Here is a 106,199-nt window from a genome sequence, read left to right as displayed (position 1 = left end):
ACTAGAGTCACAATGAATTCCTATACATGTCTATTCAGAAGCAAGTTCAAGTATGAAGAGGTACAGAACTACAACCTCAGTTTGATCAGGTGAGGAGGACTGTGCATGTAGATTGCTCCCTCACAGAGTGTAAAAAAAGATAATGTTGCAGCCTTTCTCATTTCAGTATCCTGTTGTGATTTTGAAGCATCCATCATCTGTCTCTTGACCAAGGAGAAGAAATTTAATGAATTCTCCCCCTTTCTCTTAATCTGGGGCTGGCGGAAGGGGGGAGGTTATCCCATGGAGTGTAGAATAAGCTTCCTTAAGTATTATTGCCCATTTACTAGCATTACTTTCCTATTATGGGTTGCAAAAGGAGAATGGGGAAATTTATAGGAAGAAAGTAAGGCAGTGTTTAGAAATTATGTGGGAAAGCCAAAGGTGCCACCTTTGTAGTAGAATAAGCACCCCGGGACCTCTTTTTCTGCTGTGAATATTGCAGTGTATGTAAGTTCCTGAACAAGTGCTGGGATGGAAATGGAGAGGGGAGATTTGAGCTGACAACTGAGGTTTGGGACAGGAGAAAATATGCACATACCTTAATTTAGACTGGGGACGGAAACTTTGCTGGTCTCGTATATACTCGCAGGTACATTGGCCAGCTGGTTTTTGCAATACACGGCAAGACCTGAACACAAATTGTTAATTTTCTGTGACTTGTCGTCTATTAACTTACTCAGAGCAGGCCCATAACAAAATAAGATCCAGTAATTTCAGGGAGTCTACTCTGAAGTAACAGTTTGTTGACTACAACCCTGTATTTACCCAAAGGTCCCAGAGCTTATAGTTGTAAGGACATACTTGGCTACATACAAACATGAGCAAGTTTCCTGAAGATACTTCATGCATTTTATTTTGTGGCAACTGGTACCATTTGAGAACAAATGCATTTATCGTAAGTACTGTTGAGATAAAATAGAAACTAGTGTAGCCTAAATTGCTCTGTAGTCATCATAACGCAAACAGTTATAAACCAGACTCTTTAGATGGCAATAGAGATGCACAATAAACTCTTGAAAAATCTGAATTTGTTTTCATTGGAAAGGTTTTATTTTGAACCGGGCTGTTGTTGAAACAAGTGTCGTGAATGTTAATCATTTCCCTAATGTGGTATATAAACTTGAAACCAGATTGTGTCACATGCTTCTGATTACCAGGTGATAGTCTCTTCAGTTTAATTGCAGTACAAACATTTCACCAGTTTTCAGAGGCCATCTCTTTTCCATCTCATTAAAGCTTTTAAGTGCAAGTCCATGGAACTTTGTAATCATTGCTTTTTGGCATTGTTTCCACTAGTTTCTAGAGCTAAGCAAGCTTTATCTGATTGGGAATGAGATGGAAACTTCAGACTGAGATCCAGTGGCTGAAGGCTACAAAAATGTTATGTTTTAGTGATCAGAATGAAGGTAAGTAGGCTGACTTTTCTGTTGCAATGTTTAAGATTTTGATACAAGCATTGCTTAATCTGGAATAAAATTATAATGTGTTTTTAGTAGCTTCAGTTGGAATGCCTAGTTTGTTTTTTAGTAGAAGTGCATTTCAGACACTTTTCTAACAGACTGTTTACGAAAAGGTAAGGACTGGAGACGGAAAAGTTGAAATGAACGCACTCTTAAATTGACAGCCTTTTCAATTTCAGTTCAATTTGATGCTTCTCTTCAAAAGACTATAGAAATATCTTTGCAAAACAGCAGTGCTTGGCAAATGTAAAAAAATGTTGGATTTGGTTCTGTGAATAGTCCATCAGCATAAATTACTAAACAAGGGCCTATAAAGCAGGATGAAAAATTAAATTATAGCTTTAAATTATGAATTGTGTCAATTAAGACTTGATTTCTAATTTTTTTATTTAAAAATTCTTGAATCTTCAAAATTCATGATGTTTTTGTATTCTTATAACAAGTTTGCAGTCCATTAATTTCATGAACTAGCTTATCATCTTGCTTTACACGTTGAGCAGTTAAGTACTGATTATGCTCCTGTTATATTTTAAAAAATAAATTAACATTTATTTAACTCAATATATCGATAGCTTCCTATACATTTCAAAGTGATTTATTAAAGACACCAATAAAACATATATAAAACAATATATGAAGACAATTAAAACAATTTGGTGTTTTTATATATGAAATGGTTTTAATTGTATTAAAAAACACACTATTTGCATAGTCAACCAACAGAAGCAGTCTTAGAAGAGTTTTTTATATGTGACAAAAAACCCTTCTCCAGAAAAAAATATAGGGGGGAACAAAAATATCATACATTATGGACAGTAGACAAATAAAATACAGACCTGGTACCTGAACTCTGGCTACCATTTGGAACTAGTAAGAGGAAATATGGCAAGAGATTATTTCTCAAAGATATATGGAAGATAGCGTTTAGAAATCTGCAACGGACCGCACAAGGGAACAAGCCACATTAAACATAGTGGAACTCCTGATTATGTGAAGGATTTTTCTGCATGTTGCCAAAAAGGGGGTTGCTGCTGCGACAAATTTAACTGCATATAAATGTCTACTAGCCAGTTAAAAATGGGTGCAAATTTAGAAAGTGGTTATCTTTTGTAGATGACTAAGCCTGGCAAAATTTCAGTTGATCAGATTGACAAGTAGTTGAACTTGCCAGTTTCCATGTTGGTTGTACCAAAGAAGGCAGACCTGTCATAACTATAGATGTTCTGTTGAAATGTGTCTGACAACCAAATGACACCTGCAGTTATATATATATCTTATACTCAATGGTATTCTAGAAAACCCCCAAAATATTTGTGTAATAAAATTATTAACGTACCACCTTTCTCAGGACAGCACCCAAGTGGCTCACAATATCATAAAAGCACAACAATTGCAATGATCTAAAATAATATTTTTAAAAAATAACAAATGCAGCAGCAGTAACTAACATTAAAATGGTTAAGTTAGAAGTGGTTCAGCTTGGTTTGGTTGTCTTACTGTATTTTCTAAGAGCTATATAAAAAGGGAGTTTAAAAAGATGGGTTTTGTAGCAGAAGTATGCTGGTGTCCTTTAGCCATTTCCCCCTTCAGAAATACGGAGTGAATATGCTCCCCCGTCTTCCTCCGGTGGTGAATGAGATGTGTCCATTCATGTCTTTGCCCTTATAGAGAGGAAAAGCAGCTAGGGAAAAACTTTATACGGAGAAACAAACAGAAGAGAAATGTGTAAGAAGTCCCCTTTTCTCCCAGTGTTCCCCCACTCACACAATCTCCTGGTTTCTGCTTAGAGAGTTTTAAAAAATACATAGCTGCATGTCACATTGAGTTCAGACCCTGGAGCTGAAGATGCACATTGATCTGTACAAGAGGAAATGTCAAGCATTAGTTATTTTTTTAGAAACTACCAAGTGCTTACACACAAATGATGTCCTGACGAATATCAACGAACAACAATGCCCAAGTGATTTATCTTTTTCAGAACTGCCTTTAGTTTTCCTTAATGCTAAGCTTCTCTCTGCCTTGAAAAATACATGCATGCCAAGAAAACATAAAGCGGGCTACATTTATGTCACAGGTAGTGATATCAATCAAACTAAACTAGAATTGCGTGCAAACTGGATTTTAAATTACATGTTGCAGAAAATCTTGAAAATGTGACCAGCTATATTTTCTTACACACCAGCCCCCTTTCAAACTGAAAGCCGAGATTGTGTGGTTAGTTGGCCCAGCCCTGCTTGACAGGTTCCTAATAAGAGCTTCAAAAGTTTAACTCCCTCCCATTATTATTTAACCTAAGGAATCACAGAGTATCTCATCAGGGGCGGAGAAGTATATTGGTGTTTATAGTGGAATAAGCTTCATAGAGTGATCTGTACAAGAGGAAATGTCAAGCATTAGTTAATTTTGGCCTGGCCTGGTTGTTGCTTAAGTGTTGTGCAAGAAAGCGACTTGGTATGTAACCTGCTGAGCTGCTGGAAGAATCCAGGCCATAAAGACAGCTGCCAATCGCTGATAGGGGAAAGTGGAACATTAACCATTCTCTAGTGTGGTCCAAGGATCAAGGAGTACTCCTTGAGGTCTGAATGGGCTTCCTTGCCTCCTGCCTACACTTTGGTTGCTGCAGAAGCTTTGGGGACCAGAAAAGAGTTTGTCTTACGAGCGCAGTCCTGACTGTGTCCAAGAATTACAAGATGCAAGAGACAAAGCAGGACAAATGAAAGTTCAAATGAAGGTAAAACTCTGTACACATAGATAGGCAGATAGATGAGTTTGGACTGGAACTTAAATGCCTCCTGGCAGCTGCTGATCACCACAGGTTGAAATGTGAGCTTAAATTTGCTAACTCACTCTTCACCACCGTTAACTTTCCAGGGTTCATTTGCACAGCCATTCTGTTAGGCTTGTGGATTCAAAAATAGACTGAAGCAAGAAAGAAATACAGATGATCTGCAGCATATGTGAGAGAGTGCATTGCTTTGTTTCGGGATCTGTGGCATCATTAGTTCAGGAGGTGATTATATATTTTGAAACTTTTGTCCTTGTTTGTAAGGTATGGAGGAGAGCTGTATAACACCATTCCTGGCTTGCCAGTGTGTTCAACTGAGTGGGCAGACGGCAGTGTTCTAGGGTTGCAAAATGAGGTTAGGTATTTGTTCTGTAGCTGGAGGAAGGAAGAATCTTCTCAAAGGAGCCACCTGGCACCCTTAGTTTCAGCAGTATTAATTTCAACAGGATTTCCAAGAACTTCACTTTGATTTAAGTAGCAGCATTATTGTCATATACTGTACTTATCGTGAAGCCTTTGCCAGTACCGTGTCTCAGTGCTAGGCAGCTTCACCTGCTAACTTTGTCTGAATAAATTGTTAAAAGCACAGGTGCCCTGCAGAAAAAGGGTCATCAACCCTACTTACAAGTCCTGCGTATTCCTTACACTTCAAAAGTTAAAGCCCTTTGTGCCTCTTAATGCAGGTTTTTTTCTGCAATAGCAAGCAGGATTCAGCGTGGGTGGGTTTGTTTTGTTATTGTTTGTATTATGTACTTTGTGGTTTTATTTTGTATACTGCCCCGAGTTCTTTGGATGAAGGGCGGTATACAAATTTAATAAAATAAAAATAAAATAATAAACATTTCACAGTAGATAGACAAGTATCAGCAAATGGGAACCAGTGATCAGGGATGAAGCTCAGTGGTTCATTTTTTCCATATCATTTAAAAGGTTAAGTGGCAAGTCTACTTGCTTCCACACCTTGTTTGGGAGTAAAAATAAATAAATTCAGTGCCTCCTGTCCTAGATATAATAATTAAAGACCCGATTTGAAATCCCTACTTTGCTTAGAATTAGTCTGCAAGATTTGCTGTGCCAGCGTATAATCATGTCAGGGTAGAGTGGTAATGCACATATCAGTTGTTACGTCAGTACAATGTCACAGGTATCGGTATCAAGTTTATTGCTTATAGCCAAAGGCTGCTGCCATGTATACAATGTCATTCAGTAAAATACCATATATTCCGGCGTATAAGACGACTGGGCATATAAGACGACCCCCAACTTTTCCAGTTAAAATATAGAGTTTGGAATATACTCGCCGTATAAGACGACCCCCGACTTTTGAGAAGATTTTCTTGGGTTAAAAAGTAGTCTTATACGCAGGAATATACAAATTTGGTACAAAACTTAGAACATTTTCATTATCAAAACATAACCTAATCAGCACAAAGCTATGGAAACACTTTATTATACCAATTAAAACATTAAATAATAAAATTTATAAACTAAAATCATCACGTGGCCATTGATATATTAAAAGAAATATTAAACAATACAATTGATAATTGTGTACAACTTTGGTGAGAAAGGGGCATCTTGGCTGCGGTCAGATAAATTCATCTTCTTTACAGTTAATAGCTACCTCAGCAATATAATTATTTTTAATTTTCCTGGCGGCAGTTGCAAAAAGTGCTACACGCCAGGTCACATATTTATCTGTGTCTGCAAGGAGATAAAGAATCATATCAGAAGGATTCTGGCCAGGGACCTTGTCATTATAGGTGTCAAAAACCGTTCTCTTCCATCACTGTATAAAGGACAACACAACATATAATGCGTAAGGTCCTCTAATTCAGGGCATCCTCTAATACAAACACGTTCATTTACTGGAATGCCTCTGTGTCTCCCATCCCTATAAGCAGAATTTATTGTGTTTAATCGTAACTCTGTAAACGCTTTCCGGAGTTGTACAAAAGTTAATTCATTAAAATACGTATGTTCATGGGCCTCTCTAAGTTTAAAATATAATGGAGCGTATGTGGATGAATACATGGAATTTAAGTCGTTTTTAGTAGCCACTGTCCTTATGGTACGTTAAAAAAAAATCTGAGCATGTAGGGAAAGTTATTAAAGCTTGGTCATTGAGAAATCATATTTGTCTTTCCCAATTTCTGCCACAATGCATGTCTCGGAATTGTATCAAAAGCTGATTTTAGATCAATAAAAGCAACATATAGTTTTTGCTTCAAATTATGGATGTATTTACATAGCAGAAAGTTCATCACAAAGCACTGGTCCAATGTGGATTTCCCTCTTTGGAAACCTGCCTGGGCTTCAGATATCACCTTATTTGTATCTGCCCATTCTTCCAGTCTCTCAAGGAGGAGTCTGGCATATAATTTAGAGGCTACATCTAACTAACTAATAGGTTTATAATTAGCAGGATTTTTCTTATCACCCTTTTTATATATTGGGGCAATTATGCTCAGCTTCCACCCTTCCGGTATGCGACCTGAGTTGTTAATATATGAGAACAGTTTTGCAAAAATGGGTGACCAGAAATCTGGTCTTATAAATCTTCGTTGGGATCATGTCTTCTCCTGGGGCTTTATTGGCTAGTTGGCTTATGAGGGTGAGTTGGATCGGGGGCCATATATTCCTGTAAAATATGTCACCCAATCCTTTCCTTGGACTGATGCTTCTAGCGAGTAGCCCAGCCCATTTGTACCTTGGACGATCAGATGCCAAAATTTCCGTGAGTCCTTTTGAAGTGCTGCGATGTCACATGGTAAGACATGAAACTAATTCTGGCACCTGGCCAACACTATGTATCAGTGCTGCAGCTACAGTGACTTGTCCTAAGGTACCCCCTGAAAGCCTCACCTGTCTCTTTAATTGTTTTAGAACTCATTGCTTAATGCTTCAGATTACGTATGCACTGTCAATTTAGGTTGGCCCTGTAGAAGTTGTGCGCTGCATACCAATTATACGTAAAGTGAACTTTCACTGGGATCATAAACACATAATACTTTAATGTGCAGTTTAGTGAGAGAATTAGAGCTTTGAATTGCAGAATTGTATTTTAAGGTCTTAATTCACCTGTTAAATGTGAACAGATTTCATGCCACTCTACCTTGACGTCTACTGCAGAACATTCTATGCAGCTAGGAGCTGTCACTCCAGGGCAGAGGCAGATAGATTGAGAAGGATGGCTTTGCATGGCCTTCTTGTTGTAGGCTAGGTTGTTTCTTGGAGGGTGGTGCTCTTGCACCCATTGTCTTATTCACCCTGTTATGCTGGCCATCAATGATGTACACTGCAACTACAGCCTGTGCTTTTGTTTTAAAATGCTATGACATTGTAATACAATATGAAAGACAGCTGGCAGACTTCAGTTTGGGATCTGCATCTTTCAGCCTCCTCTAATGTTCATGTGGAATAAGCATGGGCTCTCTAGGCATAATAAAAATTGTAAAGTGCACTGCTGCTTTTTTAATGTGTTCTATCTTGTAAATGGCAGTAAGAGTTAATGACATTCCAGAAACAGTTGTATGTGTGACTGTTGTTGACATTACATACTTTGATTATATGTGGCTCTAGAATGAAATGCCTTGTAAAACGTTTTTCAAGTTTTTCCAAAATGTTGCCATTCAGCTGCTTATGATTAAGTCACATAAGCAAATGATAAATGGACAGACGTCTAAGAATAGTGCTACCTCTGGGCAGGGTTCATTATATTTTAGAGAGACATAGTTGGCCATCCAGGTTAATGACACATCCATGTCACCAGTAGGAAGCCCTTGATAAATTATTTTGGGACTTTGATAGCTTTCACCCCACTGAATATGAGCCTAGGTTAGTCTGCATAGCAGTTTTACTGCCTTGCTGATGCTGTCCACTTTCACAATGGACATAAAAGCTTCAACTTATATTGGAAACCCATTCACTACTACACACTTATTTAAACTTCTAGCTTCCACAAAATCAATTGTCAATGGCCCAAGCCTACAGTACAACCACAACTCACCAGGCAGGAATTTGTTCTTTAAGAAATGCCTGTTGTAAATCCTTGAAATATAATATCCATCTGTTAAAGTGGGACGCGGGTGGTGTTGTGGGTTAAACCACAGAACTTAAGGCTTGCCGATCAGAAGGTTGGCGGTTCGAATCCCCGCGACAGGGTGAGCTCCCGTTGCTCGGTCCCAGCTCCTGCCAACCTAGCAGTTCTAAAGCCCGCCAGTACAAGCAGATAAATAGATACCTCTACAGCAGGAAGGTAAACGGCATTTCCGAGCGCTGCTCTGGTTCGCCAGAAGCGGCTTTGTCATGCTGGCCACATGACCTGGAAGCTGTACGCCAGCTCCCTCGGCCAATAACACGAGATGAGCGCCGCAACCCCAGAGTCAGTCACAACTGGACCTAATAGTCAGGGGTCCCTTTACCTTTACCTTTAAAGTGAGAAAAACAGACCCACATATTCTGATTTATACCCACAAATAACTTACTGCAGTGCAGTTCCAGAAGTGAAGGTGTAAGAATATTTGTCACCTACAACTCCCAGTTAAAACCATTCAACATGTCATCCTGGACAATGATAGCATCCCTTTTATAGGCCTTCAGTAGTAAACCTATCCTCTGACTCAGAAGTTAAAACAGCTACTCACAGGCTGCAAAAATGATTACTAATTAAGTGTCTGTAGTGGGTTGATTGGGACCCAGGTGGCGCTGTGGGTTAAACCACTGAACCTAGGGCTTGCTGATCAGAAGGTCGGTGGTTTGAATCCCTGTGACGGGGTGAGCTCCCATTGCTCGGTCCCAACTCCTGCCAACCTAGCAGTTCGAAAGCACGTCAAAAATGCAAGTAGATAAATAGGAACTGCTACAGCGGGAAGGTAAACGGCGTTTCCATGTGCTGCTCTGGTTTGCCAGAAGTGGCTTTGTCATGCTGGCCACATGACCTGGAAGCTATACGTCCAGCTCCCTCGGCCAATAATGCGAGATGAGCGCGCAACCACAGAGTCGGTCACGACTGGACCTAATGGTCAGGGGTCCCTTTACCTTTACCTTTAGTGGGTTGATTATTGCCAAATACTGTTGTTATGAATGGCAACTTTGCTTATCTGACCATACCCTTTTGTGATTCATGGCTCTTTTACCTCCTCATTTACTAGGGACAGGGGACCTATTCCACACACACACACACACACACACACACACACACACACACACACACACGATTTGTTAGGCTCCAGTTCCCAGTGTCCCTGATGGTTGGCGGTGCTGGCTGGTGCTAATGAGAAATGAGCATCACTTGAAGGGCCACAGCCTCCCCATCCCTGCTATGGAGACGGAAACAAGCATTTTTAACAGAGGAGAAAATAATTAGAACTGAGAAAAGAGGTGAAATAGGAAATAAAAAGTTGGTATTGAAACCCCTGCCGTATCCTCATATTTTATGTGAGTAATACATACCTGTCAACTGCATTTAATGAAGTGAAGTTTAGTCTGTGACCAGAATTACTGTTAGTTTTAGGTGTTGAAAGCGTCTTCATTATCAATGGCCTGACAACATGCTATTTGTTAAAGTTTGCTTCTATGGGTGGAATGCAATGTAGTCCTGAGTGGGGTACAGGCAGCCCCCCGTTTGAGCAGGTGTTACATTCCGAGGCACCGTGTGTCTTAGTGAAATCGTGCAGAATTGAAACCCATTGGAAAAGTCTACGAACACTCCATTCTGCCCTTGTGACGTCTTTATGACATTTCCAGGTCACTAGTGAGTTCAGACTGGGAAATGGGCCTCGTTCCGCTGACCTTTTTGACATTTGCTCACCTGGAACCAGAATATCCTGGAAGGGAACAACAACAGGGTAGTTCCCCCCTTTCTTGTGCCTTCCCCAGAAACGGGCTTGAGTCAGAGCTGCTGGGAAAGGAACTGCCTTTCTTGAAAACAAGTCTTACCCTACATGTGCCCACTTGACTGCTTCAGTCGGTGGAATTGCCACTACTACAGGTGCAATATAATACCTGTTCTGCATTTGAAAGAATTCAATGGCTTAGGGTGGCAGCACCTGCTCTTTGGAACTCCCTGCCTCTTGAGATCAAGCAGGTGCCTTCACTGTTCTCTTTTTGACACCTGCTAAAAAATCTTTTTTAGACGAGCCTAAAGGTAAAGGGACCCCTGACCGTTAGGTCCCGTCGCGGACGACTGGGGTTGCGGCGCTTATCTCGCATTATTGGCCGAGGGAACCGGCGTACAGCTTCCAGGTCATGTGGCCAGCATGACTAAGCCAGTTCTGGCGAACCAGAGCAGCACACGGAAACACCGTTTACCTTCCTGCAGGAGCTGTACCTATTTATCTACTTGCACTTGACGTGCTTTCAAACTGCTAGGTTGGCAGGAGCTGGGACCGAGCAACAGGAGCTCACCCCGCCACGGGGATTCAAACCGCTGACCTTCTGATCGGCAAACCCTAGGCTCTGTGGTTTAGACCACAGCGCCACCCACGTCCCTTTAGATGAGCCTACCCAGGCTTTAAAAAAAAGCGCGCATGGAAATGCCGTTTACCTTCCCGCCAGAGCGGTACCTATTTATCTACTTGCACTTTGACATGCTTTCGAACTGCTAGATTGGCAGGAGCAGGGACTGAGCAATGGGAGCTCACCCCGTGACAGGGATTCAAACCACTGATCGGCAAGCCCTAGGCTTGGTGGTTTAACCCACAGCGCCACCTGCATCCCACGGCGTTTCCGAGCGCTGCTCTGGTTACCAGAAACAGCTTAGTCATGCTGCCCACATGACCTGGAAGCTGTATGCTGGCTTCCTCAGCCAATAATGCAAGATGAGCGTCGCAACCCCAGAGTCAGTCACGACTGGACCTAATGGTCAGGGGTCCCTTTACATTTACATTTACCTTTACCCAAGCTTAAAAGGGACGCGGGTGGCGCTGTGGTCTAAACCACAGAGCCTAGAACTTGCTGATCAGAAGGTTGGCGGTTCGAATCCCCGTGACGGGGTGAGCTCCTGTTGTTCGGTCCCAGCTCCTGCCAACCTAGCAGTTTGAAAGCACGTCAAGTGCAAGTAGATAAATAGGTACGGCTCCTGCAGGAAGGTAAATGGCGTTTCCGTGCGCTGCTCTGGTTTCACCAGAAGCCGCTTAGTCATGCTGGCCACATGACCCGGAAGCTGTACGCCAGCTCCCTCGGCCAGTAAAGTGAGATGAGCGCCGCAACCCAGAGTCGTTTGTGACTGGACCTTACCTTTACCTTTACCTTTACCCAGACGCTTAGAAAATTGAGGTAACTAATCTGATTTAGTATTGTAACTTTTGTATGTAGGGTTATATTTTTTTTCTTTTTTAAACTACTTTGATAATTTTTTATAATCAAGTGGTGTGTAAATTTTACAAAATAAACAAATAAAATAGATAAATAAAGTAAGTGTTGTTTGCCAGAGTGCTCTTGAATGGGATCACGGGCATAAACTGGGTTATTCTGACCATGCTGTAACGTATAATGCCCAATAAAAGCAACTGAGTTGAGCATTCCTGGTGGCTGTGTCCATTTGTGTAAGGAAGATGAGGGCACTGGGAGCGGGAGCAGGGACCCTTTGCTGTGCCTCTGGATGCCCCACAATCTCCTGCAGAGTGGTGCAAACATGCAGCTAGGCTGGGCCAGCAGAAATTCCTACAGTGCTCACTTCCCAAGGAAAACAATATGCAAATAACACCAACATTAGTTGTCTGAGAACATATTGTGCTTCATGGCAAGGTTAACTTAATTTATACCGTGTTTCCCCAAAAATAAGACACCGTCTTATATTTATTTTTCCTCAAAAAAACACCCGGTGGCTTATTTTCAGGGGATGTCTTATTTTCGGAGAAACACGGTATGTGCAAAAAATTTTAATTGCCTGTTGGGGACATTAATAACATTTTTTATGGAACCAAGAAAACCAGGTCTGACTGCCGGGGCTGTAGCTAGGGGGTGGTGAGGTGGGCCCCCGTCAGGGGTGCAGGTGGGGGGGGGCGCGCAAAATCAGCTAAAAAATATTTCCATAAATATAAATATCAATTATTGCCTCATAAGAAATGGTTTCTAATAGAGGGCGAAATGAATGGGTGGAGGGGGAGTGGTTGGAGGAGAAGCAAAAAGCAGCTAATTTGTCCATGGCTAGGGGGTGCAACCTGGCCGGTTCTGCCGGTGGCGCAAGATCACCTAGCTATGGCTCTGATGGCTGCCTTACCGTAATATCCAGCTCACTGGCAACTACCTTAAAATATGAGAAACAGGGTATCTTCACCCTAGGGATTTTGTTTTTGTTTAAAGATAGCTTGGAATATAATGGTGTTGGAATAATAATGCTCTTGGAATACTAATGGTTGTATTTATACTGTAACCTAGTTTTTTTCCAGTTCAGCAGTCAATTTCTGAACAATGCCTATTTATGTCCACACTCATGCAGACTTCAGTTTAGTAAAATTAATTCCAGAGCTGTCTAAAATACCTGTTATCCCTTGCTTATTGGTGCTTAATTAGTGTACTGTACTGCATCAAAAAGATTTGACTTCTGGTCTAGGTTCAGCTTTATGTCAATTGCTAAAACAAGTATGGTTTAAAATGGAAAGCCCAGACATGACAATCAGTCTAGGGATCAAGTTAGGGCAAAACAAAGAGCATACCAAGTCTTGGTGCACATGACTAGTCTGCTTGTGGCACATATTTTATTTCCCTTCTGCATTGGTGGTTCCTGAGGGCTGAAGATCAGTTCCCATATATGAAGTGATACGCCTATGTCTGAACTTGGCAACTTCAGACTGTAGGTGGTGGATTGCATCTCTATCCCCTTCTTAGCCACATGAAGAAAGCCACCAGGTGTTCACATGATGCAGTCTCAGCCAGTCTTTAGGAAGCACCTTGTGCTTTATCAGATATGCTCTTGTCTTCTTCTTCTTCTTCTTCTTCTTCTTCTTCTTCTTCTTCTTCTTCTCCTTCTCCTTCTCCTTCTCCTTCTCCTTCTCCTTCTCCTTCTCCTTCTCCTTCTTCTTCACTTGTAGCCGAGTAAGATTGTCTTCATAAACACGGTTTTAACAATGAGTCCATAAGTGACTGTGGGGGCCAATTCTGGATCCACATGTCCTTCCACAGTGGGGACATTGGTTTCCAGGTGGGAGTTGATCACGGTGTGGATTTGCCAAGCGTGCCTTCCTCTTAGCATGTTTCTCCCTTGCGTCCTGAGATCGAGTTTCTTCAAAGTCCAGGACACCTTTGGTAAAGGCTGTTCTCCAACTGGAGCACTCGCAGGCCAGTGTTTCCCAGTTGTCAGTGTTTATACTACATTCTTAAAGATTTGCCTTGAGACAGTCTTTAAACCTCTTTTGTTGACCACCAGCATTACACTTTCCATTTTTAAGTTCAGAATAGAGTAGTTGCTTTGGAAGGCAGTCATCAGGCATCCACACAACATGACCAGTCCAACGAAGTTGATGTTGAAGAATCATTGCTTCAACACTGGTGATCTTTGCTTCTTCCAGTACACTGACATTAGTTTGCCTGTCTTCCCAAGTGACGTGTAAAAAATTTCAGAGACACCATTGACGGAATCTTTCGAGAAGTTGGAGATGGCGTTTATAAGTGGTCCATGTTTCACAAGCATATAGTAATGTTGGTAGTACAATAGCTTTGTAAACAAGCATTTTGGTTTCCCTGCGAATGTCCTGGTCCTCTGCACTTCAGTTAGGAGAAAGCTGCACTCGCAGAGCTCAGGCGATGCTGGATTTTGGCATCAATGTTGGCCCTTCTGGCCTCTTGTCTATATAACACATGAACCTGTATCCAACACAGAGGCTCACAGAACTATTACTTCAGAGACGTGCCTTTTACAGAATATGGGACTGGCATTTAGAAACCCAGCAGAACTGTGGAAAGACTAAATGAACTGGCAAAGGGAAATATCACATGAAAATGCCTGCATTCTCCAGATGGGTCTGGAGTGGCTGCGAAAGGATAGGTTGTTGAATTGTGTGTGTGTGTGTGTGTGTGTGTGTTAGGGATGCAGGACAGTATTATTTTCACCCCCCGTTTATTGTATGCAGTACTGGTTCTGTTCTGCAGCAGTTCATCTTCTGCCATTAACTATGTTATTCATCACAAGAGTGAATATTTGCTGGATTGATTTCTGTTCTAGACATGGGACCAATAAGTGAATATGGCAATTTACAAATGTCTTTCCCTTGGAATTCATAGACATCTCCGGGGGGGGGGGGGGTTGGTTCAGTCTGTTTCTGAGATTTTCCTGCAATGGGCTCAGGCTTAGCTTGGCCACATCTGATTCCACTCTGGATTCATTGGAAGCCTTAGCATATGGTTCAAAAAATAGCAAAAGCTTTTCTTTTGGGAGAATCATAGAATCATAGAGTTGGAAGAGACCACAAGGGCCATCCAGTCCAACCCCCTGTGCTTCTTACAACAAAGGATGTGACAAAGGCAGCAAAGGGAAGCAAAGGTAGGATGTCTAGCTGAGTAAAAAGGATTTCTTCTGCCATAGATACCCATGGAGCAAGCTTAGAAGAAAGTAACATGGTGCAGTCTTTTGGACGTTCCCCCCCCCAAAAAAATGAACAGACCTGCAGACTGATGTGCCCATTTGCAAGACATTGATTTCCTGCTATGCATCTCTCTGTCAGAGTTTGATATTGTAGAGGATGGGTAAAGAGGACATTACTTGTGCCCTTTGTCAAACCATGACACAATATAATTCTTCCACCAGAGAGTCATTGGGTGCAATTTTTTTTTCTTACTTGTAAAAGATGTCAACACTTTCCCAGGATATTCAGACAATCCAATTACCAGGAGTAAGTGCTTGCAGGAGGATGCATCTTAATTACTATTTGGAAATATGGGTGGTGGTGTTCCAGGAAAAGTTGTTCCGTGTCAACTCCCAAATTCTCTTCCCACAGAGGTGTCTATAGTGTCTTCATTGTACAGCCTTTGTAATATGCTGAACACAAACCCCTGTACCCTGGCCTTTGACAGCTGTGATGTAAGTTCAGGACATACACTGTATTTTTAATATGTTAAGTATTGGTTTTACTTGCTTTCAAGTTGCATAATTGTTTTGTAGTAATCTTCCATGAGACTTACTGGTGAAGGGCAGGTTAAGGAATCCTAAAATAAATGGAAATTAAATGAAAATATGAACTTGCACTAGATATGACAGATTAATTAATTGGGATTAATTGGGCTAGCATTTGGTTTCCATGGAGAAATTCCCCTGGTGTGAAGCATTAGAGTTTCCCCCGCAAAAGACTAAGTTGAATTTATAGTTTGCTTGAGCTGCTTCTGATCACATGCACTTGAGCTGTGATCTTTGTTCAGAGTGAAACAGAAATGCATGTGGAGACAGTGGCAGAGGAAGAGGAGTGCGGGGGGAACACACCGCCCCCGGCAGCGCGATCCTGGTGGGGTGCCATTGTGGCTGATGCCCCCGCCCGCACTGGGCGTCCTGCCCCTGCAGGCAGCATGCCACGCCCCCAGGACTCGCGCCAGCCCTGCCCCCGCCTGCTCTCCCCCCCCCCCGGTGCCAGGGCATGAAGCTCTGCCACAGCGTGCAGAGTTCCAACAGAACCCATATTCGTTGGTTTTTCTTCCAGGCCTTCTCCAATTGACTGAGATTTTAACATAGTGTCTTAGTGTTCTTGCCTTACTCAATTCTTCCTTTTCCCTCATGTGCCAGTAATTTATTTAGATTGTCAGACTGCTGGCATTTTGTGATTAATTCTGTGGTGTTTTCTTCAGGGCTTAATAATTCATACCTGTCTAATTTTAAGAACGTAATGAGATGAGAGTTGGTCTCAAGGATCTCCCCTCACCCATTTACAACTCTGCTTGTGGGTCAAACGGGTTGGGCAAGTTTAATGGGGCAGATTTCCTACCGTTGGGAAGATCTGGTGCACCTGGCTGGTGAGCCTTTGCATCACTAAAGAAAGGGCATGCTCATCTACGTCAGTTTTCCCCCTTTTGTGGTGGATGATGTCACCAAACTGTTTGTGAAGAAGCTGCAGGTATAGCCTGAGAGACAGGCACAAAGGGTGGAGGAGCTCTCAGACAGAAATCTGATCTTCCTGATGGCTTCCCTGGAAATCTGGCGAACCAGAGCAGCGCACGGAAACACCGTTTACCTTCCCGCTTGGAAGGTATACCTATTTATCTACTTGCACTTTGATGTGCTTTTGAACTGCTAGGTGGGCAGGAACTGGGACCGAGCAACAGGAGCTCACCCCATCGCAGGGATTCAAAACGCCGACCTTCAGATCAGCAAGCCCTAGGCTCTGTGGTTTAACCCACAGCGCCACCTGCATCCCTTGGGTTATGTTTATATAATTTGGCAATTCTGAAATGGTTTTTTGCTAAATGAGCACATGGACATATAATGCATTTTAAAAAGAGAATGCTGCCAACAAACAACATTGAACAAATATTTAATCTAGGATCAAAAGTGGGGCATTCTTCTAAGTAGACAGGTTTGCATAACATCTGCATAATAATGCATTAGACCAGTGTTTCTCAACCAGTGTGCCTCCAGATGTTTTGGGACTACAACTCCCATCATTCTTGACCACTGGTCTTGCTAGCTAGGGATGATGGGAGTTGTAGTCCCTAAACATCTGGAGGCACACTGGTTGAGAAACACTGCATTAGACTACATCTAGCACAAGTCCCAGGGGACGAAATCCCACTGAATGCTGTGGGACTTGTTTCTAGTTATAAGTGGGGGTGGTGTACATTGCTACTGCATGTGAGCATAACTTACACCCAGATCAGGCATACAGCCAAGGCTTTCCACACCCCTTGACTGATTTTTACTAAGTAGTTCATGAGTTGTCTAAATACATGGGATTTACAAAACAGCTTATAAAATATGTGTTAAAATAATTCAAGGCTTCTCAGAACCACTTGTCCCCTTCTCACCCTGAGCTTCCACACACACCCTGCCTGTTTCCTTGAAACAGAGTTGAAGTGCAGCTAGGCAAATCTAAGGATTATGAACCAAGACCATAAAACCTGAAAGTTGATTAGATTAGTTTGGCTTTTATTGTAAACAAATATCTTGGAGGTTTTTCAGCACAGGGCCGTCTTAAGCATATCCGGCGCCGTGGTGCAGAAGGGGCGGGGGGCGACATTCTCGGCGCCCCTCGCCCCCCTCCTCCCCGCCCCCTGCGCTGGGCAGCTCAAGGCTCGCTTGCTGCACGGGCTTCCTCAGCAGTCCCGCTACTGCCACGGGGCGGGCAGGAGGAAGAAGAGCGCTGCATAGCTTTGTGCGCCGCTGCCTCCTCTCCCAGAAGGGAAGCGAGAGAGCGCGGCTGGCCGTATGAAGAGCTGCCGCCGCCGCTGTCCAGCATGCCCTTGCAGCTGTTCCCGGTCCTGGACTTTCGCTTCTGGGTGCCCCTGATGGGCGAGCGCTGCGGTGCAGGGCGCCACTAACCCTAATGGGTAAGACGGCCCTGCTTCAGCACATACTGTGCCCTCTATGCACTGGCTGCAACAAAATAATCAGGAAAATGGAGTTAGATAAATTTGCTATAAATTGTTGTGGTGTTTTGGGGGCTTAATCTGAAACCAAACTGGATTTGAGTTGGTGTCTCTGGTAATTTCTCTCGCTTACATCATGGATGTTGGCAAATTGGATTTTTAAAAGGCAAAATGTTAGAATTTGAGTTGTCAGATATGCACAAGGGAAAATATTTCAGTGCTGGAGAACCTGGCAAAGTCTTTTATTAACACTATTGTCTAAGGCAGTGTTTCCCGACCTTGTGCCTCCAGATGTTTTGTGACTACAATTCCCATCAATCCTAACCACTGGTCTTGCTAGCTAGGGATGATGGGAGTTGTAGTCCAAAAACAGCTGGAGGCACAAGGTTGGGAAACACTGGTCTAAGGGTAAAGGTAAAGGTAAAGTCCAGTCAGAGGTGACTATGGGGTTGTGGTGCTCATCTTGCTTTCAGGCCAAAGGAGCCAGCATTTGTCCACAGACAGCTTTCCATGTCATGTGACCAGCATGACTAAACTGCTACTAGTGCACAGAGGATCATGACAGAAACCAGAGCGCACAGAAATGCCGTTTACCTTCCCACTGCAGCAGTACCTGTTTATCTACTTGCACTGACATGCTTTCAAACTGCTAGGTTGGCAGGAGCTGGGACAGAGCGAGGGGAGCTCAGCCCATTGTGGGGATTCAAACTGCTGACCTTCTGATCAGCAAGCCCAAGAGGCTCAGTGGTTTAGTCCACAGCGCCACTCGTGTTCCTTTTGCCTTACTATTGCCTAATGCAAGTCTGTCATGACCTTTGGCTAGAACAATAAACTTATAAACTGATATTTAGAATGCTGATGTGTTTTTAGTTTATTGCTAGCTTATGCTTTTTCTGAATTTTTTTAAACTAATAAACTTGCTGTTCTATTCTTTTTGTAAACTGCTTTGAGGTTTTCTACAATCAAGCAGTCTATAAATTTTATGAAATAAATAAATGCCTGTCATGGTTTGGTGAAGAATGGAATATAGAGCTTCGCAACATAGGAGCCCCTGGTCCATCTAGCGCTTCACTGACTGGGTTTCAGACAGACTTCTCTCCCAGGCCTTTCTGGAGATGCTGGGGATTGAACCCAAGGCAGATACTCTACCACTGAGCTCTGGCCCTTCCCCAGTCCAATTGCATGCAACAATCTGCATATCTGTAGATTTGTGTCACTTGCCTCACTTTTCAGACACTCAGCAAATCAAATATTTCAATGGGTCCTATGGAAATTTCAGGTGGCAGTTCGGGCAGAACGATGTGGGGTGGAGACGCTCCTTCAGGTATACTGGACCGAGGCTGTTTAGGGCTCTAAAGGTCAGCACCAACACTTTGAATTGTGCTCGGAAACGAACTGGGAGTTAATGGAGATCTTTCAAGGCCGGTGTTATGTGGTCTCGGTGGCTGCTCCCAGTCACCAGTCTAGCTGCCACATTCTGGATTAGTTGTAGTTTCCGGGTCACCTTCAAAGTTGTAGTTTCCGGGTCACTTTCAAAGGTAGCCCCAAGCGAGAGATAACTAGAGAATTCCACCTGTTGATAGGGTAGAATTTCTTGGATAAGTTTCTCTCCATGATTGTCATTACTAAATTGGAACAGAAGGTTTTGAATCTTTTAAGAAAAGAACATGACCACAATTAGTGATAGCCAGCACCATCTGTTCATTGTACAAATGTAAAATAGCTGCCAGGTATTAATATTGTGTCAAGCAAGTGGAGATGAGTTCTGTCAGTTCAGCATTTCTTCCTTATCTCACTCAATTCATTTGCTATTAGGAAGGTTGTGAGCTTTCTTCCTATCTCTAGGCATGGGTTAGTGTGAGTGAATTCTAAACTCTAGAGTTTAGGTCAGCACAGATTAATCTGCAATGTTCTGAGATAAGTAACTCTGTAAACTGATCTCATGCACAATACTAATGCCAACTGTGTTCAGTCCTACAACATGTGCTAATAGCTACATATAGGTAGTTCCTATGTGCGGTACTAGTTATTGCAGATAGTTATTTTGCCTCCCAAAGTATCTGTTTGATGTATAATATTTCTTTTTAGTCCCAGAAATCTTGGATTGAAGGTGTCTTCTGTAAAAGAGAGTGTGCAAAAATCGTGCCAAGTTCCAAAGATCATCACAGGTACTTTATTTTGCTTTGTTTTGGTTGAATTGTACAAGTAGCAAGAAGTTAAAAATACAATTAAAAACTTCTAATTCACACTTTAACCATGTCAGTTTTCCTTGAATAGATATAGGCCCTCCCCGCTGCTACAAACACAACTATAATCTAGTTAACTTCAGCCATATTTTCATTTTTAATTTGAGGCTCACTTTTCCCTTAAAATGGCAGTCATACTTTGTACAGTATCATTTATTTGTTTTCTGACATGTTTATCCTACATTTCTTCCATCGTGGAACCCTCTCTGACAGAGCCAGGCCTGCTCAGCTTCAGTAAGGCTTTGGCTTCATGCGGCTTCAAACATTTATACAGGGCACTGCAGGCAACATTTTTCCAGTCATAGCTGCCAAGTTCCGGCCTGAGAAATAAGGGACTGGACTGGAAGTAGCAGACTGAAAGTAGCGCTGCCGCCATTTTGGAACTGGGCGGAGCATGCTCAGAAGCTACTTTTGATGCTGCTCTGCCCTGTTCCAAAATGGCTGCTGCACCAGAAGTCATGCTGCAGCCATTTTGGAACTGGGCAAAGCAGCATCAAAAGTCGCTTCTGGGCATGATCCGCCCGGTTCCAAAATGGCCGCCGTGCCAAAATAAACCGGGGGAAAACAAAAAAATCCATTTTTTCGGATGGGAACAGCTGGAAAAACGGGGGTTTCCCGGGGAATACGGGAGACTTGGCAGCTATGTTTCCAGTGTGTAACCCACAATCCATGAGTATCATAAGAACCACCCAGAGAGACCCTACACTAATAGCTGCGTACGAGGGGCTGCGACCCCTGCCCAGTCTGCTTACCCTCCCCCCCGCCTACCAACGCCTTTGCCACACCTCCTTCCCACACAGCTGGCCAACTTCCCCTCTTTTTACACCTTACCAAGTTTGACCCAATCAATTCTTTCATTGCTTTGAAATATACAATACAGGTGATTTTGACAGGGATAGATGTAGCATTGATTATTAATTATTAAAATTGGTGTAGCATGCATATTTAGGAAGTCAAAGTTAGAAACAGTGCTTCTATTTTTTTTTTACCAACCTTGAAGTTGTTGTTTTGAACCATTACATTTTTGCATTTGAACCTTTCAGTAACTTACTGACAATGTTGTCCAGATAAGACATTGTGTAAAAAGTGTTACTCAGGTTTTTGTGACAGTGGTGCAATGAAATGCTTCAGATGAATGGTCTGCCTTTTTGAAGCCTAACTTTTTTTTTTACAAATGTAACTGTACAACATACTGCTGTTTTTAACAACTTCTTCTTCTTCTTCTTCTTCTTCTTCTTCTTCTTCTTCTTCTTCTTCTTCTTCTTCTTCTTCTTCTTCTTCTTCTTCTTCTTCTTCTTCTCCTCCTTTTCAGATGTCCCGCAAGATGCCAAGTGTGCCAGAACTTAATTCGGTAAGACCACATATGATTTGGGACTGTATTTTTTAAAATAAAGAATGGGTGTGAAATATTCCTAACCAAGGATGTGTCCACTACTAATAAAAATGGTTGATTGCATTTCAGTCAGCTGCTGGAGGATTTACTAGAAATCCTGCTGTGGTCAATAAACTACATGTGGCATCCAGAGACTTCCCTGCACAGCTGGTGCCTCCTGTTGGAGATGGGAAGACAAAGAAACAAAAAGAGAGTGCAAGCAGTTACACAGCTGTCAGTGGGCTACGCCTACATAGTAGAGAAAGTTTGGTGTGGAGGAGTAAAATATTGGTGCTTCCAGGTGGAGGCTTTATGTTGCAAACCATAGCTTAGTGCTAGAGCAGGGGTCCCCAAACTAAGGCCTGGGAGCCGGATGCGGCCCAATCGCCTTCTAAATCTGGCCCGTGGATGGTCCGGGAATCAGCATGTTTTTACATGAGTAGAACGTGTCCTTTTATTTAAAATGCATCTCTGGGTTATTTGTGGGGTATAGGAATTCGTTCATACTTTTTTCCAAAATATAGTCCGCCCCCAAAGCTCTGAGGGACAGTGGACTGGCCCCCTGCTGAAAAAGTTTGCTGACCCCTGTGCTAGAGCATCAACTTTGCATGCAGAATGTCCCAGGTTTAAACCCCAGTACGTATCTTCAGGTCAACTCAGGAGAGACACTGAAACTGAAACTCCTCCGCCAGAGGTCCTGATTCAAATGGAATATCCTCCCACCTGCTATAATATAACAGGAGGATATATTATTCACATCTAGTTATATCATCCACCTGTCCTTCATTATAAAACAGCTGTGAAAAGCTGCAGGCATCCAGAATATGCTATTCTGTGCATATATATTTGAAAAATTGCCACATTTTCTCTGTCTTATCCTTCCATTCAGTCCGAATTTTCCAGTGAGAAATCTCTGGATTGATAATTTAAGATGTTAACAGGAGCCTTAACCTGCAATTTGCTTATAATTTTAACATGATATTCGTACAGTGCAAGGGGTTTGGGTTGTTCAGCATTTCTATAGAACTTGAGAAATGTCTTACAGCATTCTAGTACAATGCATTACTGTCAGCTAGTCACTGTTTACATGTAGTACCGTAGTTTAGAAATACATTTAATTAATTTATGCCAATGTTATGAGTTTTTTTGTCTTTTTTAAAAGATGTTGTTGTGGACGGCTAATTGGCGACCATCCTGGGATTGATTGTTGCTGGCCCATCTGTCTGTCTGCAAAGGAGGTAGAGAACAGGGAATGGTGCGTCCAAAGGGACACAAAGACAAGTCCAACTGATGCATTTGGTACTATCAATTTTCAAGACGGTGATCACACTTACCATGCCAAGGTGCGTACAAACTTTGAAACAGGGCTGTAATAAAATAACATTCTCCGTGACTTAGCATAAAAACAACTAATAGTGCTAAACATAAAACTGCTGGTGTTAGATAAAAATCCAGTATGAATTGGTATGAGTTTGTTCCATGCTATCTCATAATTTGATGACTACACTATTAAGAGATAGCATGCATGTGTCTAAAAGATCAAGCACCACCATCACATATAATAGAGTGCTTCTAACAACTTCCATCATCTCTGGCATAATACTTTTGAAATTAAAGCAGCGAACATATTCACCTCTGAATGCTGAGACAAAAAGATAAGCACACATGAGTTACTCAGCTATACATTAAGTGATAGTGTACTTTAGTTCCTCACCATGATCAATGGATTTCTGTTCCTGTGTTTGAAAGGAACATTATGCTAACCCATGAGGTTTGTGTGTGTGTCTGTGTGTGTGTGTGTGTTTCACTATGATGTGATTTTGAAAACAGGCCAATTTAAACCGTTGGAAATGTTCGAACTATTAGATTTTGCAGCAAATTGAAGAGGTTAGGACTAAGATGATATCTTCACCCTATAAAATATAGGCTACCTTTTCTCGCTGTGTAGTTCTAACAACTACAGTTTATTTTTTCCCAGTATATTAGAACATCTTATGATACCAAGGTGGACCAGCTGTTACAACTCATGGTGAAAGAATGGCAGATGGAATTGCCCAAACTGGTCATTTCTGTTCATGGTGGCATCCAGAACTTCAAGCTTCCATCTAAACTTAAGCAGCTTTTGAGCAAAGGCTTGGTCAAAGCTGCTGAGACCACAGGAGCATGGATACTAACAGAAGGCATCAACACGGGTATAGTCAACTCTTTTGAAATGTAATGTTCTCTCTGGGGAAGATAGAAACACCAAAAAATGGTCTTATACTGAGCCTGACCTTAGAATTGTCTAGATTATTGAGGATTTCAAGTAGGATTTCCCCCCAATCTACATGAAGATGCCAAGAATTGTGCCTGGATCCTTTGTATGCAGAGCATATGCTCGACCACTGAGTTATGCCTCCTCTCATAGCTTTGGTTTCTTAGATGACAGGCAGCTTGTGGCTGGTTAGCTTGTTAGAGCTGCCTGTGTGAGGCAATTTGACCCTTCTGTGCCTTGGTCATATGGAATATTTGGATCTGTGTAGTTTGTTATGGTTTCTGGGAATTTTGATTTCTGAGGGGTCTCCTGACAACCTGTGGTCTTACTATATAAATTGTATAAATTTAATAAATAATCGTGACATAATAATAACTCTCAGCACACTTAACAAACTACAGTTCCCAAAATTATTTGGGCGAAGCCATGACTGTTAATAGTTTAAGTGTATAGTGTGGCTGTAATAACTATGTGGTTGAAAAACATTGTGTTATTCAAGAAATACAGCTCACAATTCGGTGGAGAAGTCCCACAAATGCAACATTTTCCATGTATGTAACTTCACCATGTTCTTAGGCTATGAGCTATTTCCTTTTTGCAGTTTGGATGTGATATAAATTTCTTACTTATTTCTGTCAGTTTGCATTTCTTGGTACAGAAAGTATTGATCTGATGTGTAGAGATCTTTCCTATTCTAATTAATTCAAGAGGGTTCTCGAAGCTTCTCCGTGTGAAAGAAACAAGATAAGATATCTTTAGTGTCATTGTCCCCTTCTGGGAACAACAAAATTACTCTTCGCAGAAGGTTCATGATATTTGGGTTATTCCTTCAGAGAAGCTGAGTACAGCTGGCTTAAACTGGTCCTGTTATCTCTTTCTGTCAAGGTCATGCTGATTATAATAGTGAGGAGCTTGGGTTTCACTCTCTTTCTGTCTCTGTTTCCTTCTGGTGTGGTGTTCTGTATATAGTGTTAAGTTTTAGTCTTATTGTAAGTTATTGTAAGTTTAAGTCTGCTGCAACTGGACTTCTTATGGACGGTGTCAATTTGTGACCATTATGCTCATTTGCCTTCAGTAGTAGTAAAGCTTTGCTGGATGAAATACAATTGCCTTGGGAATCCCACAACATGTTTTAGTTTCTAACTTGCTAACTATACGTTGGAGTCAGGGCCGGCTCTAAGGGAAGCCCGGGTGCCCGCTGCAGCGGCGCTGCGCCCGCCCGCCGCAGTGAGAAACGAGGCGGGGGGCACCGGAGCGATCATCGCACCACGGCGCCCGGGCGCCCGACATGCTTAAGATGGCCCTGGTTGGAGTTCTGCTCTGAATCAATACTGAGTAGAATCCATGACAATTTCATGTCTAGACTGCCTTTCATCTATGCAGATTACAAAGAATCTACATAGAATTATATGCTGTGATGGCAAGATGCCAGCTGTTTTGTAATATTAATGATGATAGTGATAATATTTCTAGGCGTGTCTAAGCACGTGGGAGATGCCTTGAAACTCCATGCCTCTCAGTACTTAAGAAAGATATTGGCTGTTGGAATCCCCCCTTGGGGTATCATTGAGAACCAGAGGGACCTCATTGGAAAAGATGTGAGTTAATGAATGCTTTTTGTTTTCTTGTTTTAAGTGCACTCTTTCCCTCAGCCCCAAAGCCTGCAAAGTAGGGGTTTGCCTGTAGGGAAGAGCTGTTTCGTATGTACAAACTTGCATCTCCAGCAAAAAGGGTAAAGGTACCCCGACCATTAGGTCCAGTTGCGGATGACTCTGGTGTCCCTTGTTCTATAGGCCAAGGGAGCCAGCATTTGTCCGCAGCCAGCTTCCAGGTCATGTGACTAGCATGACTATACTGCTGCTGGCGAACCAGAGCAGCACACAGAAACGCCGTTTACCTTCCCGCCGGAGTAGTACCTATTTATCTATTTGCACTTTGATGTGCTTTCAAACTGCTAGGTGGGCAGGATCTGGGACCGAACAACGGGAGCTTACCCCATCACGGGGTTTTGAACTGCCGACTTTCTGATCGGCAAGCCCTAGGCTCAGTGGTTTAGACCACAGCACCCCCCATGTCCCATAGCAAAAAGGGTGCTTTGTGCAATTATTCTTGTGTAACTTACCATCAGCTGCACATATGTAATTTATGCAATGCAGATACTGTATATATGGATATTAGTGGCAATGGGATAGAAACTATTGTATGGATTACCTCATATCTAAGTGCTTCCCAGATGGGTGTTTATTGTGGAAATCTATGCAGTTTTTTTCACAGTATCTATATGATGACATAAGCATCAAAATGCCAGCCTATATTCCTCTCCCCCCCCATTTCATCTAGATTGACCCTCTCCTGAAAAAACCCGATGTTTAAAAAAGCCTCTTTGTTACCTGTTTGCAATATCTGAATGACCTTTTTTTCAAAATTAAACCCCTGTTTGGAAGTACTCTTCAACACAAGGGGGGAATTCAACATAGTGCTAAGAAGGTTGTTTCATCAGCGCAAGCATTTCATGCAATGATCTCCCCTCTTCTCCCCTTTGTCTACTGTTTGGGGAAGTTTCCTCAAGGCAGTTGGAGGAGTGGGGGTGGGGAGGAAGAAATGGGGGGGGGAGCCCCCACTGTGCTAGAGGAAGTCCTTGCACTCATTAGTCGAATCTGGTCCAGTTTTACTCGTTGTAGACCCATTGAAATTAATTGACCTAACGTAATCATTCTTATTACCTTAATTCCAGTGAGTCTACTCTGAGCAAAAGGTATTTAAATACCACCCATAACCCTGTTGTACTTCAGGAAGGATACCATTATTCTGCTGTTTGGAGACTGGATTGGTGATGATGTAAAAGCAGTGCTTTTTTCTATATAAAAAAAGGAGTACTCTCAGTTTCCTACTCATATTGAAATACTCCCCCTCAATGAGGCCAAACTTAGATTCACAAAATGTGTCCCCCCAGAAAAAAGCACTGTGTAAAAGAATGTTTTTAAAATAGCAGTGACAAAGGACCTCAGGTCTTCTGCCTTATAGAATATCAATGTGTACAAGGATTATTAGAAAATACTATGCAAATATATCAAGAGCTGATGCATGAATTCTTGTGAAATAAAACAAATTATTTCTCTATTAGGCAATAGAAATGTCTAAATCAGGCAGATGAGAATGCTATAGTATTTTGGTGGGGCTGTTTTGTTTTGCTTTTACCTGAATTCTCCTCAGGTAGTGTGCCTGTATCAGACCTTGAGCAATCCTCTCAGCAAGCTGAGCACCCTGAACAGCATGCATTCCCACTTCATACTGGCTGATGATGGCACAGTGGGCAAATATGGCAATGAGATGAAACTCAGGAGGAATCTAGAAAAATACCTGTCACTCCAGAAAATACACTCTAGTAAGTTATCCTTGTTCCGGGTTCACTTTGTAAGAAGTGTCTTATCTCAGGCACCATTGATAGCTGGCATTGCCCTAATAAGAGAAGAGAAGTAACTTCTCCTGGATACCAGCGTGTCATGTTTTCCCTACAGGAAATTGGTGCCTGGAACGTATCTTAAATCTGTTTTACAAATCTTTAGGGAGGAGCACAGTGGAAGTTTTCTGCACTGTCATTCAGTATGGTTTACTGCGACCATTGACTATGGTGTATTGTGATATGTGAATGTTGCCAATAAAAATTAAAGTTAAAAAAACGAGGCTTAATCAATTAGCAATTGTTTTGATAGGTTTTCTTTTGTCCCAATTCATTGAGTAGTACATTTTTTATTTTAAAATACTGCAGTTTTAATACTTAGTTCCAGCCACCTGCAGCTTTTTGAATACATCATTTCTTCTCTGTCACACTTCCATCTTCTAAGAAGCGGACATACAAGTTGTTCTTCTAAAAAGCAAAAACTAATAATGCTTTTTGCTTTAGAATTATCAATGTTTTACTCACATGTATGTTCATGCAAATTTAATCAGTGAAATGAACAGTTGAGTAAAACATTATTTAATTGACCATTAAAAAACAAAACTGGCAATAGCCCTACTTTTTGTCTTGTGATTTTTAAAAATCTTGATGGGTACAAAAGTGGGTTATTATATCACTGTGGAACTCTGCCCTGTTGACATTTTCAATGTTGTTTGAAATAGGAATGGGACAAGGAGTGCCCTTAGTTGGGCTGCTGGTGGAAGGTGGTCCAAATGAAATCCTGACAGTGTGGGAATATGTGAGGGACAAGCCGGCTGTCCCCGTAGTAGTTTATGAGGGAACTGGGCGAGCAGCCGACCTTCTCGCTTTCACCCATAAGCACACAGCAGATATGACGTGAGTACTTGCAGCTTGCAGCATTTGCTTGCACTTGCCACTTCATTGCAAAAGATGCCTTTAATCAAACAAGGCTATAGCTAAGAAATCTTGGTTGTTGTTTTTTTTAAAAAAAACATGTTTTAATTAGATTGTCTCTGAACTTCTCACTCTTGAGCAAGGAAAGAAGAATTGCTCAGCCTTTTTCTAGGCCTTTTCCCAGGACCTTTCTGGCCCTGATGCTGATCCTTTCATCTGCTGTAGCATGGTAGTCTACTAAATTTTACTCAGGCTACACCCATTTAAATTAATGGCCCTAACCAAGTCATGTTAATTAATTTCAATGGGTCTGCTCTGAGCAAAACTCACTGGATACCACCTGTTATCTCTTTCTCATACCTGCCCAATTTGCTTCCTGTACTGCTAGCTAGTCACTTCCTTATTTTATTTATTGACTGATGGATAGTACAGTACTGGGAATATGTGCTTGGCAAATGGTGAAGATTCTGGTCACCAGCATTTTCTTTTTTGTGTCCTCACAGGGTGGTTCTGGAGAAGTAGCTAAAGTGGTCCAATTGGTAGTGAAACTGAGATGGTGGTCAAACTATGATTCTGATGCTCTACAAGTGTTGTAGGGCACATATTCTGAATAGCCCTATATTTTCAAGATCTATCTGTCTAATACTTCCAGCCTAGTTTCACCAACTTCAGCATATTTCTTACCATTCAGAGATGTTTCTCTTCCCCTAGATTGGACATTTTCACGTTGAAATTGTACTGCTCATATTAACATTTGACATTACTATTTATAAGCCATTATTCTTTGGGTGCTTCTACAGTGGAAATCTGGCAGCCCATCGTCCAGATCAACCACTAGTTGACCCATCATTGCCTTGGGCTCATCCTATGGGTCCTTTTAAACTCTTTAGAAGACATCTGAAGGCAGCCCTGTTTAGGGAGGCTTTTAATATTTAATCGATTATTTTATTCTTCTGTTGGAAGCTGCCCAGAGTGGCTGGGGAAACCCAGCCAGATGGGCGGGGTATAAAAAATTTTTTTATTATTATTATTATTATTATTATTATTATTATTATTATTATTATTATATTCTTTCTCCACAATCTATGCATATGTCAACAACAGTAAGTGGGGCAGAGGCAACATACGGTAATTTCGCCATCAGCCAAACTAGTTACCAATCACAGTTGTACAGTGCGGATTGACTGTTACTTAGGTGGAATGCCTATACTGTAACCAACTAAGTATGTGTTAAAGGTAAAGGTAAAGGGATGCGGGTGGCGCTGTGGGTTAAACCACTGAGCCTAGGGCTTGCCAATCAGAAGGTTGGCGGTTCGAATCCCCGTGACGGGGTGAGCTCCCATTGCTCGGTCCCAGCTCCTGCCCACCTAGCAGTTCGAAAGCACGTCAAAGTGCAAGTAGATACAGCAGGAAGGTAAACGGCATTTCTGTGTGCTGCTCTGGTTCGCCAGAAGAGGCTTAGTCATGCTGGCCACATGACCTGGAAGCTGTACGCCGGCTCCCTCAGCCAATAACGCGAGATGAGCGCTGCAACACCAGAGTCAGTCACAACTGGACCTAATGGTCAGGGGTCCCTTAAAGGTAAAGTCATGGACAACTCTGGGGTTGCTCTATAGGCTGAGGGAGCCGGCGTTTGTCCGCAGACAGCTTCTGGGTCATGAGGCCAGCATGACTCTTCTGGTGAACCAGAGCAGCACACAGAAATGTCGTTTACCTTCCCGCCGGAGCAGTACCTATTTATCTACTTGCACTTTGACGTGCTTTTGAACTGCTAGGAGGGCAGGAGCTGGGACCGAGCAACGGGAGCTCACCCGCATCCCTAAGTATGTGTAAAGTAACATTAATTTAGATGAGATTTGCAGGGAACCATTCTTAATTGCATCCTTTATTCTTTTTGTGGACAAGCCTTGACTTCAGTTGTTTAGGGGTGATGTTTTAGTCACTATCTAATGCAAGGGTAGACTCAGTGATGCCCTCCATATTTTGGTGGACTCCAGCTCCCATCATCCCTGACCGTTGTCCAACAGGTTGGTGCTGATGGGATTTGTAGTCCAATAACATCTGGAGGGCATTTGTTGCCCTTGTGTAGTGGGACAAGCAGTACAAGTAAAGTGATGGGGGAAGCTTTGTGTGTTACACATTTGTTGAAAAATATTTACAGTACTACAGTAACTGACAATAAGTATCTATTGGTGCAATAATAATTATCTTTTTGTACATACATTTCTTTCTCAGGAATTTGAGCCCTCAGCTTAAGGAAGAGATATTATTAATGATTCAGAACACCTTCAGTTTGGGGCAGAAACAGTCCCACCATTTATTTAAAATGTTAATGGAGTGCATGGAACACAGGGATTCTGTAAGTACTGTATGATAAATTCATGAAATTCTTTTCATTAATCTCATTCTCTAGAGTGCCATTGAATTTTGACTTGGGTTCAGGAGATGTTCCACTAAATTAATCATGTTTAGAAAAATGATTGCCGGTCACAGTTTACTGCCTATCCTTTGCCCATCATGTAGTTCTGAATTGTCTGGTGGTTTTCTCTCTTCTCTCAGTAAAATGTTTTGTTATTTTGACAGATAACCATATTTGATGCAGAGTCGGATGAGCATCAGGACATTGATTTGGCAATCCTGACTGCACTCTTAAAAGGTACATGCATATCATAATTTCTGCCTCTTTCTTCAAAGTCATAGCAATGCATAAGAATTACTTAGGAAGTAGAAGAGGAAAAACTTTTTGTATAAAATCTAAAAGAATAATTTCTTTTTTTGTAGGAACAAATATGTCTGCTCCAGATCAGCTAAACCTGGCACTGGCCTGGAACAGACTGGACATTGCTAAGAAGCATATATTGATTTATGGACAGCACTGGAAGGTAGTTTTCACATTTATTTTTCACACACACTATGGACAAACATTTACAGTTGTGTTTCTGCACTTTTATATTTGTCTTAATGTGTTTAAGGAGAATATTGAATTGGAGTTTGCTCACCAGCACTGAGATTCAAATAACTCCCAGAAATTGCAAAAGTTATGAAGAAAACAATTATTTCTCCCCCTTTCTTTACATTTCCTGCAATTGTTTGAAGGTTGGGTCCCTGGAACAAGCAATGCTTGATGCTTTGGTGATGGATCGGGTAGAATTTGTGAAGTTGCTAATAGAACATGGAGTGAATCTGCACCGCTTTCTTACCATAACCCGATTGGAAGAACTGTACAATACTGTGAGTGCCTGGAATTCCAATGCTGAATACATTTTGCTTAAATATGTATCTACTTTGCTAATATTCAGAGGTAGTTCCAATGGAACAATAGGTCGTTTCTGCATTTTTGCGTGGATGTTTGAACTTGTAGCATAGAATCCAAAAAGCTGTTATAAGTATGCCTAGGGAGTGTTTGGGAACATTTCTGCTGCTGCTCTGCCAGGGAGTGTTTGGGAGGACTGCTCCCCCTGAAGCCCACTTCCACCTTGGGCTTGGGGCGGGCGGTGAAGTGCTTGGAGGCAGTTGGAGGATGGATGGCAGCTAACAGATTGAGGTTGAATCCCGACAAGACAGAAGTACTGTTTGTGGGGGACAGGAGGCGGGCAGGTGTGGAGGACTCCCTGGTCCTGAATGGGGTAACTGTGCCCCTGAAGGACTAGGTGTGCAGCCTGGGAGTAATTTTGGACTCATAGCTGTCCATGGAGGCGCAGGTCAATTTTGTGTCCAGGGCAGCTGTTTATCAGCTCCATCTGGTACGCAGGCTGAGAACCTACCTGCCCGCGGACTGTCTCGCCAGAGTGGTGCATGCTCTAGTTATCTCCCGCTTGGACTACTGCAATGTGCTCTACGTGGGGCTACCTTTGAAGGTGACCTGGAAACTACAACTAACCCAGAATGCGACCTACATTGGCTCCCAATACGTTTCCGAGCACAATTCAAAGTGTTGGTGCTGACCTTTAAAGCCCTAAACGGCCTCGGTCCAGTATACCTGAAGGAGTGTCTCCTTCCCCATCGTTCTGCCCGGACACTGAGGTCCAGCGCCAAGGGCCTTCTGGCGGTTCCCTCGCTACGAGAAGCCAAATTACAGGGAACCAGGCAGAGGGCCTTCTCAGTAGTGGCATCCGCCCTGTGGAATGCCCTCCCACCAGAGGTCAAAGAGAATAACAATTACCAGACCTTTAGAAAGCATCTCAAGGCAGCCCTGTTTAGGGAAGCTTTTAATGTTTGATGGATTTCTGTATTTTAATATTCTGTTGTAAGCAGGGTATGAAATAATAAATTATTATTATTATTATTATTATTATTATTATTATTATCCCCCCCGAACTCGTTGCATAGTTCTGGTCATAGGTCTTGGTGAGTGGCTATTGTGCAGGTGCATGCCTAGTTGTATATGCCAGCGTTTCTCAACTGCTGTTCCGTGGCACACTAGTGTGCCACGAGACGCTGGCTGGTGTGCCGCGAAATGCGGCGTCGAGAAGGGCGATTTGCATTGTCACGTGCCTGGCGGCCGCCGGAACTCAATATTTCTCCTCCTCTTTCCCAAAGCTCAGTGCAAACGAGCCTGGCGGCCGCCAATACACAACACTAACCCGCCGGAAAGCAATATTTGGCAAGTGTTTCTTATAGTCATAATTATAATATAGGGCGGCACAGAGTTAATTTTTTTAACTTTTTAAATGGTGGTGTGCCTCGTGATTTTTTTCACGGAACAAGTGTGCCGTGGCCCAAAAAAGGTTGAGAAACACTGGTATATGCTCCTGCAGAACTGCCTGTCATGACTGCTTTATCCTAGATGGATGAATGGGCAGATGACCCAAGCTACAAAGTAACGTCATCTTCTGTTCTTCCTTGTTTATCTGTTGATCTATTTGTTTCATCGAAAAGAGAGCAGACAATGATGTTTTCGTTTTGTTATTCAAGACAGTTTGCCATTTACTTCATCATCACAGCTGAGGCCTTGCAGTGCATATGCTGAGGCTTCTGCTACAATGAGTTCTGTGCCTTGGTCCTTGGATTTTGCTCTTTTGGATGTATTTAAAGATATGAAAAAGTGCCTTTCCTTCCACAAGTGTAACAGTAACTAGACAATTTGTTTAATTTTCTAGAGGAATGGCAGAAAATGTAAAGGGCAGGTTACAATGCCCCAAAGGCCAGTTTAAAATCTATGAGGGAGGCATGCAGGATAAGACAGCAAGGATAAAAGAGAGACTATTTCCTCTTGCAGTCTCACAGCCTCCACCTCTTGCCCAATCTATATAAACAAAAAAAGAAGCAGTTCAGCCCGGCAGGAGGCTCATTTGAAGATAATGATAGGTTGATTGATAGATTGATCTGATGGTTCTGTTGTGATCATGGGGAGGAAATGCAGCTGAAGAATGTGCTTTCTCTTTTTAAATACAGCTTTCTCCAGCCCAAGTCTTAAACAAAATTTAGTTCTTAATAAATATTAATGTACTAGCTGTCTTGTTTCTGAATCTTTATTTCTGAATCAAAGAAAAGAAAGTTTCTTCCTTTCTTTTAATTTAGTCCCTGTGTTCTTGTCATTCTTCTTTTAACATTTCAGAAACAAGGGCCAACAAATCTTCTTCTGCGTCATCTTGTTTGTGACGTGAAACAGGTAATTACATTCTGAAGAATGATGAGCTAGAACTCCTTTAAGGTAAAGGGAAAGGGACCCCTGACCATGAGGTCCAGTCATGACCGACTCTGGGGTTGCGGCGTTCATCTTGTGTTATTGGCTGTTTACCTTCCCGCCGGAGCGGTACCTATTTATCTACTTGCACTTTGACATGCTTTTGAACTGCTAGGTTGACAGGAAGAACTCCTTTAGATGGTGGTTTTTGCCATGATCACAACTGAATCACCACTTGCTATATGCTGTTTATAGGACTATAGGGTCCAGCTTGGGAGCTGTGCTGATCTTATTGGCCCAACCAGACTAGCAGCAACTTCAAAAATGTTAGGAATAGCAACAAACACTCATTCTAAATAGAACTTGAACTGTTTTCTTCTTCTTTGGTGATCACTCATAGCTGAGTAAGATTGTCTTCCACGAACACAGTCTTAACTGTGTTAACAGTCTGTAAGTGACTGTGGAGGCCAATTCTGGATCCACATGTCCTTCCGCAGCGGAGACATAGGTTTCCAGGTGGGAGTTGATTAGAGCTGCTATCAGTAGGATATATGTCATCTGGGCACAGCCAGTCAGTATGATAAAGATGTTGAAGGAAAAACATCATATGTTTAAATATGGACAATCTGAGAAACTTCTTATTGGCTAATAAGTGGCTCAAGCTATTAAACTATTTTCCTGAATATTTATTTAGTGGCTCAGATTATAAAGTGCTTGTGAAGGATTCTTGATTCGTGCTCTAAAGCAGTATCAATATGCTTATGATTGTTATATGAAATGTCAAATATTTGTGTTACAGAGTACTCTTCCTGTGGATTATAAAATATCTCTGATTGATATTGGATTGGTAATAGAATACTTGATTGGTGGAGCTTATCAGAGCAGCTACACAAGAAAGCATTTCCGAGTTCTGTACAATAGCCTTTACAGGAAACATGAGGTAAACTCAATAAAATGGTCACAGCTGCTTCCATCAGCGAGAGCTTATAGAAATAGAGTTTAGGGCAGGCATCCCCAAACTCGGCTCTCCAGCTGTTTTGGGACTACAACTCCCATCATCCCTAGCTAACAGGACCAGTGGTCAGGGATGATGGGAATTGTAGTCCCAAAACAGCTGGAGGGCCAAGTTTGGGGGTGCCTGGTTTAGAGGAAATAGTTTAATGTGTATATGTGATTACAGTTTGGATATTTAGTAAGGAATCAGAATTGGAATACTACAAAAAAATGCATTTCCACATCCAGTCAAGCATCATATTAATAGATAATACACTAGAATAATAAATAATGCAAATATAGCCCATTTAACCATCATTTAGCCAATTTATTTTTGATCTGAGATGTAATTGTTAAATAGAATTGTGGGGATCAATATTTATTGTGTCTTCACTGGATATAATGCTTGTTTACAAAATAAGGTAGTACTTGAACTTTCTGCTTCTCATCTCTTGACATCATTTTAATACGTTCTGATGCCTGTCTAACAGATTGCAATTTGCTCACCTTGTGCATTTGTGAGCCCAGAAAAGCCTTTCAGTATCAGGTGGGATGTTGGCTCAGGGCCCTTGAGGGCCCTTTCTTCCTATTTAAAGGGACCCCTGACCATTAGGTCCAGTCGTGACCGACTCTGGGGTTGCGCGCTCATCTCGCATTATTGGCCGAGGGAGCCGGCGTATAGCTTCCAGGTCATGTGGCCAGCATGACAAAGCCGCTTCTGGCAAACCAGAGCAGCACATGGAAACACCGTTTACCTTCCCGCTGTAGCGGTTCCTATTTATCTACTTGCATTTTGACGTGCTTTTGAACTGCTAGGTTGGCAGGAGCTGGGACCAAGCAACGGGAGCTCACCCCGTCACAGGGATTCGAACCGCCGACCTTCTGGTCAGCAAGCCCTAGGCTCAGTGGTTTAACCACAGCGCCACCTGGGTCCCACACCTTCCCGCTGTAGCAGTTCCTATTTATCTACTTGCATTTTGACGTGCTTTCGAACTGCTAGGTTGGCAGGAGCTGGGACCAAGCAACGGGAGCTCACCCCGTCACAGGGATTCGAACCGCCGACCTTCTGATCAGCAAGCCCTAGGCTCAGTGGTTTAACCACAGCACCACCTGGATCCCTACTTCTTCCTATTTAGAGGAACCTATTTTCCATTTATCATTTTGTGCTCATGCTACTGAGCAGTGGTAGTTCCTCGGAAAGGCAGCATATCCATGTAGTACTGTGTTCGTCAGGAATCAGGATGGGATAGGTTGATGTGGCGATGGAGTGGTCAGGGGAGTGTCACATTGGCAGCAATAGTCCTGCAGGTGTGCACACACCAGCGGGACTGCCGACCCTATGTTTCCCTGACATTCCCAGCATGGCCAACCATCCAACAATATCTGGAGTGCCGCAGGTTCCCCATAACTACTTTAAGTGGAAGAGAAAATTATAAACCTCTGTTACTGTGTTTTGGTAAACATGGTCATGATGATCCAGATCTCATTTGTCTCTTTCTCTTTGTTTCATGGAACCAGAGAGTTGTCTCCAGCTTGACGCAGAACTTCTCCCTTCATCAGAATAATCATATGAGGAGTAGAAATAAATCTGATGAAAACACCTCACATTCCCAGTTCATCCGAACAGCACAGCCATACAAATACAAAGTACTGTGATTCTTTGCTTGCTTATGCAATTTGATAGAAAACCAGCAGGCTGAAAAATCCTGTTTACTCATCCAATGGGTTTATACATGGGTCAGAGGCAGATTCAATGGCTAAAGTAAATCATTTCCTCTTCAGGGCTTGAATCACGTGAAAATCAAGAACCACAGTTGGTTCCCTATAATCCCCTTGGAGATAATGGTTTATTCTGTGTTATGAGGGGTGGTGGTTGAAAACTTTGAAAGTGAATGACTGTAGGTCTATGGGTTCCTAATACAAACTTAGATTTGTGTTCCTTAGAGTTTTTCAGAAACTCTGAGAGGCCAGTTTCTCCATTCTTCGCTGTCCAACAATCCAGAGAAAGACTCGTCACCAGCATCTTCTCTAGATGTGTGTCATGCACCTCTAAATTTGTTCCTCTTTAAGGGAAGGGCAAAGAGACCCAAAGGCAGGATGTTCAGTCAGTTTTGGACCCAAGGCAAGTGAATAGGCATTTTAAAAGAAATTCCAATGGAGAGCTGTTCTGGCCAACGACTCAGTGGCAGAGCACATATGAGTTCAATTCCTGACATCTTGAGGTAGGACTTGAGAGACTGCTGTCTGAAGCTTTTGTCAGTCAGTGTAGACAATATTGAGCTATCTTGATCAAGGATCTGACCTATTAAATCTTGTCAGAATTTTCTACCTTTCTGCATAATAGAACACAAAATTGATATTAATAGTTGCATTCTGTTATATGGAGCTTTGAGTATATTATTTCATCTAGAATGTGGTTCCTTTTGTGGATTGTGATTCTGTATTTATCATAGCTGTCATTTAATATATTCTATAACCCTTGTGGATAATAGCCCCATAACTCAGAAATTTGATTTGAAGTAAGCAAATTGTGCATAGAGGTGCTAGACTTTGAGTAACTTTTTATTTATTAACTTGCAGCAAAAAACAGCTGTTCTTCACAAGTCTAGAAAGAAGCTAAAGGATGAATTTACTGTCTCTGATGACCAACAATCAGTTGGGTTTATATACCCATATAATGATCTCTTGGTTTGGGCAGTATTGATGAAAAGGCAGAAGATGGCCATGTTCTTCTGGCAGCATGGAAAGGAAGCCATGGTCAAGGCTGTGGTGGCTTGCAAACTCTACAGAGCGATGGCACATGAAGCTAAGCAAAGCAACATGGAGGACGATACGTCAGAAGAGCTGAAGAAGTATTCAAAGTAGGGATTCTCCCTTCACTTCAGATAATACAGATCTACAGTGCTTAGAATGGTTAGACATTTTTCTCTCCATCACCTAAGATTATATAATGGGCTTCCCATGGGCATTTAGTTGACCACTGTCAGAAAAGAGTGTTGGACTAGGTGGGCCTTTGGCCTCTTCCAGCAGGACACTTCTTCTGTTCTTAACATTAGAGTTGGTGACAGCTGAAGGGTATCCTTTAGCTTAGCAGGCAAAGGAGGAGAATAGTTCTAAAAAGGATGATCTGAGCTGAAAGGCACATTTCCTTAAAGGAGTACATTTCCTAATAATAATAATAATAATAATAATAATAATAATAATAATAATAACCTGTCCATTGGGCTGGGTTTCCTACCGGTAGTAATGAAAAGAAAATTGGTGAGAAATACTGACAAGCCAGTATTCCGTCTAATGTAGAATTTTCTGTGCCTCCATTTTTTATTAGAAAAAGTCCATTATTTCAACATCTCTATTTTTATGCCATTCTTTGCCCCATTGGGCACATCAAGAAACAGAACTTTTAGTTTAACAGAAGTTCCATGTAGCTGGAACAGAACATTCCCAAGAAGGATCCTATGTGCTTTCCAGTTTAAGAACATAGTCCTTTTGAAGCAATAGAATTTTTGTCATGCATGTTAATACTTGATTTTTTTATGAGTTTTGTATCTTATTATTTTGATTCCTGATTTGTGTGTGTGTGTGTGTGTTACATTAGACATATATTTTTTAGTAATATTGTTAGGAAAGTTTTTTAACTCTATTGTAGGTTGACATAACTGAGCTGAGATAAATATTGTTAAAGTTGCTTATCAATGCTCATTCTTCCATGTCTCAGAAGTATAGATGTTATCCACTAAATACTGTTGCATAATATTGGCCAATATGTTTTTTGAATTATTTTTGCAATATTATTTCATTTATTTCATTTATGTCTTCTGCTTGAAGGCAGATTTCAGTATGCAGTATTTTACATTCAGTATGCAGTATTTTACATTCATTTTAAAGTTCTTTTAAAAATGTATGTCATTTGTTTTAGTGCCAAGGTCAAAATACCGTAAGCTCCATTGAACAGTGGAAATTATGGTACTTCTAAGTAAGCAGGCACAGAATTGTGCTGTAAGGAGTTCAACAGGTTTCATAGCCCAAATCCATTCAATCCAAAATCCATTAAAATCAACAGGTGTTTTGCTATAGATGTACAGGTGTGGGTCTAAGATTAGCGGAAGAATTTCTGGATTACCAGAAGAATTTCTCAGAATGATGGGTTTATTTGAAACAATAGGAAAAACACAATGGCTGTACTCCTAAGCACACATTTACTTGGAGAAATTCCTACTGGAGTCCACAGTTTGGACCACACTGTTCATATGAGAGGTGCTTAATACAAGCCATACTGCCTGCCTCTGTTATTTGTGCTCCGTCAGTACTCTAAGACAGGCAACATTTCCCCCCCCCCCCCAAACCTGGCTTTTCTTTTGCTGTCATAGTGAGTTTGGGCAGCTGGCTCTAGATGTGCTGGATAATGCTTTCAAACAAAATGAGCAGATGGCCATGAAACTGCTAACATACGAGCTGAAGAACTGGAGTAACTCAACATGCCTGAAGCTGGCCGTGTCTGTGGTATTGCGACCCTTTGTATCTCACACGTGCACACAGATGCTACTGACTGATATGTGGATGGGACGCCTGAAAATGAGAAAGAACTCCTGGTTTAAGGTACAGCAGCTGTTAGCAGTTCCTTATCCTGTGTGCCAATAATGGGGTTGGGGGGGGGTTGATAATCACCTTGTGCTGTCACTGCATGGCGGCTCATCTCATTCAAGTTCAATGGGTTTGTTGAGAGGAGACTTTCAAAGATCAGGTGTGAGGATAACTTAGGCTTGGATTGTGCAAATAGTGCAGCCTGCATTAGGTCTGCTGTTGTCCTGTGCTCCGGTCACAAAAGATGTTGTGCACTATCCATCAGCGCTCTTGTTCATCGCTGAGTGTATTCGTGCAGGGCAAATGCAACTGGTGAACTGTGGGAGCAAGAACACAGTCAGAAACAGTTCCTGTCAGCACTTCAGCACTTTCCCCGACACCCCACTTTCTGTCCTCTGGGAAATCAGCCCTGTTGAACTCAGGACATGAGGGCAGGACATGAATCACAGGCAGGATGGACCGAAAGTGGGCATCTTTGTGAACCCTCCCCCTGGAAATACCTATTGAAGGATGGTAACATTAAAGAAAGAAATCTTAGTTAAGCAGTCAAATCCTTCCAGAGTCCCATCTAAACATGCTTTGTCAAATAGTTGTAGAAAATTGTGTCATATCTCTGGTTACAAAAGGGGGGGGAAATGTATAGGACAGAAACTGTGTAATCCGTCTGTCACAACAAACAGATGGATAAGGATATTGAGGGTGGGGGAAGAGAATTGCTAAGGCAGAGGAAGCAAACTTCTCCTTGAATAGCTCCTAGAAGACACTCCTCTATGTTTCTCAAGAAGTCAGCTGCTTATTATCTCTTTGCAAGTGTCTCCTACTAGGCCTGTTGTAGGGAAGACTGTGTACCTTGCACTCTTGAAAGCCATAAAAAGGAGTATATTCCTTCCCACAGAAGCATCTTAGTTCCTTTTCTGCCAAAGCAAACACAGATTTAAAGTCTCCTACCTTTAATTACATTGTAATAGTTTTCAAAGTCAACAATTACGCCTGTGCCTTCCATATTTGTGTGTGCAGCATAAGGAGGTAGATATTTAGAATACCGTAGTTTTCTTTCCCAAGCCAAAGTTTTCGAGGGAGCTGCATTATCATGTCCGTCTGCTGGGAAAGAGAAAATGGCTGGCTGACTGGCCAGCAGAGGGAAAAGGTTGTTCTGGCTGAGGGACATGCAAGCAAGATTGCATGCCTGTGTGGGGCTTGTGGCTTAATTTGACCTAGCAAAATTCCTCTTGGTTGCTTGCCCCAGTTTTGCCTGCTTATTGCTTATGCTACTGTCCATTTGGGAGCTCCTTCTGTTTGCCACACATATGGATTATATTTCTCTTAATCTCCTCTATGATGCCCTGAATTTTCTAAGTATTGGCATGTGTGCACATGTATGTATGCACTGCTTATGACTTTATTGGACCTGGCATGCGCAAGTGTAATGTTAACACTTTCGGTAGTGGCGCCCGCCCTGTGGAACGCCCTCCCATCAGAGGTCAAGGAGATAAACAACTACCTGACATTTAGAAAACACCTAAAGGCAGTGTCAGGAGTATGGGCAGGAGTCAGGCTCTGGGGCCTGCCTCAGCTTGTGCTGGGGAAGCAAGGTGTGGCCACACAGGTGAAGACATCAGCTTGTGCTGGAGAGGCAAGGAGTAGTCACCCAGGTGAGGCCACCTGAGATCTCACTGCACCTGGTGGCAGGAGCTGGGAGAGAAAAAAGCTCAGCATTTTCCTTCAGCTCTTTGCCACAGCAACGCGTTCTCTACCTTGCTATATCTGGCCTCTTGCTTCCTGCCTCCTGACTCTCGGACCTTCGCCTTTGGGACGCCTGCCTCCTGACCTTTGCCTGCCTCCTGACCTTCGCTTTCCCTGCCTGGTTGCCTCTGGCCTCTTGCTTCTTGTTCCTTGGACCCTTGCCTTGTCGACGCCTTGCTCCTCGACCCTTGGACCTTCGCCTTGCTTCCTGCTCCTTGGACCCTCGCCTTGTCGTCGCCTTGCTCCTCGACCCTTGGAGCTTCGCCTTGCTTCCTGTTCCCTGGACCTTTGCCTTGCTTCTTGTTCCTTGGACCTTCACCTTGCTTCTTGTTCCTTGATCCTTCGCCATTCTCCTTGCTCCTTGGACCCTCGCCTTGCTTCCTGTTCCTTGATCCTTGGACCTTGGACCTTCGCCTTGCTTCCTGTTCCCTGGACCTTCGCTTTGCTTCTTGTTCCTTGAGCCTTCGCCTTGCTTCTTGCCCCGTGGACCTTCGCCTCTGCCTTGCTCCTTGACCCTGCAACTGCCTGCTGCTGGACCCTCAGCCCTGCACCTGTCCTGCTTCTACACCACCATCTTGCCTCTGGTCCTGACGCCTGCCGACCGGACCGTGACAGGCAGCCCTGTTTAGGGAAGTTTTTAATCTGTGATATTTTAATGTATTTTAATCTTTGTTGGAAGCCGCCCAGAGTGGTGGGGGAAACCCAGCCAGATGGGTGGGGTATAAATAATAAATAATAATAATAAATAATAATGTTTGCACATTTTACCACAGAAGTGGATTGTACTTTCACTGCCAATACTGTGCTGATTGAAGGAATATTGTGTTTTGAATCTTGCTATATGATCTGCTTGTTTTTTACTGGCATTTATTCCTGCCCTGGTAACAGGAGCAATTCCGCGTATCATGTGGCTGGTTTAAAATGAGAATTTAGGCTAAAGCTACTGATGCATTGTGGAGACTTCTTACTAAATACAAGCAGAGTTTCCCCGTGGATGAGGAGCCATGCCCTTTGTTTCTGAGGCTCTCATAGTTCCTGATCATGTTTTCCCTGCTCACATCTGTGTGTGGCAGCGGAGGGGTTGGTGGACCTTTGGCTTCATCATGCTATTGCCTGCACATTTTCTTTCTCTGGAAGCCAAATGTGTCAAGCTCAGTGTGAAAAGATTTGGGAATCACAGATTGATTCCTGACTATAGTTGGAGCCAAAATTGGGGATGATACCAACATAATGGTGTGGATGCTTCCAATTCCCCCCCCCAACGGAAATCCCAGGAAGTAAGGTATGCTCACCTGTCCATCACTTGATGCTATGTGATGCCAGGCATAGGTTCAGGGCAGGTAAAGCTGTGGCTTCCAACTGCTCCAAATTCAAGCCATGACTTTTTTTTGCAGCTGTGGGTTAAATTTGGCACCTTCCCATGCTACGTTCACCAGGGGGTTGGGCATCCTTGGGAGGTCCTGATTACTCCTGAGTGCACCCAGCCACTTCCAAAAATAAGACAACAGAGTAGGGCACCAGATTCAAAGGGTAGAATTGGGAAGACACTCTTACTGCGCTCTTGATTTCTCCTTTGCATCAAAGGCTTGAATTTCCTTTTTCCTGTTTTGGTTTAGAGCAACTAGGAGGAACTTTGGGCAGTGAAGTAGAGGGAATGGTTGGGCAAGAGGAGAAAGACTCTCACTTTTTGTAGGCGTCAGCCAGCCTCTTTGTTAGTTTCATATAAAGGCTAGTGATAAGAGCCAATGCAATCTTACTAACTGCATCATGTTCCTAACTGCAGGTGATCCTAAGCATTCTTCTGCCTCCTACCATCTTGATGCTGGAGTTTAAAAGCAAGGCTGAAATGTCTCATGTCCCTCAGTCACAGGAGTTCCACCAGTTCACATGGTATCATGGTGATCCCAGCGCTTCCAGTGTTAAAGATAATGTCTCATTGGTTAGTATGGTACCAGGTTTAGATTTCATTTTTCCTAAATGTGGAACATATATCTTTTTATTTCTAAACGTTTAGTTCTATAATGTGGTGGATGCTAGAAAAATGCAGAACTAGATTCTGATGCTCTTAGGCAGGGCTAAGCATTTGCTTTCCCATATATATCATTGACATTACAAGTACTGTGCTAGACCATTTTAGACCATTAATTGGTGCTATTTACGATGACTGACAATAGTTCTCTAGGCTTTGGGAAAGGGCTGGGAATAGATCCTGGGACTCTCTGCATGGATAGCATATGCTCTACCACTCAGCTACAAAGCAGTAGCTTTGTCTTTCTGAGCAATTACCTTTCCCTGGGATAGGATGCTAGAAGGAAATTTTACTTTAGAAAAACACAACTTCTCTACAACTTCTCACTAAAAATGTGAATTCCATGAGAATATTTTCTGTTTTCCATCTCATATAACCCACTAAAGGAATGTTATAATTAGATGCACAAGAACCTAGGGAGGACAAACAAAAATATGTATATTTTTTATGGTGTGTAGATATATCGCAATCTCATTTTTTAAAAAAAAGAAACTTTGAACATCTTTCTGGGCTTAATGTTAATTTCTCTTCTTAAGGTGTTGGAACTGCAAAAGATCTTCAAGTTCAGTTCAAATTCAGAACAATAATCTCCAAATTACTGTTTACAATTATAGTTTAAGCTTGAATGATAAACCCATATATTTGTTTATGGAAAATAACCTGGTTATTCTTGCTTTTCTAGCATATTCTAGCATTTATTATATTTATATGCTTTTCTAGCATATTCTAGCATTTATTATATTTATATAATAATATTAAATTATATTTACCCAGCACAGTGTGTTCCAATGTCACTATTCCATATTTCTTTTCCATTTTGCTTATGTACAGAATTTGCACAATAGAAGTTTCTTATGGAGTTGGATAACCACTAACAAGAGCACCTTGTTTTCTTATACAGAGCCATTATGATTTAGAGAAAGGAGTTGAGAAGCAAGAGGAAAGCCAGAATTTCCCCGGCAATAATGAGCAGGGGAGCCTTCCTGGAACTAGGAAAGTGTATGAATTCTACAATGCTCCAATTGTCAAGTTCTGGTTTCACACGGTTAGTCATTGTTTATGACTGGTTGCCCCTCCTTCTGTGTGAGGCTGAAGCTCATGGTTCTTAGCTGTGGCAACTTCCACAGTCTTGGAGCATAATCTTATACTCCCTTGGATCTTATGTTGCCATAGTCTTGGAGCTCCTAACCTGCCTGCTATGGTTGCTCATGGTCCCAAACAATTTGCGGTCAGGTTGCCTAAGGGACTGTCTTGCCCCACATATGGCTGCCTGGCAAATGTGTTCCTTGGATGTGGCACTGCTGAGAGTACTGCATGCCCTAGTTGGTCCTAGAAACCAGGCTTGTCGTGATATTTAAAGGTAAAGGACCCCTGACATTTCAGTCCAGTCGCGAACAAATCTGGGGTTGCGGCGCTCACCTCGCTTTACTGGCTGAGGGAGCCGGCGTACAGCTTCCAGGTCATGTGGCCAGCATGACTATGGCGCTTCTGGTGAAGCCAGAGCAGTGCACAGAAATGCCGTTTACCTTCCCGCCGGAGCGGTACCTATTTATCTACTTGCACTTTGACGTGCTTTTGAACTGCTAGGTTGGCAGGAGCAGGGACCAGGCAACGGGAGCTCACCCTGTTGCAGAGATTCGAACCACCAACCTTCTGATCGGCAAGCCCAAGAGGCTCAGTGGTTTAGACCACAGCTCCACCCGCGTCATGATATTTAGGCACCTGGAAAAGGTGTTAAGAAGGATTTAGAGATCACCCAGTCATTTATGAAACTTTAAGTCTACAAATGTAGGGATGGTTTTATTATTTTTAGAGTTTGTAAGACTAATTGTCATTGTTTTTAGAATTTGTATTATTACTTTTTTTCTACACCACTTTGAAGGCTTCAGGCTGTGAAACAGTTTATAAATTGGTAATAATGATGATGCACACCTACCCTGCAGAGTTTACACAAATGGTGGTGGGGATTGTGTTGTGTGACCTATTAGTTTCCTCTCTATTTTGCCACAAATGTGTGTTTATAAGGGCTACGCATTGTGTTTGTGTGTTTTGTAGATGGCCTACTTAGCATTTCTCATGCTGTTCACTTACACTGTCTTGGTGGAGATGGAACCAACACCCAGCGTGCCAGAATGGCTTGTCATCATTTACATTTTCACCACCTCCATTGAGAAAGTCAGAGAGGTAGGTCCTTTCTTTCATTCTGATGTTTCTGCTGTCCATGCCTATTATAGGAATTAAGACAAGCAATTATCTATGGGGTAAGTTACAAAAGCGATGCGGGTGGCACTGTGGGTTAAATCACAGAGCCTAGGGCTTGCCGATCAGAATGTCGTCGGTTCGAATCCCTGCGACGGGGTGAGCTCCCGTTGCTCGAGATGAGCACCGCAACCCCAGAGTCGGTCATGACTGGACCTAATGGTCAGGGGTCCCTTTACCTTCACCTTTAAGTTACAAAAAAGAAATCTTTATGAAATTGAATCAATGTACATTCTTCATAATAATAATAATAATAATAATAATAATAATAAAATAAATAATTAATAATAATTGTAGCTTTCAAATATAGGAGCCTGGAGTTAAGTTTCCAGTTTTGAATGAAATACAGGGGTGGGAGGAGATTTGGGCGTAAAGCTTTTTTAAAAAAAACCCTTTTATGTATTACAGTATATACATTTAAATGCAGAAACTTGCATAAAATTACATCTTTAGGATTTTGTTTGCAGTTCTTTTCTGCAATTTGAAAATAGCTATTTATATCTCTCCTTGTGAAGAGTTATGGGGCAGGGTTAGACCACAGTTCCTGCAGATGCCATGCAGGGATTAAGTGACTGTAATGTGGAAGACAAGGAGAGGGAGAGGGCTCAAGCCCTAGGGTTAAAGTGGGGGTTGAGGGGCTGCCACTGGGACAGCTACTCCTGTATGAAGCAATTGTTTCACATGTGGTGGTTCTGGCCCACAGGATAAAATGGGGCAGGACTCTGTGTTACATACACGCTTCATTAACTTCTCCAGGGTTTGCTATGTGTAGTGCTGGAAATCGTTTTTCTTTAGATAGTATCAAGTAATTGCACCCTTTGGCTTTCATTCCTCTAATATGTTGTTACACATGCTAATAACATCATTCGCTCAATGGTACTCATATACATAAAGTTATTTATACATGTCTTTTTTCTAAGGTTTGGCTAACACTTCGACATTCCCCTTTCACTTGCTGCTTATCAGTTTGATCTTAGCAGTATGTAATTGGACTTTGCTATACAATGTGAGGAATCTTGTTTATAGCCATTCAAAGACTCTTTTTCACCATTTGCTTAGCAAAACTGAAAAGGCCCTCTGGCGAACCCTTGTTGTTCAAGAAATAAACATCTCATTTTCCACCTTCCTAATTTTGAAAACTTGCCTTTTCAAGACTGCCATGTCCTTGATAAATGACAAAGATTTGTTTCTTTCTGTTTGCACCAAAGTAAAACTAATTTGTTACTTCACTTATGAAAGCTGTTCTGCTTTTTTTCCCATGCCTCCTGGGGCTTATGCAATATTTATTGTCATTTTACAACCCTTTCTTTCCATTTCACCAAACCTCTGATTTGTTTCTATTAAAGAACAACAACATAGTCTAACAATTGTACCCCTGAACTCACTTCCTGAAATAATGAGCAAACAGAAATACATTTCAGAAGGAAGAATAGAGATATATTGAGGGCGCAGAGTCTTTGAGAAGCAATGCAATGTTTCATTTCAAACTTTAAGAAGCTGTGCCATTGCAGCTTGTGTTGTGACCTTGTAATATAAAAACTCAAGTCTTGCTCTTTCTCAGCTGTTTATATGTCATGGAAACATGGAGCCAAGCAGAGCTTGTTCCAATTTCCGAACTTGGCAACCCAGCGAGCTTCCTCCCAATGTTCAAAAACCTCCATGAAATACTTGCTTACCACCATCCTGACTCTTGACAGACCCTCGGGACACTCCCAATGTAGTTATTATGAGTGGCAGGAGTATGTGTAGAGTGAAAACCAAAGATAGTGTCACATGGTGTTCTAAATAGAAAAAGAATGAAATATTCTGAAACCAAATAAAAAAAACAGCTCAAGCCTTTTTGCACTGCGTGGGAAACAACTGCTCACCTGCCAACTGCAGGGGAGTGGTATTTGTGGTCCAGTGGCAGCTGCCGGGCAATCTTCCGGTTTTGACCCAGCTGGGGGGGCATCACTTCTCCAATGGCTTCACTGGCTGTTGGGGCTTGCCCATGGTTGCAGCCAATTGGGGGTGCTGTTCAGGGAGTAGACCAGAGGGAAAACTTCTCTCTGGTTCTCTCCCTGGCTGCAAAAGCCAGCCATGCCCAGGCCTCAGCCTCAGTTGGCACGTGATTTTCCACTCACCTGATGCTTCATGTGTAGGCCTCGCCAAGAGAAGTGGGCAAGCCCTGTGTAAGACCTTGCTATGGAAGTCTTCAGTCACCGTATTTGGGACTACAGGGGAATTTGTCTTCCTCATAGCAATTGTCTCAACTTGATTGTGGATAAGCCAATGGGTTGGATCCTTAGTCTAGGTGGAAGGCAGTTCAGGAGGCCCCCCATTCCACCCCACCCTCAGTCCAAGGAATCGGGGATCTTAAAGGGATCCATGGGAGGTGCTTCTGTCCTCCCAATTTGATTTATGTCATAGGATGATACTTAATCTTGGTTAACCATGCCAAATAATCAACCAGCAGATGAGTTGGTTAAGTCAGGATACACACCCAATGCCTGCACCCAAAACTGCTGACACCTGTAATCAATAAAGTTGAGGCCTGTTTAAATACCAAGTGGTCGTCCCGTGTTCATTGCAACTTCCCCCTGCCTTGGCCTGCTCCCTGCGGCTTCTCTGTGCCCAGGCCTGCAAATATTTACTTATATTTTATTTTAAAATATATATGTGCCAAAATGGCTTACAACAACAAAAAAATTTAATCACAAAAATGGAAACATACTCAGAGCTCCAATAGCATCATACTACAGTGGTACCTCTACTTACGAATGTTTCTACTTACGAATGGAGCTCCGTCCGCCATCTTGGATGCAGTTTAGATAGGATTTTTTCTACTTACGAATTTTTTCTCCTAATGCATTCCTATGGGATTCGACTTACAATTTTTTTCAACTTACAAATGTGCATTCGGAACGCATTAAATTCGTAAGTAGAGGTACCACTGTATTCCATTCTACATCCAGGAACAAGACAAAAATGATAGGACACAATCCAATGGTTATTTTGAACCTAGTCTCTGAACAGCCCTCTTCTGACTAAAATTTTAACTTGTTTCTAAGATCAGCCTCTGATCTGAGGACTGGAACATGTTACACCAATTTTTAAGAAGGGATCAAGAATGGGAATCCTGAAAACTACAGACTAGTTAGCTACAGACTTATGCCTGCTCCATAAAAACTGGTGAAGCACACTGTTAGAGAGAGTGTATATACAAAAGCATATACAAAAAAACAAGAAAGGACAGAATCCAAACATTTCTTGACAAGGGCTAATGAGTGTAGAGACAGTCTCCCTTCTGTTTGCAGCAGATAGGAGCCCATAAGGGAATTGTTGTCTTGAATAATTAAGGAGTTAAAATGAGGGAAGAATAAGTGAAGCATACATTCCTGCTTCTTTCTAAACCATTTTCCATGAGAATATTCTTGTTAATAACCAATCGTTTGAAAAGAATATTTAATATGCAAGACATGACATCATTTCTATCCGATTCATTTGCATCCGCATCACAAAGGGCATTAACATACTATTTTAAGGGCAAGGAAACTGATAGTGAAAGGTGACAGCTTGCCCAAGATGACCCGGTGGCCTCTGCCTTATGTAAGAAGATCACCTGCAGAGATACGTAATGTTGTTTACATGGCTCATATAAATTCAAGGGATGTTCCCATTTTTCTGTTAGGTATTTATTTCGGAGCCGGGAAAGTTCAGCCAAAAGGTGAAAGTGTGGATTTATGAGTACTGGAACTTTACAGATTCTATCGCCATTATCTTGTTCATGACTGGTTTTGGCTTGCGCTGGGCAGATCCTCCCCTTCACACAGCAGGAAGGTTAATTTACTGTCTGGATATAATATTCTGGTATACTCGGCTTCTTGACTTCTTTGCTGTGAACCAGCGTGCAGGTCCATATCTGACAATGATTGGGAAAATGGTAAGTACTGGAATTTAGAAACAGAGCACTTTCTCCCAATGAGGATACCACTTTTTCTTATAGAGGCAGAATTTCAGCTAATGAAGTTTGAATCCTCACCTATGAAAATTTTGCCTATTATATATGAAGTAGAGAGAAATGTAAAGCCCCATCACACACTGGCCTAGTCAACATGCTAAGCCAAACCATGGCTTAGAGTGAATAAGCAAAGGTGTTGCCATGCTGCTGTGAGCTAGACCTCAGCCTCCTGGCCAAATCCAGACTTGTGGTTTGTTTCCCCCAGGCAAACTGCGAGTGGTAAGCCATAGAAGAAACTTTGGCTACAGGTTGTGGTTTTCCTGGAGTGAGGCACATTCAAACCTAGGTTCATGGTTTAATACTAAACCAAACCATGGCTTTGCCTACAGCAGCACAGCTGTAGGGGAAATGGAGGAAGAGCAAATGAGCCATAATTTTTTTAATCTGGGAGCCTGCACATTTGCAAACTAGGTTGTTGCCTGTCTTTGCACTAACTGTGCTGTTGGAAGTATAAGAGGAGGAAAAAAATTCTTATATATCTGAATTATTTAGTAGCCCTATTTTTTGCTATTTGTGCTATGCCAGATACTTATTCTGGGTGCTGCCCTCTTAGATTAAGTGCATTTGATTGACTTGACAGGAACTTGTACAGAAGGAAGTACAGGACTGCTGCCATTCTGAATAACTGAACATCAATACATCCAATAAGATGAATGAAGTACTTTATACAGCATTTCTGCATAAGTTGATTAAAATAGCAAAATAATGTGTCGTAGCCACAGGAAACAATTTTTTCACCTTGCAAAATCACACCACTCTGATCACTGTGTTTAATTTTCTTTTTCGTGCAGACAGCAAACATGTTTTATATTGTCATTATGATGGCCATAGTATTGTTAAGTTTTGGAGTTTCTCGAAAAGCGATACTCTCTCCAAATGAGCAGCCTTCATGGAGCCTTGCAAGAGATATTGTATTTCAGCCTTATTGGATGATGTTTGGTGAAGTATATGCAGGAGAAATTGATGGTAGGTCTGATTCCACTGAAATGCTTCATCCAACAAAATGTGAACAATTATATAGCATATCTATGGTATCACTTAACACAGCCACTAGAAAAGGTAGCATTTTCAGAAATTTTGCAGCTGTGGGGAAAGCCACATCCCCCACCACCTTCATTTTTTCCAGGATAAAGTATAATTATGATGTTATATATGTATTATTATATATTACTTGTTTTCCTGCTTTAACAGCACGAAATGTATCACGTATAACTTAGAATGTAAAGTTGAGCGATTGAGCTGCTCAGCATAGGTATGAAATTGAAATCCACAAATGCCATAGTTTTGTAGAAGCAAAAGTCAGCGTATATCAATTTGTAGTTCACCTGTAGGTCTTGGTTACTGTTCAGTATTCAATTTGTCAATTTTTTCCTCTGATATTTTGGCATTCACAACAGTTCTTTTGAAGTTTCTGCTCCATGCCACTCTGGCCTCAACCCCCCCCCCCCCCACAGCAAAGCAAGGCAATGAGCTGCTTGTGTCCTAGTCTGCAGTGGAGTGTGTGTGTGTGTGTGTGTGTGTGTGTGTGTGTGAGAGAGAGAGAGAGAGAGAGAGAGAGAGAGAGAGAGAGAGAGAGAGAGAGAGAGCGATAGTTGTCAACCAGAAAGGAGTGACCAGATCAAAGGGGCAGCAGTGGCAGGATTTGTGCTTCTAGTATGTCCAAACTAGATCAAAGGTCACCGGAAGAAGGCAAGCAGCTCTCAACAAGCAATGAGGCCCCATATGAGTATTTTGTTTTCTCTAAAAGAGGTCATTGGATTGGGGCATTTGAGGATGCTTGTCTTAGACTGCAATGTACCGTATAAGGGTTGAACAGATAGGATTTTTAAAAATAGAGTGGTAGTTCAGTAGTTTTTCAAATTTTTCTTAGTATAAATTGGAATTGTTGTTGTTTAGTCGTTTAGTCGTGTCCGACTCTTCGTGACCCCATGGACCATAGCACGCCAGGCACTCCTGTCTTCCACTGCCTCCCGTAGTTTGGTCAAACTCATGTTCGTAGCTTCGAGAACACTGTCCAACCATCTTGTCCTCTGTCGTCCCCTTCTCCTAGTGCCCTCAATCTTTCCCAACATCAGGGTCTTTTCCAAGGATTCTTCTCTTCTCATGAGGTGGCCAAAGTATTGGAGCCTCAGCTTCACGATCTGTCCTTCCAGGGAGCACTCAGGGCTGATTTCCTTCAGAATGGATAGGTTTGATCTTCTTGCAGTCCATGGGACTCTCAAGAGTCTCCTCCAGCACCATAATTCAAAAGCATCAATTCTTCGGCGATCAGCCTTCTTTATGGTCCAGCTCTCACTTCCATACATTAAAAGGTTCCCCAGATAAATTGGAATACACTTCAATATTATGTATACTTTAAAAAAAACCTAATACAGTGGTACCTTGTGTTACGTACCGTCCCCCTTATGAATGCTGCGTGTTAGGCACTCCGCCAACCCGGAAGTAGATGCCCCTTGTTGCAACTTTTGCCCCGGGATGCGAGCAGAAGTCGTGTTCCAGTGGCACGTGCGTGCAGCAGGAGGTGTCATAAACACCCTATTCACCATTGCCAGTCTGTATCCACGGACTGGCAATGGTGAATAGGGTGAATAGGGTGTTTATCCCACTTACTCCACACTATGATGTCATATGCCAGGTGTCACCCCCTGCTTCCACTTCCTGGGTCACAAAAGCATGCCTGGCCCAATACCCTTGATTGGGGGAAAAGAACAAGCCTTCTTGGTCTATGAATGAGAAATCTATCGTTAATTAGCTGACAATTCCTATGCTAGTGTTGCATACAGAAGCTTTCCTTTTTAAATTTACAGCTTGTGAAGCAAACCCCGACTGTCCTCCTGGTTCCTTCCTCACACCATTCCTTCAAGCTGTCTACCTCTTTGTACAGTACATCATCATGGTCAATCTGCTGATTGCTTTCTTCAAGTAAGTGCCTGTCATATTTCCTGTTGGGTTTATTGGTGCTATATTTCTGTTCGGTTTCTGTTAATTGGTTCTCAGTTAACTCAAGGCAGTGTCAATTTACTCTTGGCAGAAAGCCAAGGTTTGCCTGGCCTGGCAACAGCTCTCTGATTGGTTAATGACCAACACTGAACTCTGTTATCTAGGAATGCTAGCACAGTTGTTTCTTGTTGGGTGTTAGGAGTAGGAGTGCTGCGTATGGTTGGAGAGAGAGAGAGACAGGATTTATTTTGCTTTACTTTGTATGCAGAAACTCTGCTGGTTTTATTTTCTTTTAATAAATCCTGTAAATAGTTATTCTGCGTCTAGCCGACTAGTCATTTCCACCTCAACTAGCTTCTGCGCTGTGCAGGGAAACTCTGCAACGTTTGGGCTAAAGCCACTAGAGCTATGCCTGACACTTCAAAATTCTAAGAATTTCTACATTAAGTGGACCCACCCAGCCTAGCAGTAATAAAGTAATAGAGGAGAAGCATCAGTCTGGACTACCATGATAAATGAGCGGAATGGTTTACTTTCTGCTCATTTCTAGTAGATTACACAACTTTAAGCTTCATTTTCAGCTGCCTATAGACAAAGGAAAACTTTGATACAATTTAACAACAACCACTAAATTAGTTAGTGCTAAGATTTCCAACATTATCTGCAGACACCGTGGTGCCCCTTAATGCAGTGGTTTGCAACCAGTATACCATGGCACCCTGGCCTCTGTCCCTCTTTCCTCAAATGCCCTCTCCCATCTCTGACTCCCAAAGGCTTCCACAGCTGTTTGTTGCAGCAGCCCTGCTGCCGCCACGACTGCCTCCCAAGGTAAGGTGCTGGCCTCACCTTCACCTTTCACCAATCTCCATTGGGCCACTAGGGGGGGGCATCCTCTGCCCAGATCCCTGTGGGGCAGTGTGAGGGTGCACCTCTCTTTGGGGCAGAGGGCAGCTCAGAGGCCAGGACAGCAGCAGCAGCAGCTGCCCAGAGGACTCCCAAGGACATGGGAGAGGAGAGAAGGCTGAGGGAACACTGCACAAAGGAGGGGGTTGAAAAAAGTGCGAGAGACTGCCAGCTCTGCAGGCAAGGGGGGGGACATAACTGGGCTCCTGAGCCCCACAAGGGAGTCACAGAAAGAACAGTGGTACCTCGCAAGACGAATGCCTCGCGCAACGAAAAACTCGCAAGACGGAAGCGTTTTGCGATCTTTTTGTTGACTCGCAAGACGAATTTTTCTATGGCCGTGCTTCGCAAGACAATTTTTTTTCCTTTTTTCCTTTTGCTTTGATTTGTTTAAATTGGAAAACCGCAAGATGAAATTTTCACAATACAAAACGACTCACGGAATGAATTAATTTCGTCTTGTGAGGCATCACTGAATATAGTTGGTCAAGGAAGCCTTGGACTCAAAAAGGTTGAAAACTTCTGTCTTAAACACTTACCCTCGTGTCTGCAATGCCTTCATGGCCCCTCCCTTGTTATCTTCCTGTGTAAAAAACCATGAAGATGCACACCGTAGATCAATATTTTTGTGGTGCTGGCAAACTCAGGATCTGTTCTTTAACTTGCATGGTCTACCACTGTAATCTTTAATTTGATGGGGTTTTTTTTTGGGGGGGGGCTGTGTAAAATCATACAAATTCATGAAGACCCATTTTAATTCTTCTGAATCCAACTTTCACCCAGAGGGCCCCCCCCTTCTTTTTTATCTGGTGGTGGTGGTGAAGAAATCTGGGGGAGGGTGGTGGAAGAGGTAACCAGAGTGGACCCACAGCACCCTCTCAAAATTCCAAATGTGCTGAATGATTTTGTAAGACCCATGAGATAAAGTGAAGGATGAAAATACACATGTATTCAGTATGCTGGCAGTTCCCTGTATGTCAGACACAATTTTTTAATCATCTCCGTTGTATGAGCTTCTGCTGCAGCTGAGCAATTCAAAGGAACAAGTCATAAGTAGCTGCTTTGATGTCTGTTTGAATATGTTTATTTTTAAAATTACCTTATTTTTTCTGTGTATAAGGCTAGGTTCCCCCCCCTTAAAAATAATGTCAAAAATTAGGGTGTGTCTTATACACGGATACATCTCCCCCATTTTCTTAAATCTGAGTCCCCCAAAATAGGGGGTGTCTTATACATGGGGATGTCTTAGAGATGGAAAAATATGGATGGTATTTGTTGGTAAAAAGCTTAATAAACCGAATCAGTATTGCCATTATTAGTAAGCATTATGTGTCTAGATCCCACAGCAAGTTTTGTCAATCTCACTCCTTGGGGAACTCTGGTCTCTATATTTTGCTTGGTTAATATATTTACCTTTTATTCATTATCTTAATTTATATATTGTGCTACATATTTTAACATTGTGGGGTTTTTTTCTTTTTAATAAAAAGTCTTATGGATCTCTCTCTCTCTCCCACACCCCTTTTCCTCTGCATCCACAGTAATGTTTATTTTGATATGAAATCCATATCAAACAAACTCTGGAAATACAACCGGTATCGGTACATCATGATGTATCATGAAAAGCCATGGCTACCACCACCTTTTATCATACTGAGCCATATTGGCATCCTCATAAATTGCCTTTGCCATCGCCGGCTGCCAAATGAGCTGGACCAAGAAGAGGGGCATGTTGAACTGAGTAAGCAGAGCCTGTTCTTTCTGGTGCTCCTTATACAAGGTTCACACTATGCCTAAAATCAGTAAATCCACAGACCTTCTGTCATGGGACCTTAACTTTGTTTCTATTCATCATAAACATAAGGACTGTTCCATGCACTTACAGCAGTTAGACAGTATTCGCACCTCAGTGCTGCTTCCATTTCAGTGGCAAGTACATTGCTCCTTAATATGTTTGCTGGAACCATATAACTCCCAAGACATAAGAAGACATAAGAAAATAGCACCATCCAGTGGAATCTGACTGCCAAAACGTAGCTGTAGTGACTTGATCATTCCTCAACAAATCATGGTACAGTTCCAAAGAAGATTGAAAGCAATGCACTCTGTTACAAATGCACACCTGAATTCAACATTTATTTGTCAGTCTCACTTATGCAGTTGCCACTAGTATTTTCAGCATGGGAACAATTTGGAAATTGTGAGGAAGGTGCTTTCTAGATGCGTTGTAGTTATTCACGGTATAATTCACAAAACCCAAAAGCAAGAAATGGAAATGAAATTAAAATGTGAAATTCTCATTTTGGGTTGGGGCTGAAGGAACAAACAAAACAGGAATTAGTGCCGTAGAACAAAAAATAATACAAGTAGACTACATGGGGAAGGATCTAAAGAGCAACTAGGTGCACCAAATAGGATATTTTAAATTGGTCTTCCTTGAACAGTCCATGCCCTGTCTCAAATTGTATTCTGAAGTTTCCTCAGTTTCAAAAGTGGCTTGCTGGAGCCCTGGGTAGATATTCGGTATCGGTATCAAGTTTCTGGCTTATAGCCAAAGGCTGCTGCAATGTATACAATGTAATTCAGTAAAATATATACAAATTTGGTACAAAACTTAGAACATTTACATTATCAAATGAATATTCAATGAATGTGTCCTTTGAGAAGGAAAGAACTGGGAATTGTACCTGCTGCCCCTGCCCATGTTTATGTGAAGGTGTGAGTAGAGTCCCAATGTGTACAAAATTGCTTGAAATCTCTTACCTGGTCGAGTGATTAATTTTGCCCTTTCCAGTGCCACATCAAAGATGTCCCCTCAATGGTGAATTTGTTTACCTGTGACATAGAGTGGTGCCACATGTCCTGGTCTCAACCTTTGTTGCACCGCCCTTCACACCTACTGTCTAATCTTGTTTGAAGATTCGTGCCATTGGAAGTGCATTAGACAGAGTGAGGTAACTGCCTCAGGCAGTAGATTCTGGGTGGACAGCAGGGACAACATCCCTGGTGTTAAAATAAGACCCAGCTGCTCTCCAATCAGCTTCGGTACATGGGGTGGGCGTCTTGCATTTCACCTTAGTCAGCGAAATATTTCGAGCCAGCCCTTTGCTAGTGACATGTTTACGTCACTGTGTTTGAACTTTCTTCTCATCACCATTATCCAGAGCTGTATCTGAGTGATGAGGAATTGAAAAAACTTCATGATTTTGAAGAGCAGTGTGTGGAAAAGTACCTGCATGAGAAGAATGGAAGCCTGCATTCCAGTGACAGTGAAAGGATTCGTGTGACAACTGAAAGGTAAGATAACTTTTTCCCTGACAATGTTAGTTGTACTGCAATTCATAGAAGATAGTACAAAAGCAAGCTGAAGTGCAGGACCGCAGTCCTAAATACACAGTCATGTCATTCTTGTTGTCTATGCAGAATCAGATATGTTCAGAAAGGTACAGCTAATATACTGAGAAAAAGTAGGTCTGTGCATATGGACGTTTGTATTGAATGTCAGCAAAATGCAGCTAAACTCTTTGAGTTCCCTTAGTATGTTAAATGCAGCAATGCTTTCCATTATTTAGGGCCACATGGAGTACCACCTTATACTGATTTAGAGCATCTATTCCAGCATTTCCAACCCCAAATACTGTGGTAGCAAAACTTAAACAGTTTTTTTTTTAAGGCGAAGGCTTAGAAAGATTACCTGAAGTTATATAGCTAAAATAAGCTAACAGACAAGACAAGGGTTTATACAAATCCATTATGGGCCCTGTCATAATCTAAATGGATCTTGTTGAAAGACATTTTGATAACTGAAATAGATCTGGTAGACTTGAAATCCACTATAAGTGGGGTTTTTTGTACAGAAACCATGAGAAAAATTAAAAGAGGCTAGCAAATAGAAAATATTTTTCTCCCTAATATATTACTATTTTTTTACATTCAGCAACACTTGCAGATTTGAAGATTTTTTTTATTACAAAAGAGCAATACTTCAGGCAACATTTTACACACTCATTTCAAACATAGCTACCAGTTTCCACTTAGAATCATAGAATTGCGGAGTTGGACTTATATATTGTTTCTTTATAGTTATCAGGCATCAAATTTTATGGAAGTATAAAAAAATAATTTGTTATTTTGTAGTACACTCTAGTTCTTGGGAAAAAGAGTATATTAATACTACAGATAAATTATTGATTTTTTTGTCACATTAGTATCATATTTATTTGTAATTTATATACTAACTTTCATTTCAAAAGAAACACCAAGGCAGTTCACAAGACAATAAGGCAACAACAAAATACAACAATAAAAACCAATCTCAATTACAGTGGCCAGAAAATGCTGGTAGCCAGTATTAATTGTCAGGAAACATCCAGATAAATAAATACATTTTTAATAGCCAGCAGAAGGATCCCACAGTTGGTCTCTGCCTGATTTCCAACAGGAAATCTCTCCTCAGGATGGGAGCCACCATGGAGAAAGCAATTCTCCACACCACTTTGAGCCAGATGATTTCAGGTTATAGTACATGGGAGAAGGCATTGGCCAGATCAAGCAGGATCTTTGGTTCTCTCAGGGAATCGGATCCTGAGCTATACAGGGCCTCTTCAGCCAGTACTAGAATTTGTGTGGAGAGGGTAACAACGTTTAGATTTCTAGGCATTGAGTTACAGGAGGATCTATCCTGGAGTGTTAATACAAGGGGGCTTGTGAAGAAGGCGCAGCAGAGACTGTATTTTTTGAGAATTTTAAGGAAAAACCATCGTCCACAAAAGCTGCTGCTTGCCTTCTATCACTGTGCCATACAGAGCGTGCTCACGTACGGTTTATGTGTGTGGTACGGAAGCTGTACTTCCCAGGACAGAGCAGGGCTGTGTAGAATTATTAAAACAGCAGAGAGCATTATTGGCTGCTCACTCTCCACCTTAGAACAAATCTATACCACCAGGTGACATAGAAAAGCACTAGAAATATCAAGAGATCCAACGCACCCTGGTCACCATTTCTTTCAGCTCCTGCCATCGGGACGGAGATATAGAACTATGCAGGCAAGAATGAGCCGTCTCAGGAACAGTTTCTTCTCTAGAGCGATTTTGGCCTTAAATGGAAAGCCTGGACTTTGAAGTCATCTTATTTTACTTGTTATTTGTATTATATTTACTGTTTTTAATTAGGTTTTGTAATTTTGGATTATGCGGAATGCTTTATCTGAATGGATGTAGCAACCGAGTAATTTCGTTGTTCCCGCAAGGGGACAATGACAATAAAGATATCTTATCTTAGAACAATGGTTCCATTCACTATTTGAGGTGAACTATTCAATGATTCCATTCACTATTTGAAAAAATGGAATGTTATTAACTTAACTGATATACTGAAGAATATATATAATGCAGTTTTTAATACATCTATTATTCTCTCTTAGAGTGGAAGAGATGTTTTCACAACTGAAGGAGGTACATGAGAAAGTATTTTATGTCAAAGATGCTTTGCTTGCCCTGGATAGCCAGCTCGGACACTTACAAGACCTCTCTGCTTTAACCGTCGATACGCTTAAAGTCATTTCAGCTGTGGACACTTTGCAAGTAGAGGAGGCCCTTCTTGCTCACAAGAAGCATCAAACATACAGGAAGCTTCCCCATAGCTGGAGCAATTCCATGTGCTCCAAGGCTCTGAGCAGTATGGAAAGTGTGTGTGACAAGAAGTATAATTACTACAGCATGCCACCTTCTCTTCAGAAAAGCTTGGTCAGGACACATTGGCCCCCAGGCGCTCGTTGTGGCATTCTTGGTGCCCTGGACTACAAAAAGATAAAATCAATAAGCAAACACCAGGAGCAGGAAATTGAAAATGACACACTAACCTCTGGGGTATCGTCGGAGTGTAAATCGCCCCCTAGATATGGACAATTCCTCCTGGTTCCTTCCGGTCAGCAAGGAGCCTCTTCATCTGAAAATGCCACCTTAAGTTCAGCCTTCTCAAGTAGTCTGCTCAGAGAAGATGAACTGCAAGCTAAACCCCAAACCAAGCATGGCAGCATCACTGCTCAGCTGGAGATCCACAAGGCTCCAGAAAGAAATCCAGTTATCAATGAAAAATGGGAACTGGAATTCTCGTCTGACCAAGAGGATAGTGAAAATATCACTGAACCCTATTTGAACTTCCAAGAACCTAGAATTGCCAGTGAGGTCTCTATCCGTTCTCATCAGCACAGTGAGGAACTTGAAGGAGGTTATGTGAACTGGGGGTTCTTGGGAGATGATGAAAAGTGTTATTTTAGTAACAAGTCAAGGCAGCTGCCATGCACACATTTTAACTACAATAAAGGCTGCCGTAATCCTCAACATGCAGAGATAAATGAATCCAAATCGTTTTCCTACGTTTCTGACAGATCAGGCTACAGTAGTGACAGCTCCCAGTCTCCTCTCCCATTCCAGCGCAGTATGTCAGTCTGGATCAATCCCCGCAGGAAGAACTGGCCTTTCGGCAAGGGAAGTGGATTCTGGTCCCGCAAAGCGGAGAAAGTGGGAAAGACCTTCAGAATAAAAGGTAACGGCTACACAGTGTTGTTGCTGTTTGATTGATTTTACTGCTTGTTCTTATGCATTCATCTCCTGGTGGTCTCCTGCTTTGTTTTGTTTTTAATAAGGATTTTTTTTTAAAGCATGCCCCGAACACTTATTTTGAAAGACAATATATAAATGTTTTGAATAAACAAATAAATGTTACATTGCTTTAAGCCACTTTCCACAAAGAAGTTCCAAGCCCTTCCCAGCTGTTTAGGGGTCATTGCGCAGTCAGGCAGAGTCCCCCCTAAACCCCGGGCAGCCCCGAGCGGAATAAAGACGTAAGACCACGTTTTATGGGATTGAAATTGGCCCCAACTTTATTAAAATTCAGACGTAGGAAGACCTTGGCTCAGGCATTGGGCGTGTATCCCTCCCAGCCCCCCAGCCAGTGGTGGGGTAACTTTCAGGGTTGTCCAGCATGTGCGGGGGTTGGGCTAACTCTGGAGAACATATGTTCAAGCAGATAGCCCGCCCCCCGCGATCGCCACCGCTGGAAGGGGAGGGCAATAACAGCCAACTGGCATCGCCAAATGCCCCCCCTTTCCCCGTTTACGGGAACCCTGTTATCGTCGCCGCGATGGAGCGGGGGGTCACCGCCCCCACGCCACGTCCCTTTATGTAAATGACTAAAGGATTCCACCCAAGGCCTGCAACCGCCAAGTTGTGACAAATTGCTATGGGAAAGGCGAAACCTGCCAATGCAGGGAAATTCCTTTCTGGCCCTTTAACAGCAGCCTTGTCGTAGCAGCGCCTGCGTGCGTGTACGCCTGTGGAAGGAATCAACCTGTAAAGCAAGCATTATTTTAGGGAGTGGAGGGTGGGAAAGCTCTGAATCCGTTGGCTGCTTCCCCAGAATGGCTCCTCTTCTCTGTGTGCCAGGTTCCTACCTGGCCAATCCCCCAGCACACCTCCCCTTGGCTGGATTGGTTGACTGACCGAGTGGGTGGAGACACCAGTCTCCAGCCTCAGGTAGGCAGTGCCGGCTTCCGAACTACCAGGGCCGCCTCACGGATCCCAGGGGGGCTGCACGTGACTGCGCAAAATGCGCCTCCCCTTTTAGGTTGGAGAAACGGTCATCTGCTGCCTTTTCCATCCACTTCTCAGAAATAAAGGATATATGCTTACTATCAAACAGGGTCAAATGGAGCTGTTGACTAATTAATGGTTTTAAAGATCAATCAAGTAATCAGTAGATTATATTTACTTACATTGTGGTAATTAATTACATGATGGTTGGTACTTGGCCAATAAATTAATATTCTATTCTATTCTATGTGGCATGCACAAGTGCTGACCCTTATACACAGTAGTAAAATGGCTAGATAAGAATACTGTAACAATCCAATCCTTTCAGTAGCACCTTAAAGACCAACTAAGTTTTTATTTTGGTATGAGCTTTCGTGTGCATGCACACTTCGTCAGATGTCAGGTGCTACTGAAGGAAGTTTTCTTTGAAATATGAATTTAGTTGACTCCCCCCCCCCCGCCTTTTTACTCTCAGAGTTATCAAAATCTGCAGAGTCACATCAGCCAGTATTGGCAAAGGCAAAACCTGGAAACAAAGAAAGGAAATCTTTGAGGAAGAAACAGAAAACTCTTCAGGTGCCGGTAGGTGAAGGTGGAATTAGAATTGAATGTCCTTTTTCTGTTTTTTTAACAGGCTGAATAAATATAGAACGACACAGTTATGAAAGCTCAGCTCTGCTTTCAAGATGATTATTAAAACTGTTACTGGCATGGCTGATTAATCATTGCATATTTGGAAACTGTTTGGCTCACGCTCACATTATTGGGGGGCCGGGAAGCAAGTAGCTCTGAATGAAATCCAGCTGTCCATTACCCACCCCCCTTTGTTGTTGTTGTTGTTGTTTAGTCGTTTAGTCGTGTCCGACTCTTCGTGACCCCATGGACCAGAGCACGCCAGACACTCCTGTCTTCCACTGCCTCCCGCAGTTTGGTCAAACTCATGTTGGTAGCTTCGAGAACACTGTCCAACCATCTTGTCCTCGGTCGTCCCCTTCTCCTAGTGCCCTCAATCTTTCCCAACATCAGGGTCTTTTCCAGGGAGTCTTCTCTTCTCATGAGGTGGCCAAAGTATTGGAGCCTCAGTTTCAGGATCTGTCCTTCCAGTGAGCACTCAGGGCTGATTTCCCCCTTTTTACTCTGAGTAAAAACATCTTGACTATGACTTTGGACAAGTGTAGTGAATGCTATACTTCCTCTTTGTTACTGCTAATGCTTTATTAATGTAACATTTGCAAACAATGATCTGCCCTCCCCATTATGTATAAGGGACTTTCCTGCTGGAGTGGCTTGAAAGGGTTATGCTACTGGCAACTTAAGCTCAATTTAAGTGGGTGGCGCTGTGGACTAAACCACTGAGCCTAGGGCTTGCTGATCGGTAGGTCAGCAGTTCGAATCCCCACGATGGAGTAAGCTCCCGTTGTTTGGTCCCAGCTCCTGCCAACCTAGCAGTTTGAAAGCATGTCAAAGTGCAAGTGGATAAATAGATACCGCTACAGCAGGAAGGTAAACGGCGTTTCCGTGTGCTGCTCTGGTTCACCAGAAGCGGCTTAGTCATGCTGGCCACATGTCCCGGAAAAACTGTCTGCGGACAAATGCCAGCTGCCTCGGCCAGTAAAGCGAGATGAGCACCACAACCCCAGAGTCGTCCATGACTGGACTGAACTGTCAGGGGTCCTTTACCTTTTTACCTGTCATCTTTGGCTGTTTACTGTTTTCCCTTTTCTTTTGGCAGATGATTACAGTTGATGGTTGTCCCCAGAGTACCCAAGTTAGTTCAGAGCCACTTGAAAGCAGACCTGTGGGAGACAAATGGGAACACAGAACAAATGAGCTAACTTCATCTTGCTTCAATCAGCTAAGTATGTATTGTTGTTGTTGTTGTTTAGTCATTTAGTCATGTCCGATTCTTCGTGACCCCATGGACCAGAGCACGCCAAGCACTCCTGTCTTCCACTGTCTCCTGCAGTTTGGTCAGACTCATGTTGGTGGCTTCGAGAACACTGTCCACCCATCTCGTCCTCTGTCGTCCCCTTCTCCTTGTGCCCTCCATCTTTCCCAACATCAGGGTCTTTTCCAGGGAGTCTTCTCTTCTCATGAGGTGGTCAAAGTATTGGAGCCTCAGCTTCACGATCTGTCCTTCCAGTGAGCACTCAGGGCTGATTTCCTTCAGAATGGATAGGTTTGATCATCTTGCAGTCCATGGGACTCTCAAGAGTCTCCTCCAGCACCAGAATTCAAAAGCATTAATTCTTCGGCGATCAGCCTTCCAGCTCTCACTTCCATACATCACTACTGGGAAAACCATAGCTTTAACAATACGGACCTTTGTTGGCAAGGTGATGTCTCTGCTTTTTAAGATGCTTTTTAAGGTTTGTCATTGCTTTTGTCCCAAGAAGCAGGTGTGTTTTAATTTTGCGACTGCTGTCACCATCTGCAGTGATCATGGAACCCAAGAAAGTAAAATCTCTCACTGCCTCCATTTCTTCTATTTGCCAGGAGGTGATGGGACCAGTGGCCATGATCTTGGTTTTTTTGATGTTGAGCTTCAGACCATATTTTGCGCTCTCCTCTTTCACCCTCATTAAAAGGTTCTTTAATTCCTCCTCACTTTCTGTCATCAAGGTTGTGTCATCAGCATATCTGAGGTTGTTGATATTTCTTCCGGCAATCTTAATTCTGGCTTGGGATTCATCCAGTCCAGCCTTTCTCATGATGAATTCTGCATAGAAGTTAAATAAGCAGTGTACAACCTTGTCGTACTCCTTTCCCAATTTTGAACCAGTCAGTTATTCCATCTCCACTTCTAACTGTAGCTTCTTGTCCCACATAGAGATTTCTCAGGAGACAGATGAGATGATCAGGCAGTTCCATTTCTATAAGAACTTGCCATAATTTGCTGTGGTCGACACAGTCAAATGCTTTTGCGTAGTCAATGAAGCAGAAGTAGATGTTTTTCTGGAACTCTTTATTCATAATCCAGCGCATGTTTGCAATTTGGTCTCTGGTTCCTCTGCCCCTTCGAAATCCAGCTTGCACTTCTGGGAGTTCTCAGTCCACATACTGCTTAAGCCTGCCTTACATGGGCGTAGGCAGGGGGGGCAGGAGGGGGCAATTGCCCCCCCTAGAAGCAGGGCCACTGGCCAGCCTGCCCCACTGCCTGCCCGGTGCCGTCTCCCTTCTCCCTGGCTGGCTGTGGGGCGGGCGGCGGGAAAGCACCAGAGTCGCGCAAAGCGTTTGGCTGGCTTTCCCTCCCTCCGCCCCACAGCCAGCAAGGGAGAAGGGAGACGTCCCTTCTAGCCGGCTGGCTGTGGGGCGGGCGGAGGGAAAGCCAGGCAACCGCTTTGCGCGGCTCTGGGGCTTTCCCTCCACCTGCCCCAGCGATTGCAGAGGGGGAGGAGGGGATCGGAGCAGCCCGATTTCGGGCTGATCCTGGCTCCCCCTCGTCCCTTCCGATCGTGGAGGGGGAGGAGGGAGGAGAGAGTCGGAGCAGCCCGATTTCGGGCTGATCCTGGCTCCCCCTCGTCCCTTCCTATCGCGGAGGGGGAGGAGGGAGTCGGAGCAGCCCGATTTCGGGCTGATCCTGGCTCCCCCTCGTCCCTTCCTATCGCGGAGGGGGAGGAGGGAGTCGGAGCAGCCCGATTTCGGGCTGATCCTGGCTCCCCCTCGTCCCTTCCGATCGTGGAGGGGGAGGAGGGAGGAGAGAGTCGGAGCAGCCCGATTTCGGGCTGATCCTGGCTCCCCCTCGTCCCTTCCTATCGCGGAGGGGGAGGAGGGAGTCGGAGCAGCCCGATTTCGGGCTGATCCTGGCTCCCCCTCGTCCCTTCCTATCGCGGAGGGGGAGGAGGGAGTCGGAGCAGCCCGATTTCGGGCTGATCCTGGCTCCCCCTCGTCCCTTCCGATTGCGGAGGGGGAGGAGGGAGTCGGAGCAGCCCGATTTCGGGCTGATCCTGGCTCCCCCTCATCCCTTCCTATCGCGGAGGGGGAGGAGGGAGTCGGAGCAGCCTGATTTCGGGCTGCTCCGATGTGGCCCCGCCCCCGCCCCTTGGCCCCGCCCCTTGCGCCCCGCCCCTTGCCCCCCCTGATTTTCATCCTGGCTACGCCCCTGCTGCCTTGTAGAATTTTAAACATAACCTTGCCACCATGTGAAATGAGCGCAATTGTGCGGTAGTTGGAGCATTCTTTGGCACTGCCCTTCTTTGGGATTGGGATGTAGACTGATCCTCTCCAATCCTCTGGCCACTGCTGAGTTTTCCAAACTTGCTGGCATATTGAGTGTAGCACCTTAACAGCATCATCTTTTAAAAATTTTAATAGTTCAGCTGGAATATCATCACTTCCACTGGCCTTGTTATTAGCAGTGCTTTCTAAGGCCCATTTGACTTCACTCTGCAGGATGTCTGGCTCAAGGTCAGCAACCACACTACCTGGGGTGTACGAGACCTCCATATCTTTCTGGTATAATTCCTCTGTGTATTCTTGCCACCTCTTCTTGATGTCTTCTGCTTCTGTTAGGTCCTTTCCACTTTTGTCCTTTATTATGGTAATCTTTGTACGGAATGTTCCTTTCATATCTCCAATTTTCCTGAACAGATCTCTGGTTTTTCTAATTCTGTTGTTTTCCTCTATTTCTTTGCATTGCTCGTTTAATGAGGCCTTCTTGTCTCTCCTTGCTATTATTTGGAAATCTGCATTCAATTTCTTGTATCTTTCACTATCTCCCTCACATTTTGCCTGCCTTCTCTCCCCTGCTATTTGTAAGGCCTCATTGGACAGCCATTTTGCTTTCTTGCATTTCCTTTTCATTGGGATGGTTTTCGTTGCTGCCTCCTGTATAATGCTATGAGACTCCATCCATAGTTCTTCAGGCACTCTCTCCACCAAATCTAAATCTTTAAACCTGTTCCTCACTTCCACTGTGTATTCATAAGGGTTTTGATTTAGATTGTGTCTTACTGGCCCAGTGGTTTTTCCTACTTTCTTTGGTTTAAGCTGGAATTTTGCTATTAGAAGCTGATGATCTGAGCCACAGTCAGCTCCAGGTCTTGTTTTTGTTGACTGTATAGAGCTTCTCCATCTTTGGCTGCAGAGAATATAATCAATCTGATTTCGATGCTGCCCATCTGGTGATGTCCATGTGTAGAGTCGTCTCTTGTGTTGTTGGAAAAGAGTGTTTGTGATGACCAGCTTGTTCTCTTGACAGAACTCTATTAGCCTTTGCCCTGCTTCGTTTTGAACTCCAAGGCCAAACTTGCCAGTTATTCCTTTTATCTCTTGATTCCCTACTTTAGCATTCCAATCCCCTATAATGAGAAGAACATCCTTCTTTGGTGTCATTTCTAGAAGGTATTGTAAGTCTTCATAGAATTGGTCAATTTCACTTTCTTCAGCACTGGTAGTTGGTGCATAAACTTGGATTACTGTGATTTTAAAAGGTCCTTCTTGGATTCGTATTGAGATCACTCTATCATTTTTGAGATTGCATCCCAGTACAGCTTTCACCACTCTTTTGTTGACTATGAGGCCCACTCCATTTCTTCTACGGGATTCTTGCCCATAGTAGTAGATATGATAGTCATCCGAACTGAATTCACCCATTCCCTTCCATTTTAGTTCACTGATGCCCAGGATGTCAATATTTATTCTTGTCATCTCATTTTTGACCACATCCAGCTTACTTTTATCCATGGTTCTTACATTCCAAGTTCCTATGCAATATTTTTCTTTACAGCATCGGACTTTCCTTTCGCTTCCAGGCATATCCGCAACTGAGCGACCTTTCGGCTTTGGCCCAGCCGCTTCATCAGCTCTGAATCTACTTGTACTTGTCCTCCGCTCTTCCTCAGTAGCATGTTGGACGCCTTCCGACCTGAGGGGCTCATCTTCCAGCGTCATAACTTTTATATGCCTGTTGTCTTTGTCCATGGAGTTTTCTTGGCAGGGATACTGGAGTGGCTTGCCAGTTTAGTCCAGTTTAGTCAAAACTCTTCACTATGACCTGTCCATCTTGGGTGGCCCTGAACGGCATAGCTCATAGCTTCTCTGAGTTATTCAAGCCCCTTCGCCACGACAAGGCAGTGATCCATGAAGTATGTAATCCAAAGCAACTAACGATAGGTAGAATTTGAAATGTTTGGTGGCACCCAGGACCCATAAATACTACCCACAATAGCCTTCTTAAGAGAACAAATTGTGGAGATAGGCTATTAAATTTCTTGTGAAGTATCTCTCCTGGTATCCTGATATCATCTGGGTCTGGATTGACTTCCAGAAATTTCACACTTTTCTGTTTGTTTATTGGCTGTTTGTCTCAAACCAAGAGCCCTTCAGTTTAGCTTATACCAGAAAGCTGCCAAGGTTGAAAAATCATAGAATCATAGAGTTGGAAGAGACCACAAGGGCCATCCAGTCCAACCCCCTGCCAAGCAGGAAACACCATCAAAGCATTCTTGACATATGGCTGTCAAGCCTCTGCTTAAAGACCTCCAAAGAAGAAAAACCATTGAGACAGGTGAGGGGAGCCAAATACTCAGCATCAAATCCACCTGACCCCTCCCCAAACCTCCCTCTCACACTTATAGACCAATCAGTGAAAGGTTACAGGTCAGCTCCCAAGAAAATAGGAAACCTGGGATCACTAAAGTACATACTTCTCTTCTACAGAGTTAATGATATTCCTCAATACATGCTGGTAGAAAATGTGTTTTGATTTGATTGCCTATGTATTATACTCCATTTGTGGCACAGTAATTACGTTAATGAATAGGAAGTTGTTTTATTTCTACTCCCTGAGCATCAACGCTACATTTGAAATACAGACCTGGGTGAGGTGACAGGGTATGCTTCCAATTCTATTGCTTTAGACTAGGACATGATAACATCAAGAGCTTGCATACAGCTTGATTTTGCAGATCTGCTGGAAACATTCCATAGATTCTGAACAGGAAAGTCTTGCATTGGAGTGTGTCCAGAATAAGCCTGACCTACTTCCTCCCAAAATGGAAAATGCTCACTCACCTCATTGCCAAGATGATCTGAATTTGGTCCACGGGCTGCTCAAATTCCCTCTCCTTCTTTCCCATTCCCTTCAATGCCACTTCCTGGGATGTCACCACAGGTGCCTGTGCTGTGATGGAAGCATAGCATTGGGAGAAGAGATGGGAAGGGACTTCTCTTTCTCCTCCTCTTGCCCACTGTCTGCTGTGGGGATGGGGGCAAATATTGGGGGTGGAGAAGTAAGCCTCCCATGAGCTTTTATTTGTGGGGGCGGTGGCAGCGAAGGGACCTTGGGCCCTAAGAGTTGGCTTCTATGGATGAGAAGCAACGCACTAGGTTGCAAAGGCTCAAGCAGTGTCTCCAATATTGCAGTAATCCTGTACATTTCTCAGAGGCACAGAACATCCTGTTCAGACTGGGCTGTTCATGAATACATGCTTGCATTTGTGTGCCTTTAAAAAAATATTCACATGTGTTCTTGCTGTGCTTGCTTACTTGGCTAGGTTTGGACCGTATTGGTTGTATGCACCAGAGAATGAAAAACCAAGAAACGGCAAGACACACGGTACAGATTTGTGACTACCTGAGGCAATCGCAAGAGGTAAGGCTTGAAGACATAAAATTATTGCTAGTCAGCTCTTTACCTTCTAAAAATCTATGCCCAATCCACTGATTCTTGTGCTATATCTTGGTCTGAATTCATGGCTGAGCACTAGGAAGAAACTTTTTCTTGAGAAATTTCATTTTATGCAGCAGGCACAGTAGTCTCTGGGTAAGAAATAAGTAATTAACCACTTAACCTTCAGAAAAGATTAATAAAAAAAGCCATTAAACTATTGAATCATGAAATGGGAGTCTATATGAAGAGGATACTTTTTTTGAAACTGAGGTTTTATATGGTAATTCTCTAGGCCATTAAGAAAATAGACTGAGTGGGGTCGGCTCTATTGAAGAACGATATTAAGCAAACTTCTTAGCTGTTTGGTGATATAATTATTCCTTGCAATTTGGGGATTAAACTCATCCTGCTATTTGTATTTTGGATTATGCATTTACCTTTAGATTTTCCCCCTTTCCATTTGAACTAATTTATGCAAACTAAAGTAGTGAAAACCAGAATGTCAAGGGCAATTCAAGTCAATAAGATTTTTCCATTGACTTAAGTAGAAAAGCTTGCTGATCAAAACAGACTTTGCGAATAGAATTGGTAGGGCATTTTAACTGCTTCTCTTGATACCACAAAAGTCTTTATAAACATACTGCCCCAAAGTAGAGTAACCTCCCAGTTTAGTAAAAAAAATTCCTTCAGTAGCACCTTAAAGACCAACTAAGTTTTTATTTTGGTATGAGCTTTCGTGTGCATGCACACGAAAGCTCATACCAAAATAAAAACTTAGTTGGTCTTTAAGGTGCTACTGAAGGAATTTTTTTTATTTTGCTTCAACTCAGACCAACACGGCTACCTACCTGTAACTCCCAGTTTAGGTCAAACATTGCCATCTTGGTGGCTCCTTGCCTTGCAGGTCTCTTCCACCTGGCCTGGGAGGTCAGTGCCCTGACTGATGGCAAGGACAGAAGCTGAGGCTAAACAGAATATTGGGCTGGGGCATGGGCCTAGCCAGGAGAGGTCAGCTGCCTGCCTCTAAATCAAGTGAATAAATAAAAATACTTCACTAATTGACCAATTGTGTCACAGATAGCTTGGTTCTGCCATGGCTAACATAACCATGGGTTGCAGTATTTCTGCTGTTGTTGTTATTTTTTGTATCTTTATTTTTAGATCTTATGATCTATGTGGAAATAGTTCAATTTGGTTGTGTACTTTTTGATGTGTTTTATTTATTTTTCATGACTACTTGTTTTACGTCTGCAATTATGTAAATATTTTTATGTAGTAAGCCGCCTTGAGCATAATTTTAACAGTGAAAAGGTGGCATACAGATGAAATGATGGTGATGATTCCTGGATAAACATGGCTGCAGACTTGAGGACAACATGCCCAAGCAGCCATGAAATCAGGCCATGTTTTAATTGAGAAAATGTACTTGCCATTTCCCTCCCCTTTCAGGATTTAAATAACAGCATGACTTGGACTAGGAAAAATAGGAAGAATAATTTGAGCCGGAGCCATTCGTAAGTAGTCCTGTTTGTATCACCAGCTACATCTGTCTTCCTTGGTTCACTTTAGATATGCAACGTTGCTAATATCACTGCACAACAAATTTTGACAAAAGTAACATCTCTGAGATAAAAGTAGCCATTTCTTAAAAATGAGTTGAGGAGCTGAAGCCAAATGTGACAATGAAAATGCAAAATTGGCTACTGTTTCTTAGAGATCTGCAATAGTTTGTTACATAATCAAGGAATATGTACATACAACAAGGACCAGTGAGAGCCAGCTTCTACATCTGATGCCACTCTGCCTGTTCTTCAGGATCGTCTCTGGCAAACGCCCAACAGTAGTAAGCCAACATGGAAGTAGACCACTTTCCCTGGAATTGTTTCTCCACTGTTGCAATTTCCTGATGAAAATGCTCACCATGTTCATGACTTACCATATTGTAGTTGTCAGGGAATAAATCCAAGTGGGAATGGGAAAAGTGGATCTTTAAGGACATATTGCAGCCAAGTTTATAATACAGAGGCAACATGTCCTCAACCTCTTCCTTGCAGTTTTCTGTCCTGACATTCCCAAGGAAGTTAGTTAACACCAAACAAAACACATCCCAGCCTTTTTTCCTGTCACCTTGAAGCAGGTTGTCAAACAGTATGTCTTTGAAGAAGAAGAAGAAGAAGAAGAAGAAGAAGAGGAGGAGGAGTTTGGATTTGATATCCCGCTTTATCACTACCCTAAAGAATCTCAAAGCGGCTAACATTCTCCTTTCCCTTCCTCCCCCACAACAAACACTCTGTGAGGTGGGTGGGGCTGAGAGACTTCAGAGAAGTGTGACTAGCCCAAGGGCCCTCAGCAGCTGCATGTGGAGGAGCGGAGACACGAACCCCGTTTCCCAGATTATGAGTCTACTGCTCTTAAGCACTACACCACAGAGGACCCACAAAAAACACCCCTCTTTAATTTTTGCTTCACTGAGCAGAGGGAAATTTGCAGCCAGGTACTTGAAAGGTGATCTATGGCGTTTACGTTTTTTTTTCACCAGACCAAGTTTGATGTGTAGGGGTGGTGGTAGGATTTTGTATGTTTCTGCCAGTGCTGGGTATTTCACATTATTCTCTCCAACCTTCAAATATTTTCTCTTTGCTCAGCTGTCCCATCAACATAGACACAAGCTTCATGTCACCACAAAGCAAGCAGTCATACTGGCTGTATTGAGGACAGTCTAATGGCTGTTTTAGGTTGCCATGGGCTTCCTGGCCTGTGTGCCTGGAGCCGCCAATCTAGTGGATCATATGTCAGTACTGCTCAAGATGAACAATTCTAACAGCCCTATATTGTCCTGCACATCATCTTAATGTGGACATAATTTTATGTTCCTTTCCAATGTCTGTAGCATTATATGTTTCTACATGTGGTGCTGGTTATCATTATTTGTAAAGATGAAAAACTTTGTTCTCCCCCCTGCATTTATTATATACAGTACTTAATATGGATATATTTTTTCCCAAACACATAAAGCTAACTTCAGTATTTTATTTTGAACAGGTTGAGTAGTTCAGATGGAACTCTTGGTAAGCATTTTTTCTAATAATAATAATAATAATAATAATAATAATAATAATAATAATAATATATTATTTATACCCCTCCCATCTGGCCGGGTTCCCCCAGCCACTCTGGGCGGCTTCCAACAAAATATTAAAATACAGAAATCCATCAAACATTAAAAGCTTCCCTAAACAGGGCTGCCTTAAGATGCCTTCTAAAGGTCTGGTAATTGTTATTCTCTTTGATCTCTGATGGGAGGGCATTCCACAGGGTGGGCGCCACTACCGAGAAGGCCCTCTGCCTGGTTCCCTGTAACTTAGCTTTTCGTAGCGAGGGAACCGCCAGAAGGCCCTCAGCGCTGGATCTCAGTGTCCGGGCAGAACGAAGGTCTTATTTGTAAATTGCATAGTTATAAAATGTATAATTAGAATAGACCTTGGTCTTTGCAAAAGTCTGTTAATATCAGCTCACCATTTTTAGACCTTCCTATAGTTGTGCTACTTTAACACATAATTCAGAGGTTGACTTGGAGACTTCTGCAATGAAAATACACTTCCATTTATGACTTTTTTTAAAAAGTTAATGCTTCAGATAAACTGTATTCAGAGGACTCCTAGAAAAGATGAGGCCATGCTTTGCTAGACATCTGATGGTAAATGTCTGCAAAACCTGAAAGGTCACATATATATCAGCCTAACAGATTGGAGACCTGTGCTCAAACTAACAAGATGAATTTCAATAGGGACAAATGTAAGGTTATGGATTTAGGCAGGAAGAACCAGATGCACAAATATAAGATGAGTGACACCTGGCTTGTCAGTAGTACATGTGAAAAGGATCTAGGGGTTTTAGCAGACCACAAGCTTAACACGAGCCAACAGTAGAACCCAAACCATGGCAAAAGCTTACAAATGTATACACAAAGCATAGCATACAGTTGCTTGTGTGCCACCCTAAATGAAGCCAGTTTAGACATCACTGCAAAGTATAGTTAGCAGAAGCCATGGTTTGTGCACCATCTTCAAATCATGGTTTCTGATTCTGGTTTGTCAGAGAAGCTAAGCACGTATTGTCAGTTCATACTGCATCACACCTAACCATAGTTGGGCATCCTAAACCATGCCTCTGACATTGATCGTGTTTGAATTGAGCCTCTGTTTCAAGTAAGATCAGAGTTTGCTTTGTACAGTATAGAATCTAGGCCACTTTATAAATGTCTCTTTAAATTAGTTTTGCTTCTTTATTATTTGTCTGTTTTAAATTTTACAACATCTTAGGTAGATGTCATGAGTTAATGAAGCAGTATTACTATAACATCATTGTCATCATGTAGTTAATGGAATGCATAATGACTGAGGATGGAATTGAGATCATACTTTTGGGATCCCATGAAGCAAAGTGGACAGGAAAGGTTTTTTTTTAAATCATCCCTAAAGTGCAATTTCCAGCTCTTCAGTTTTGAAGAAGCTGAGTGTCCTTGAGTTGACTATTGCCTGTCATTCTGTGTTCTCCAGCATAATTACGTGTTGTTTTATTGACAGTTTACACAGGCTACATTTTGTACTTTATAACACAGTTAAATTAATTCCCTTCCATAGAATGCTAAGCCAGTCATATTATTTCATGACAATCTTAAACTTAAACAGCACATTTATCTCTGCTTGCTTTGGTTAAAACAAAAATCCAATGTTGTTGTTGTTGTTGTTGTTGTTGTTGTTGTTGTTGTTGTTGTTGTTGTTGTTGTTAGAAATCTCATCCTCCTTAAAGACTCAAGATCTACACCATCATTACTCAGGTAAGTATTAAGTATCTAAGTGATAGCTAAAATATTGTAGTAGTTGATAAGCATATTAGTTCTTTTCCCCTGCCATTTTTTTATAGTCTCACTTTGAAGTAATTTGTTATCAAAAGTAAGATATTAATGTGATTTGTAACATAGAAGTGAGTGAGAAGATTATTTATCACTTTGCAAGTACTGTAGTTGTTGGTGAACCAAGTTCGGAGTTGTTGTTGTTTTTTTTAAAAAAACTACTGGCAAGGAAGAAATGGCAGTTTCACAGCCAAAGACAACACAGGGAAATAATAGAGGAGCACACCGAAGCAACAGCTTGTTAATCTCTATTAATTTGTACTTGTCATAAAAATGCAATATTTTATGCATATTCTTGTTCCTAACATGGTTTGGTTTGTTTTCAAACTGGGAATTTCTAAAGTAAAATTTCTCATATGGAAGGAATCTGAGGAGCATCCAGACCAACTAATGATTATTTCCCCATATGCTGCATTAACTTGCTAAAAAGTAACACACATCTTCCACTTCATCGTGTGTTATAAGCAGTGATCAAGGATGATCACCTGCCTTGCATGTCTGCAAACAGGGATATTTTTATTGTAATTTTAGCAAATAGATCAGGCTGATTGTGTCAGAGTCTTGGTTGCAGTCTCTCAGCTTTATGTACACTACTTAGAGTGATTTTAAGTGATTTTCTTCTAAATAAACAAGAATTAAAAGGAAAAGTCTCCAGATCTTAGGAAGCCTGCCTTGTCGCTAGTGGGCCACAACTGATGTATCAGATCAAATGTAACAAAATAGCTTTCATGGCTTCTGATTTCCACCTTAAACTGAATAAGTTCCAATTCAACCGTTTGAACACTGCTCAGACAGAGATCTGTTTTACTTTCTCCATCTGAACACGTACCAGTCAGTAGTAGAATGCCACAAAACTGGGTCTTTTTCTGTGAGGATAGTGAGAAATGTGTAGAACTCGCCAGTAGATGTCCCTATAGTCCACACTTACTTTAGAATTTGAAAATCTTTGCACATTTAAATTGAGAAGAGCACATTTAAATGAAATTCCAAACTTGTGTTGGATTTTCAGTCAATAATGGCCAATTTCCCCTCCTCTCTACCTATTACATCCTAAGTCCAATGAATGTATCAACAAAAATCAAACACAACTGCAATGGGTGAGTTGTGGCTAAGAATGCTGTGGCCACCTGGTATGAAACAAAAGAGAGCATTTCTTTTGGGAAGATTGGTTGGGAAGATTTCCACTGCAAAATTGAGTTGGAGAACTATGTTTCCCTAAATATAATATCATCCTTATTTAGACCTATTTATTATTATTTATTTCTGAATCTTAACCCTGATTTGTTTTCTACCACTGGAATATTTCTTCAAATGCAGATTCTGTATGGCGTCTCCATCCTGAAGAATGGCTACTAGTTAGGTTGGCTAGTTAGGACTGTGAATAATTTTAAGATTCTGGGTTGGAAACACAGCCTTGCCCACTTCAATTCCAGCCGGTACCACAGACGGCTTGTTTGACTTTAGGCAAGCTTTTTAAACATTCTCTACAGAAAAGAACCTAACACATATTGTCCTATGTTGTGCAATAGTTAATTTTCCTTGCTCTCCCAGAAGGGAAGGGATAACACCTTCCTATGTTAGGTAAAACATTTCCATCATTTCTCACCTGAGGCTCTCCATTGGGCGCCTCCCCTTCGAGAGGTCCGGAGGTTGCCAACAGGAGAACAGGCCTTTTCTGTGGTGGCTCCCCATTTTTGGAATGCCTGTCTTTAGGTACTAGGCAAACCTGTTTCTCTTCAAACAGGCGTTGGGCTGATTTAACATTCTATGACCTTTTAAATGTGTTTTTGGGAAGGGGATTATTGGTTTGTTTTTGTTTCATTATGCATTTTGTGTTTCCATTTTGTATTTTTAAGTTGTGAACCATCTGTGAACTCCAGATGAAGCGCAGTATAAAAATTAAAAAAATAATAAAATAATCTCACCCATACCCAAAATAGAAGACTCCAGCATCACACAACACTCCAGAAGTTGTTGATTATTTAATTTACATGCCACTTAATGCTGACATAGGCTTCTAAGCATATCAACCAGGGATGCTAAAATCTTACTGGCTGTGGGGATGAGATCTCCCCCCCCCCTCACCACTGATGTTCTGCTTAGAATAGGGGAACAAATAGGAGGGGGGGAGAGTTGAGGGCAAACTGTTCACTTTATTTTGGAGGCAGCTGTTTTCCCCCTTACAACTTAAAAAAAATGCTACTTGAGGCAATTGGAGCAAATGTCATTCTAGGCTAGGGCTTTCTAGAGCAGTGTCTCTTTGTTGAAAAAGTAGTTCCTTTCCTTTTAAACCACCACAGTAAAGGTAAAGGGACTCCTGACCATTAGGTCCAGTCGCAGACAACTCTGGGGTTGTGGCGCTCGTCTCGCATTATTGGCGAGGGAGCCGGCGTACAGCTTCCAGGTCATGTGGCCAGCATGACAAAGCCACTTCTGGTGAACCAGAGCAGCACACGGAAACACCGTTTACCTTCCCGCCAGAGTGGTACCTATTTATCTACTTGCAGTTTGACATGCTTTTGAACTGCTAGGTTGGCAGAAGCTGGGACCGAGCAACAGGAGCTCACCCCATCGCGGGGATTCAAACTGCCGACCTTCTGATCGACAAGCCCTAGGCTCTGTGGTTTAATCCACAGCACCACCCGCGTCCACAGTAACCTGTGGTAACCAACCCTAAACAGCCCCTTGCTGAAAATGAAGCAGTTTTGTCCTTCTTACTGATAGTCATCAGACTTCCACTTCCACTTTGCAACCTGCAGTGTGGCCATAAATTCCTTTTTGGGGGGTGGCGGCTGTTCAAGGTAAGCACAGTTCTAGGATATTCCCAAACCACTCCATCTCTGGTGAGCTGCTGTTAGGTACAGGTAAGGGGACCCCTGACCATTTAGTCCAGTTGCGGATGACTCTGGGGTTTCGACGCTCATCTCACTTTACTGGCCGAGGGAGCCAGCGTTTGTCCACAGACAGCTTCTGGGTCATGTGGCCGGCATGACTCAGTTGCTTCTGGTAAACCAGAGCAGCACCGGAAACGCCGTTTACCTTCCCACTGGAGCAGTACCTATTTATCTACTTGCACTTTGATGTGCTTTCAAACTGCTAGGTTGGCAGGAGCTGGGACTGAACAATGGGAGCTCACCCCATCGCAGGGATTTGAACCACTGACGTTCTGATCAGCAAGCCCAAGAGGCTCTGTGGTTTAACGGCACTCTTATTTCCAGGAAAGATGCCTGCAGCCAAATCACACACAGATGCATGTAACTTTCATATTATTATTATTATTATTATTATTATTATTATTATTATTATTATTTAAAGATAGAACCTATAGCAGGAACAGGCTATTTCTCTTAGTACTCCCCCCCCCAATCTCCTGGCTGCTTTTGTCCCTGCAAGGATAAAGATTAAAACATGTCCCTTATCTTTTTACCTTTAGGGAGAAAACCAACTGGGGTGTGTGTGATTTTGAGCTGGTGAAATGGCTGAAAGCAAGGAGATTAATCACCCCCTGCCTGTCACAACTTTGCTTAAGATTACAGTCTCTAATGCCTGTCTTTCTTAATAAAGAGAGAAGAAAAGTTATTCTTCTGACTACATACAACATGTTGCATAGCCTTTTACGTACTTGTCAGTACAACTCGTGTTCTTCCTTCCCAGCCTACACAGTTCTTAGCATAAATTATGACAGCAGCTGCATACAGACATGCTACTTTATTCATGCTAAATGCCATCTTCACCTGGTCTCAAATGGAAGATATCATAGTTTAGGCAACACTACCAAACAAACCAGGAACTAAGCACATAAATCTGATAAATATTCCTGCATTGTCCCTAAACTTGATTGCTTGAGCTTGAGCCAAGGATTGCAGTGGTAGGGAAGATGGATGGGTTGCTATGTTGGGTAAAAACTATATTATTATTATTATTATTATTATTATTATTATTATTATTATTATTAGCTGCCCCAGCTGTACTGGATGTTTTTCCTATATTGCTGCAGTGCAGAGTAGGGTGATGTGTGCTGTGAAGATGGGCAGTGGAAACCCAGTACAGTACTTGGAAAGATGATAAATAATGAGGATTTGATGCTTGGGAGCCAAAGGCCTTGTCCACATGCATATGTTGAGAAGTATCATCAAATGTTTCTGGGCAGAAAACAGGAGTAAATCATGCACTGCTCAAGTATGACCTCCGTCCCCTATTTCTTTGCAGCTGTCGAAAGGAACAATTTAATGAGATTGGCTCATACAATCCCTTTCACACCAGTTCAGCTCTTTGGTGAGTACCAGCTTCTCGGCGAATGCACAAAGAGGGGAAATTGGTGAGACTTACTTCTGAGTAGACAAGCATAGGAGTGCACCATTACTGGATGAAATCATATGACATCAATATATAGTACATCTTACCTCTTCACTGTGGTACCAAGAAACAAAAGCTTTGTATATAAATAGTTTTAAGAAAAGAAATCCAACCTAGAGTACGCTCTTCTACTTGTACAAATCAAGGTGACTGTTTTCTTTCCAGATAATATTTCCCATTTATTTTGTCTTAGCTGGAGAAGAAGTGACTGTCTATAGGCTGGAAGAGAGTTCCCCACTGAATCTTGATAAAAGCATGTCCTCCTGGTCACAGCATGGGATGGCGGCCATGATTCAAGTGTTGTCTCGGGAGGAAATGGGTGGAGGCCTCAGGAGGGCCATGAAGGTCATTTGCACGTGGTCTGAGAATGAAGTGCTGAAGTTGGGTCAAGTCTTCATTGTGAAATCTTTCCTCCCCGAAGTAGTTCAGTCATGGCAAAAGATCTTCCATGATGGCACCGTGCTCAATCTCTGCCTCAGAGTGCGTATGACTTGGCTAGAAATCTGTACTGACTCCATGTGATCGTTGAACATACCTGCCAAGTTGCTGTCAGAGAAATAAAGGACCGGGCCGGAAATAGCAGACCGGAAGTAGCGCTGCCGCCATTTTGGAACTGGGCGGAGCATGCTCAGAAGTGACTTTTGATGCTGCTTTGCCCAGTTCCAAAATGGCCGCCGCGCCAGAAGTCGCACTGCAGCCATTTTGGAACTGGGCAGAGCAGCATCAAAAGTCGCTTCTGAGCATGCTCCGCCCAGTTCCAAAATGGCCGCCACGCCAGAATAAACCGGGGGAAAACTAAAAAATCCATTTTTTCAGCTAGGAACAGCTGGAAAAACAGGGATTTCCCGGCGAAAACGGGAGACTTGGCAGCTATGTCGTTGAACCCCTGTGAGGAATTATTCAACAGAAGTCCTTCCTGAAGTTGAATGCCTGACTACCTGGGAGGATCCTGGTGGCATAAATGGGAAATGTCACCATTTCTGTCCCCTTTTGTTGAAATTATATCCAAACATTGCACATAAAATATATTGGACACACTAGGCTGGGACAGACCAAAAATGACAATGTAACTATAAAAGTCAATGAAACCTAATTTGCAAGCTGCCTGCAGTGTTTGAGGGGGGCGCTGCATAGAAGGCACCCCAAGGATGTTTTAATATCTGCTGTAGCAACTGAGGAGGTCAGACAATAGGGTGCTTTGTATCTTTGATTGATGCTAGAAAACAAAACAAGGTCAGGCATCCTTAGCATTAAACAGATAATAACTGACGTTTGTTTTCTCCATCTAAGCCACAGGTAGTGGTTAGGAGTATGATCTCTCAGCTGGAAGCCCCCAGTGCTACTCTTTCTTCAGCCATAAAAAGACTTACTGGGGTGGCCTGCAAGCTGCAGAATCTTGCCCCAAAGTGTAAATCGGAAATAATGGGGATGATGATAATACTAGCGGTCTTATTTCAAGAGCTGTTGTAAGAACTGTTGTAGCTGTAGTACTATTTTTGTTGTTGTTGAAAAACACTAAATGCAAGGCATTGTTGTTTTTCCTAGGAAATACAGCAGCAAAGAGCTGCTCAGAAGTTGATATACACCTTCAATCAAGTGAAGCCACATACCATTCCTTACACCCCAAGGTAGGGAAGCTGTTTTCAGGCATAACATGGAAGAGGTGAAAGCTATCTAGATTCTGTATAAGATGCCTTGCTTAAAGAGATAATGAATCAGTCAATGACGAAAGTCAGTATTACCAGGCAGGCAAAATCCTGGTTCAAAACTAAGACAAGTATTAGACAAGCAAACCAATATTTATTTTATGAATTATTTATCAAGGTAACATAAAGTTTTGCCACACCATTCCACCATAAAATAGCACTTAAGGTGGCTAACAAAATAACAGCAACAGCAGCATTAAAATAGAATATGGACCAGGGCTCAGCAAACTGTCCCTCAGACCTTGTGGGGGGCCGGACTATAGTTTGAATTTTCTTTTGAATGAATTCCTATTCCTATGCCCCACAAATAACCCAGAGATGCATTTTAAATAAAAGGACATATTCTACTCATGTAAAAACACCAGACAGCCCCCCAAATAACCCAGAGATGCATTTTACATAAAAGGACACATTCTACTCATGTAAAATCATGCTGATTCCCAGACCATCTGTGGGCCGGATTTAGAAGGCGATTGGGCCGCATCCGGCCCCCAGGCCTTAGTTTGGTGACCCCTGATATGGACTTTTGTCAAAGTTGTTTAACAGATATTTTCACAATTTTCTGATGGCAGTATTTGCAGCTGAGTTGTGCTTCTTTAACCCTCCACTGACAGGTAGGGTCAAATGCACTCCAACAGCACAGAAAATTCCACAACACTTTTGGGATAATCTTCTGCAATTCCATGTTCCAGGTTGTCCTCAAGTGTGATGAGATGTATGGTTGTTTCAGACTCTCCACTCCTTAACTGAGTGATCAGTCAGTACTTTTCCTCTTAAGTTGTGTGGTCAATTCTACTCCTTTTGGGTTGAATGAGGAACACAAAGAAATAGAGGCATTGACCTAAGCTCATTGGGGTGAAAGGAACCCTGCAAAACTTAAAGTTATTAGAACTCAGCACCTCTATGGATAGACCAGAACCTGTTCTGTCTATTTTGTGTGAGAAAGGAGCACAGAGAGTGAAAAAATACCCCAGTTTTTCTCATAATCAGTGTGTGTGTTGGGGGGTTTGGCGCGCGCACACACACACACACACACACACACACACACACACACACACCTTCCTTGGGTGCCAGCACATAATGACTACTGGGACTCCAGATCAGTAAGTTCTGTCATGAAAAAGCTCTGGTGATAACAGGTCTCACACCTTGTGAATACCCCACAAAATCTATTTACAAACTTGAATTTTATATTTTAAAAGTCCAGTTAGAAGCTTCCTTGTGATCCTGCAAAACATTTTTTCACCCTATCATTTTGCATGAAATGTACTAATCCAGCTTTTGGGATTACTGACACACCCCAGTTGTATCTGCACTTTTAACTTGGCTGGTGGTCAGACAACTCTTGATCAATGACCTTTGGGTGACAATTGCTCTGTGTTCATGAAAAGGTCCTTGTGAAATGTGTTGTGGAGGGTGACCACCAGAACCTTTGGGGTGCCGTGTCACTGGTTTATTTCAGAAGAATCAATACAATTGTCAGCTTCAACCCTGAAGTACCAGGGTAAGAGACTAGCTTTATGCTCTGCACAATCGTGTAATTTGTCCTTAGAAGCCAGCACCTTGCTAATAAAAGAAAAGGAAGGAAGAGTCCCTTGTCCCATAAGTAAATAAATAAAATTGCTTGTGATTAAATGTGGGATGGCTTCAGTGTAAATGGAAGCACACACACACCCCCTCACTAGCACGCATTCATTCATCAGTGTATCAGAGCTCAGAACTCGTTCTGCCATGAAATAAAATATAGAGGCCAGGCCAGGCCACTGATGGATCAGAGCACAGTTTGAAGAGAAGTAAACTTTGGACAGCTAGCCCAAAACAGTCATTCATTATGTGGAGGTGGCTGAAGAAGAGTTTGGATTTGACCAGCTGACAGCTGGTGAAGAACTAGGGAAGGCTTCTGAAAGAAAGTGGCACCTCTGGATTCAGGCGGTGGCCTGGCTAAGGCCAGACTCATCTCAACTATTTAGCCTTTCATAGCTCTCAGCTCAGTTTCAAAGCTGTAGCAGAAAAAGAAAATCCATTTGAGTTTATGTTTTAATTTTCTGTACCGGGTAGAGGTAATATACTTAAACACCCACCTGTGCAGCTCAATTTCAGATTTATCCATCTAGCCGTACTTATTTGATGAGAGATCTCATAACTTGGTTCTGAATACTTACAATAAAATTTTACAATTTGTTTTACAAGCAATTTTATAGAGTATCAAGAGTAATATTGGCCTTTTCCTCATAAAAAAATCTGAACGCTTTATCAAAGTGAAAAACAGTGTTCCATTTCAGAAGAGTTTTTAACCTGGTTTTTATTAGAAGGGATAAGCCTATCTGATTTTTAAGGACTTTGACCACACTTGTTTGGAGGACTGCAACTAGACCAGTTAAAGTTGCTATTTTCTATCTCATCGGATGGCTCTGCTACAGAAATAGATACTTTTGTTCAGGCTGTGATTGGCTTTTTGTTATAGTTTTTTATAAGCTTGATGTGGGACCCAGGTGGCGCTGTGTTCTAAACCACTGAGCCTAGGGCTTGCTGATCAGAAGGTCGGCGGTTCAAATCCCTGTGACGGGGTGAGCTCCCGTTGCTCGGTCCCAGCTCCTGCCAACCTAGCAGTTCGAAAGCACGTCAAAATGCAAGTAGATAAATAGGAACCGCTACAGCGGGAAGGTAAACGGTGTTTCCATGTGCTGCTCTGGTTCACCAGAAGTGGCTTTGTCATGCTGGCCACATGACCTGGAAGCTGTATGCCGGCTCCCTCGGCCAATAATGTGAGATGAGTGCGCAACCCTAAAGTCGGTCACGACTGGACCTAATGGTCAGGGGTCTCTTTACCTTAAGCTTGATGTAAAGCATCTTGCCATAGACAGGAGTGTTTTCATGACTCAAGGGAATTAAAAGGAACTTAGTTGTACACAGGAGTTTAAAGACAAATGTGTTCCCTTTTGACTTAAAAGAAAATGTTATTTATAGAAATGTATTGTTTTTTTGTTAAATAGTAGGGCTGTGCATTTGCCTTGGATGAGGCGTGATTCTGAGGCAAGAATCTCCACCCCAGAGATATTAGGACTGCCTAGACTAGAGGTTCATGGCAAAGCAGGAAAGCTCTGAGACTTTGCCACCACTTCAGAGTCTTGGGAGGGCTTCTAGGATTAAACCCAATTCTGCAAAAAAAAGGTATATAGGTGTTAGTTCATTTCCCACTTTAAGCCAATGGGAAACCCATCTGAAGCTCCAGAAAACAAGATGAGGTGACCCTCTGTTCTGAGGCAAAGTTACAGGTAGTGACTGTACTTTGGCATTTGCCAGATATGCAAATTATTTTTTGTTTTCACCAAGTGCAGCAAAAGAACTTTTGCTGCTCTTTTTGGCTAAATAACAGATTTGATGGCTCAAACACTCCCTGCCCCCCGCAAGTATGAGGATACTGTGAAACATGCCCACCAGATTAGCACATGGTGTGTTCTAGAATGTATCTCTCTGCAGGTGACACTTTTTCTGCCAGGTGTATTCTTGCCAGGTAAGTCCCATTGAACTCTGTGGGACTTAGTTCTGAGTAGACATATATATACTGGTGGAGGAATGGGAGAGCGGAGGGAGCGGACTGCCCCCGGCACCATTATTCCGGTAGGGTGCCATCGTGGTGGCCCACCCGCGTGCCGGGTGCCATGTCCCCACAAACAGCATGCCACGCCCCCAGAATGTGTGCCATGTGCCCGTGGGTGGCGTACCACGCTCCCAGGACACACACCATGCCCCTGTGGGTGGCGCGTCACACCCCCGGGATGCGTGTCATGCCCCCGGGGGCGCCAGCCATGCCCACACCTGCTCTCCGCCCCCGGTAGCGGAGCATGCAGCTTCGCCACTGAGCTGCATTATTAATAAGTTTATATAAGTAATACATAGGTGCTGTTTTTTGTTCTTAAGAATTCTGAAATGAGCGAAGGTTTCAGGTGGGAGCAGCATCCTGGGTAACATTCACAGAATCTCAGAACGGTAGAGTTGGAAGGGACCACGGGGGTCATCTAGTCCAACCCCCATGCAGTGCAGGAAACTTTTGCCCAACGTGGGGCTCAAACCCACAACCCTGAGATTAAGAGCCTCTTGCTCTACTGACTGAGCTACTAAGCTGTTCATTGTGCAGAATGAGGCCGGCTTTTGCAACAGCAGTCCCCCCCCCGACTCCTCTCCCTGGGCTCCTGCTCTGCTAAATCTGCCCACCCCCTCATATTTGGCAATAGTGGTGTGGCTCATGGGAAGATGTTCACCCCTCAGATGACTTCCTGACTGACAATATCCTTCTTTCAGGTTCCTGGAAGTCTTCTTAATATATTGCCATTCAGCCAACCAGTGGCTTACCATAGAAAAGTACATGACTGGAGAATTCCGCAAGTACAATAACAACAATGGGGACGAGATCACACCTAGCAATTTGCTGGAAGAAATGATGCTGGCTTTTTCTCACTGGACTTATGAGTATACTCGAGGAGAGCTCCTTATATTAGATTTGCAAGGTAAGTGAGAACCCAAAATACACTGCTCTAAAACTGAGGGAGGCCATTCAACCCTTACGTACAACATACATGAAAACAAGGACTAGAGACAGCTGTAAGCTGTCAGTTTCTTTTCATTGAAATTATGACAGGTAGTTTGGTGCCCAACTCAGTTTTCTTACTGACTCCCCTTGGATTCCACCTCATCATTTAGATGGCTTGGTCTCTTTAAAGAACTCTCTCACAGGAAGTGATCATGGAACTCTTGTGCCTCCTACACTGCTTGAAAACTGATTTGGTTGTCATCCTCTTCCTCTGTCTGCTGAAGGGCAGAACAAGATTTCCAGAGGCCACCATACCTGCCAAGTTGCTGTCGGAGAAATAAGGGACCGGGCGGAAGTAGCAGACCGGAAGTAGCGCTGTCGCCATTTTGGAACTGGGCGGAGCATGCTCAGAAGTGACTTTTGATGCTGCTTTGCCCAGTTCCAAAATGGCCGCCGCACCAGAAGTCGCACTGCAGCCATTTTGGAACTGGGCAGAGCAGCATCAAAAGTCGCTTCTGAGCATGTTCCGCCCAGTTCCAAAATGGCTGCCGCGCCAGAATAAACCAGGAAAAAACAAAAAAATCCATTTTTTCCCAGCTAGGAACAGCTGGAAAAACGGGGATTTCCCGGGGAATACGGGAGACTTGGCAGCTATGGAGGCCACATGGAGATGGATGAAGGGCTGGTAGGGGCAGAGTAGCATTAAAGAGATATGTAGCCCCTTTAAGTGATAACCTCTCAGTGCTATCTTTCTTTTAGGGAAATGTGCAGTTGTGCTCTGCTAACTTCTGCAATTGTTCTTTTAAAAATTCGCAGGGTTATACAACACAAATGTTTCAGTAAATGTGGTCTGAGCTGTGCTAGGCTCACCTGCCCAATGCATCACTGCCCATGTAGGAAAACAACACTTCCAAAAGGACAGATAAGTTGCAGCTACAGAAAGAGTGAGCACATTCACGCCCATGAAGACGCTCTCTTCTGTCCCTCTCTGCTCAGAGTAAACCTGTTGAAGTTGATGGACCTACATAGGTCTATTCTATGAGTGACACTGGGTTCAACCCTCAGATGGAAGAAGCATTGGGACAAGAAGCAGGGGGGGGGGTTAGCAAATAGGCACAAAATGGGCCCTACATAAAACAGAAGGGTCCACCCCACACCACAGGCTCAAACAGCAGCTTCACATGGAAAACAAATCTTTCACACATACAGGCGCTGGATTGGGACTAGTGTGTTTTAAGGGAAATATTAGACAGTTTTGAAAAGATGAACAGCCACCTATAAAGCAGTAGCAATATAATTGTCTGTTATTGTGTCAAAGGAAATGTGTACTGAAAGATAAAGGTTTAATTTATTTACAGTGTGCAAAAGGCCTGAATTACACTGAGACACATTTTTCAAACAAAATAAACCTTCCAGTCCCCTAACCTCATTTATTGTTATCTTCACATTCAAAATTTAAGAGTCAAGTGATTTAAAACTGCCGTGTGGGTGGCTTCTTTTGAAAGCTTAAGTGCATGTGAAGGTCTTTGCACAGAGCCATGGAAGACTTGTGGGGAAGTTTGTGCATATCAATAAAAGTCAACAACAAACTCTGACATATTCAGTTCAGCTTTCAGAAAAGGTTTGGATTTCAATATCGTGATATTCTTAAAATTCATATTCAGGCCAGGGTGCTCCAAGCATCCCTTTGTCCATAGCACAATATATTTGCATGCTCCTTAAAGCATAATAAGCAATTAATGTGCTATTCAGAGAGTAAAAATTGCTGCTGCCTTGGTCAGTGGGCATGGGGTACAGAATGACTGTTGCAGTGGTTTTCTGCATGGCTCTGTAGTATTACATATTGTAACCTGCTCTGGGACTGGCTGGTGAAGGTGGGTAATGAATTTAAGATTAATATATTCATTTCAAAGAATTGCAGACTGCTTAACCCCAGCAGAGGCGGATTTAGGGGAGCACGACCCGTTCGCCTGCACTGGGTGCTGGGGGGCACTGCTGGGGATGCCACAACTAGGATTTACAACAGAGTGCGAGAGGTGGAGGGGTGCCAAATTTTGGCATTGCACAGGACACTGCTGAAATTTGGGACCCCAAGATCTGCCATTGTTCCTAGCAATCTCTAAGAAGGGTACAGGGGACCCAACACAATAATAGTAAAAATGAGTTAAAACTATTGTTAGGTGGTCTGTGTTTGCCTGAGCTTGAGTCTGGACTAAGGATTCTGAGCTCCTGTGTTCTCATTCAATACATGATGTCCAATCACAGAACATTTCAGGATTTGGGCCTCTGCCATTGGCCCTTGAACTCTGAGTCATGATTCGTAGCTTGGAAGTTTAGACAGCCAATCATGTTGGGAGTGGGAGTGGCCTAGGCTTTCAGGAATGTATATAAGCAGTTGCTTTGCCCCTGTTTCCCAGTTACGTAGTTCAAGAAAGGTTCTTGCTGTTATCACTGTGTCTTGCCTTGTGGGAACCTACCTACACTTCAACTATAATATCAGAATTCAACTAAAAAGCCTGCTGGAGGAGAAGGAAGAAGTATTCAGTAAGCATCAGACATTCAACAGCGATAGGAACTCTCTGATCTCAAGTAGAAGGAAGTTCCACAGAATGGGAACCACAATACAATGCACAGAGCACCATGCAGCTATGAGCTGTGCCATTGAATTCTTGGAAAATCTGAATCTCAGCAAGAGAAGCACCACTGAACACAAATGTCAGCCATTAAGTGGGGATTTCACTTCTGCACCTCTCCTCAATTTTACCTACACCCAATTTCAATTTATGCCATCACAATCTAGGAAGGTTGGAATTTAGGCAAATTGTGAAGTAGGCCCTGTGAAAAATGTTTGTCAGTGGCTTCTTAGATAAGCCTAGTCTTGTACTGGAGATTCTATAGATATGTGTATATATTGATATTGATATTAATATTCATATATATAACAACACAGCTGCAAAATATTCATATGCACAAATGGGTTTGTAAGGAACCAGATACAGCACTTACCGGTAATATACTGTACACAAAATGCAATTATTTTGATCCAGGATGGCAAAGTTTGAGCACACAAGATCCCCCACCCCGATCTAATAGCTGCGGTCTGCGCATGGAGATCCAAGCGCACATGTGCAGCTCTGCACTCAGCTAGACAACTGCAAATAAAATGTTTTGAAATGTGTTTTAAGTGTAATGTACAATTTGACACTAGACGGCGATGGTGAGCCTTATAGAAAATTCAGTGTAGTTTTAAAAAACGCTTTAAAAAAAATTCAAAAAGGTTTTTATATGTGTGTAGATTCCACCTCTGTCTCTATAGAGACTGGTCTATTTCTTTCAGTGTCACCGAAGTCTCAATGCACACCAAAGGGACGCATTTCTTGAACTCAATTTTTCCTGACATTGATATATAGTTCTTGCTCACATATATTTCAGGTGTCTATTTGGATCTACAAAACACTTTAGATTGATGTTGTTGAGGTGGTGGTGGTGCATTAAAATTGAAAAAAAAAGATTTTAAAAATAGCTTCAAAAATGAAATGAGCATGCAACATTTGTTGTAATGTTGTTTTTTCAGTTTCTGCCCTATAAAGTGGAAGATTAGATAGCTGTAAAATGATTGCACAGGCTCCAGTTTCAGAAAGGATTTTTAAAAATACATTTTCCTTCTAATATACTTGGCAAATTTGACTTCTACAGGGGTTGGAGAGAATCTTACAGACCCATCCGTTATTAAACCTGAAGACAAGCAGTGAGTATCTAGCGTCACTTTATCATACCAAATGTGACATCTTTCATGTGATTCAATTAATATTCCATATTAGCTGTGATGCGCATATGCATATTTGTCACACTGCTGACAGGGGCACGGTTTGTGTTTTTGCTATCATTGCTATCATTGCATGGGTCAGGCTTGTAACTATACTCAGTTTCACCTATATACTCAGTTTCACCTAGGCTTGTAAAAACAGGCCCCCAAAACTCTTGAAACTGAGTATAGTTCCAAGAATGAAATGGTGTCTAATCGGAGTTTCCATGACACTGGTTTAAAGGAATTATTTGTTGAGTAACTCCAGGTTATTGCCCCAAATTATTTCCAGACTGACAAAAATGGGACAATCTTGCCTCAGGCTGACTAAGAAACGTCAGCTAGACTTGCTAGCCAAGGGCTGCATTGGCTGGCTGGGCTTCCCCCGGTGTGGGGGGCAGGGGGCACGGCACAGCCCTGTGAACCCTCAGTGTCCCGCCCCTGCCCAGTAGCGGCAGCGAGGGTTGGGCTGGCACAGCAGGTTTTCTTTACTCTCTGTGCCCAGCCCCTGGTCCTGCCTGGGGCATGTGTGTACGCACCCCCCCCCCCAAGGTGCCAGTGAAGGACGCAATGCCACTGGTGTTTTGGAAATCTACTTGTGTGACTGACTAGGCTGACATAAGGACATAGAAACAACCAGCGCTTAGTTTTGCAAAGAAAATATATTCATGTTTAAATATCCTTGGAAGCCATGTCTTCTGTCATTTGGTGTGCAGGATGCCATGGGTTATTCAGCTGCAAAGGAAGGGCTCTCTGTACATTCTCAAGGCCGTCTCTGTATGATACTATCCCTGATTGAAAAAAATAGTGGCTTTGCTCCAAGTTCTGTGCTTAGGTATTCTACAGGCTGGGCTGAACAGCATGAAGCTGTTGTCTGTCACCATTCTGGGTCCTGGAGCTGAAGCCTGGATGTGCGGTGCAATGCTGTGTTGCCTGTGGTGGCTGTGTGTGGTGCACGGTGGACAGGTCAGCAGGATTCCATCCTTGTCGCCAGTGAAATATACTTGGAGTCCTGTGGTGACTTCATGCTCTTTATTGCAGCTTGTAAAACAGTGAATCACATGCCCCCCCAACATCAGGCTTTTATTTACATTATTTAGTCACTGAGTCCTGTCTGATTGGATGATTCTGCTTCCCTCCCGGAGCCTGATTGGTCTTCTCCTGCAGGCCAATCAGTTGTTGTGTTCTACGATCCTACCAGCCTAATAGGCTGATTAACTTCTTCCTGGAGCCTGATTGGTCTTCTCCTGCAAGCCAATCAGTTGTTGCATTCTAGGATCCTACTTGCCTATTGTTCTAGGATCCAAGCTTAGTACATAACACCTCCTATACTCTCTGCTCCACCCACCCTTCTTTTCTTTCCTGGTAGTAATTTTCCATATAAGGGTTGAAGTGATTGCCCAAACATCAGTTAAGAAAAGCATTTGGGTAATTACACTTAAGTAAATCTATGGAGAGGAGTAATCATGTCAATCCCCACTGCTTGTAAAAATTCAGTCTGAGATGCTAGTTTCTTTAATGCATGGTGTCTCTGAAAGTTTACAATCAGTCTGGGAATTGTCCCACAATACTTGATCCAGGGAAAGGTTCTAGTTGCAAAAGGACTCTCTAGGTTGTGCCCAAATCTTTGGTCAGAGAATTCAAAAGTTTGCATATCCCTATATTAACAAAATATATTTTATAAAAGATTTCAACCTTAAATACCTTGTTCCTCTTTGTCCTATTTTGCTTGTTTGCAAATTTCTCTGTCTCTGAAGACAGTGCTTATATGAGGAGAAGGCGAGGGAGAATTTGCTTTCCCCCTTTACTGTTTTAACATATAGAAATAAAATGCACTTACTATGGGCAGCATTTTTTGTACATCCTTTTATATGAGATCCAGAGGGTTAATTACATTCTCAAGAATAATGGTGGGTAAGTAATACTGCTTTTTAATGAGCATTGATCCTAGGTGTCAAATTGCAGAAATATATTAGGTGAGGATGCAAATACTGTAAATGCAATGTATTGCCCTGTGTTTTTTATTGTGGTTGTTTTAATTCTGGATGTTGCATAGAATCGCTATCACTGCATTCTGGCAATGATCTGAAATCTTCCGTCGCCAGTGGTTTACTTACCTAAGAAATGTCTGTCCAGTTTGTGTGTAGCTAAATCAAACAGATGATACACTTTGTTTATCCTGGGAGAGCATTTTTAAATACAGTGCAATTCATCTGTAGTCTTCCCTTTTCTAAATACAGTGGTGCCTCGCTTAACGAATGCCCTGTAAGACGAATTTCTCGCTAGACGAATGGATTTTGCGATCAGAGGTTGCCTCGTAAGACGACGAGGTTTTCTATGGCTGCCGCTTCGTCTTGCGAAGCGCGGCCATAGAAAAATGAACCTCTGCAAAGTCTACCGTGTAGCGAGAAATTGCCAGGGCTTTTTGCCGCCTGCCTTCCCCTTGGCTTGGGGAAGGCAGGCGGCAAAATGCCCCCACACCACCGCACTTAGGCTCCGGGGACAGAGCCGAAGTGCGGCAGTGTGGGGGCTGCGAAAGCTAAGCCCGAGCTAAGGGGGAGGCAAACGACGAAAAGCCACCACGGCCGCCAAGCCAGTCCCCGAGCCGAAGTATGGCCCTGGGGGGAAGGCAAACGGCGAAAAGCCCCCGCTGCGGACTGGCTTGGCGGCAGCTCGGGGAAGCAGGCAGGGAGATGGCAAGAAGCTGCGGGCTGTTGCTGTCTCCCTGCCTGCTTCCTTCAGCTCAGGGAAGCAGGCAGGGAGATGGCAGGAAGCATGCCGGCTTTGCGCTGCGAGAGGCGGCGGCGGGGGAAGAGCTTCTCCCGTTGCCACCTCCCGCCTGCCTCCCCCGACATGGGGCACAGTTTCGGAGACCTAGGTCAGGAAACAAACAAGAAATATGTAATCAGAAACTAACGTGTGCATGTAATGTACATTTTCTATGTAATGCAGTGGTATCTTGGGTTACAGACACTTCAGGTTACAGACACTTCAGGTTACAAACTCCGCTAACCCAGAAATAGTACCTCAGGTTAAGAACTTTGCTTCAGGATGAGAACAGAAATCATGCAGTGGTGGCGCGGCGGCAGCGGGAGGCCCCATTAGCTAAAGTGGTACCTCAGGTTAAGAACAGTTTCAGGTTAAGAATGGACCTCCAGAATGAATTAAGTTATTAACCCGAGGTACCACTGTATGCTTAATCCGAGGTTTTTTTCCATAAAAGTACTGAGTAACTGCTAGGTTGTCACACTACTGAATTTTCTAAATTTTGTTGGAGAACTGCTATTTCTCAATGAAGCAGAACAGAGGCCCTGAGTTTCATTCAACATTGGGGGTGGGCTGTTGTGCATTGTGATGTCACACATGCGACGTGCATATGTGATGTCATGCGCATTGTGATGTTGCACAACTGTCACAGACCTCCCAAGTGCTGGTTTGGTGTATCTTGATGCTACATGGCCCAGGGCAGCCTCCAGCCAGGCTGTGCCAGGCCATATGGCATTTCTCCACACTGCACGGCAGGACAACCTCCAGCCAGGCTGCACGGCATCTCCCAAGGTGGCAGAGGACAGCAGGCAAAAACAGGAGGGAGGGAGAGGGCAGGCAAGGAAGGGCTCAGCCTCCTTTGTCCCTCCATTGCTCAGCCCTATCCCAACAGACACTGGGGGGCTGAAGATGCCTCATCCCTGTAGAGTGGGCACCTATGAAACAGAAAGAAGGTACATTGCAGAGCCACTCACCTTGGCTGGATTGATCCAGGATTCAAATGGTTAGATGCAGCTGCGGAGCAAGCCAATTGGTTGCCTGGGGCAGGGCCAGCCAGGGTAGGACGTTCCGCGGGGCCTGCGAGGAGTCTGCCTGCCTGCCTTCTCCCACTCAGCCACCCTACAGCTGGGGGGAGGCGGCGGATGGAGCGTTTGGGCAGCGCGGAGCCTGCAGATGCCCAAGCCACCACATCACTCCCAGGAGAGACACGTGGCTTGGGTGCGCTGCAGCCCCCGCAGTAAGTGCCGCCAGGCATTTTGTCACCCCCTCAGTGGTGACACCGGGGGCGACCCACCCCACTGCACCCCTGTGACGAACTTACCCTAGTAGGAAATATTTTGGTTCCCACCTGTAAGAAAAAGGGTTAATCCATCTCCTACCTTGAGTGACAGCACATGATTATGGGGGCGGAGTTAGGGACATTCTATAAGGAGGGAACGGCGGTTAATGACAGTTGAGAGGGAAGAAGAGGGACGAGGGAGTGAGAGAGATATAGTGGGAAAGTGGGAGGTTTGGTTGGATACTATGATTAATCTAATGCACTAGTTTTATGGAATAATTGAATACTATGAACTAAGAGTTTAAACAAATGAAACCATAAAGAAACATGTTCTCCAGTTAAATAAAGCTTTCATCTATGTTGTGTCAAATTGGATGTTCCTCCTTATTCCAGCAACGTATCTAAACTCAAAAGGGTGGTGACTGAAGAGGGGAGATAAAACTAAGCCTGAGTAGCAGGTGGATAGTTTGTATCTCAAAGTCACGCACAGAGGAGGCAAGTGGAGGGAAAGAGTGCCCCGAAGTAGCTAAAGTGCTGAGGCAAACAGCTGCAGAGGTGAACCTGAGTTGAGAGGGAAACCTTACTGAGGGCACAAGATTGTTCCTGTAAAATTTGCCTGGAGTTTTTAAGGATACAGAGCCATGTTCTTTGGAAAGCTGGAATTGTACTCTATATACTAGCAACCCCCATATAAAAAGAGAATTTATTTGGGAGGAAGGAGGAATAGTGGGTTGTTTGAACAACAACTGAAATTCCTTCAGCACTCTGTTAGTAATAGAGACGCGAGGGGCTTGGGTGAGCTGCAGCCCCTGCAGTAAGTGCCGCCTGGCATTTTGTCACCCCCTCAGTGGTGACATCCGGGGCGACCCACTCCACTGCACCCCCTTCCTCTGCCCTTGCATAGGGACCAGGTGACACTGACAGGTAATCATTATAACTTACTCCAGAACAAATTTTGAGAAACCAAAGGATGAAGTGAGCAAGTTGGTCAAGATGGAGAACAATGACACCAGGAGTTATCAGGAAAGTAGTGGCCTAGGCTGGATACACAGGTCAAAGATTACTCCATCCAGGGTTTTGTTATGAAACTGTTGACTTTTACAAACGTTTAATGTATTATTATTGTTTTACAGTATGGATAATAGACACAGAGAGCACCATCTGTATAGATAACAGTTTTGCTGTGTTGTACAGGGAAATCTGTTCCTAAATACCTGTGGTCTTCTGTCAAAGTCATTCCTAGCTGTAAATCACTGTGGGAAAGCTGTAAAGAGCAGAACTGTATTTATGGCAGCAATAAAATAAGACCTGGTACAATTTGGCAGAAAATGGAACCCAACCTTCTGGATGCCTAAAAACTGAAATGTTTACAGGACTCTTAAGAAAATCACAGATCCGTTCAAAATTATAGTTTGTACAGGGCTTTTTTTTCCAGCCGGAACTCGCTGGATCTCAGTTCCGGCACCTCTCAGGTTGGCACTGTTGCCATTATAAGAGAACAAGGAAGGCATTCAGGGTGAGCTCCAGCACCATGTTTTCTAGAAAAATAGCACAGCATTTGTACCTTAGGGCCCATTCCGCTGTCATGTTTGGTGTTCAGAAGCAGCAGGAGTTTTTGAAGTAATCCTGTAAGCGGGGCCAGTTGGGGGGAAGGGGTTGCAGGGGGCATTTGGCCTGGTGCACAAGCTCAAAGTGGGCCTCAGATTTAGTCCCTTCTTAATTTTTTTGGTATTTGATTCTTCTCTCAACTTGTTTCTACCTGCAGCAGACCAAAATGTGATATCCACTCTCAGCTTAGAGCTGCAAACTTAAGCAAATGAGAGATGTGATTTGGTAAAAGACATGGTTCTTTTTTGTTCACAGATATTTCGTCATATTTAATTACGTCTCACTTCTTTAGTGTGTGGCGCTATTTTGTTTTGTGTTCCATCCTTTTTAATTTTTTATTCTGTGGCCTAGGTCTCTCTGAACCACTGAAACAGAGTGTCCTGGATCATTGTTCTTGCTGGCCAGGGCTGGGAGCAGCACGCAGGCACTCAAAGCCTTGGCCAGTATTCTCTGTAAAAAAGACTGCAAACACACACACAGCAAGCATGTACAGAACATTTTGTGATTTGCAGTGTTTCTGAAATGCAGAAAATTCAAAAAGCACTATAGACAGTAGAGTCTGCAGCGAAACACTCCAGCATAAGTGTGTAATGAGATAGCATTCTTTTTATTGCTAAAAGAGATATAGCATAAAATAAATATCTAAATATAACAGTTTTATACTTTTCATTTATTCTCCCTATTTATAGTTAACCCTATGTTGTAAGCATCCCAGGGTGGGATACAGAAGCATTCAGTTAAAAAGAAAAAAATCAAACAGAATATGCGTAAGAAAAGATAAAAACCAACAAATTTGATAATAAATATATGCAACGTTCCATGCTACCATTTTTAAAAAGCCAGTTACAGGACTGGAACCATTCCTTAGCCACATTCCTGGTATGGTTTCCGTTTTAATATGACTTTGATATCTCCGCCAAATAGTGGGTTTTTCTTCACACTCAAGTGTCACAGAAGAGTAGTACTGCCTGCACTTCCCCCTCAGCTTTGGGCTTTCAGGGTCTGTAACACTTTCTTACAAAATTTACCTTGGAAGTGTTTGTTTCACTCATTTTCCAGAAGTATTTTTCACCCAGAACCAGCGTTCCACTTAAGAGCTGTGAAGCTGCAGCTATAAACCCCACATAGATAGAAATACCAACACATATTTCTGTTGGAATGGGAGGCATTCCCAAAACCTCAGGAAGCTGAATTCCTTTGTTTGTTAATATAGAATGCAGATTCCACGAAATGGAAATAAGTACAAATGTACCTGCTGCCAAGTCCACAATTGCTCCAAATCATCATGTTTTCCAGGCTTGAAGATGTTATAAAGCGCAAAGGCCATACAAAAATCGGTCACCGCATTGGCATCCCAGTTGAAAACAGGATACCCTACACAACAGCCATACCGGGAAGGAGCCATAATGTGCCTGGGGTGGAACTTTAGCTTTGATACTGGAAAGGCTGGCAATTGAAGGCACACTGGAGAAAAACAAAGACAAAAGATAACCGTTAGATACTTAGACGCAGTATCATATGGACATCTCCTAAAGTTTGAGCAAATAGTGATGTGCAGCTAAAACAATGCCATCATTCTAGGGCAAATTCTGCATTTCCCACCTTGAGATGTAGGAATGGAAAATTCTGCTATACCTGCAATCATAAAGTCAATTTGTTCTTATCTGGGAAAACACTGCTATGTTGGTGGGGAACTGAGGAGTGCTGCATATATGCACCTGCATGAGATCAGTTCTTCAACCAGTCTCTGGTACGCAAGGACTTTTCCCAGGACTTTCTCTTCGTGTGTCTGGCCTAAGAAAAGACCTGAGAAGAGTGAAGCTGGTCTGAGCACGGTAGCAACTGCCCCTTGGAGTTCTGAGGCAGTTAGAATGCAGCTTGCTTTGAACGCTCAGAACAACACAAATCATAACTCCAGTGTCAGGGTTGAGACAGATGAGGGGGAAGAGTGGTGGCACAGCCCCCCTGACGAAGTGGCACCCACAGAGGAATGTGAGGAAGACTGGTGGAGGCACGCCTCAGAAGAGGAAGAGGAAGAGGGAGAAGTTGAGTCAGAAGCAGGCCCCAGTCAGGGAGGGGACCAGCCAGCCCCCTCACCCACCCCATTCACAGCTCTACAACACCGAGCAAAAAAATGAAAGATGCAATTAGAAACAGCTGCAGCTCGTAGAAAGCGTGGGAGTGAGTCAGATACTTAAGAGAAGGCAAGATAAGAGTCAATCAGTGTCTGCAACTGCCGCGTTTGAAGGCATAAGTTGAAACACTCATAGTGTGTGTATTCCTGTATTCTGACTCCTGACTAACCCTGTTCCCGGCTTCCTGATTTCGGCATTTTGACTCCTGGCTCCCCTGACCTCGGCTTCCTGACTGACCTGGACTGTGTACTTTGGCTTTATCTGACCCTGACTGCTGGCTTTGACCTGGATTGCGTACCTCGGCTGCATCTGGCCCTGACTGCTGCTCTTCAGCACACTGACTTGTCGGCGTCCTAACATCCAGGGTACTGGTCATTTGGAACATTTGGCAAAGATTGGATACAAAATTTGGAAATAAACACCCCAGCTGCCGGTTCCAAAGGAATGAGCAAGCTAGATTTGGAATAAAATACACAAATAAACAAATATTTAGTTGTTTCCATTGGGTTTGAACACACTTTGAATTACAGCAACTTTATTCAGTAGTACTGGTGGCTCTGACTAGTCCAGTATCCCTTTTCTAAAAATGAAAAGCTTTATAAAAACTATGGGGACAGGCCAGTATTTTATAGTCTGGCAGATGTGTGGAGACGTCTGGTACTGTGAAATAATTTATTGCTTAAGTTAGGGCCACTTTGTAAATTCATGATGAGGGGGAATCTTTGAATCAGAGGTTTCCCAGCCGATTGGTTGCTTTCCTGGTCACCCAAATATCAATTCTTGCTACAGTCACTGTGTTGGTCCCCAGGTAGATGAGTCTTTTGAGATTTGCTGATCTTTGTGTGCTATGGACTCATAATATTTGTTTGTAGATTTATCAGTCTTCTACAGAGGCTTTTTCTGAACATGCTCATGGGTATTCCTTCTCTTATAAAATGTGGGATCCCAATCTTGTTTCAAACGTGGCTGGTGTTAGGTGGTGCTTATTTCCCAACTAAAGTCGTGTGTGCTTTGCTGTGGTTGCCTTGGAAGGAAAACCCCCACATTCTGCAATAAGAGCAGAATAAGGAACTGCTTAGTTGGACATGACTAAGCCCAATGCCACCAACAGCGGCGGAGCAAGCCGATAGGGTGCCTGGGGCGGTGTGCGTGCCCTGCGCCTAGGGACAGGGCTGGCCCCCCACTGGTGTGGGGCCAGCCAGGGCAGGACGCTCCACGGGGCCTCCGAGGAGTCTGCCTGCCTCCTCCCACTCAGCCACCCTACAGCTGGGGGGGGGGAGGCAGCAAGTGGACTGTTTGGGGCAGTGCGGAGCCTGCAGGTGCCCAAGCCACTGCTTCACTCCCAGGAGAGACGTGTGGCTCAGGTGTGCTGCAGGCCCCGCAGTGAGTGCTGCCCGGCATTTTGTCATCCCCCTCGGTGATGATACCCAAGGCGACCTGCCCCCACCGCACTCCCTTCCTCCGCCCCTAGTTAGTTGGTGGGGAAGCCTGCCAATAAAAGCAGCCAACCTGGGAGATCTGAGCCAGCCACAATGGGCAGCAACCTGTAACTGGGCAAGCAGCCATTATATATCTGTATCAGGGTGGGGAACCTGTGACCCCCCAGATGTTGCTGGACTCCAATTCCCATCTCCCCATCCAGCATAGCTAATACTAGGGGTGCCTGAAGTTGCAATCTAGCAACATCTGGGGAGTCGAGCCTCTCATTTCGCAACTAATTAATTTAAACAAACTGCTATCATACCACTGCTTTGCTTTGCAGTATTTTGGGAAATAGATAAAAACATAGGCTAACAATTCATTTGTACTGTTGTCTCTTCCAGATCTAGAGGGATGGTATTTGGACCAGCAAACCTTGGAGAAGAAGCAATACAAAACTTCATTAAAAAGCATTGCTGCAACTCTTGTTGCAAGAAACTCAGACTTCCAGGTAAGCAATAGAAAAGCTCTGCATTTTGCTAGCTCCAGGCACCATGAAGCAATGAGTGGTGGGGCCAAAGCATGGTGAAATTGCAATAAACACAGCACAACCACTTTTTTTTTTAAATGATGCAAACAAATGTCAAATACTTCTTGAACAGATACCATGGGGTGTCTTATAAATCTTCTGTTCATAAGGATTTTACAATATTTTTTTCTTAAGCTGGTCCATCAGTCATTACCCCATTACTTTGCTACCCACAACTTGGTCAGCCCAACTCTCCACTCATCTCTATTGCCCTTCTGAATCCTCTACCTCTTAGTCTGTTTCTTGGGCGTATCAGGAGTTCACAACAAAGCCCATTCCTGATGAGGAGCTCAGGTACACAGCAGAAGGCACAGAAGGTTTAAACGCAGGAAAAGTGTTATGTTTGCTGAGTGATTCGCTTCCCTTTCACTTCTTTGAAACCAGGACTTGTTTAGTGGGACTTGGGAGAGACAACAACATAGCACTGTATTTTTTTGCTCCATAAGACGCACCTGACCATAAGACGCACTTAGTTTTCAGAGGAGGAAAGGGGTAAAGCCCTGTTTTGGGGGGGATCAGCTCACAGTTGTGCAGCTTCGTTTGCAAAGAGGAAAAGCCCCATTTTTTAAAGGATCAGCTCAAAGTTGTTGAGTTTACTTTGCTAAGGGAAAAAATCCTGTTCAACTCACAGTTCTGCAGCTTCTGATAATCTACTCAACCAGATAATCCAATCAGCCAGTCATATGTTGCTGGGGAAACAAACAGCCTGCCTCTGCAGAACAGTCAGCAATGGAGGCCTGGGCAAGGGGAGGGGCCGGGAAGGGAGCTAGCTCCCTGATCTCCCTCCCTGATCTCTTGCAATCAGCTGCCAAGCAGCTTCTTTTCAACACCCCTCTTTCCCTCTTGTTAGCCTTTAGCTCTTTCTAAAAAAAATTTCAAAAAAGCACGATCTGCCTTTAGCCCCTGGGCAATTCGGCTCCAGGGCCCACACATTCACTCCATAAGATGCACAGACACTTCCCCTTACTTTTTAGGAGGAAAAAAGTGTGTCTTATGGAGTGAAAAATACAGTAAGTGTGGTTTCTTTTCTGTCCTCTACCATGTAATGGATCGATTTAACACTTTGTATATGCTAAGGAATTATGATCAGAGTTTTCACTGTTTTCTCCACAGATCTGAAAAGGAACGACTACACACCTGGGAGGTTCAATCCAGCTTTTGAAGCTGAAACTGAAGCAATGGCAGCAGCAGGAGATGAGGCACTTAACAATAGCAATGATGAGCCTTTGGAATATTGCACTCGATTGTGATGTAAGGGATTGGCAGGCCGGGCCTTGCCTTTTGAGCATCTGAATGATGCCCATTATTGAATTTGCCTTGAGGGACAAACAATAGGTGCTCAGATATGCCCATTGTCCATACATTTATATGCCAAGGAAATGAAAGCCATTTACATGCATTCCAGTGTGTGAACAAATATCCTATTGAAAATGGAACTTCTTTAGATACTGACTTCAGGGCACTCTGCTTATAGATTGTGCCAAAATTATCCATTAAAGTCAATGAAATTGTTGAGATTTACCGTATTCAATTTATTTATGTTTTAGAAATGTTGCTGATAATAACAGTTTGGAGGAGAATGATGAGAAAATGAGTTGAAGAGATTTGGGAATTGCTTGATCTCTCTCCCCCCCAACTGAGAACTTTTATTTCTGGTGGAAACAAAGCAAATCCCAAAAGCCATGCAGGTCCCCCCTAGCTGTCTAACTTCTACTGCACAAATTTTGTGAGCACTACCTTCTGCTTGAGTACTGTAAATAAGTAGTCACAAAACTATGGATATCTTTGAGGGAAGATCTCTTAATATCTTACATTTCCCACCAGAAATTCCCATGGTCAGGAATTCCTCCTCTACTTTCTATGCTATCCCCTGTGAGGATGACCTCCTCTGCCAATGGTCTGATCTCCTTCCTCTGAATATTTCTCAAGCAGTGCCATGCTTACCAGGCACTTTCTTCCTCCAACATTTTACAGTGGTACCTCCGTTTACAAACACAATTGGTTCCAGAAGTCTGTACTTAACCTGAAGCGAACTTAACCTGAAGCGAACTTTCCCATTGAAAGTAATGGAAAGTGGATCAAACCGAGGCGTACTTAAACCAAGGTATGACTGTATAAGGACACAAACACTTCACTTGAATGGCACAGAATGAATAAGGGAGCTGGAAATGAAAAGCTGAGCTGGAAAGGATGCAGTACCGCCATCTCTCTCTCTCTCTCTCTCTCTCTCTCTCTCTCTCTCTCTCTCTCTCTCTCTCTCTCTCTCTCTCTCTCTCTCTCATATGCAATACTGGCACTTCTAGAAAAAAAATCTGGTCACTATCAAATGTGGAAGCAGTAATATTGTGTTGCAGAATACGAGCCAATTTCTCTATATTCTTCACAATACAAATTGCACTTAACTTTAAAGGAAGAATGAGGATAATCACAAACCTGGTAGCAAAACAGGAAGTAAATCTCATAGGAGAGATTTACTATCTTAGAGATTTATTATCTTAGGGTTCCGCATCGCAGCTGCTTTTTGTAGAATGCTTCCACACCTCACAATTTAAGATGTATCAGTACTCTGAAACAGAGTTTAATCACCCACAATCCACGCATTGAGGCAAAGACAATAAGATATGCAGTTGAATCTTGCTTCAGTCCTGATGAGGAGACAACATCCTACACATTATCGGTGGGCAGTAGGCTAACTTAGATGTCCCAGGGCTGGTGGCCCCCAGTTTCTGACTCCTGAGACAAACCTGCGTCTGCCTAAGAGCAGGGCCAGCCAATGCAGTTTCTCATTGGGTATAATAGTAGTAGAGAACCAGTGCTACATTGTGCCCCAGGAAAGGCTATTTGCACCCCAAAATATATTTTTGCGCTAACATCAATTTTTAAAAATTGTAGAAAAAATGAAAAGCACAAAACTTGAAAGTGCTAAATTTATTTTAAATTGCAACAATTTTTGATTATCTTCCTCAAATCCAGAAGAAAATATTTTGGCAGAGGTGGATTTAGGGCAATGCAATCAGTTCCAACTCACTGGGTGCCAAGTCTAGGGGGCGCTGCAGGGCATTGCAACTATGACATAGTGAATTGAGGAGAATGGAAGGCTGGAGGCAGGAGTGGGCACTGGCGGACGAAGGGGGGTGGGGGTGGGGAGCGGTCGCCCCAGGTGCATCCCAGGTGGGGTGCCATGATGGCCACCCCCTCCCGGGACGCACGCTAACCACGCCCCCACCTGTTCTCCACTCCCAGTGTCGGAACATGTAGCTCCGCCACTGGGAGTGGGGACTTAATTTTGGCCTTGCACAGGACACTGCTGAATTTGAAAAACTAGAGAACACCCCTGCTTTTAGCACACAAATCATTTTAAAACTTAAGTCTCTTAAAATGAGATGTTAAAACTGAAGTCTCTTAAATTTTTCAATTTCAGGCACATCAAAATCTCACTTTGTGTGCCTTTCCCTTTGCAAATTTTGTCATCAATTCCTTCAGGTCAAGTGCTGATGCCTGGGCATGTTCAACTGTTATAGTTGTCAAGTCTCTCTTTATCAGTTTGAGCTTAGAGAAACTCTGTTCACCACTTGCCACTGACCCTAGAAGTGTCAGAAGGATCCTTAGAGCAACAGAAACATTAGGCACATTATCTAGGAATATTTTGTTGTAGTATGAGAGAAGTATGTACTTGGGGTGGCATAGACTTTGGAAGTCTTTGAACTATTGCTACATCTTTGTTTCTGATGTACATCAGTGATTTTTCCAAATTCTTGCAGGCTTTAAACATTATCTTCAGTAGAATTTTTGTTGATGCTGTATATATCATGCAGAAAGCCAAATGTTGTGAACTGCCCTGAGATCTGCGGATGAAGGGTAGTATACAAATTTAATAAATAAAATAAGCCAATCAGAAACACAGCGGCTTGGGGGGCTGTGTTCAGCCCACTCCTGGCCTATTTAAGGGGGCAGCCAGGGGTAGGCTTCCCTCTTGGTCAATTGTTGTGAGATTTTCCACTCTCCCACCCAGCCTTTAGGACCTGCCCAGTGGGGAAGTGGGCATGTTGCCTGTGGAGCTTGCTGTGGTTTACTCAGTCGCTGTATTCAGGGCCTGGGATGAATTTTCTCCTGCAAGCAAATTGGCCGGCTTGCAGGTTTTCACCTACCTCATAGCAACTGTCACAACTTTGGCAGATAAGGCATTGGGCTGGATCCTTAATGACAGGGGTTAGAGGAGTACAGGACGGGTGACTCTGTCCAGGAGTCCATGGTGGGATGGATGGACCAATATACCTCTCCCAATGGCAGCCTGTGTGGGATTGTGGCATCCAATCCATGTTGGGGGTGACTCCCCAGCACGAAGCCAATCCCAACCAGGTTCCTGTCAGCTAGCAGGCAGACTGCCTGAAGCTGGATGCATGCCCAGTGCCAATCCTACTCTTTCATGTAATCAATAAAGTTGTGGCCTAATTCAACCCAACACCAGTCTCCTATGTCTATTCTTGTGGCCCTCCCTGCACCTGCCACGACCTCCTATTATTATTATTATTATTATTATTATTATTATTATTATTATTATTATTATTATTCCCCTCCCAGCTGTGCCAACAATTATATTACTGTACTGTTGGAATCTCTCTTCAACAGATTGCATGGTCATGTCTAAGACAGCATAGTAGAAACCTACTTTGAATTTTTGCTTTGCATCTCTTCTTGGGCCTCATACTCAAACTGCTGTTTCTTTCTCCTTTTTCTAGCTAGTTCTGTCTCAAAGTCTGATAGTATTTCTAGCTCCTTTGCAATCTTTCTAGCATGTTTTAAAACCCTCATCACATCTGCAGCCCACAAGATCTTTCTAAGTCAGTTGCAATTGGCTTGGAGCTGTATTTAAGAAGCCTCCTTATTTTGTAGTAGCTTGCTTGTAAGATTTACCCCCCCCCCAAAACCATGGGCAGCCAAACTAAGGCCTTGGGGCCGGATCCGGCCCAATCGCCTTCTAAATCCGGCCCGTGGATGGTCCAGGAATCAGCATGTTTTTACATTAGTAGAATGTGTCCTTTTATTTAAAATACATCTCTGGCTTATTTGTGGGGTATAGGAATTCGTTCAGAGATGCATTCCCCCCCCCAAAAAAATAGTCCTGCCTCCCACAAGGTCTGAGGGATGGTGGGTTGGCCACCTGCTGAAAAAGTTTGCTGACCCCTGCCAAAAGGGTATGTAAAAAGAGATACCACAACCTTGAACTTACAAATTGCCCCAGCAAGGGTCTTAGCTTCATAGAATCATAGAACTGTAGAGTTGGAAGGGCAGGACCTCATAGATAATCTAGTCCAGCCCCCTGCAATGCAAGAATCTCATCTAAAGCATCCATGACTGATGACCATCCAACCTCTGCTTAAAAACCTCCAAGGAAGGAGAGTCCACAACCTCCCAAGGGAGACCGTTTCAATATCGAGCAGCCCTCAATGTCAAAAAGTGTTTCCTGATATTTAGTCGGAATCTCATTATTGTAACTTAAAGTCATTGGTTCAAGTCCTTCCCTCCAGAGCAGGAGAATACAAGTTTGTTCCCTCTTCCATGTGACAACCCTTGAGATATTTCAAGATGGCTATAATATCTCCTCCCAGTCTCCTCTTTTCCAGGCTAAACACAGACCAGCTCCTTCAATTTCCCCCCCATAAGGCATGGTTTCCAGACCATTGATCATCTTGGTTGCCACCCTCTGCACCCGTTCCAGCTTGTTATCATCCTTCTTAAATTGTGGTGCCCAGAGCTGGACACAGTATTCCAGGTATGGCCTGACCAACGCAAAATAGAGCAGGACTATTATTTCCCTTGATTTGGACACTAGACTTCTGTTGATGCAGCCTAGAATAGCTTTGGTGTTGTTGTTTTTTGCTGCTGCATCACACTGTTGACTCATGTTAAGTTTGTGGTCCACCAAGATCCCTAGATCCTTTTCACATGTACTGCTAGTAAGCCAGGTGTCCCCCATCTTATGTTTGTGCATCTGATTATTCAATTTGGGAAATATTTCCAGATAAACCTATTAGGCTTGTGGATCATTAAAGCATCGTATATACCAGGCATCCCCAAAGTTCGGCCCTCCAGATGTTTTGGACTACAATTCCCATCTTCCCTGACCACTGGTCCTGTCAGCTAGGGATCATGGGAGTTGTAGGCCAAAACGTCTGGAGGGCCGCAGTTTGGGGGTGCCTGATATATACTACCAAGATGATATCTCAGTGGTTTCAGAGCATCAATTCGATTGTCCCATCTTGTTTTGTTCTATGGCTTGACAGCTGTGCCTAAGTCTGATGCATAGCTAGTTAGAATTTGTTGATGCAGATAAATAATTATAGATTTGTTGAATCAAGCTGAAGAAACTAGTTGCTTCCAGACAACACTTAGCAGCATAATTGAACACCAAGTTTAAGAAGTGTGCATTGCAGGGTAAAAAAAAAAAGCATGTGGATTTATGTCCAGACTCTTTTGAATGCCATTTTCTTTGCCTTTCATGATCCTCCCATTATCCTAACCTTGCCCAAACAGATTCTCAATAGGTAATCCCACTGGCTCAAACTGTCCAAGAAGAGTTTCTGTCATAAAGGCCCCTGTAGTCTCCTTTAGTGGAACAAATCCCAATAAATGTTCTCTTATGATAACCTCAGGCTCTGACATATCATTATCTAATGGTTTTGTATACATCAACATAAGGTACAATCATTGTCATTTGTTCAATATATTTGTTCAATAATATCAGGCATGCAGTCCAGAATAATAGAGCCGTATTTGGCTGTGTGTGCATGTGCTAAATACTTTATAACACCTGCCAGAAGCTTTACAATAAAAATGAACACATGTTCTTTATATGGTTAAGATGTGAGTGTAATATTTAAAATTAAGTGTGTTTTCATATATTATATTGATATGTAACCAATTAGCTCTATGGTCTATCTAGTTCATATATACATAAAAACCATTCTAATGTATGAATTACATTAAAATGATAAAATTCATAAAAATATAAAGTAAAAGAAAAATATTATCAGAAATTAACAAAAAACTCATCTGTATAAAACAGTGCCTCTCAAAGATCAGTACTGTGCCTGTCTGAGGTCTGTGCCCTAAGCAGATGTCTAGCAGCATTGGCCCTGGTACAGAAATAACTCCTCCACTGGGCTTATTACTGCTAATGGGCAATTGCTAATTGTTAACTATTGATGGGCCAAGCGTCTGAAATGGGAATTGCAGTGGGGACTGGAATCTAGGATAACTGGCAAAATCATCGAGAGAAACCTTTCTTGAGGCTAACATTCCACTGGAACTTGCCTGCCTGTGTGCTTCGCTCCTGCACATTCATGAATCCTGATCAATCTGTATATTTATTACAAATCTAGCACAACATTCTAATTCTCTGTCCTCCAATGGAAACTTCTTCTAAACATCAAATCCCTTGGGAAATGTAACATGTAAAATAAATATTATAAGAGCTCTGCTCCATCGTTAATGACGGGATCCTATTTTGTGCACTTCTCACATGGCATTTGCAAGGTGGATTTGCACAAGTGCCATTTTACAGATCCTTATCACAATGCCTTGGACTATTATAACAATCCAAATAAACGTGTTGGAGGAGGGAGAAAGGTTGTTTTCTGCTGCTCCAGAGAAGTGGACACAGAGCAATGAATTCAAACTACAATAAAGAAGATTCCACCTAAACATTAGGTGAAACACATGATTCTATGTGTTGGGTTTTGAGCTCGTGACTGAGACATGAACAATCAACGCACTTTTGCATAGCAAATGTGGATGGAATAAATACATGAATACTTGACTGACCTAAATAATAATAATACAGTGATAAAAGATGGTTCCAGAAAGTGACAATATGTAAAGCAAGATAAAAACAACATGCAGACTAAAATCTGACATGCAACAGCATGAAACTGAGTGTAAGGACTCTGTACAATATGCATTGTTGCCCTTCAGCAACTGACATAATCTTTGCAAGGTTTCTGAGAGAGGTCCTTCCCAATCCTACGTAAAGATGCCAGGATTGAATCTGGGGCATTCTGAATGCAAAGCATATGTGCTGTCACTGAGGTGCAGGAGATAAAATGCACGTATTCAGGGCTGGCCGTGAAATTTTGCTGCCTGAGCAAAAGGCCAAGATGGCCGCCTTCTTTCACTACCAGCCCCATTCTACACGCAGAAGCTGACTGGGTGGTCAGCTGAATCCTGCTTCAATACAGTCGTACCTCGGCTCCTGAACGCCTTGGGAGTCAGACGTTTTGGCTCCCGGATCAAAAACTGGAAGTGAGTGTTCTGATTTTCGATTGTTCTTTCGGAAGCCGAGCGTCCGATGGGACTTCTGCAGCTTCCAATTGGCAAAATGCAGTTTGTGCAGCACTAAATAGCACTAAATAGTCCACATTTACTCTTCCATCCTCTTGATGTAACACATAATGGTGGGAGGCAGGTATAATCCCTCCATGGGTGTTCCAAACAGAACGGGAGGATGGATCAAAACACATGGAAATATACACATCTACACACCATATTGACATTTAACACTTGGAGGTGAGGGCTAGTGAGGGCTAGTAAGCCAGTGCATGATCCTGCCTCATAAACATAGCTGCCAAGTTATCCCTTTTTTTAAGGGATTTTCCCTTATGCTGAATAGGCTTCCTCGTGAGAAAAGGGAAAACTTGGCAGCTATGCTCATAAATTGCGAGGGGGAAAGTCCTATGTATCTCTCATGTTTGGCTTGGAAAGAAACTTGTACTTCTCTATTGTCTTAATGGGAAAAAATATCCACTATATCAACTGAAATGAATGCTA

General features: G+C 42.9%; 1 protein-coding gene and 1 pseudogene across 4 annotated transcripts; one reads left to right on the top strand and one right to left on the bottom strand.

The window, feature by feature from the left end:
• Positions 1–1,224: 1,224 nt before the first annotated feature.
• Positions 1,225–98,885, top strand: TRPM6 (transient receptor potential cation channel subfamily M member 6). Of its 4 annotated transcripts, none has more exons than XM_035099595.3 (39): positions 1,225–1,448; positions 19,885–19,964; positions 21,355–21,393; positions 22,577–22,757; positions 23,393–23,606; positions 25,142–25,266; positions 26,882–27,053; positions 27,791–27,965; positions 30,219–30,342; positions 30,567–30,639; positions 30,765–30,865; positions 31,080–31,214; positions 33,541–33,594; positions 34,409–34,549; positions 36,121–36,249; positions 37,183–37,463; positions 38,973–39,201; positions 42,713–42,868; positions 43,860–44,003; positions 45,014–45,142; positions 48,888–49,139; positions 50,009–50,183; positions 52,025–52,139; positions 54,602–54,801; positions 56,225–56,357; positions 58,483–59,606; positions 61,128–61,234; positions 62,385–62,511; positions 68,149–68,246; positions 69,714–69,778; positions 71,307–71,332; positions 73,057–73,104; positions 77,389–77,454; positions 77,729–78,015; positions 79,081–79,163; positions 83,544–83,749; positions 87,469–87,520; positions 97,189–97,295; positions 98,487–98,885. In XM_035099595.3, the coding sequence occupies exons 1-39, from the start codon at positions 1,443–1,445 to the stop codon at positions 98,621–98,623; spliced, it is 6,096 nt and encodes a 2,031-aa protein (XP_034955486.3). In that variant the 5' UTR covers positions 1,225–1,442; the 3' UTR covers positions 98,624–98,885. The 4 variants fall into 4 exon arrangements, 3 of the variants coding, with proteins under 3 accessions (XP_034955486.3, XP_034955485.3, XP_034955488.3); XM_035099594.3 differs by lacking the exon at positions 1,225–1,448 and adding an exon at positions 4,024–4,233; XR_015946248.1 differs by lacking the exons at positions 1,225–1,448; positions 77,729–78,015; positions 79,081–79,163; ... (2 more) ...; positions 97,189–97,295; positions 98,487–98,885 and adding exons at positions 4,025–4,233; positions 76,280–76,433 and having other exon boundaries at positions 77,389–77,435.
• Positions 93,616–95,562, bottom strand: LOC148684351 (uncharacterized; annotated as a pseudogene).
• Positions 98,886–106,199: the final 7,314 nt, after the last annotated feature.

Source organism: Zootoca vivipara, chromosome 10, assembly GCF_965207765.1.
Source record: "Zootoca vivipara chromosome 10, rZooViv2.hap1.1, whole genome shotgun sequence".
NCBI classification, from domain to species: Eukaryota; Metazoa; Chordata; class Lepidosauria; order Squamata; family Lacertidae; genus Zootoca; species Zootoca vivipara.
The sequence above is the reverse complement of the archived record's forward strand: the minus strand, read 5'-3'. Positions and strand labels throughout refer to the sequence as shown.

Coding starts and splice junctions, on each gene's coding strand:
- TRPM6 (XM_035099594.3), top strand. Junction 39,202..42,712: donor GAAAGAACTCCTGGTTTAAG/GTACAGCAGCTG, acceptor TCCTAACTGCAG/GTGATCCTAAGCATTCTTCT. Junction 79,164..83,543: donor ACCATTCCTTACACCCCAAG/GTAGGGAAGCTG, acceptor TCCTTCTTTCAG/GTTCCTGGAAGTCTTCTTAA.